This window comes from Moschus berezovskii, chromosome 9, assembly GCF_049115385.1.
Source record: "Moschus berezovskii isolate FMDL1 chromosome 9, NW_MosBer_1.0, whole genome shotgun sequence".
Lineage (NCBI taxonomy): Eukaryota > Metazoa > Chordata > Mammalia > Artiodactyla > Moschidae > Moschus > Moschus berezovskii.
In genome coordinates, this window is record NC_142468.1 from 34679898 (window position 1) to 34824076 (window position 144179).

Sequence of the window (144179 nt, forward strand, 5' to 3'; positions counted from 1 at the left end):
TATTAATATGTATTTCATGGTGGGTTTGCCCTGTGTTCTTCCCTAACCTTGTGATCCAGGTCTGAAAAGAGGTGCTTTTGGCATCTGGCCACTGAAAACAAGAAAACCAAAGCCCAGTTCTCCGAGTGGGATGAGAAGGCACGGGCAGGTGCCTCTGTCAGCACATTTAGACAATGGATAGAAAGGTGGGGTAGCCCAGTCCCGCCTGCCTCGGAGTGAAGGGGCTGACTGTGGGGATATTCTAAGTAAAAGCTGCACCTTGGGATGCATTTCCATCCTCCTACTACTCAGGGTGGTAAACGTAGCACCTGTGAGCCATTGTGTAGAGAATCAATTACACCTTGGACCCAGTGATAAGAATTCATCCCCCCTGAGCTCAGTTTTCAAAAGGCTTCAAAAGGCCTCCCACCTCTTTCCCTTTTTCCAATGCAAATGAGCAACACTTTGGAAATTTGCATGCCAAATTCCAGCAAGGGTTTCAAGCGAGTAAATGGTCATATTTATTAGTAATAGCAGTAGTAGATGAGTAAGAGGTATTTAATAAATGTATGCTGAATGTGTAGCATTTCTATAGCACTTAACAGTTTTCAAAGCTTTTTTTTTTTAACTCCTCTGTACCTCATATATTTGATTCTTAAATAAGCAAACAAATCCAAAAGTCCCGTGATGAGAATGGAGGGGAATTATTATCCTCATTTTACTGATGAAAATAAGGCTCAAGGAAGATTTTATCTTGCACAATATCACATCCGTGGGATCATAGAAAAAGCAAGGGAATTCCAGGGAAACAACTACTTCTGCTTTATTGACTATGCCAAAGCCTTCGACTGTGTAGATCACAACAAACTGTGGAAAATTCTTCAAGAGATGGGAATACCAGACCATCTTACCTGCTTCCTGTGAAACCAGGTCAAGAAGCAACATTTAGAACCGGACATGGAACAACGGATTGGTTCCAAATTGGGAAAGGAGTACGTCAAGGGTATATATTGTCACCCTGCTCATTTAACTTACATGCAGAGTACATCAAGCAAAATGCCAGGCTGGATGAAGCACAAGTTGGAATCAAGACTGAAGGGAGAAATATCAATAACCTCAGATATACAGATGACACCACTCTTATGGCAGAAAGCAAAGAGGAACTAAATAAAGAGCCTCTTGATCAAAGTGAAAGAGAGTGAAAAAGCTTAACTCAACATTCAAAAAATGAAGATCGTGATATCCAGTCCCATCACTTCATGGCAAATAAATAGGGAAACAATGGAAACAGTGACAGACTTCATTTTCATGGGCTCCAAAATCACTGCAGATGGTGACTGCAGCCATGAAATTAAAAGATGCTTGCTCCCTGAAAGAAAAGCAATGATAAACCTAGACAGCATATTAAAAAGCAGAGACATTATGTTGCTGAAGTGAAGAGAAAGTCACTCAGTTGTGTCCAACTCTTTGAGACCCCATGGACTATATAGTCCATGAAATTCTCCAGGCCAGAATACTGGAGTGGGTAGCCTTTCTCTTCTTCATGGGATCTTCCCAACCCAGGGATCGAACCCAGGTCTCCTGCATTGCAGGCAGATTCTTTACCAGCTGAGCCACTAGGGAAGCCCTTGCTAACAAAGGTCCATCTAGTCAAAGCTGTGGTTTTTTCCAGTAGTCATGTATGGATGTGAGAGCTGGACCGTAAAAAAGGTTGAGTGCTAAAGAACTGATGCCTTTGAACTGTGGTCCTGGAGAAGACTCTTGAGAGTCTCTTGGACAGCAAGGAGATCAAACTAGTCAATCCTAAAGGAATGAATCCTGAATATTCATTGGAACGACTGATGCTGAAGTTGAAACTGCAATACTTTGGCCACCTGATGCGAATAGCTGACTCATTGGAAAAGACCTTGATGCTGGGAAAGATTAAAAGTATGAGGAGAAGCGGATGACAGGGGATGAGATGGTTGGATGGCATCACCAACTCAATGGACATGCATTTGAGCTAACTCCTGGAGATGAAGGACAGGGAAGCCTGGCATGCTGCAGTCCATGGGGTTGCAAAGAACCGGACATGACTGAGTGACTGAACAATGTCACACAGATGAGTCATAAGTGTCAGAGTTCTGACTAGAACTTGAGTTTGACTCCCTGACTTACTGCTGTGCCACATTGCCTCATAGTATTTCAGAAGGGACAGGGGTACAGAACAGCAGCTGTATTAAGTAATAGCAGGAAAGTGCTATCAATAATAGCTAAAATGTATCCCTAGGTTTCCCAGGTGTCTGTCATGGATAGTCACTCTTTTAACTCTTCATTTTAAAATATTTATTTGGTTGCGCTGGATCTTAGTTGCAGCACACAGGATCTAGTTAAAGCTTCCAAACTTTTAGTTGTGGCATGTGGGATCTAGTTCCCTGGCCAGAGAGTGAACCCTGGCCCCCTGCATTGTGAGCACAGAGTCTTTGCCACTGGACCACCCAGGAAGTCCTTCATTTAATTATTTTAAACTTTTTAGTTTGGGATAGTTGTAGATGGACATGCAATTGTAGGAAATAAAAAGACAGTTTCTTCCAATGGAAGAATGACAGAGATTGTCAGACAGACAGACAATGCCAGAACCAGGATATTGATATGGATACAGTTGAGATACACAGTATTTCCATCACCCCAGGATCCCTCAGGTTGTCCTTTTATTCACACCCACTTCACTCTCTTCGCCATACCTCCTTAACCCTTGACAACTACTAATCTGTTCTCCACTTCTGTAAATATGTTATTTCAAGATGATTATATAAGCAGAATTATACAGCATGTAATCGTTTGTGTTTTTTTCCCCCACTCAGTATAATTGTCTAGAGATTCATCCAGGTTGTCTCATGCATCAGAAGTTCATTCCTTTTTAAGTTGCATTCCTTGGTATGATGCACCAAGTTTGCTTAACCATTCACTTCTTGAAGGACAATCTGGGTTGTTTCCAGCTTGGGGCGATTATGAAGAAAGTTATATATGTGTATAGGTTTGTGTGTCTTCATTTTTCTGGGAAAAATACCCAGGGTTGCAATTATTGCATTGTATGATAGTTACAGGCTTAGTTTCTTAAGCCATTGCCCAGTTGTTTTATATTCCCACCAGCAATGAGTGTGTAGAAGGCAATGGCAAGCCACTCCAGTACTCTTGCCTGGAAAATCCCATGGATGGAGGAGCCTGGTGGGCTGCAGTCCGTGGGGTCGCTAAGGGTCGGACACGACTGAGCGACTTCACTTTCACTTTTCACTTTCATGCACTGGAGAAGGAAATGGCAACCCACTCCAGTGTTCTTGCCTGAAGAATCCCAGGGACAGGGGAGCCTGGTGGGCTTCCGTCTATGGGGTCACACAGAGTCGGACACGACTGAAGTGACTTAGCAGCAGCGGCAGCAATGCGTGAACAGTCCAGTTTTCCACATCCTTACCAGCATTTGGTGTTGTCACTATTTTTATTTTAGTCTTTCTGATAGGTGTGTACTAATGTTTCATTGTAGTTATATTTTGCATTTCCCCAATGATGTGGAACAGCTTTTCACGTGCCCATTTATTATTTGTATATCGTCTACGTTGAAGTATCTTTTCATGTCTTTTGCCAATTTTCTATTGAATTGTTATTCGTTTTCTGTTCTATTTTTTTTTCCCTGTTGAGGTTTGAGTTTTTGAATTTTGTATATTCCAGATACTATTGGATATACATATATCCTTTATTGGCTATATGATCTGCAGTGTTTTCTTGTATTCTGTAGCTTGTTATTTTCATCTTAAGAGGGTCTTTTGCAGAGCAAATATATTTTGATGAAGTCCAGCTTATTAATTTTTCCTTTCATGGACCATGGTTTTGGTGTCAAGTATAAGAACAACACAAGAGAAGACTCTACACATGGACATCACCAGATGCTCAACACCGAAATCAGATTGATTATATTCTTTGCAACCAAAGATGGAGAAGCTGTATACAGTTAGCGAAAACAAGACCAGGAGCTGACTGTGGCTCAGATCATGAACTCCTAATTGCCAAATTCAGACTTAAATTGAAGAAAGTAGGGAAAACCACTAGACCACTCAGATATGACCTCAATAAAATCCCTTATGATTATATAGTGGAAGTGAGAAATAGATTTAAGGGACTAGATCTGATAGATAGAGTGCCTGATGAACTCTGGACGGAGGTTCGTGACATTGTACAGGAGACAGGGACCAAGACCATCCCCATGGAAAAGAAATGAAAAAGAGCGAAATGGCTGTCTGAGGAGGCCTTACAAATAGCTGTGAAAAGAAGAGAAGCGAAAAGCAAAGGAGAAAAGGAAAGATATAAGCATCTGAATGCAGAGTTCCAAAGAATAGCAAGGAGAGATAAGAAAGCCTTCCTCAGTGATCAATGCAAAGAAATAGAGGAAAACAACAGAATAGGAAAAACAAGAGACCTCTTCAAGAAAATTAGAGATTCCAAGGGAACATTTCATGCAAAGATGGGCTCGATAAAGGACAGAAATGGTATGGACCTAACAGAAGCAGAAGATATTAAGAAGAGGTGGCAGGAATACACAGAAGAACTGTACAAAAAAGATCTTCACGACCAAGATAGTCACGATAATGTGATCACTGACCTAGAGCCAGACATCTTGGAATGTGAAGTCAAGTGGGCCTTAGAAAGCATCACTACTAACAAAGCTAGTGGAGGTGATGGAATTCCAGTTGAGCTATTTCAAGTCTTGAAAGATGATGCTGTGAAAGTGCTGCACTCAATATGCCATCAGATTTGGAAAACTCAGCAGTGGCCACAGGACTGGAAGAGGTCAGTCTTCATTCCAATCCCAAGAAAGGCAATGCCAAAGAATGCTCAAACTACCGCACAGTTGCACTCATCTCACACGCTAGTAAAGTCATGCTCAAAATTCTCCAAGCCAGGCTTCAGCAGTATGTAAACCATGAACTCCCAGATGTTCAAGCAGGTTTTAGAAAAGGCAGAGGCACCAGAGATCAAATTGCCAACATCCGCTGGATCATGGAGAAAGCAAGAGAGTTTCAGAAAAACATCTATTTCTGCTTCATTGACTATGTCAAAGCCTTTGACTGTCGATCACAATAAACTGTGGAAAATTCTGAAAGAGATGGGAATCCCAGACCACCTGACCTGCCTCTTGAGAAACCTGTATGCAGGTCAGGAAGCAACAGTTAGAACTGGACATGGAACAACAGACTGATTCCAAATAGGAAAAGGTGTACGTCAAGGTTGTATATTGTCACCTTGCTTATTTAACTTATATGCAGAGTACATCATGAGGAACGCTGGGCTGGAAGAAGCACAAGCTGGAATCAAGATTGCTGGGAGAAATATCAATAACCTCAGATATGCAGATGACACCACCCTTATGGCAGAGAGTGAAGAGGAACTCAAAAGCCTCTTGATGAAAGTGAAAGAGGAGAGTGAAAAGGTTGGCTTGAAGCTCAACATTCAGAAAACAAAGATCACGGCATCTGGTCCCATCACTTCATGGGAAATAGATGGAAAAACAGTGGAAACAGTGTCAGACTTTATTTTTTTGGGCTCCAAAATCACTGCAGATGCTGATTGCAGCCATGAAATTAAAAGACGCTTACTCCTTGGAAGGAAAGTTATGACCAACCTTGATAGTGTATTAAAAAGCAGAGACATTACTTTGCCAACCAAGGTCCGTCTAGTCAAGGCAATGGTTTTTCCCATGGTCATGTATGGATGTGAGAGTTGGACTGTGAAGAAGGCTGATCGCCGAAGAATTGATGCTTTTGAACTGTGGTGTTGGAGAAGACTCTTGAGAGTCCCTTATACTGCAAGGAGATCCAACTAGTCCATTCTAAAGGAGATCAATCCTGGATGTTCATTGGAGGGACTGATGCTAAAGCTGAAACTGCAATACTTTGGCCACCTCATGCGACGAGTTGACTCACTGGAAAAGACTCTGATGCTGGGAAAGGTTGGGGGCAGGAGGAGAAGGGGACGACGGAGAATGAGATGGCTGGATGGCATCACCGACTCTGTGGACATGAGTTTGAGTGAACTCCGGGAGTTGGTGATGGACAGGGAGGCCTGCCGTGCTGTGATTCATGGGGTCGCGGAGAGTCGGACACGACTGAGCGACTGATCTGATCTGATCTGATCTGATAAGAACTCCTTGACTAGCCCTAGTGGAGTTTTGCCCACTGGCTCTCATCTCGCTTGGTCAAGGCTTTCTCCAAGGAGTGCTGACTCCCTCACACCTCCAGGTCTGTGCATGGAGATGCTAGCGTGGCCATGCTGGCTCCCACAGGCAGGGAGGGAGAGGAGCCCTGGGCAGAAAGTAGGAGTAGGGAAGCACAGCTGAGGGAAGGGACCGTCAGGCTACAGTGGGTGCAGGGGTGCCACAGTAACAGCTGGAGCTCAAAGGTGGCCTGAGTCCACGTGAGAAAGGACACAGAAACTATCTGGTGAAAAGAAAATGTTATCTGAGGGGAAATAAGTCACTACTGGGACTTCCCTGGTGGTCCAGTGGTTAAGAATCCACCTTGCAGTGGAGGAGACATGGTTCCATCCCTGGTTGGGGAACTAGGATCCCACGTGCCATGGAGCAACTAAGCCTTCACGCTCTGGAGCCTGCATGACACAACTAGAGAGTCTGTGTATCGCAACGAAAGATCCTCATGACATGACAAAGATTCTAGTGCTGCAACTAAGACCCGACACAGCCGAGTAAATAAATAAATATTAATATAAAAAAGTCCCTGTTACATTAGGTTAGTGTCAGTCACCAATTACATATATTCAGCTCTGATGAATCATTTATCGTGTGACCCTGGCTTGCTCATTCAGGGTCCTCCTGAGAAAACAATGTAGAGGGCAGTAAGCTCTGATAAGTCAGTAGGAGGAGAGCAGTTTGATGGTGGAGAGGGAAGACCCAGGATTACAACTCAGATCACTGACTGCCTGAGAAGTACACAGGTGGGAGCCTGGGGTCTCCTAAGCCTGGAGTCTCCTCTGGAAAGGAAGAGAAAAGTGCCCAAAGCAAATCTCTCCCAGGGACTTCAAGAAGAGGTAGGCTGACAAGTCTTTGAGGAGTCTGAGAAACTTGCATCCTTAGCATATTTTTTTGAACTAATACCACATTGCAAACCCAGGCCATTGCACATGCTTGAAATATAAGACGTGTTTCCCCAGAAGGTGAGGCCAGTTTCTACAGAGATTGGTCATAATAAATAGCCTTCTCATTCCTTCACCAAACTTGGGTTTCATTGGAATTGAGTTACACCCTTGCTGCTTTGAACATACAATACGCCTCAGCTGGGAGCTAACACACTAGCTCTGTGGCTGGAGCTCTGTGCTCTAACAGAATAACTGTCAGAACCACTAGGCATCAGTTATGACTTCTTTCCTTATTGGTGCTGGAAAATACCATAGTTGTGTTTAAAAATAAATGCCCAAGTGTTTTATCCCAGAAGACCAAATATAGCCTGGAATCCTTCAAGTAACCTGGGCCCCCATAATACCCCGCATAGTTTATTTTTTGTATGTGCAAACCTGCAGAGATCCATAGGCACGGACTGTTAACTCCTAAACCAGGAGAGGGTAAAAGAAAGGAAAAAATCCACAGGAAATAGAGTTTCAAATCTCCAAAATCATAGCTTTATTAACTAAAGCTGCCATTTCTTGCATCCTTACTCTGTGTCAGGCACTGTACAGCACATATCTTCTTGTCTAATCCTCAGGACAAGAGTGTGAAGTAGGTGTCCATTTCCCCATTTTTAAAAAATTGAAGTGTAGTTAATTTACAATGCTGTGTTAGTTTCTGGTGTACAACAGTGATTCAGATACATATATATTATTTTCAGTATAGTTTATTACCAGATACTGAATATAGTTCCCTGTGCTATAGAGTAGGTCCTTGTTTATCTGTTTTACATATGTAGTAGTTTGTATCTGCTAATTTGAAACTCCTAATTTATCCTTCCCCATTTCTCCCATTTTATAATCAAGGAAGCTTGATAAAGTAACTTGCCCCAAATCACACAACTTTAAGGGGAAGATCGAGGACTCACAACTAGGTCTGATTCTGAAGCCCAGGCTTTGGACTTTGAATGGGAAAAAAAATGATGTTAATAAACAAGAATAAAAATATACCCCATGAAAACACCTTCTCTCAGGCTGAGGTGAGATGTTTCTAATAATTTGTCATAATTGCTTCAGATTCTCAGCCTCATGAGCAGAGATGATTTTGTTATTGTTGTTTTCCAGTTGCTAAGTCATGTCTGACTCTGTGACCCCATGGACTGCGGCAGCTCAGGCTCCTCTGTCCTGCAGTATCTTCCAGAGTTTGCTCAAATTCACAATTATTCTTCTACAAAACCAGGCCACCCAGCCACCCCCCACCCCTCCCCCAAACCACAACCAATTAGTCCTACATACTCCTGCTAATTATGCTGAGTTATTTAGGTCCTTTTAAAGGCGGAGGGAGTGGTGGGGTCAGTCGGCCATAAAATATCTTCGTCTATGAATATTCCTCTCTGGGGCTAAAGAATATTCTTGGCTGCGTAGGGCTGGGAACATAGTCCATCCTGAGCTGGGTAGACATTTTCTTCCTTCTCACTTTAAACGGTATTTGATTGCATCCTGTGGTGCTGAAAGGAGAAGGGGCTGGGTAGATTAGTTGTCAATTTTGACTGTCTTCTGTGGTTAGGCCATGGCATGATTGATTTACCTCTATTACAGAGAGTTCCTCTTTCACACACATGGATACCTACCGGACTCTTCAGAGACCACTTGTCAAGCAAAATGAGGCACTTGAAGACAACTGAATGAACAACCCGTCTTTTAAACATTTTAATCGATTCTTTCATTTTGCCCTTGCTCTTGGTGGGTGACTTAGCATTTTAAATGCACACCTTTTCTCCATTATGCCCTCTTACCTGCTCATGGTACCTTTCACCGTCTTGTGGAACAGAATCAATATTCTGTTATTCTCTGTCATTTGGATGTTACTTTGTGCAAACAGTAGTTTTTTAAAAAAATAACATCAGGAGCTCTGCTGTCTACACAAATCAACAACAACGAGAAACAAGAAGTGGATTACTACCGAAATCCTTTTTGTTCTAAATTGTAATCAACTATATTGGATGCGAGGTTTGTCCATTTTAAAAATTTAATAATGGGTTTTGGTCCTCTTGGTTCTATAAAAAGGGCATTTATAAATATTAATATGGAATACCAGGGAAAGAACAATACATAACAATAATGAGAATCACAAAATCCCATCACATTTGACACTGTCATATCACCAGCTTAAGGATTAGCAGGTTAACCTCAGAGTTAAAAATATTGCTTCATGATTAAAAAAAAAATCTCAGAATAAAAAAAGCTTCTTGTTGCATTATATATTCCTTTTGGCTTCCTTATTTTTCTTCAGGTTATGGGATCACTGCTTCGATTAACATTTTGGGGGAGAGTAGGCTGAGGGGAAGGTGGTGGGTTGACTTATCTGCATTCTTTCCTGCCCAAGTCGTGCTGGGCTTGGCTTTTGTCTAATTCTAACCTCTGACATTGCTTGAGTCAAAGGCCTGGTGACTAATACCCCTATTTTAGCGGTTTTTTTTTTTTTTTTTTTATCCACCCGAAGCTCCATTTTAAATGATAAAGTTACCCAAGGTGTCAGTTTTCACCAGTATTTCTAAATACATCTAGTAAAAAATGCAGCAATTTCATAGAAAATCCAAGCTATTGAGATCTAATCACTGCGTAAGCTGTGGCTTTATTCAAATCTGGATCACCAGTATGGCTTAAGATGTAAATGAAGTGCAGAGAGAAATAAAGCAAGAAAATCTCCGATGGCCTTTCTTTCTGCTATTTGATGCCTGGGCCCTTATCAGTCAATTAATGCAGCTAAACTTCAGTGGCGGCATCGGTGTAACAGCCCCAGAGGCTGCTGAACTCCTCCAGCCTTAGCCAAACAAAATGCACTTTCAGTAGCCTTAATATGAAATGGAAAAAAAGGTCAAAATAGATGGGCTTTGCCAAATAAATCCTGAAGATCCATTCTAATTTCCACCCATGGGTCTTTTAAGTCATCCTGGATGCTCTTTATGATACGTTGATCCACATTTACTTTCATTAAAACTTTGTGACTTGGTATTTTTCAACCTGATAGCTTCACTGAACTGGTTCTCAGAGTGTTCCCTAAGCCGCTATGCATAAAACTACTTTGCTGTCATGGTGGCTTCTGCTACCACCTAAAACGCAGGCAGTGGCTGTCCTGGAAATGAACCTGATCTACATGCATTCCATCTGAGCTGGGGAATTACTTTGCTTTCGCTTTTACTGGATGCCTTATGAGGAAGAGGTGCTGTCCTCTGCAGCCCCCACCCTACGCCCTTCGGAAACTGAATGCTGAATTACCTACCACCCTGTATTTGTTCTGGAAGCAATCTACCCAGAACACGACTTTTATCTGCTGAGGTTTCCAACCGGGATTAACAGATGCTAAAACATTTGGAGAGGAGGAAGAGAAGAGGGGCCCATGGAAGAGAAGAAAATTAAAATCAAGGTCTCTTCCAACAATGGCATGGCCAATACAGGGCAGATTCTGACTAAGCTGGAAAAGCAAGAGGTTTCTCAGAGAGGCGCACCAAGAACCTGGCTCTGCTGACATGATTTTAAAACAGTAAAAGAAAAGGAAAGAAATAAAAAATAAAAACCCACCACTCTGGGTTCTTGACTCACCTGAAAATTACTTCTGAGCTGGCCAGGTCTCCCTCACAGTCAGTGACCCCCTCAGCTTCCCTCCACCCTGAGATCTAACAGAAGCCTTTAGTTTTTTTTATCAATTGCTGTGGTCAGTATACATTACTGCAGTTAACAGAACTATTGGCAAAGGACTTCAAAAGAGGTGGAGATCATTTTTCTAGGGGAAAAGGGGATTAAACATAAAATAAATAAACCAATAAGGCAGAATAACCAATTCCTAGCCTTACCTGAGTCTACAGTTGTCATGTTTTCAAGTAACAATTTTGTCCTCCAAATGTGTTGTCCTCCCAACAAGACAGGTGTTCATGGCTCACATCCACTTGGGATGCACAGTGGGAAGCCAACCCTTACTTCAGCTGAACGTTGCCTTTATTCGTGAGCTTTGTTTCAAGGTGGGGGAGGTAGAGGCTGCGATCTGACACCAGGCCTGCATTTACACTCATAAACTTCCCGGCTTTGCAACCAAATCAACCTGGACTGGAAACTTGACTTTTTTGTCAACCAGCTGTGTGACCTTGGGTACCTTCTCTGAGTCTCAATTTCTTCATCTAGAAATGAAGATGAAAATAAGTCCCTCTACTTGAGTTGATGAAATGAGATAATTTATGTGAAGCAGCTAGCCTAGTGCCTGGCACATGCTTGATGTTTAATGTGCTGTGCTGAGCTGCTGAGCCGTGTCCGATTCTTTGTGACCCCATGGACTGTAGCCCGCCAGGCTCCTCTGTCCATGGGGATTCTCCAGGCAAGAATACTGGAGTGAGTTGTCATGCCCTCCTCCAGGGTATCTTCCCAACTCAGGGATCTAACCCAAGTCTCCCACATTGCAGGTGGGTTCTTTACCGTCTGAGCCACCAGTGAATCCCATGAATACTGGAAAGTGTAGCCTATCCCTTCTCCAGGGGATCTTCCCAACCAGGAATCAAACAGGGGTCTCCTGCATTGCAGGTGGATTCTTTACCAGCTGAACTACCAGGGAAGCTCCTTGATGCTTAATACAGGACAGTTAATATAATGAAACATTATTGTTGTATTATGACTCTGCAAGTACTGAGAACTGAATGTGACTGTTCACTTGGTCTGTTAAACAGAACAAATAAACGCTGAAGCATAAATCTCCACTTTTCTAGTGATGTTGAAAACCTCTCACTTTTTCAAACTGCGCCTGGATACCCCCATGACGTGGGAATCAGGAATATTTAATTCTTCACTCACCACCCCTTCAGCAGATTGTATATTGTATATGACAACCCTGGGCAGGCTTGAGTCCCCAGGAATGTTGGGAAAGGTGAAGAACCCCTAAGGAGAACTCTTAGAAAAGCAGAGTGGGTTTTACTGGGGACCTTAACTCCACCTGCCTTATTCTCTTTTCTTTTCCCGTAGCATCTTTCAACATGGCTGCCGGTGCTCTGCTTATGGGTCCCAGCTGGCTCAGTTCTGCTTTGCTAGCTGAGACTCCATAACCTTGGGAATCTGGTTCAGAAAACTGAAGCCTTGTGATGAGAAAGTGATGGATATAAAGCCCGGAAGGTAGAAATAAAATCAGCTGCAGGATGTGTTTCCTGTAACCCCAAAGAATCTGTTTTAAGGTGTGGTTTTGGGCTTCCAGAGAAGTGTGTTGATAACCTTTACTGATTCATGAAAAATAAGTCATCTTCTTGTTAATAGCACTGAAAAGTTGCTGACAGCTTGGGGTGCTGGAAGAATCTCCTTCAAAGAGAGTGGGTGCATGTCGCAAGGCAACTAACTAAGACTGCGAGCCACAGCTACTGAAGCCCAGGCACCCTAGAGCCTGTGCTCTGCAGCAAGAGAAGCCACCACAATGAGAAGTCCACACACCGCCACCGGAGGGTCCCCACTTGCTGTAACTAGAGAGAGCCTGCACACAATGGTGACCCAGCACAGCCAAAAGTAAATCAAAAACAAAAGCCCACCCTTTCTTCACTGAGCTGCCTTTGCATCTTTGTTGGAAATTAATTGCCTATTAAATGTTTGGGTCTATCTCTGAGCCCTTTCTTTTTCTGTTCAAAAAAAAAAGGAGTGGGTGGAAAGAGCACTGGATGGAGAGGTTGGGACCCTCATCTTTGCTCTGCCATGTTATCGCTGACCTTGCCTCTCTGAACTCTCACGTCCACATCTGAAAAACAAGGTGGTCGACACCTGTAATGGGGATTCTCCCTGAAGAGTGAGATTGCCGGGAGAGCGCTCCCTCCCCACTATGAACACCACTACTTGTTTAAGAAAATTCTTCTTAACAACACACTTGTATTAGTTCTATAACATAAACTTTCATTGAACATGAAACTAGAGGGCTAGGACTAGATACTCTTTAAGATCCAGAGGAGATGGTGTGTATCATTATAGACGTTACCAGGTAAAGACAGTTTAGGCAGCTGGGGAAGCCTACAAGCTTTGTAATGGCCATGACAGGATAGGATCTGAAATGTGATCATAAGATAATCAGATGAAATGGGGCCCGAAACACCTAGATTCTATTAAGACCTGCTTCTCACTCATTGGATAACCATACGACCAACTCAGCTCCCTCCCCTAAGCTGATGGTCCTTTAGAACACTTCTTGGCACCATGAAATGGGATTCTTGGGGGAAGGGGAGCAACCAGCATTCTGTCTTGATTTGGAGAATGACTCTTATTGTTCAGGCTAAATTTGTAGGTTCACTGTCCTACAAAACTAGCCTGAACAATAAGAGTCTTGCACTTTGGGTTTGCTTGCACTTTGAAAATGGTGACCTGCCTCCCGCCAGCTTTAGTCTATACTCAGAGACTATGGTCACGATACCCTGTGCCCCTCTGGTCCAAGGTAATCTCCCTGGCACCTCTGCTTTTCTTCCCATCTCATGCCCATGCCCTTTCACCAAAAGGTCACTAACTGGTTTCACTCAGTAGTTCTGCATTTCAGACCTGGCTTCATATCAGGAGGACCTGGGTAGTGAGTTAATAACACAGATTCCTGACTCCTATCCCAGGCAGTTCTTCAGTAGATCTGAGAGGGACCCAGACGTCAGCACCGATTATGAAGCACTCCAGGTATTTCGGATGCCACCAGGCCAGTACAGTGATAACCACTGTGGCACATTGCCAGATGATTACAGTGATCCAGGCCTGAAAACACAGCCATGCATGGGCAAACCATCCAGACAGGTGACCCTAAGCAATAATCTCAACCTGCCAACACACCATCCACAGGTGGGTATTAGTGACAGCGACTCCATATGGGTCACGGGTGTTTGGGCAATACTGAGGGTGCCTCTCCCCTGCCCTGGACACAGTGTGCACCTCCCCTCGGGCCTCTCCCTTCCACCCAGTGGCAAGTTAACACAGATGGAGCAAACTTCCAAAAACAGAACAGTTCTGCGGGAAGCATTCTTGGCTGTGGGAGACTTCGGTCCAATTTGCCACCAATATCAAGGCTGGCTTTTGATTATGTTGATGATAAAGACTGTAAACAAAACAGCCTTTCTTTACTAATTAATTCCCTTCGAAGAACTCTAAAGATCTTTAATTACACAGTTTGAAAAGCAGCGGTTACCCAATCGGGCTGATCAGCCTGTGCACTCCTCTCTCTGCCCACCCAAACGAAATATTTTCTTGTTTTCCCTGCTTCACACACCTAGGATGGGCTTGCAGTAAATCCTGTCAACTAAACGCCTGACAAAAGTGCTCTGATGTCAGGTATAAAGAATGCCACCTACAGCTTAATGTCTGAAAAAAAATTTCTGAGGGCTGCAAACAATGAAGGTTTTGTCTTCTTAATGCCCAGTATGCAATCGAGTGGAAATGCTACTTCCATCTGTAATCTACAAATGAAATTAAAGCTGTTGAAAGACACAGGGTAAACCAGAAGCCTTTGTTTCTTTGCAGAACAGGAAAAATTTAAACCACTAAATGTTTTAGCAGATTTACTAAATTTCCAATTAAATCATGAAATCTATGATTGCAAAGCTTGGTGAGAGCTGTCTGCTCTACCCTCCCCCAGCATACATATGATATCACAAATTAAACTTCCCCCATATTTAGCTTCTTTCTATCCTGCCTGTGGGGAAATTGGGGGGGCAGAGTGGGGCACACAAACTTGAAGGGGAATGTGGCCAGCTCAGCAGTGTTTGGGGGCATGGCCCAGGTTGGTCTTTGGGAGAAAAACAACAATTTGCCCCACGTGAGGGTTCCAGGGCCTCCAGCTGGTGGAGGCAGCCTGGCTGGAGCAGAGAGTTCATTGGTGGGGAGGGAGTCAGATCTGCTATACAAGAGCACCCTCTGCCAGTTGGCACAGAGGGCTGGCTGGAAAGACCTGTGGTCCAGAGTTGGGGGTGGGGCTGGGGGAGGGCACTGGACTCTGCTTACAAAGCTGGTGGGGCTGAGGGACCAGGCAGGAAAGAGATTCTATCTTCAAAACTAGACATAGCGCTCACCTCTGGAACAATAGCTGGTGCAGGCAAGGGCGATGCTGATTTTTCCAAGGGCTCTCCACATTAATCCGCCCCACCAAATCCAGCCACTAGGAGCCTGAATGGTCCTCCAGACACCCATTCAGGAGAAAATAGCGGGTGATTTTTGCCCTTGTCTCGGGAGAACTCCCGTGAGCACCACTGCTCTGGCTGACATGTGTTTGTAAAGATAAAACACCAGGCTACTTTGGGGGCCCTCCCAGGCTATTACAAAGAGCAAGTGGTGCCAGCTTGGCCTCTGCATGTCTTTTTAGAATTGAGTTGTTAATTTTTTTTTAAAATATGCATCTCTTTCTGAAAAAGGATTTGAAGCAACTTATGATAAAGGTAAACACAATAAGGTCATTCAACTAAAATTAAAAAAGCAAAGTGGTGGAAAGAAAGAAGAAGCAAGCATTGAGTGTGAAATGTAATAGAGTTACTGTGATTTAGCTCAGATTAGGCTTTGAGTTTCCTGGCAGCCATGGCAAAAAGGGACATTCAATTAGTCCATACAGCCTACTAGAAGAACAATTCTCCAAGAGAGGTATGCTTTTTTCTTGGCATTAAGTTTCTTGTAGAAGACTTGGTAGAGGAACTCTGAAAACATACAGTATGTTTGACAGTCTAGATGTGGAGGGGTAGAGCAATAAACAAGCAGGCAAAGTCCTACTCTAGGGGTATGATCTAACAGGACACTAGAAAAGAGCTTGGCATCCTCAGAGGGGTGGGGGGATAGCAGGCAAGTTTTCTTTAGCTTAGTTGCTGAATAAGGTCAGATGTAACAGATGCAATGTTTTCAGATGTCTCAGAAATCCCACCTCACACTGGCCTAAATGATAAAGCAATGGGATTTCTTTGGTTCAGCTGCTCAGTCATGCTTTCCGTGCTACACCACCATCACTATTGGCTCCATTCTCAGGCTGATAGCAGCATGGATGCCGCAGTTCTGGGAGTCACACATTCAGTACAACCTTCAGAGCAAGGCAGGAGATCATTTCTTCCCGTGACTTTCAGTTAGGATGGAGGGAATTTTTTATTGCTGCTTTCCCACCCCATTCAACAGACTTCCTTTTTCATCTTACTGGCCAGAATTGGCCCACATGCCCATTCTTGATTCAGTCCTGGCAAGGGGGATAGGGCTACCCATAGACCAAGTAGGCCACTCCTATAGTTCTTGGCCGGGTGGGGAAGGAGGGTTCTTGATCAAAATTGGGGTTGTGTTAGGTAAGAAAAAGGGCAAGGGATTAATGGATGCTGGAGTAGACAGCTAACACTGCCATATTGGTCTTTAAATGCCTCTCTCTCTGGGTGTCAAGATTGGTGTAGGTGAATAGTTATCAAGGCTGTTGGAAGGTCTGTCTGCTTGGCTTTCTCAGAAAAAGAGCATCCGTACTATTTTCCCTATTTTTGAGTCACATTTAACATTTCCCATACCTTCTGCCTTTACTTCTCTCAGGTCTTTGCTCCCACTTGTATACATTAAACAAACAAACAAAGAAACAAAAAAACCTGATGGAAAAACATCTAATTTTACCCAGATAATAATCCATCTTCCATACTGGTAGAACAATCTTCTTAAAAAATAAATGTACTTTAGGGCTCCCTGGTGGCTCAGTGATAAAGAATCTGCCTGCCGATGCAGAAGACACGGGTTCTATTCCTGGTCCTGGAAGATCCCACATGCTGTGGAGCAACTAAGCCCGTGTGTCATAACTATTGAGCCTGTACTCCAGAGTCTGCGAGCTGCAACCACTGAGCCCATGCAACTACAAGGCCCATGTGCCCTAGAGCCCGTGCTCCACTCAAAAGGATCACTGAAAAGAGAAACCTGTGCACCAGAACTGGAGAGCAGTCCCACCCGCTGCAACTGAAAAAAGTCTGAGCAACCGCCAAGACCCAGCACAGCCAAAAACAAACAAACAAATAAAACTATTAACAAATGAAATAGATGTACTATATTACTCCTTTGGCAACTTCTTCGACTTCCTATTGTCTGCCACATAACATTAACCATCTTTGCATTAGCACACAAAAATGAAATACTTGGGTATACATTTAACAAATGTGTACACGATCTGTATGGGGAAAGCAAAAAACTCTGATGAGAGAAATCACAGAAGATCTAACTCAGTAAATTGAGAAATATTTAATGCTCATGGCTAGGACGACTCAATATTGTCAAGATGTCAATTCTTCCCAACTTGATCTATGGAGATTTAACACAATTCCTATCAAAACCCCAACAAGTGAATATTCACACACTGATTAGAAACATTGTATAGAAAGGCAAAAGACTTGGAAGAGTCAATGTAATATTCAAGAAGAATGAAGTTTGAGGACTGATACTCCCTATGTGACAGATCCATCAAAGTCCTTATCTTAAAGAAGCCCATAGTCTATCGGAGAAACAACAATTCAAACACCATTATAAATATTTCACTAAAGAATTCAGCTTCTTTGTCTTGCTGATTGTAGTCCACAGGGTCAGGACTCTCCTTGTAGTTTAGGATGGCTTCTGAAAGCTTCCTCCTTTTCTTCAGATGGTAATGTTGCCACTACCTACTAGCAGAGAGATGAAATGGCTATAGCAATATTAACTGCCTTGTGTGTTTCCAATGTATTTTTCCATGTAAGTAGTGTGCCCATTCTACAGGGTAGCAAAAGAGATGCAAGGAAGTTCTGGAATTGGGGTAAGGTTGTTCAACCAGAAGACAGCAGAGTCGGTATTCAAACTCGGGGCTTCAGAAGGAAGAACAGAATTCCTACCACCTGCTGGCGGCTTCAACCCACACAGAGACCCCCTTACCTGGTACGTGAGAAGGGAGGACAGCATCATGAATTGCCTGGGCTCAGAGCTCATGCTCTTGATCACATGCCACTTGCCAGCTCCTCACCCAGGGGCTAGGGCTCCTGAAAGAGGTGCCTGGAGATGCAGACCAGAAGCTGGAGTGGGCAGTCACGACTCCATCCTCATAACCAGGGGAATGCATGGTCATCTCAAGAAAGCAAACAGATTATGGTGGTAAGATGTAAAGGTGCTTTGGGTAACAGTCTTAGTGAGGAATGTTTGAAGGCTCAGCCTGGTTCACTGGCCTCTGGAAATACCTCAGGTTACAATAACATTACACCTGTCATTCTGAATGTGTAGGTAGAGAGCTATGTGGGAAGCTTTCTGCCAGTCTCTGAAGCCAAAGAAAGGGGATGGAGCCAGAAAGCAGTTCTGGTTGGGGTGTCCGTACGTCGAGACCATGGAACTGTGGAAGTTGGGGATGCCCTGCCTCTGTCTCCAGCAGTGAGAGGGAGGAAGGCAGTATCTAGTACAGGGCCTGAGCCTGAATGGCCTGGGACAACATTGAGTGAACTGTGCACCTCTACATGAAGCTCTGAGAGGAAAGGTAACAGCATACGAATGATTTAACAAAGGAAGCAGTGTTGTGATGCTGAGGCCTTTTTTTCTTTTCCTGGTATTTATCAAATTCCAGAACATACAGAGCAATGTTAAGAGGTGACCCTGTGATGGGGACTTTCAATTACTACCAACCTCTGAGGGCTCCAAACTTTCCAAAGGGATCTGTATGCTAAGCAACTGAGGCTCCAATGTGTGCTGTCTGAAAACACTTAGGAAAGATGGAGGGAGATGAAATACTTCTTCCTTTCTCTAAAGTAGGGATAAATTGAAGGTCAAGTTGAAGATCAAACCTATGTTAACACGTCCTAAAAGGATAGTCCATGATTGCTACAGGCAGGAGTGAAGAGGGCAGTGCAAGGGTTGATGCAGCCCCACCCAGCGTGGGGACCCCCTCCAATCATCCTGGGAGGTGCCGAGGACAGAGGATCCAGGGACTGTCTGGCAGTGGGGAAACTGCTAAGTCATCTCAAAGATCCCCTTTCAGGTCTGGGCTGAGACATGCTAACAGGGGAAGCAGGCTGTAGGATGGCCTGGGGCCCTTGTTGTCTGTTCAATACTTGACTGCCCTTTGGAGGGCAAACACCACCATGCACGACCAGGAGAAGAAACATAAAGGAGAGGCTGTTCCACCCCAGATGTTTCTCTAACCTCATCTCATCCTCATTCGCTGAGAAAGTTCTAATTCTTGTGGTTGGCACACCAAATCCCTCAAGAAATGGCTACAACCAACCACTCCGTGCTATCTCCCTGCTACTTCAGTTCTCACTCCCCCATGGGCATCACACAGACCTTATTCCCTAAACACAGTGCCTTACCTCAAGCCTCTGTGCCTTTACCCATGCTGTCCTCAGCCTGGACCACCTGACCCACTCTTAGGGTTAGGTAGCCCCAGATCAACCAGCTCTGTCTCTGGAAAGCCTTCTATTTCCTCTAAACTGGGGTGGTGCCCTCCTGTGAACTCTCCATGCCCGCCCCCAGGGCAGCATTTATTGCACTACGATTGGCTGTCGCCCCATCTGCTTTTGTACTCCACTGGAGACTCTGCAGGGGCGGCACTCTCCCAGGTTTCCAATGGGCACGCAACTCCTGGTAGGAGGCCAATCACATATTAGTTGGTTGACAAATGGAGGCTGAAAAGAGCAAATATTTGTTTAGTAAATGTGTAAACAAAACGTATTCATAATTCCAGTCAGTATATTTAAGTTCCTATGTAATTAAGTTTTTGTTGTTGTTGATGTTTGATTGGGCTATACTGGGTCTTAGTTGCAGCATGCAGGACCTTTTTTAAAATAAATTTTTAAGTTTAATTTATTTTTGACTCTGCTGTGTCTCTGTTGCTGCGTCGCCTTTTCTCTAGTTGTGGCGCATGGGTTTCTTATTGTAGAGGCTTCTCTTGTTGCAGGGCACGGGCTCTAGGGCACATGGGCTACAGCCGTATTTGACCACATTGACTCCAGTAATCATCCTGTCCCTTTTCAGTCTGGTTTCTTGGAGACCTGTCCAAACCAGCTGCTAAACTCCTGTCTGCGTATCCTCCCTCTGACTCATTCTTCCACACTGAAATTGGACTGTCGCCTCTACCATCTCGAGGCGACCATTCTGTGGATCACTCGCTCTGTGGAATGCTCTATACCCTTGGTGGTTTGACACCATACCAGCTGTTGCCTCCTAGTCTCCTCGGACGATACCACCTTCTTTGTCCTTCTCTTGAAGATTCCTGCTTCACTGGACTTGGTCCTAACTCCTTTTCTCTCTCACTTTATGCCCTGCTCATGGGAGATCCCATCCGTCCCAGGAACCCTCTGTATCTATTATCTCTCTATCTACCTACCTATCTGTCAGTGGCTTCCAATCCTCATCAGCCCAGAACTCACTCCTTAGTGCCAGACCCATAATCTGAAGTCTTAATGGAATCGTATTCCTTTATCCAACAAACATTTTACTGAGCACCTCTTATCTGCCAGACATTTTTGCAGGTGCTGGATATATGTAGTGAACAAAACAGACAGAAAGTCCTGCCCTCATGAAACAAATATCTTCCTAGAGAAGTCAGAGAGTAAATTAACCAGGAAAATAAATAGTATGTGGAAACCACAGGCTTCCCTGGGGTCTCAGTAGTTAGGAATCTGCCTGCTAACGCATGTGATATGGTTTTGATCCCTGATTCAGGAATATCCCCTGAAGAAGGGAATGGCAATCCACTCCAGCATTCCTGTCTGGGAAATCCCATGGACAGAGGAACCTGGTGGGTTCCAGTCCATGGGGTTGCAAAGAGCTGGACACGATTGAACTAATACATACACACACACGAGAGCCACCAGAAAGCGGTAAGCAGAGAAGGGGTGTCAGCTGCTCAAGCATCTAAAGGCTCAGTCTGGCTGCTGTATTACAAACAGACTGGGGAGATGGGGAGGCAGAAACAGGGGTGCCGGTTAGCTGACCTCTACATCTGAATGACGCACAGGAACCTCAGACTCAGAAATACAACTAAATATTCCCCAAACTTGCTCTTCCTCCCATGCTCCGCAGTTCAGTGAAGGACAATTGAATCCACTAAGGACTGGGGTGGGAACCAGGAATCCCTGACCACTCCCGCCCCTTCCCCTCATATTTGCTGCTGCTGCTGCTGCTAAGTCACTTCAGTCGTGTCCGACTCTGTGTGACCCCATAGACGGCAGCCCACCAGGCTCCCCCGTCCCTGGGATTCTCCAGGCAAGAACACTGGAGTGGGTTGCCATTGCCTTCTCCCCCTCATATCTAACCAGCTACAAATCCTCTGTTTTCTCGCTTATGAGTACTTCATTCATTCCTTCATCCATTATTTCACTCGGTTGCCAGATATTCACTGAAACATGTTCCAGGCCAATAAGGGGAGGTAAGCAATCAGATGTGTTTCCTGCCCTCTTGGAGCTTTGAGTTTACTATGGGAAATAAATAATACAAACAAAAATAAGCCAATACTCACATGACTTCCTCTCATGATAAGGACTATAAAAAAAATAAACTGTTTCAACAAAGAAGAAAAATATGAGAGAAAAACTTAGATTAGGTGGCCAGTGAAGAGCCCCACAGGGAAGGCTCTAGGCTAAGAAGGGATGGGTCATGTGAGAACGGCGCCATAGCCAAAGGCACAGACTGGGAGGCTGAAAACAACAGAATTTTATTCTCTCCAAGTTTTGGAGACTAGAGGTCAGAAACCAAGGTATCAGCAGGGCCATGCTCCCTCCAAAGGCTCTAAGGAAGAATTTTTCCTTGCTCTTCCTATTGCTTCTGTCCACAGTCCTTGGCTTATAGACACACCACTCAACTTCTGCCTCCATCTTCACAGGGTCTCATTCCCTCCATATCTGTATCTTTATATGCCTCTTCTTATAAGAAACCAGTCACTGGATTTAGGGCCCACTTTTACCCAGTATGACTTAATTAATTACATCTACAAAGACCGTCTAGTCAAGGCTATGGTTTTTCCCGTGGTCATGTATGGATGTGAGAGTTGGACTGTGAAGAAAGCTGATCGCCAAAGAATTGATGCTTTTGAACTGTGGTGCTGGAGAAGACTCTTGAGAGTCCCTTGGACTGCAAGGAGATCCAACCAGTCCATTCTAGAGGAGATCAATCCTGGGTGTTCATTGGAAGGACTGATGCTAAAGCTGAAACTCCAGTACTTTGGCCACCTCATGAGATGAGTTGACTCACTGGAAAAGACTCTGATGCTGGGAGGGATTGGGGGCTGGAGGAGAAGGGGACGACAGAGAATGAGATGGCTGGAAGGCATCACCAACTCGATGGACATGAGTTTGAATGAACTCCGGGAGTTGGTGATGGACAGTGAGGCCTGGCATGCTGTGATTCATGGGGTCGCAAAGAGTCAGACACGACTGAGCGACTGAACTGAACTGAACTGAAAAAAACAAAGACCCTATTTCCAAATAAGGTCACATCTTGAAATTCTGGGTGGACATGAATTTTAGGGCCCCAAATTTGGGGACATGATTTAACCCAATACAAATGGCGAGATCTTTTCTAGGCAGGTGGAGTAGCTTTCACACAGGCGCTCCATGGAGAAAGATGCTTGGAGTGTTTGGGGCCAGTGTGGCTGAGGTAGGCATAAGGTGCAGAATAAACCCAGAGAAGCTGGGAGAGAGAGGCAAAGCCAGATCACAGACAAAAGGGGGGCGGGGAAAGGGAGAGAGAGAGGGAAAGCCTGGGGCACCGGTCATGTGGAAGAGAAGTCCAGAGGATCAGCACCCTGGACAAGGTGGCCAGCACAGGATGTCACAGTAGGGACAGGGTTGGTTTGTGATAGCAGGAAGGTTCAAAAGTGGAGAAGGGGAAGATGGGAGAGGCAGAGGCAGGTGCGCGTGATGGAGAGGAAAAGAGAAATCCTTTCTAATGGCTCCTTTTTGCTCAACTAAACAGGAGATAGCTAGAAGGTGGAGGAAAGGGAGCTGGAGTTTGGAGGATAGAAGAAACTTGTGATGGTTGTCTTGGGGAGAGGGAGATCAAGCGTGCCAGGATGGGTAGGCAGAGTTAAGAGCCTTTCCAGGTTCAAGGTTCTCTAGTATATGCCCATTTCCCTGCCTTTCCACAGGCACTTCCCCAGCTTAGACCACATTATCACCACTGTGTGACTGTGACCACATCCATCCGATGGGTTTCTCTTTCCTACCTTGCCCCTACTCCAGTCTGTTCTCAACATCGCTGTCACTCTGATCATCCTACACTCAAATGGCATCACGCCCCAGTGTGGAATTCTTTCAACAGTTTCCCATCGCCCTAACATACAACCTTAACTCCTCCATCTGAGTCTTCAGCTCCTTCATGGACTGGTCCACTCTTGCTTTACATTCATCTTGCCACTTTCATTTCAAATTCTGCATTTCAAATATCCAGAATTACTATAAATTCCTTGAATGTGCTACATACTCTGAGACTTTGCACTCACCATTCCTTCTTCCTGAAATTCTCTTTCCCCTCTGCTCTCCCCTCCTCTCCTGTCTGCCTGGCTAACTCTTCTCCCCTTCCAGTGGTCCCCTCCTCATGCAGCTTTCATCTGTCATTCACCCACTCTGAGTTTGGGTAGCTTTCCTGAATAACCCTCTACGCTTCCCTTTTCTTTTTTTTCAAAAGCAGGTGCCATGTAACAATGTAATTGCATCCTTATTTCTATTTGGCTCTCATAAAACAACCTCCCTAAACTACCATGCCTATGTTTTTCATGTTGCCTTCTACATAGTGTTTTCTTTAAAAAAAACTGTTTAAAAGGTAAATAAATGAAAAGATTAAGATGAATTAACGTTCGTTTTGAAGGTTGTGAGTAACTCAAAGCTTTCGAGCAGATGACTGCTTCCCCTCAAGGCACGACAATGCAACTGAACTGTATGCTGGTGACATCAGGGAGCCGCGCTCTGCATGGCCATTGCAGCTCAGCTCCCTGTCTCACGCTCTGGTTCTCAGTTGGACTCCTGACTTTCCATCATAAATTGCACGCAGCTTTGTAAGGGTTCCCCACAGGATAATCTCTGCTGTATCTTTTTGCTCTTTCCACCTCCTCCTGCAATCTGTGGTCTCTGTTATTTGGTTATAGGTTATGCTTTTCTTTATACGTGGTCTTCCGGCTTCTTAAAGCCTTGGGACAGTGTGTGTATTGTAGTCTCTTGGGTCATTGGATTTTGAGTTCTCAGAAATTCTTTTTTAAGCTGCTTTTTTCCTGTAGCAAAAACAGCTTTGTCCTCATTCTAACTCTTGAGTGGTACTTCCTGCTCTGCCTCCCAGCAGTGGCCCAAGGATATACTCCCACTCATGCCCAAGTTGTCCTCAGATGGCTTCTCAAGTGACAATGGAAAAGAAATACAATGTGTATTTCTCTGTGATCGGCAGGCTTTCTGATCTTGTTGGAGGCATGTTGATTCCACTACTCCTGCATGCAGATGGACCATGACCAATTTACATCTTTAACCCATTCCACTGATGACGCAATCGTTTCCTTTCTCAGTTGTAGACTTCACAACAGGGGAGTCCATACCAGTTCCTGCGCCATTACTAGGTGAAATAGGCTACTATTTGCCCTTCTGCCCCATCTTCTAATGATGTACTGCTTACCATGTTCCAGATAGCACATAAACAGATACAGTGTACTAACCTTTGTGGATTCCTCTATTGGTAGGATAGAGGAAATAAAAGAATTCCCATCCCCTCCTTCTTTGTGTATGGACCTCAATACCTGTACATTCTTGTTGGGACAATCCTGCTTTATGAATTTGTCCATTTCAGAATGCACATTTAATTTTGGCTCAGAAGAAACCATTTTCTCTTGTGTAGAGTTTGTAAGTAAGCCTTTTCCAAAACAGCGTGTTTTCATCACTGTAGTCTGTTTGAAATGTAGCAGACATAGCGTATTGATGTTTGACATTTACTCCACTGCCTTCTGGAATTGCCCTCCATACTGCAGAGGCTGGGAAATAACTATGTTTCCCAGATACCAACCTTGCAGCTGGGGTTCTGGGATGGAGCTCTGTCCAGCCATTCAGATGCATGAGGTTTGGAAGACAGGAGTGAGACACAGCCCTCACTTCTGCTCTTTTCACTGGGAAGCATGGGCACTTACGTTCAGTTTCACTGTGTCCGACCGCTGCTCTGTGTGTTGAAAGCTGTGGTGGGTCAGCTGTTTCTGGTGGATTCTAGTGGACACTTGGGTAGTTCTGGTTGCAGCAGATGCATGGACTTCCCAACCATGATGGCTCCCCGAAGGCAGCAGTAGTGTCATGGTTCTGGGGTTGGGGCAAGAACGTAGCTCGCTGCTTTGCCTGAGAGCTTCCTGGTGGTAGAGGCTGCAGCTCTGTTGGTGACCGAGCTCTGCAAAGCAGTGTTGAAGTAATTCTAGAAAGGATCAGCCTAGAGCCTGTCTCTACTAATTCATGAGCCATTTAAGGTCATGTACTAAGCCCCTTTCTGCTGAAGCTAGTTGGAATGGATTCTGGAATTTGCAAGGGGACTCTAACTGATATACCAATGGGAGTAGTTATTTGCAATATTAAACATAGCTTCTGCTTAGAAAGATTCTAAGGCAAGAGTAGCAGCTAAGAAGAGAGGCAAGAATCAGGCTTTTTGTTGGCAGCTGCAGCTATGTAGGAACCAAATCAAGGCTCTGCTCTTTTGGGTTTGTGTATATCTCTCTGTGCCAATAGGATTTTGAGTGATGGATGGGCGGGGTGCAGAGCTCTGGAGACCCTAACTTTCACATTGAGTTTATCCTAAAACTCAACCCCAAATTTATAAGCTTTCAGGTTGAATTCTCCTGCCACAACCAGCCCCTCCCCATTCTCCCCCAGTCATCTCTCTCTTTCCTCCTCTCCGCTCCTGCAGTTCTCAGCATCTCCGCCTCGTCACCCAGCTCTCTCTCTCACACACAAGCGAGGAGTCCATTTGTAAAGAAATAGATGATGTAAATGACAACGTTTCCCAGGACAAACGATACAAGCTCTGCAAGAGAGTTTGCTCCTGGGAGAAAGGATCGTTATTCCTACATGAAAAGCACAAGGAAGGGGAGGAAGTCAATGACGCGGCAGAGAGAGCGTTACCAAGAACAGGCCCAGGAACAGGCAAGTCACTCTTCATCTGTCTTAGGTTCAGGTTCCATTTCTCTGCAATTTTAAGATTAGGCAATACCTGCTCAGGGTGCAAACTTCAAAGCAAAAAAAAAAAAAAAGGGGGGGGGCACATAGCAAGTCTCCTGCCACCCTGGAGCCCAGACTCCTGGTTCCCCACTCAGAGGCCAGCTCTGTGGTTTCTTTTCTCCATGGGCCACCTCTGCTCGGGGGATGGCACGGAAACCTCCAAAATGGTGGGGGAAAGCTCTGGGGTGGGGGAGGTGAGGAGGAAGCTCTGTGTTGGAGGCAAGGAGGGGTGATGACAATCAGGATTCCACACCCAGCCGATTGGTGCCTGGCGGAGGTCCGAGATCCGATCCCACAGTGTGGACAGGACACCTGCGGTTGCCCCCTCCCAGCCGCCTGATCCTCAGGAAATAGCCAATTCCCTGGCAGGAGGCTGGCTTGTGACTTTTTCTTTTTAGTGTTATTGTCTGTTAGGCTTTTTTTTTTTTTTAAATGTTGTGGTTTATTTCCACAGCTTTCTCTTCAGCTGAAAATTAGAGTGCTTCTGGATGAATGTTTGTTTATATATGTCATGTTGCTGTCCTTTCAGGGCCAAATACGTGCATCTCAGGCAGGAGACCATGTTTGTTTTTTAAACTAAGTGGAACTGTCAAGCACCCTCTCCTAGATTATGGAAAGTTACCCTATTAGGAGTTTACAGAAGAAAAATCTCTGCCAGTTACAGCAGGTATTGAGAAAGATGGAGGGAGGGAATGAGACAGAGACAGAAAACCTGAATAATCCTTGGCAATTCTGAGTGTGACACAGGATTCTCTTCTTTCTTAGCAATTCTGTGCCTCGTTCCTGATAATTTTAGGGTCTGCTATGTCTCTTGCTATGAGAATTAGCATCAGCAGCTTTCAAAATGACTTACCAGTTAACCCCTCCAGAAATCTTAAGACATTATTCTTTTCTTCTCCAAATTTCCCATCCCTAAGCCTTCTAATTCTCCTTCAAATTTCCATCTGTAAAGTTAATACAATCCAATAAGAAAATAATGTGCTCTTGAGACGTTGACATGCTCAGAGCCATTTTATCCTGCCCTAAAGCCTGGAAAGTTTGAATTTTCCTTGGGATAAAAAAGTAAGAAATAATAGAATAATTCACTGTACTGTAACAATTAAATCCAGCAATTTAACATTATGCATTGGTAAATATAATGCTCGCAACGACCCAAAGTCTCCCATGTATTGACAGACAAAAACAAAGTTATAAATCTAAACCTCCTATTCCGAACCACATTCCTAAATGTAAATAAGCATCCAAGCATGCTGCTACATATCTTTACAGAAGCAATTACAAACAAGCCTTATCAGTCACTAAGTCACCGACGCACACAACGCTTATCTGCTATGCCCTCTACTGGATAGAGTACACAAAGCAAGTCACATTATTTCCAATTAATTTTTGGCATCCTCTCTCCGCATCTGCTTTAGGAATGCAAGGCGTGAAATTTATAGTAGCAGCTTTAATATTCCAGCCAGCCAAAATTATTTTGCTACAAGGACTTACCTTCGGTAGAATATTTTGGGCTGGCACTTTTTATTTTTAATGCATAGATTGCTTCTCCTTTTCTTGCAACCCAGTGTCCCAACTCTCAAGCTGTCACCAAACTCAGTACGTGGAAGGAATCATTTCATGCTGAGTAAAATGTGTTTAATTTCACATCCTGTAAGAATAATTACTTAGCATAATGCCACTTAAAATGTATTTCTATCTGCAAATGCTAATGAAGCTACAAAAACCTGAATCATTTTCGGAAAGAATTAGGGAATTAAGGATGCTTCGCCTTCAGTCCCTCTTCTCCCGGAGAAGGACTGCCTGAAGAGAGAAACCCGGACCACAGGAGTAATCCGAGGCAAGACCCTGCTGTCTTCAAACTGGGTTTGAGTCCAGTGGCTTTTCGGGGAAGTTAATCCCACAGACCTCTCCTGAGCTCCCCCAAGGTGCTGAACCAGAGCTGCAGGCTCCCTGTTGATGCCCAGTCCTCACCCAGGTCCCAGTGGATGGCCCCTAGAAGGGGGCTCACGCTCAGGGCCAGTGAGGACCACCTACCCGAATGGCAGGTCTGTGGTCTTTGGCCTTAAAAATCTTGTCCCTTTGATCATCAGTGCACCCAAGTAGTAAAGACCATGGTGTTAGCTATTGCATGTCTTGAGGTTTAAAACTTTCAATAAGGAACGAAATGACAAGGACTAAAATAAAAAAGGAGCACGTTGCCTTAAAAATGTTCTTTAAACTGTTTTATTGTGAAATCATCTTAGAATTATAGAAGAGTTGCAAAAATAGCTCAGAGAGTTCCTGTGTACCCTTCCCTCAACTTCACCTAATTTAATATCTAACATGACTTCAGAGGCTTCCCTGGTAGGTCAGTGGTAAAGAATCTGCTTGTAATGCAGGAGCCACAAAACATGCTGGTTTGATCCCTGGATCAGGATGATCCCCTGGAGGAGGGTATGGCAACCCACTCCAGTATTCTTGCCTGGAGAATTCCATGGACAAAAGAGCCTGGTGGGCTACTGTTCATAGGGTCCCAAAGAGTCAGACACAGCTGAAGTGACTTGGCACACGTGACTGGAGTACAACAAAAGCAAAAAACTGACATTAGTGCAATTTTATTAACTACACGGCAGACTTGGATTCGGATTCACTAGGGTTTCCACTAATACTTCTGTTCTAGAATCCAACCCAGAATCCCATATTCCATTTAGTTGTCACAACTCCTTAGTCCCCTTCAATCTGTGTCACGCTCTTGGTCTCTCCTTGTCTTTCACAGCTTTGACACTTTTGAAGTGTCCTGGTCAGCTATTTTGCAGAGTGTCCTTCCATTTGGGCTTGGGTGCTGTTTTCTTGTGACTACACTGAGGTTATATATTTTTGGCAAAAACATCATGCAAGTGCTGGTTCCTTCCCATTGCTTTGTGGATGAGGTGCTCAGGGCCTACGGGAGCCACTGCACCTCTTAGAACCTGGGTGATGGGTCCCAGAGAGTCAGGCATGGAGTCTAAGAGCACTCAGCATGCTTCTGTTACCTGACTTCTCCCTTCTTGGTTACCAAGCTAGCAATGCAGAAGTGAGGTTTCTTCTGTGTAGGCAGACAGCACTAGTGTTTTTTTTTTAAATCCAGTACTGTTGAGACTGGCAGAAAAACAAAGGCAGAGTATTATGGACTCTAGGGGGAAAAGAGGTGTGGGGAGAGGAGGACCAAGGGGGAGTGTGGGGAGAGGGACTGCTCTGTAGTCCAGCGCAGCCATGTGTGGGTTCATCAGGGCTCTCTCTGTCCTAAGAATGAGACTTGGACATCTAAATGGGTGGGAAGCTTGTTAAACTATGTTGAAGCAGTGGTGGTAAACATTTTTCAATCAGCATTTGTAATAATGAGAGATTTGCTCCGTGGGGTTAAATGTAGTGGTGGTGCAAAGGGATCCTCTGCAGATTTTCGGTGCTTGCATTTGGTTTTCTCCCTCTCTAGACTGGAAGCTCCCTAGGGGACAGGCTCCTGTCTCTCTTGTTCCTACCTCTCCCCACCCCTCACCCCGCCCCCGGCCCCTCTGAAAACCTATTACCCAGGCCTGGAACACTGTAGGAACTCAAAACAGTGATTATTGATGAAACGAATTTTTAAAAATGAGTTGTAAAGCAGTGAGTGGATGAGGTCCTCATTTAGGAAACACCCTGATGGGCACTCCACTCCTTCCTTAATGGAAGTCTGTGGCCCTGCTCCTAAGATTCATTTCTTCATCCGTCCAGTGTTTCTTGGTTACACTCTTAAAATTGCCAGTTTTCTTTATAATTTAAATGACACATTATGTATAATTATTGTAATTTAAATGGAATTGTTTTTCAGATGCATGTTTAGTGAGAACCTTTTAATTATTCAGGAGAGAAGCAAAGCAACAGGAGGCTTTGAAGACTAGTCCTTGGTGTGTAGAGTGGATGAGCCCTGGTATTCCCGTGCATTAATGAGAACAGACAGCGCCCTGAGCAGCTGCTCTGCACCGGTCCTCTTCAGCGCACGCAGTCTGCATCAGCCCATTTCAGCCTCAGAGATGCACCATGCGGTAAGTGTGCTACAACCCCCTTCTACAGATGAGGACGTTAAGGCACGCAGACATTTGCACTAAATCATCCAGCTCCAGAGTGCAGAGCTGGGAGTCCTGCCCTATCCACTGGGTGTTCCAGTGCTGTCTAAAAAAGGCCTGTGCTTTCTGGAATAGCCTGTCTCCTGGACATGTGAATGGAAGAGTTGGGAAAGATTAGGCTTCTGCTCTTTCAGGCACAAGTGTGCCCATGTGTGTGTATGCCCGTGTGTGTGTGTACGTGTGTGTGCGCTGCTTCATGCAGGCAAGGAGATCTTGAGTTGTCCCTCCCTCTGTGGGAGGTCCCAGTGAGTTCCTGCAGAGATTGCACACCACTGGGGGAACTTTCAGATGAGAGCAGGGTGTTTGTTAAGGTATTTATTTACTCCACAGCACTATAATAAAAAAGAACATAAAATATCTATCTTACAAAATTTTAAACAGGTCACATTTTTTCACAAGACAGTTATTATTAACAAGCACGCTTATTATGAAATCTCATGAAATTGTTTGAAATAAAGTTCTAATTTTGATTCTTATATAGGCTCCCACATTTACCTTTGGACTTCCCTGGTATCACAGCTGATTAAGAATCCACCTGCAATGCAGGAGACCCCGGTTAGATTCCTGGGTTGGGAAGAGCCGCTGGAGAAGGTATAGGCTACCCACTCCAGTATTCTTGGGCTTCCCTGGTGACTCAGCTGGTAAAGAATCCACCTGCAAAGTGGGAGACCTAGGTTCAATCCCTGGGTCAGGAAGATCTCTTGGAGAAGGGAAAGGCTAGCCATTCCAATATTCTGGCATGGAGAATTCCATGGATTGTATAGTCCATGGGGTCTCAAAGAGTCAGACACGACTGAGCAACTTTCACTTTCTTTCACTTTCACATTTATCTTGTACAAATTAGCTCATTGTTTTCAACAAGTTTAGGCTCTGTAGATCAACTATTTAATTGTTCACAAGGGGATATGTGAAAGGAGAAAAGTACTGTCACATAAATTCGTGCAGCATGGCTTGTGTGGTCACATTAGGAGTCTTCATCTTATGAGCACCACTAAATGTATTTGCCTCCCAAAGATGAAAAGCCAGACTACTTCCAATCTAACAATAAATGCAGAAATGAAGCCATTCAATGGATATTAAATGGAATTACTTGTTATGACAATAATTATTATCATTTTTACAAATCACATACATGACTTCAGAGCCAAATTTGAAATAAATCGTCATCTAGACACTAAATTGGTAAGGCTCATAATTAGGAAACCAGATATTTAGTTCTTCAAAGAGGCCTCTGACCTTATGGACACTGTTTTTTAATAGCATGGCTGAACTAAATAGAACAACCATGAACACTGGCTCTAGCTGGTTTTAGTTTCTGGGAGGAAAAGTCTAATTCCCAATGAACATTCCAGTGGAGCTAGGACATAGTTCCTTTTGCAAAACATAGAAAATACTATTATGTTTTGAACCCTGCCTATGAGCGGGAAGGAATATATAAACTACTGCGACACTTTTCAAATGGAACTTTCAGTAGCTGATTCAGCGGGAATGTAATTTATGCTAATAAGTTCCTGGGTTTCAAAGTGACTTTTTCTTATCACACTAAAACCTTTTAATTTGGATATATATTCCTAAATCCAGAATGGTAGAAAAATTCTCTATCAAAAGCCAGGGATACAACTGGCCCTGTGTAAAAAGGAAGGGAAAAAAAATGAAATTATATTCCAGAATTTTGGAGGAGGGCAAGAAAGAAGTTCGATGTATGGCTTTTAAACAATTTCTTACGACATAGTTCTTGATTTCACACACCATTTACTGCAGGAAAAGTTTATCATAATTTTAATATGACTGCATAATTTGGGGATTTCAGTGTGACATAGAGTTGAGAATAGAATGTAACTAGTTTCGTTTAACTGTGATGGAAGAAGGCAAAGTACACCAGATTGGGCCAAGAAGCTTGTGCTCTAGTTTCTATCTAGGTGAGTTGCACTAGTTACATTAGATAATCCCTTCACCAATCCTTTTGGCATTAACATTCAATAAATTTGGATACATTCTCTGAGTACAGCAGCTTTCAGATTTATTCTTTACTGTGATCCACAATATGAAGTACATTTTATATTATGACCTAGTTCACCTACCTTTATAGATTTGTATGTAAATGTTCTATCTACATCTCTCTATGTTAATATCACTCATAGTAAGAGATGCTGGATAAACCACATATACATATATGTGAAATGAAACAAAGTTTTATAAAACAATAGTTACCCTTCTCACCTCTGGTGCGTTACGATATCTTTTATTCTATTTCATGAAGAAAAAGGTTGTTAGTTTCCACTAAACTGACTTTATGACCCAGTTTGACAGTCACCTTAATACACACAACTGGTGACAGTCATAATCACTTTAACTAGGCAGAGTCCTGCACTCTGAGAACTGCCTCCAGTTGAATGCAGGTAACTGCATAACTCTGATTACTGAAAGAGAAATTTAAAAATTGTGTAAATACCAGTCCACATATTGAAGGAATATGCTCTAATGACACACTAAATAAAAACAATGCCTAACTACAAGTACTCTCTATTAAGCTCTGCATAACTGAACTTTGGCTTTTCATTTTTCTACAAGCAAAACTATTTTTGAAACTTCTTCTTACCTGTTGGATTGGCTTTTAACTCTTCAAGCAAAGGAATCTAGTGTTTTTAAAAATTAATTTTTATTGGAGTAAAGGTTGCTTTACAATATGGTGTTAATCATCTTCTGTTTATAAACAACCCTTTTAAAAGTTCCTGTGGCTTTTGCCAGAGTATTTTAAGAACCTTTTTAATATTAACTTTTAAAAGCACTGTTAATAATAAAACAATTATAGGGAATTCCCTGGTGGTCCCATGGTTAAGACTCTGTGCTTCTACTGCAGGGGGCCTGAGTTCGATTCCTGGTCAGAGAGCTAAAATTCTGCAAGCTCTGTGGTGCAGCCAAAAAAAATTATACAATGCTTTCCTACTTACAAAACCCATTTTTGGGGAAGATACTGTAACAAGAGTTTAGTCCTTGCATCTTTTACCCCATCCTCTAATCCTCTGTTGCAGTTTTTGAGTTCAAGTGTTGGAATGCCAGGGATTTCTTGTGTCTCAGACACTACACCAGGATGTGGGGTAATAAGCGATTCATTTAGGTTCCTTCACACTACAGTCTAAGGGAGAGAAAATTGAGTCTAACTTCCCAAGCATTGTTCCCTTTGTGGCTTTAGTCACACATTTATTTAGTTGCTAAGTTGTGTCCGACTCTTTGCAACCCCATGGACTGTAGCCCGTCAGGCTCCTTTGTCCATGGGATTTCCCAGGCAAGAATACTGGAGAAGCTTGCCATTTCCTCCTCCAGGGGATCTTCCTGACCCAGGGTTTGAAACTGTCTCCTGCATTGGCAGGCAGATTCCTTACCATGGAGCCACAAGGGAAGCCCCTTTAGTCACACATACTTTTTTATATAAGTGACAACCACAGGTATTAAGGGTATTCTAATGGGTCAACCATTAGGGAATATTTATGTGAGTGAAAGTGAAAGTCACACAGTCATGTCCGACTCTTTGTGACCCCATGGACTGTCAATGGAATTCTCTAGGCCAGAATACTGGAGTAGGTAGCCTTTCCCTTCTCCAGGAGATCTTCCCAAACCCAGGGATCGAACCCAGGTCTCCTGCATTGCAGGCAGATTCTTTACCAGCTGAGCCACAAAAAGTTCCAAAAAGATTTTCTTTAAAAGTTTACATTATTTTAAAAAACTCCTTAAACATTTATTTATTTGGCTGTGTTGGGTCACAGTAGTGACACTCAAGATCTTTTGTTGTGTCATGTCAGCTTTTCGAGGTGTGGCACCTGGGTGAAGTTGTCCTGCAGCACGTGGGAATCTTAGTTCCTCCACCAGGGATTGAACTTGCGACCCCTGCATTGGAAAGTGGATTCTTAACCACTAGACTACCAGGGAAGTCCCCAAATAACTCCATTTCAGATTAACATTTCTAAAATAGAAGATGGTTATGGTTTGCATATTTAAAAAAAAAAGACAATTTCCATTTATTAGTTTATCATATATAATATATAAAGAACTTGCCAATATAAAAATTATACTTCATCTTTTCTTACTAACTCATACTACTTATAACAAATTCTAAACAACATTCTGAATGGGTTAAAACTTACATATGGCTTATTTCTATTTATCTTTTATTAGACCTTTGTTTAACATAAACCTCATCTAATGGCACCAAAAAGACCTGTGACTACTTGGGTGCTCTGTGAAGCTGGAGCACGTGGATGGCAGCATGGTTCATTTATTTGCCTTTGTGTTCGATCTATATCTTGAAACTTTCTTAACCTTATCAACTTTTAAACAAATCATCACACTATCTGTGCTATTGAAAATTAACTCTCACCAATAACACTTGGGATCGGTGGAAAAAATCCAGATAATTCCATTTGCAGGGCAACAATTTCAGGCTCTATGTTTATAGTTTTGTAACCTCTACCTGTCTCTCCCCCCATCTTTTTTTTTTGCAATATGATATAAGCTAATCTTTCTAGTACATGCAAATATATACTACATTGTTGAAGAGCAATCAGAATTTTTTCTTCAGAAAAATCCTTTTCTCAAGATATATTCCTATCAGTTTACTTTCCAATATCCAGGTAAGCACATCATGCTATTCCTGAGGCTTTTTTTATATCGTCCATGCTGATCCAAATCAAACAGACCTTTAGAGGGTACTGACAATGACGTCTTCATTGAATATGATCGCTGCTAAGCTTCAGCTCCCTGTTTGCTTTGTAAGGCTGTGCCAAGATCTTGGCCTTTAGATGTTCCCAGAATCCCTGGAAACATTAGTTACTTGTTTATAAGTGTAAGTCTTAGGTGGGCTTGCATCCACAACAAGATATGAGGATGAACAAAGCAGTGTGAATCTCCTACTGGGTTAGAATTTCTTTACCGTTTTACCATAGGGCTTGGAGCCAGTTAGAACAGAATTTTAAGTATTACTCTACACTGGTGCTTTTACAAAATATACCAGAATTAAAACAGAATAAAAGGATTTGCTTTAATAGGATCCATTTTTTTCAATGTTTAGTATTAACTTTTTTCTTAAATATTAAAAGTATTAATATTTCTAAATTCTGAGAGATACTGATGGGAACTCTGAAAAATGATTCACATTGTTTAACTTTCAAAATATGAATTTAAAAAACTACTCTTCATATCCGAGTCTGATGTCTTAAAGAAATGAGCAGGGTATCATACAATAATCCTAACACTCAAAAAGAGCTTTATTTAAGTATCATAAAGGGTATAAACATCCTGGTTTTATCATTAGAAAGTACTAAGAATGCAGGCAGAAATAACATTTCGCTTCTATTAGAAGACTTCAAAATAGGACATGAGTTGTTGATTCCCTTATATTTTGGCTACATTTTGAATAATAAAACAAAGGCATTAAAAAAAAAAAATTGGATCCTTTGGAAAAACAAAGAGGAAAGTCAACAGCAAGAAGCAACTATACCTCCCATCAGCGGGAACAGGGCTGGGGAGGTTTGTTAGGGAATATGGAAGCCACTACCCGCTTCTCCACTGGCCCTCTGGTGTGTGCCAGCCTTAGTGCTGGGCAGGAGGGCACTGCAGCCTGTGGAGAGGCAGACAGTGCTTCTGGCTCCAGCTTGCTCCTTAGGCCAAAGTCCAGGCAGAAGTTGGCCTTGTGGGGTTCCTGTCATCCTGCCAACCCATGGCACTCCAGGGACACTGCTAGGGGAATGCTGGCCAAATCCTGCATGAGAAGTCACCTCCTTCACATTCTCTTCCATGTCAGGGGTTAGACTGAAGGAAACCCCTTCTGTCAGATATTATGGTGTTTGTGCACTAGCCCAGGAGAAGGAAGGGAAAGAAAAGAAAGCAAATGGTTTAACCTCACAAAATAGAAAGGAAAGAATTCTTCAAAGTAGTTGATCTGGGAATGAAGCCCAACATCCCCAAATCTCAGCTCAGTTTGCTCTTTTTCCATTCACTGCTGGTTTTTAGAAATTTAAATAATTATGACCCCATCTACAGTGGGCCATCGTATCACTGCTTTCTCAAAGAGAGCGGTCCAAAGTCACTGCTGCACAAATACAGAATAATCTATGCACCATCTGACAACAGTCAATATGCAAAGCATATTCAGATGTATATGAGGCATCATAGCATAGACAGACATTTAAAATGCAGATGTTTTTCAAAAAGAGGCCCTCATCTGCAATACTTATGGCCATAGGTAGGAAATATTACTCCAAAACAAGATGTGTAGGTAGATGCGGAAATGAATATTTACATATTATTCCCTATACAGAATACAGATTTCAAAAACCAACATGATTATCTCACACACACAGTGTCTCTTCTGAAAAAATAAAGACAGTGTATTTCCAGGGAATGAATATATGAATTTTATTGCACTGTTTAAAAAGAAAAGTAGAAATCATAATCTTACATAATTCTTTCAAATGGATCAACTGAGACAATTTCTCAATTCTTCCTTAAATTTTTACACCACACTGAATTCCAACAGGTTTTTTGTTTTAAGGTAAACCAGGTTTTTGGTTCTCCCCTGTGGAGAAGTTACTTTCAAGTCAGTGAAAGTTCTTGGCCCATGATTAAAAGTCTTTGCCAATTAGTACTCAACAACTTCAATTCATTTTTTTCTGGTTCAAGATGAGTAGGAGCCTAATAAGGCTGTGATAAAAGGGCAAAAGGCACTGAGAGCCAAAAGCGGATTAATGAGCTCCTCCATTTATTTGTCTTCCTAACAGCTGAACTGTTACAACTATTGACACTCTTCAAAAGGTTCCGCTCTGAACCCTGTCCAGGCGCTGCAGGCTCCGATGGACATCTTCAAATCCAGAGAATGGAGGGGCAAGGGCTTCCCCTGTGTGGTGCCAAAACCAACAAAGCCCCATGGATCAGGTAATGAAACTTCAGCTTTTCCCCCTTTGAGATTTATTTACTGGCAGCTGACAAGGGGCAAATTCAGCTCGAATTGTGCAGTCAAGGCCCTGTCAAGCTTTTAGAGGCACCCTTGTCTTGAAGCACCTTCATGACTGGCATTTCACTCAAAAGCCCTCGGCACTGGTCCTTAACAGCTTATGACATCACAAAGGACACTCCAGACAGATGCCTACATGGCATCCTGCAGCATTTTAAAAGAGAATTAGTGGTTTTAATTATGGTCGTAGTATGAAAGGGAACCATGCAAGCTCCACAGGAGACCTTTGATCAGACCCTTTCGCTAGTACAATGCCACGGAACTGTGACTATTCCTGGTAAGGGGCCTTTTCTTGCTGAATGACTCACCAGTGATCTTTGAATGCAGACAAGCTTCTAGCCCTCCCTCTTCATTAGTGAGCATTTCTATACAGGGGCCTATATAGTGCTTGGAGTTTAGGAGCTATACAATTGGGGGGAAAAGAATCCCTACAGATTCAGGCCTCTACTTAGGAAGTGCTGAAGGACTCTGAGTGACTTTATTCATTAAAACAGGTTGCTATTAATTAACTGTCATAATAAAATAAAGAACTATTATTTGCATTTCTTACTATGTTCTCTTTAGTAATATGTATAAAAGATGCTTGCAACAGAAATGAATTTATTGAACCACTTCCCCACACCCTGAACCCCCACTGCCCCCCTTTTTGGCAGCAGGAAGTCTCCTAATTATTGGGTCCAGATTTATAAGCCCAAATAGAAGTAAAACATGAATATAAAATTAATTAAGGAAAGACAAAATCCTTTTTACTTGCCAGTTTAAGCAACTGAAAAAAAAAAAGCAAACAACAATTAGCTTACTTTTTTAGTGATTTCAGAGTATGATCGAACACAATAAAACCTTAACTTTTTTCAAAATATCATCTGGTTGGTATTTAGTTTGAAGTATGAGATTATGTAACAACTACAGCTACTCAAAAAAAAAAGAAAGAAAGAAAACCAATGCCCCCCCACCCCCCGCACCCCAAACAGTATTCTAGCTTGAAGTGTAACAAGATTCATTTAAAAAAATAATAATAATTTCATTTCTGGGAGCCAGAGAATGTCTTTGGTCTGGTATTAATATTTTAAGAATTTAATTTTAATACCAATCTCAGTAAGCAGGGCCCTTAATATTCATGGTCGATATTTTAAGTATATGAAAATAGTTCATTCTCTTCTAGAATTTAATCAAGCAAGTCATTTGATGAAAGTCTGTGGAAGTAGGAAGATTTTTCAAAATATTCTCACCAAAATGCTAATTCAGTAACACAGGCTAAACAGAATTTGTGGAACTAGCACATTTCAGTTTCTAACTCCGCCATAAAACAGTACCGTGACACCATGTTACTTATATCTGGGAGATGACTTAGTCTTCCATTTTTTAATGCTGTTTCTTCTCTTGGAGGAAGAACTTTTGGACTTGGGAATTTTGGAAGCTGAAAGCCGAGCTGGTTTTTCACAGTTTGCTGTCTCAGCCGTTTTTCATATTTCTCAGACTTCGTAGTTCCTTTCTTAGGTGCTTTAGAGCAACTGAAATATCGGCCAGCTGGGGATCATTCTGGGCCTTGCGAGTGTAGAGACGGAAGTGTCTGATGGTTTCAGATAACAAGACATCAGGGTCTGCACTTCTTTCCTGAAGGCGCAGCATCCGTTCACAGGAGATGGCATAGTTCTTGTGCCAATTCACCGGGTGTTCCTTTCGTAAATAGACAATCTCCTTATAAAGCTGGAAGACAGCAAAAACATTGGCATTCCATTGTTATCCCTTGACTTTTTAAAAAAGACTAGAAAACACAGAGGAATTAATAACACAAAGGAAAAAAAATGCAAGCAGCCTGTAGTAAAAATCTAATTGTTGCTAGGCCATGCAGAAAATGCAAGGATGGTACTGTGATTATTACAGTAGCAGGAGGCAAATGCACTTCATATAAAACTGTTTCTGGGGTTTTTGGATGTTGCAGAGGGAACTTTAGACACACTGTGTCAGGACAGAATGCTCTTCCTCCAGAAAGATGTTCTGGGAAAGGGATTTGGTTCTAATTCATGGAAAGCTATTTACTCAACAGGCAGAAATGTTGAAACTCTAAATTTAGCTATTAAAGAAAAAAAAAAGTACGTTTCTTAGAAAACTGCATGGAAAAAGAACTTGAAGAAATTTCAATTTTGTCCCTCATTTTTACATAAAATTCTCTCTACATTATAAACAACAGTTATTAACAATAGCAGCAATAGAAAACCTCTAACAAATCCAGCATCCAGCAGGCTGGGCATAATATAATTTAGGAGACATCCTTAAAGTGAGATGTTGAAAATCTCCACAGTGTCCTAAAATAACAATGTTCATAGTTAAAACTTTGCCCCCCAGGAATTCAGAATTTTGTTTTTCAATGTCAGAGATAGTGCTGACTGGATAGAATTAGTATCTTTAATATTGAGTTTTCTAGAGGAAAAAGATAAAAATTTAACAAATAAACCAAAAAAGTAGATGCAAATCTATAAAACAATATTATGCTTGCTTACTGGGAATTTCACAGCCTTCTTGGGGATTATCAAATTGAAGTCAAATCCACAGGCACTTGAGTTAACCAGTAGCCGCCATGAGAGCACAGGACAAGTAATGATGCTTTCTCCAGGGACAAGGGCTTTTTGAATTAGAACTATACTCATTACATCATTCAGTTGAAAGGGACCCAATTATATTATCTATTTCCCCAACTCCTACTCTAGAGTAGACAAATGCATACCCAATCTTTTTCAAAACAACATCCCCATGAAAAATTCCCCAATCTGTATTTTTTATGTCATTTTGATATTTAATAACCCTTAGTCCTGAAGCTGCCTTTTAAAGCTATTTTCCCCTTGCCTTCACTCCATAAAATAGGAAAGAGTAACCTTGTACTTTTCATAGACTTCAAAGTTATTAAGTCAGTATTTTATTTTCTTGGTAAAACGTTCAAAGCTTCTCTACTTTTTCTCATAGTCTTTTTTATTTTCCCTATCTGCTGCTCTTCTTCCTGAGCCTCCCTCCGATGACGGACACGTGTAAAATGCATGGCAGGCTGCCCTGCACAAAGTCGGTGCTCAAGAACTGCTCAGGTTCTTTTCTGAGCCGTTTTCAAAGTCCTGATTAGATTTTGGAGTGCACGATGGATGCCGGCAACTCAGTAAGCACTTTCCAATAGCTCAAGAGAATAAGAGGCTCACTCATGACCTCCCTGCTATGTCTTCGGACATCAGAACAGCCATACTACCCTTTTCTAAAACACTCTGATCCTGATGGCTCATCAGCTCATTCTGGAAGGCCCATTAGTCACATGTGCTGTATCTGAAGAAGCTAACAGTCATTTTTCATCATGTGGGAATTGTATTTCCTCCTGTAAGCGTGAATCTTTGTGTGACATTAGTTTAGTGGAACACAGTCTAGTTTGGGGGGACATCTTCAGTGTATCAACCGTATTTCTAAAGATAACAGATCATCCTTGCTCTCCCAGTACACCTGAACTTAATGTTCTGGATAACTGTTGAGCAGGACAATGTAATAATAACAAAAATATCTTCTATACCTAATAAGAATGTTCTCGAAAAACCTGTACAAGGAGGTGATTTGTGTTGACCCATCAAGTATTTGAGCTCCTTTGTCTTGCAAATGATGTCACACACCTGGAAACATACTTGAAGGAGATACCTATAGACTATGTTATAGGCTTGTGTTCACTGAACAGAGTAATGCCGGCAGGTCCAAAGGGACAATAAATTCATGAATTGGCTTTAGTGGTGGCCTAATGACTGACCATGGAACAGATCACTGATGAGAACATAAAATATTACTAAGTCTCGGATTCCTCCCAATTAAATACGACTTGGTTTTCACAAAATCACAGGGTATTAGAGATGAAATGGATCTGACATGGCCAGGATGTGAGAGATAATCTATAAAGTTTACAATCCCTTTTTTTTTTGAAAGAAAAAACAGGTTAATTGGCGCACAGTTAACAATGAATGGTGGAGCAGGCCTTGAACCGGGACTCCCTGACTGCCAGTCAGAACTCCAGAACACTGCTTCCTGTATCTAGTCCCCGGCTGTCCTTGATGGGCACCTCAGAGGTGTCCACCTTTATCCCTGTGGTTTCCTGCACCACATGTGTCTGGCTAGCTTTCTCTGATCTTTCAAGATGACACTGCAGTGACATCTCCTCTGGCAGCTTTCCCTCCCTTCCTCGCCACCTCTCCCCAGGAGGCTGTGCTCATATGCCTCTCTCTGTCCCATGGCACTTCTGCACACCTCGTGCATCTCTCACTACTAGCTGAAGACTTTATCTTCTATCTCCCTCTCTGGTGTGTCCATTTGACAGCAGGGCCAATGCCTGATCATCTCCATCACAGTATTTGGTACAGACTGGGTGCTCCATAAATGCTCTGTGGGTAAATGAATACATGAGTAAACCATGGACCAATAAGCACACAACTGAGGAGTAAAAGCTGTCACACTAATTGGACACCATGCTATTTTGACTCACCCTAAACAAATGCCCTGGCTTAATAGATCCACAGCAGCCCAGAGACAGCATAAACAACCACTTGCTTAGACATACAGCTCCTGGGCTCTGTTCTCACTGGCTTTTGCCAGGATGTCTGTTTCTTATACTGTAGGCTCCAAGACTATCTCAGAAGCTGGGGAAGAGTCCAGTGCTATAAATCACAGAAAAGCAGGGCCTTGTTAACACAGTGCTACAGCAAAGCAAGCCTCTGGTCTGTACCTTTGTTCCCATCACAGAGGACCAGCTAAGCAAGAGCCTTAGCGTGGCTGGATGTGAAGGCTGTCTGGCTTCCTGGGGTTATTCTCCATGACCCTTTATCTCTCTCATGAAATCTCAACCAGCCACGGTCCAATCGTTTCAAGTGCTGCCAGGGTCATGACTTGTATAGGGGGCGACCCATCAGAACTGCTTTTTAAGAAAATAAAGCCATCATATTAGTTTCCTATTACTGCTGTAACAAATCACCACAAATGTAGTGGTTAAAACAATATAAATGCATTATCATATATTTCTAGAGGCTCTAGAATCTGTTGTGTTTTTTCTTTGCCTTTTCTAGCTTTCAGTCTGCCTGCACTTCCTAACTTGTGGCCCCTTCCTCCATCTTTCAGGCCAGCTATCTGGCAATCTTCAAATCTCTTTCTGACCTCTGCTTGCAATGCCACGTCTCCTTCTCTGACTCTGACCTTTCTGTCTCCTTCTTCTAGGGACCCTTGTGATTATATTAGGCCCACCTGGATAATCTAGAATAATCTTCCCACCTCAGGATCCTTAATCACATCTGCAACGTGCCCTTTGCCACGTAAGGCCACATATTCACAAGTTCTGGAGAAGAGGACATGGACTTTTTACATTATTTTGTCAACTACGGTCATTTACTTTAAACGATATTTGAGAGACACATGACTATTTCCATTTGTATTGATCTGTAATGCCAAATAAAGCTGGAAACAAAAAAGTAAAAACTCTACTGTGACACACTCTCTTTATATCCCAAAGAGTCACCACTACCCTCCCACCAAATGTATTTATACATGTAAAAGTGCAACATACGTTATAGGCGTGAGTGTAGAGTTGAGCTTTCACATTTGAAGGCAAACTTGCACTTTCTGCCAGGTTAAAGATGAAGAACGGTGTTTTCATCCTGGAAGTGGGAGGGTGTTCGCGTCAATTTCACATTTGAAACTAAATCGGCCAGACTTTTCCATTGATGAGGATCATACAGAACCCTTTATTGTATTCTTTTCACTTCTATTATATTCACAGAAGTTTACTCTGAACCAACAGTAACCCTCTCCCCACCCCCAAGACACTGCATTCTGTTCATCATCACTATTGTGCATCACCTTCCCTCCAGATGTACATCTTCACTGTGCAAGAGCAGCTGGGAGGGGGAGACTTGCTGAGTCTGTCAGCACATCCCTGAAGGTACCCATCACAACGGCTCATGCCGTGTGTGACCAGTTCTTCAAAGGTGGCTGGACTCTTTGACCACATGAACTCATCCAAATTGTATTCAGCACACCAATTAAATCAATACCTGCCCGAATAATGACCTGCTTTCTTCTTTTATGTGATTTCTCCCCCAGCTTTCCCACACTGTCACACTGAAGAATCGTACAAACATTTGGTATATCTTTGATTAGTCCCTCAAAGCAAGTATTTGTTCTTATAACTGGTTGATAACTTGAAATATGCAATTTTCTGACATTTCCAAAACACTACTGCAAAGACTATCTTTTTTGTAATTGTTACTTTGTCAAGAACCATATTTCTTGACAATTAAAAAAAAACCTTTAAACATATTACACCCTAACTCAATTCCTGGTGCACTCAGCCCCTGGCCCAGAGTGGGCATCAACCCATTTTTCCTGGAGGAAGTACTTCATACTTGGTACCTCTGTCTGCATCACTTAGGCCTTTTACATTTTAGGCCCAAGTCTGTTAGTGTTAGATATTTTGAATATTTTAAAATAATAGCAGAAACACAGACAAAAGCATCACTGTGAAGTGTTCATTTCACATAGGAACAGAGAAGTCCAGCATCTAGCACATGAATAGTCACATCTCTTGGAATATGTCTGTCTGCTCCATTGACAATAGGAACTGTGTCATATTCCTATGTGTAGCCTCCAAGCCTAGCATGGTGCCTGGTCTCTAGGAAGTTTTCAATAAGTGCTTAAATAACTAACTAGCACATTACACATGGGACAGGGTGGTAATTATCAGTTTCTCCTCAATCAATTACACTGACTTTGGTTTAGTGGAGGCGGGACAGCACAGGGGTGATGAATGTTCCAGTCAGAGAGATATGAATTTTGGGCCTCTGTTAGTAGAGATATGCAGCCTTGGACAAGTAACCTCTCTGCCTTCAGTTTGTTCTTCTTGTAAAATGGGGTAAGATTGACTTCTCCACAGGTTGTTGTATGGATGAATGAGATTATGCCTTAGTAAAAATTAGTACAATGCCCCAAACAAAATAACTGCTCATAAATATTATTTTTATTATCACCATGCCCCCCTGCTCCCCAATGAAAAGTGCCACAAGCTACTTCTACTACATTAAAAATAGACTGCAAACCGAAAGCATAAGTTAGTCACCTTGCTTGCCACATCTCTTCATTGGCCACAGATTCCCAGGAAGAAGGAGCAAACCTGTAGTTAGAAGAAAGTGATAACATTTTCCTGCCAGTTACCTTTATTGTTATGGACATGTCATTTTTGTTTTATAATCTTACAAGGCAAATAAAATAGGTTGCATCTTGAAGTATGGATAGAGACCAAAATAACAAACTTATTCCCCTAGAAATATTTGATGGTTAGGAATTTGAGGTTGTGGTAAATGTATTCTTAATCTGCATATGAGCCCCACTGCCTCACAGGAGCACACTAAAGCTCAGTGGGAAGAGGCTGGAGGCTTTTGGGGAGTCAGCTGTTCCCGAGAGCTGTCAGGCGGGCAATGGGGTGGGGGTGTGAGGCCTGGGTCCCTCTATGGGCGCAGCTGATAGCCATAGATCTGTGAGGAGAGGGGACTCCTGACTTTGGTAAATTGTTGTTGGAGCTAGGATGCTGATCAACGAGCACTGGCTAAACCATTTGCCGATTTTTCCCACTTAATTAAAATTTCTCTTAGCATGTATCTACTTTGACAAAATGGAGGCAGTTAGTGATGCTGTGTACTGTCATCAGCTGTTTGGAGAACAGGGGTTTTCCAGCTTTTCCCCACAATGGTCACAGAGTACTTTGATATACAACTACTTATCCAGCTCTGGCTGGAGCACAGCAGTGGGGTTTGTTTGCTCATACTGACTCAGAAAGCTTCGGTAGCATTTGTTCATATGATTGTGAGTGTTGCTCTTGAACTACAGGCTTTCCTGATATCTCACTTGGTAAAGAATCTGCCTGCAATGCAGGAGACCCCGGTTTGATTCCTGAGTCAGGAAGATCCTCTTGAGAAGGGATAGGTTACCCAATCCAGTATTCTTGGGCTTCCCTTATGGCTCAGCTGGTAAAGAATCTGCCTGCAATGCAGGAGACCTGGGTTCGATCCCTGGGTTGGGAAGATTCTCTGGAGAAGGGAACGGTTACCCACTTGAATTATAAGCAGCAATTATCTAATCTTTGCATAATTGATAATTTAATTTAAAAAATAGGCAATAGAGAGCCCTATCTTCAGATGGTGACTCATTTTCCATATGGGAGAGAGTCAACTATAGATAGAGATGCTTCCAGGAAGACGAATCAAAACAACAGAACGAGGCTAACGACAAACAACCGTGAAGAAAAGGTTACTTAAATCCCAGTCTTCCTACAGAGAAGTGATCTGCCATTATTATTTTTTTTTTCTTGTTTTGGCCACACCATGTGGCATGTGGGGATCTTAGTTGTCTTACCAGGGATGGAACCTGAGCCCTTTGCTGTGGAAGTGGGGAGTCTTAACCACTGGACCACCAGGGAAGTCCCTGATCTGCCATTCTTGAAGAAAAAAAAAAAAAGTGACAAGTTTATGTGGGTGGAAACTATTAGGGACAACAGAGTGAGTTTTAAAGCTTGCTTCAGTTAATGACTCTCTTCCACTTTTAGGGTCTGAGATACAGGATGATGGACCACGCAGCATTACAAGAGTTGGATGTGGATGGTGGCACATATCTAACTATGTGGTGCCCGCTTAACCATCACTGCCTTTCCTCCACCTCTCCATTGGTCTTCATGTCTGAGGACAAGAAATATATGTTCTCCTTCTCTATCATGATACTCTGTGGGCAGCAAATAGCAATACTAACTACTAATAAAAAAACAAAAAAAAATTAAAAGGCATTTCAAAATTTAGTAAGTCTTTAGGCACACAAAACAGCTACAAACTGATGGGAAACAACTGCTCTCCAAACCTTCCATAGTCTTCAGTCCAGTTATAGATATTTCTCGTAAGTTTAATCCACTCCTCAGGGTTGAATACAATTTCTGAAGAAACTAATTTGTCACAAGAACCCCATGGCCAAAGTGAATAGTTCTTTTTCCAGGTTGGGTCGCCTTCGTGAATTCCTATGCAAACAAATGTTTCTTTTCTATTGAAGACAGAAAAAATATGTATTATCAGCTTAAAGTTCTAAATGCCAAATACATATAACTCAGGAAGGGTCATTTTTGACTCTAAACTTCAGTTACCAATAAACCATTTGTGAACACTTTGGTTTCTTTAAATCTCTGCCAATAGATTGCTTTAAATTTATATTAGTGGGGAAAAAAGCTGTCTGGGGATTGAAGGGAAACACACAGACATAAATAATAAAACATACCTGTTTGTTACACGGTAAGAAATCAGGTGGGGACAAACACAAGGAAAGAGTCTGTGGTTCTGTCTCATGTATAAATATACATATTCTTGGATACCTTCTAAATTTTATAGGTGGAAACATGTCTTCATATTAGTAGTACTACTAATACTAGTAATCTTTCTGTCTTCCAATTTCCATTGCATTTTACTTTTAATCTCTTTTAGCATTATTTTATTGAACCTACTATTTTCATTTACAAATCCTTCTGAGTAGCTCCGAAGTATCCTGAGGATAGGCTCTTTATCTCTAAATTAATTCTGAAATCTAAACATGGAACAACTATCTGAAGGCTCTGAACAGTAAATGGTAGAAAGAAGATTGAGGTAAGAAAGCAGAATTCTGAGTTCCACCAAATCTGTGGTGAGTTTACTCCTTTTCATCTTTCAGGATTACCTGGCCTGAACTCAAAGGAAGCCTGAAACCCAAAATACATACCGAGTGAGAACAAAAAGATCTCAAGAGAAGCCTTCCCCTTGCTTTTCCCCAAGTCCAAGGAGCAGGAAAAGAAACTTGTAAGGATTGGAAGATCAGAGGAAATCCCCAGAACTTTTTCCCTTCTCTCCTTCCCTGGGCACAAGACAACACTGTGCGAGCAGCAGAAGCAGCAGCACAGTGGCAGCCGGGCAGGTTCCTGTAACACTGTGGAAGTGGACACTTCTCGCTAGCCAGAGGAGCCGTGGTTCCAAGAATTGGGAGCAAATTCCCATTACTCCTCCACTGGATGGGCTTCATATAATTTTAGAAAGACAGAATGTGTGTCAATGAACTTGAAGATAGATCAAAAGAAATTGTATAATTTAAACAAGCAGAAAAAAATATCCAAAGTATAGAGTCTTAGGTACCTGTGGAACAATATCAAAAGGTCTAACACTGGAGTCATCAGAATCCCAGAAGAAGAAAAAAAGGGTGGAGCAGGAAAAGTACTTAAAGAAATAACATCAGAAAACTTCCAACTTTTGTGAAAGACATAATCTTTCATATTCATGAAACTTAGTAAATCCCAAGCAGGTTAAACTCAAAGAAATTCATGCCCAGATACATCATAATCAAATTGCTTAAAACTAAAGACAAAAAGTCTTGAAAGCAGTCAAGAGAAAAACAACACATTTCACACAAGGGAAACAATGATTTGAATAACTGCAGATTTCTCAACAGAAGCCATGCATGGCAAAAGGATATAAAATAACACTGTTAAAGTGGTGAGAGGAAGAAAAAGAACTATCCAACCCAGAATTCCATATCCAGAAATATCTTTCAAAAATGAAGGTGAAATAAAGACATTTTTGGGTAAAGAAAGACTAAGAGAATTCACTGCTAACAGTCTTGCTCTGAAAGAAATGCTAAAGGACTAACTTCAGAAGGGAGAAAAATGATACAAGACGGAAAGCGGAACACCAGGATTGAAGGAAGGGCAACAGATCTGGTAAATATCTGAACAAACATCTAAGACTACTTTTCCTCTTAAATTAAAAAACATATGTTGAAAACAAAAATTATCACATCTAATATAACATTTTTGACAATATAATCAAAAGTGGAGTAAAGGAACTTATATGCCACTAAGATTTCTACAGTTCACTTGAAGTAGTAAATTGATTTAGTCACTAAGTGATGTCCAACTCTTGTGACCCATGGACTATTGCCCACCAGGCTTCTCCGTCCGTGGGATTTCCATGCAAGAATACTGGAGTGGTTTGTCATTTCCTTCTCCAAAAGTAGTAAATAGATTGTGAAAGTTAAATATGTCTGTATACTGTAATTCTAAGAGCAACCACTGAAAAAATTTACCAAGAGACACAGTAACATGGAATGCTAAAAAAAAATCAAATTATCCAAAAGAAAGCAGGAAAGGAAACAGTGGAATGAAAAACAGAAGAACAAACAGAAAACAAGTAATAAAATGACAGATGTACATCTAAAACATGTCAATATTTACATTAAATGCAAATGGTCTGGATATAAATGAAATGATAGACAAATTGTCAGAATGGATGATAAAATAAGAGTCAAATATGTGCTGCCTATAAGAAACCCACTTTAAACATGACATAGGTGGCTAAAAGCAAAAGGAAATAAAAAAGATATGCCATGAAAACACTAATCAAATTAAAACCAGTAAAAAACCCCAGAAGTATTTTTTTTTTTTGGTAAATACACAAAAAGGTGCAAAGGCAATTAAATTAAGAAAGAATAAATGTTTTCAACAAATGATATTAGGACAAAATAACATTCATAGGCAAAAGTATCTGTTCTAAGCAACCCCCTTGCAAAAATTAACTCAAAAGTGATTTTTGATCTGAAATATAAAACATAAAACTGTAAAACTCTTAGGAGAAAACATGAGATAATCTTTGTGACCTGGCATTAGGTAAGAGTTGCTTGACAGGAGATCAAAAAGTATGATTCATAAGTGAGAAATATGATACTTGGATTTCATCAAAATTTAAAAAAATTACCTGCAAAAGACACTTTAAAGAGAACAAAAAGACTGATAGAAAATATCACATATTTAATAAAAGATTTGAATCTAGAATATACACAGACCTCTCAAAACTCAATAGTAAGAAAACAAACAATCCAACAAATCTAATAATCCCACTCCTAGGTATGAAAACATATTTATACACAAACCTGTACATGAATGTTTATAGTACCTCTATTCACAAATAACTGGAAACAACCCAAATGTCCTTCAATAGATGAATGGATAAACTGCAGGACATCCATACAAAGGAATACTACTCAGTAACAAAAAGGAATAAACTATTGATACACAACAATAACTTGGAAGGATCTCAGAGGCATTTTGCTAAAGTAAGGTATGCTAGTATCAAAAAGTCACATAGTTTATGAGTCCATTTATATGACGTTCTGGAAAAGGTAAAACTATCGTAACAGAGGACAGATCAGTGGTTGTGAGGGTTAGGGGTCTGGGGACAGGACAACGACAAAGGAGCAGAAAAGGGAGTTTCTGGGGTCATGGATTTGTTCTGTGTCCTAACTGTTCCTATCTATTTGGCAAATTCTTTCTTAGTCTTTGAGTCTCCAAATTTCATCCATACCAGCATTACCATGCTTACCAGCTGATACTATAACTTATCTGTTTCACATTTAAGGCATCACTTGACATCTGTCTCAAAGATGGTAACAGCAGGGATCACACCCATCCATCTACAGCTAGTACAGGTGTTGGGACATTTTGAATACCCAATATTTATTAAATAAATGCTGAATGAATGCCCCTGAGCAGAATTAATTGCTTCCTCATCCATGGTCCCAGAACATTTGGCTTATACTGTCAATTAAGTCATCCATTTAGTAAACACACATCGAACTTTTACTGTGCTCACACTTTACAAGGCTTGTTAGTACAGAGCTTACACCATTATGGCTAACTGTACTCATATCTATGTATATATACAACTAGATTGTAGTCTACTTAAATCTGGAACTGAGTCTCACTTTATTGCCTAATATAAACTGGTACATAGTAGGTTCAATTAATGTTTATGAGGTTAAATTAAATAAACTGCACCAAAAATGCCTATTTGGAGATGTTGTTAATATCTTATTCCAAAATAGAACAATTATTACTCTCACAGCACATTTATACCTATTACCTTCATATTTCTTCATGAGCCACAGTAAACTTCAGGCTCTGAACACCAAAGTACCACTTCCTTATGTTCTTAGTAAGGGACAGTTTAACTTTGGAATTTACAAAAATTTCTGAAATCCCCTTTATAAGAGAAGAAAAATTATGAAATAAGTTTTCTTCTTCAGGCTCTGGACAATCCCAAGCATTTTACAGACAGGAAAAATATTCAACAGTATACCACTGAAGGAGTTATTTATTCTTGACCTTAACTACGAATAATTTTATGTTCTGAAGTATAGAATTCACAATTCTAGTATGTTATCTCAGTCAGCATAACTGTAGGTGTTTTTCTTATTTATAAAAATGCCTTATCCTTCAGAAAAAAATCCTTAAGCTATTTTTATATAGTGATTATTCCTGGAAAACATTTGCATTAAACTTAAAAGGGGGCCATGGTGTTGATCAGGGGGAAACTATAATTGCTTGCAATCCACCTGCAATGATTTCAAGTAGGCAGGCACATCTCCAATTTCTCTGAATTGTACTAAGATCTTATTTGCTATTCTTGCTAATCTGTCTTTATTTTTCCTTTATCCAGAACAATAACATTTATTTCTGCCTAGCCTCATTTATGCACAGATATTCAATTTAATTACAAAGATAATCTCACCGGTGACAGGGAAATAGGTGTAGAAAATTGGTCTTTTGGATGAAGCACAGCTGCTACATAAACAATTTTAGAAAAGCTATTACATGAAAAGAATGCTTACTGTTTATTTACTTCAAGAAAATGATAAAGATTAAATGTGACCATTCCACTAGGTAGTATTCCTTCCACAGGATTCCACCGGTTCCCAGGAAACTTGACTCCTGGTAAATGCTTTGCCATCTTGGGTAAATACCACTCATAAGTCATCATCTGTCAGAAAGATAACATGTGATATCATGCTGTTAATATGTTTCTTTAAAAAGAACCAAGTTTATCAAGGATGATGAAAAAGTTACCAAATGTGGAGTTACTCATTAAATATAAACATAATTGAAAAGTACATACAAATGCAACCAAGGTATATGCCACTATTCTTCTAATGACTTGGACCTTAGATTTTATGTCTTAAGTTATCAGCTATTGATAAAATCAGCACCTAGTTTATGACCAGAAGGACCTCCTGTGGAGGGAGTGTACTAGGGAGTGTACTGAACTTTCAGAACCAGCTTAAGCATCACTTCCTCCAGGATGTCCTCCCCAGTTTTCACAGCAGTACAAGATGCTCCTGTAGCACTATGTACCTACCTTGATTATAACTTCTAGCCTATTCCTCGCTAGACTGAGAGCTCTTATAGGAAAGAGACTGTATATTTTCACCTCATTGCCTCTGCACCTAGCACAATGCCTGGCACAGAATAGTTCCCAAACTATGTTGGTGAAGCTGAAATGTCTTTTTGATGGCCAGACTAGACAACCTAGGCAAAATAAAGAGATGTGTCATTACTCTGTTCTTTCATTCATTTATTCAGAAAACAAAAACAAGTGGTGCTTGACCTATAGTGAAGAAGATATAATCCCTGCCCTTGAGAAGTTCAATAATATAACCTAAGCCTCAAAGTTAAAAACCCCTTGGTTAAATAATCTGAATTTATTAACAGCTCCAAATTAATTACATGTCCTTATATATTCTTTTGGTTAAAATAAATGATTAGTATTAAATTTTTTTCCTAATTCTATACTTACTATATACTTCATTCTACAATTTTATATGTACAGATTATTTTTTAAAGAAGACTTCATTAAAGTTTGGATATTATCACTTGAGCAATTATGTTTATGTTTTACCTGTCTCTACAAGTCATTTAACTAGAAGTGACAAATTAATTTTAATCTAAGTATGTAGAGGGTGCTTCCCTGGTGGCTCAGTAGTAAAAAATCCACCTGCAATGCAGGAGATGTGGGTTTGATCCCTGCATTGGGAAGATCCCCAGGAGGAGGGCATGGCAACCCACTCCAGTATTCTTGCCTTGAGAATTCTATGGACTGAGAATCCTGGCAGCAAGCAATCCACCGTGCTGAAAAGAATCGGACATGACTTAGCTACTGAACAACAACATATTGGAAATACTCAAAAAATACTTATTGAATTAGAGTTTATTTCCCAATCGTTTCAGTATTTGAGAATCAAAAGTCAAAGTCAAAGTCACTCAGTCATGTCTGACCCTTTGTGACCCCATGGACTATACAGTCCACAGAATTCTCCAGGCCAGAATACCTGAGTGGACTCCCTTCTCCAGGGGATCTTCCCAACCCAGGAATAGAACCGGGGTCTCCTGCATTGCAGGCAGATTTTTTACCAACTGAGCTATGAGGGAAGCCCCTATTTGGGAATAGTAACATTCATTAAATAACCACTTTGTACTAGGATCTTACTGTTTCTCATTCAATTCTCATAATAACCTTATTATGTGAGAATAATTATTTCTGATACTGTTGATTGCCCACTCAACAGCCAATCCTTCTTTTCAACTAACACAATCCTGGTTTTAATCAGGGAGTTACAGTCATCCTACTTTGCTAGTGAGTAGTTTTTGGAGTAGTCATGTGAGCCTATACTGGTTAGTGGGGCCTGAATAGACGTCTGGTGGGGGCATCTGGGGCACATGTTATTCCCAATACAGACAGAGAGAACTCAGAAGAAGCACTTTGCATGCAATGTTTGGAACCAGGCATCCCTCATTTCAAGAGACCTGCAGAAAAGCTGCCCTAGAACACGGCCGTCATGGAACTGATTGTGTTATCAATCCTAAAAGCTCCTTTCTCCAGACTACTTGTTTTATGAGATTAAAAATTCCATAGTTTAAGATACACTTAGTCAGGGATTTTGTTTCTTATTTTCAAAAGCATCCTAACTTACTTATCTAATGATTATTTCCATTTTATAGACAGGGAAACAGAAGTTCTGAAAGGAAAAGTCTTTAGCCCTAGGTCACACATCCAGGAAGTAAGAGGATAAGGATGTGAATTCAGGTTGAATTAACTTTGAAATCCAAGCTTCTCAACCAAAGTACTTGTATTTAAAATCATGGTATACCATATTATTAACAAATGATCTAGCTCTTGTCAGATTCTAAATCATTTTAATCAAGACCAAATTAATCATCAATGTACATGACATAAATGCAAACCGCTTATAAAAATATGTGTGACTTTCAAATTTCCCTATATTTGCAAATCTGTTTAAAGTGCTCTCAAAAATTTTATTTATTAATTGAATGAAGTTTATTAAATAAGCATTGTTTTTTCAAAAAAATTTTTAAAATCAGTATTGTGCCTATAGTTTGTTCAATCAAACTAATAGTACTTTTTTGAGGTTAAGAATTTCTTGTTTCCTGATGACTGTTCTAAAAAGACCAGAGATAGATTTGTTCCCTTTAACTGTTTATGGCTTAAACAATAAATCTTATAGTTTAAATACATTTTTTTTTAGTTCCAGAAGACTGTTTTAATAGACCTTGAAATTTTCCTAAGTCCTTTCCCAACATACTTTTGTCATAAGATCTACAAAATTTACAAATTCTATAACAGAATTGTGGTTAATAATTTCTATTTTATTTTAATCCCTGGACCAGTGGGCAGTATTAATTTGAATGGCTGAGCTGACTGGATGTAAAAGAACAATTTAAAAATAAATTTACAACACAGTATTGTCATGGTCTGTCATGTGAACTAGAGACCTAGGATGTTGTTTGAATCTGAGACATATTAATTCTTAAAACACTCAGTTTAAAAAAGAAAGAAGAAACACACGACTTATCCTATTAGTTACAATAAAGGAAAGACCGTGATATATATTTTATCTCAGAGTGATCATGAAAACTGTACCCATGCATTGTTAAAAAAAAGAAATAGTTCTTTAAAATACGCGTGTTTTAAAACAATTGCTGCTACTATATTTTAAGTATATTTCTTACATACTTACTTCCTGATCCACTAATGAAATATCTGGCCTCAGTCCCTCACAATAATGCATGTAACGGAGAGAATTCCCTGGCAGATCTCCTCTGAGTAAGATAATTGCATCACGAGGCATGGAGGATAGAAGGTTCTTTGCAAATTTATCAATCACATAGTTGGTCCTTTGGTCACAAATGCTAAATAAAAGGATTACAAAATATTAAAACAGCAATACATTGTTTTGGTTTTAATAAGACTAGGCTTATTCCCCACTCCATTCCTTTCACATTATACAATCTACACTTAGTGTTTTAAATATTCTAACATACCTTTCTAAGAGGATGCATATATTTCAAAGGGAACACTACTAACTGGGGAAGAAAAGGTAGAACTAATTGTTCTAGTGAAAAAAATCAGCGTACTGCTTTACTTCTGGAATTTATAATTGTTTCCATAAAAAGGGAACCAGTTAGTACTCAATAATGAGTACATTTTACCCCTAAAAACATATCCAATTTCACTAAAAAGAAGTAAGGTTTCTGATTCCACTTGGAGTATAAGGTAATTTCATGTTAATTCCATTTAGTTCAATGGGATTTTCAGAAATGCAAAAGGAAATTAGCCAGTTTCTGGCATAAATTTGCACATTTGTCTGACTTTCTTGCATGCAGAGGTTGATCCTTTCTACCACTTCCCTGGACCACTGGCTCTCTGTGTTCCTCTCTGCCTTCTAGACTGAAGCTGATTATCACTAGGGGATGAACCCAATGAGAAAGAAGGGAAGAAATAATTTGTTGAGATATTTACTTCTCTCCAGGCATTATTTACTGTTGCCAACAATAGCAGTATAGCTCTTTTTGATGATGAAGTGGACTTTTTAACTTCAAAGGAAAAACTGGCATGAATTCTCAGAGACTTCCACACAAAAAAAATAATGAATAAAAGAGAGAAAAAGCATCAAAAAACTGAACGAGCAATGTCCTTCCTCTTATTATCAGGTCCATTACATGTAATGGTGATAAGAAACACAGCCTAAAGTTGAATCACTGAGTTAGAATCACAAAGCAAATTAATACTTCCAGGAACAAAATACTATCCCTGCCTTTGTAACTGATGATGCAAATGTTTCCTACTGTGATTTCCTACTTTGCAGGGTGATGCCTCACCTTTTGCCACCCAGCAAAGTTCCATTCGCCTAGGGGCAAAAAAGAATCCAAATCGAACCAAGCCACCCAGTCTGTGCAGGCATCCCTGGTGAGGAAACTGACTTGCCCTAAAGACCTGAGCAAGGAGAAGAATGGGATAAAAGAGGGGTAGGAAACACACTATGGGCCTGGCAAACCCTTCTTGAGCCAGCTATGGAGTTGAATCAGGAATCTGCCTCCCCTTCCCACAAGGCCTCCTGGTGACACAGCGTCCCTAACATGGCTGCTCCTCAGCATTATAAAGTACATTGGCTTTTAAAGTACCAATGAAATCTCACTATAATAAAACTCCAGTGGACTCTTATTCAGTATTACTGCAAATAAATGAACTATCATCTAAGCCTTTACATCTTTTATGTTTGACTGACATTTACATTATAATGATCATTAAGCAGATTTTGAAAAATACAAACAAAACTAATAATGCAAAAGGGTTAAGAAACTTTCAGAATGTTGATTATTCAAAATATTTAATATACACTACTACAGAGTATACTAGATAAGGGCCAAGGACTACTCAAAAGATAAATTCTTTGATGCACAAAGTGAAATTATTTTAGGGCATACAAAAAAAGCCCAAATTGGGACTTCCTTGCCAGTCCATGAGATGGTTGGATGGCATCAATTACTCCATGGACATGAGTTTGAGCAAGCTCCAGGAGTTGGGTGATGGACAGGGAAGCCTGGCCTGCTGAAGTCCATGGGGTTGCAAAGAGTCAGACACAACTAAGCGACTGAACTGAACTGCCAGTCCACTGGTTAAGACTCTGTGCTTCTGCACAGGGAGTGCAGGTTCAATCCCTGGTTGGGGAACTAAGATCCCACAGGCCTAGTGGCATGGCAAAAACAAACAAAAGCAAAACTTCAAATGTCTTTCAGTTCAGTTCAGTTCAGTTGCTCAGTCATGTCCGACTCTCTGCGACCCCATGAATCACAGCACGCCAGGCCTCCCTGTCCATCACCAACTCCCGGAGTTCACTCAAACTCATGTCCACAGAGTCGGTGATGCCATCCAGCCATCTCATTCTCGGTCATCCCCTTTTCCTCCCACCCCCAACCTTTCCCAGCATCAGAGTCTTTCCCAGTGAGTCAACTCGTTGCATGAGGTGGCCAAAGTATTGCAGTTTCAGCTTTAGCATCAGTCCTTCCAATGAACTCTCCATCTAAATGGTATTTTAGATCATGGAATTTTACATATACTCCATAGAGCCTGCTCAAACTCATGTCCATGGAGTCAATGATGCCATCCAAGATTCTACAAAGTAGCTCTAGGATCCCTTTTAGTGGAAAATGCAGATAGTTTACAAGCACCACTTGAACCCCTGTTTGCAATGTCCTGAAACTACATATCACTCATGCTGAGATTCTTGTTCAAAGGTTTAACAACCACTGCATTCAGATCAAGCTATATCACTTTGAAAACTAGTGGAAGGTAAATATAAAACTAAGCCCTAGAATCTAAATATCCCAAAGATCTCTGGCTGGAAAGTTACTTTTCATAAAAATAACCATGTATTACCTATAGTTAGAATATATTTGGCAAGTTACAAAAAGAATTGCTGAAAGCCATTCCAGATACTGAAGTCCATTGGTGCTGAGCACTCGGTTACTCTCAGAAACAAGGGCAGCCAAACCAATACCAGCAAGGACAGCCACCACTGCATTGCTCTGCATCCAGAATCGTTCCACCTGTGAATGAGGCATGGGAACAGTACATCCAATTGACTGTTTTATGTCATCAATCAGGTGTTTATATATTTAAAAAATATATTGCATGCATCTAGTTGCTTATGCCTGTGTCATTTATGTCTTCTTAACTGACTTCCCCAACACAACTCCATGTCACTCGATTTTTCCATTTTCAAGCATTCTTCCTTCCCTGTTTGACATGTGGATCTCCCTTTTTGGATCCACACAGTCTTTTCTATACTGCACATTTAATCTTGAATTCTTTATCCTAACATGCAAAGTTGAAGAGGTGGAGAAATGCTTTTGCTTGACTCTTGATGTTTCCTTCCATGAGAAGCCCCACCAGTATAACACTCTTTCCCCTCATTCATTTCTTCCGGAAGGATTGTAGGGACTGAGCTGACTGGAGAGTTTGGGAGTTGGGCCTGAAAAGCTCTCCTCTTTCCTCTCTTTCTCTTGGAAGTGAGTCACCCACAGGAAATAAGACTCTGGGGTGAGGTGAACTGGGGAGGGAAGAGGCCCATCCTGAGCAGCACCGATTGTGACTAGACTGTTCAGGGATACAGGATAAGGAGGCTCCCTTGCCTATAGATATTATCCACATTCTCCAACCCCATTGTTATTGGTAACAAAGGTGATTCTCCCACCCAATGTACTGGCTTATCTTGTTCTCAACTGATTCAGAACTCAGGTACTCAAATAAGGTATTTTCATCAGGTCTCTTGGAAATACACACACACAGTTGGTTTCGGCTGCTATCTACACTTACATAGTTTCTGTTACAAGGAGAAGAAATACTCTAATCTTAGATATCGTAGTCAGGGAAAATTGAAATATACTTCCTGTTTTGTACAGGTGTGGACTGGTGAGGTAAGAAAATAAGGGAATATGTTGGTAGAGACCCTAAGTACAACCCATATTTCTTTGCTATTTAAAAAAGTTCCTGAAGAAATGTGAAAAAGAAAGTGAAAGTGTTAGTCACTCAGCGGTGTCCGACTCTTTGCGATCCCATGGACTGTAGCCACCAGACTGCTCTGTCCATGGGATTCGCCAAGCAAGAACACTGGAGTGGGTTGCCATGCCCTCCTCCAGGGCATCTTCCCAACCCAGGGATTGAACCTGTGTCTCCTGCATTGCAGACAGATTCTATACCAACTGAGCCACCAGGGAGGCTCAATCCCCTAAAACATTAAATTTAAATACAATTTCCAACTCCTCATCATTCAATATGTAAAAAACCACTGAAAACACCATAATTAAACCAGAAAGGAATATTCCTAAGACAGTCTTATTAGAAACCTAAACTTCAGGATACTGCTCAGTAGCCAAAGCCACTGTATAACCAAATACCACCAACATCCCCCTCTAAAAAAATTTAAAACACCATTAATCCTAAAAAAGAACCACCAAAATTCAATATAATACCATAACCAGCACCACTACTTACAATTAACATGAGCCCCCCATAAATAGGTGAAGGTTTTGAAGAAAACCCCACAAAACTAATCACAAAAATAGTACTTAAATATGATGGATGTTATCATTATTCTTACATGGAATTTACCACAAGTAATGATATGAAAAACCATCATTGTTATTCAACTATAAGAACACTAATGACCAACATTCGGAAATCACATCCACTAATAAAAATCATGAACAATGCATTCATTGATCTCCCCATACCATCAAACATTTTCATTAAGCTATTTTTAAAAATTCCAGAAGAAATGTAGTGGTTCCTATTAGCATATCTGCAAGCACACACATAAAGTGACTAACTTAAATCTACCTTACATTTATTTTTCTACGTAACTACTGTGTTAATGAAACAATGCTTTTTTCCCCCCCAAAAAGAGGCCTTAGCCTTACTTATTCAATAATTTAATTTTGATTTGTGATCATGTATACACAATATCAGGGCTTCACTGATAACTGAGTTGGTAAAGAATCCGCCTGCAATGCAGGAGACCCTGGTTCAATTCTTGGGTCACGAACATCCCCTGGAAAAGTGATAAAATAACCACTCCAGTATTCTTGGGCTTTCCTTGTGGCTCACCTGGTAAAGAATCCACCTATAATGCTGGAGATCTAGGTTCGATCCCTGGGTTGGGAAGATCCCCTGGAGAAGAGAAAGGCTACCCACTCCAACATTCCAAAGAGTTGGACATGATTGAGTGACTTTCACTTCATGTACAATTTTAACTATTTCTGAGACAGCTTGCCCTTCTACAAGATTCATGAAAGACAGATTTATACATTCTTCACAAACTTTCTGGTCAAAGGATATATCTAGGCAAAACTTACCACACCCATGAAAAGCGGTTTTGAAATATCTAAATTTGCCCTCCAGGCAAAGAACAATGAATAAACACAAAACATTCCAGTAAAAAGCCATACTAATGATGGGCTCTGTCTGTCCCTATAAAAAAAATTAAAATATGTCCAAAATTACTTATGTGACATGAATATTAATAATATTACAGTCACAAGCTATAGGAAAAATATTTGGAACTAAAAACCTTTCCATTTTTAAATAAGAACAAAGAAAGACATTAGGCTTAAAAATGTGAGTTGGAATAGATAACCAAAATACAGTAATAAGCCACATTACATATTATAAGCATAACTTGGAACTATGCAGCAAAAAATATGAAATTAAAATCTGCAGAAGAAATATAAATTATTAATCCTATTAAATTTAAGCTTAATTAAACATATGCAAAACAAAATAATTTCAAGCATCAAAATAATAAAAATTTAAAAATGACAAATCTCAATGCTGGTGAGAATGAAATTGTATGAGAATGTATGTTAGTACAATGTTCAAGAAAAATTAATTTGATAATATATCAATATAGCAAGAGCCTTAAAAAATATTCACATTCATTGACCCAGTAATTTGATATGTGGGCATAAATCTTTAAGTAAGAACCAGAAATACTGGATAAGAATTAATCCATAACAATGCCTTGGTATTTATTTTCAGTAGTGGAAAAAGTGGAGGAAATCTAAGACTCTTAAACAGGAAAACATTTAAATTAATTGTCCTAGGTTTTAGAATGGACTATTATACAGAAATTTAAATGATCCTAAGTATTTGTTATGATATGGAAAAAAGCTCACTATAATGTTAAGGGTTAAGGAAACAAAACAATAAGTATATATTCAAATATACATTTATATAAGAATATACTCAATAGACTGGAAAGTCAGTGAACAAGAAACTAACAGAGGTTTAGTTCAGTTCAGTCGCTTAAGTCGTGTCTGACTCTTTGCGACCCCATGAACCGCAGCACACCAGGCCTCTCTGTCCATCACCAACTTCCAGAGTTCACCCAAACCTATGTCCATTGAGTCAGTGATGCCATCCAACCATCTCATCCTCTATCATCCCCTTCTCCTCCTGCCCTCAATCTTTCCCAGCATCAGGGTCTTTTCAAATGAGTCAGCTCTTTGCATCAGGTGGCCAAAGTATCAGAGTTTCAGCTTCAACATCAGTCCTTCCAATGAATACCCAGGACTGATCTCCTTTAGGACGGATTGGTTAGATCTCCTTGCAGTCCAAGGGACTCTCAAGAGTCTTCTCCAACACAGTTCAAAAGCATCAATTCTTCGGCGCTCAGTTTCTTCACAGTCCAACTCTCACATCCATACATGACCACGGAAAAAACCATAGCCTTGACTAGACAGACCTTTGTTGGCAAAGTAATGTCTCTGCTTTTTAATATGCTATTTAGGTTGGTCATAACTTTCCTTCTGAGGAATAAGTGTCTTTTAATTTCATGGCTGCAATCACCATCGGCAGTGATTTTGGAGCCCCCCAAAATAAAGTCAGCCATTGTTTCCACCATTTTCCCATCTATTTGCCATAATGATATAGTGACTATATTAATTCAATTAATGAACATGGAAAAAATAACAGAAAAAGGAATTACTTTACTCACTTTCTTGTTAAACATATATTTGCCCAAACTGCAAGGGCTTGAATGTTGAACGAGAGTTGGGTCCTCATATTTGTCACTTGAGAACTGTAAAAGACAATTTAATTTATTATTGGCAGAAAACAAATTTGCTAGTTCCAAACAAAGCATTCTTTACAGACTACACCTGATTATGCAGTAAATAATTTTAAGACTGGGAGTCAGATTTTAAATTATTTTGTGTTCTTTTAAATTTGGGAGAGAAAGTACCACAAGAAAGATCTAAACAGTTCTAAGATGTTTTTCAGTTATAACGCTGAATTACCAACTTATACTATTTGAGTTAAGAAAAAATAATTATTTGGTATTTTTGATAGATATACTATACTGATATTATACACCAATTTGTATCCCAGATTAGTTAGATAAGAAGTCCTGTGAAACTGAAAACAAAACTAATTGAAATAATTTTCTGGAGATCCAATCATGGAGAAAAAAGGAAAGAGAATTGATCTCCAACCATCCTTTTCTAGGTTATCTCCTTTCTTAAAAGTCTTCCTTGTTTTCTGTATTATTGGGTACAAAAAATGTTCAAGCCATCTCTAAGAAATGTATTTTCCCCCCTAAAATTAAATTCTTTCATTAACTAATAAACATTTTCCAAGTATTATCTGAGTTTTCAAATAGCTCTGGCAATCTCCAATTTTTAATAAAAAAATGACTCTAAACACTATCTCAAAGAACTTTCTTCTCCCTACTGGCAATTTTATTGGAGAAAATGTAATGCCATACAATGTGTATTTTACTAATGGAGACTCATCTACTATGAGAACATAGCCTTACTCATTTTCAAATACACTTGAAAAATTGATTCCAGCATGAGGCCCATTTTAAACCATCCTTCAAAAGGAATGAAATCAGTCTCAAAATCAATTTGTAGAGATCTGTTGCTTAAATGTAAGCTTTAAAACATGGTCACTGCCTAGGGTTAGATTAAATAATTTCCAGTACGTAATCCAACAGGATTTCAATTTAAAGATATGCATGGAGAAAGAACATAATTTGCTTTACTGGAAAAGGGTAGATGATTAGGTTCTATCATGTTCAAGAATTTTCTAGTAGGTTAATTATGAGTTGCCTTTCTTAACACTCCTGTCCACCTGAAATAATTAAAGACTAGAAATTCTCTCTCTCAGAGAGTGCTAGGATTATATCCCCATTCCACATATGATTTCATTGGAACAAACAGTATGGGTATGTTTGGGCATCACTTTTGTCAAGTCTGTTTTTCTGAGTATGTGACCTAACTGCTATTATTTCAATGTAAAGGAGACCTTTGAGTTCTCCCACAGATGACTTTTACATGCAGCTAATGAAAGTTAGATGTATGGTCTAGGATTACTCTTGAGGTGTCTCTGGAGTTCATGTGGGGTTTGTTAAGACAGAATATATCAACGATCCTGAACGTGATGACAGTTTTGGAAGGTAGGTAGAAAACAGCAGGCCAGGAGTCTTGGCATGGAGAAAAGCCCCAAAGGAGAAGCCTACAGACACTGATAAAGTTGTCTTTATCTTTAAAAGGGGAACTGAGCTTCTTGCTACCTTCTCCCCGACAGAAAAGAAAAAGGAGCCACAAGTCTTCATCAGATATAAACAGAAATATTTAAAGTCAATTGTAAGAACCTTTGGAGAAGGCAATGGCAAGCCACTCCAGTACTCTTGCCTAGAAAATCCCATGGATGGAGGAGCCTGGTAGGCTGCAGTCCATGGGGTCGCTAAGGGTCGGACACGACTGAGCGACTTCCCTTTCACTTTTCACTTTCACACACTGGAGAAGGAAATGGCAACCCACTCCAGTGTTCTTGCCTGGAGAATCCCAGGGACGGAGGAGCCTGGTGGGCTTCCGTCTATGGGGTCACACAGAGTCAGACACGACTGAGGTGACTTAGCAGCAGCAGCAGCAGCAGTAAGAACCTTAAAAGGTTATACAAGAATAAATGGTGGCAGGGAGGTATTTTCAAGATATAGCATTAAATGAAAAACAGCAGGCTAACAAAACAGAGTGTATATTATGATTCCATTTTTAAAAAACAAAAATATTAAAAATATTGGAAGGATATAGACAAGAATGTTAATGGATTAAGAACAGTAGTTATCTCTGCATGCTGGAATTATAGGTAATTTTAATTTTCTTGGTTTTCTTACCTGTATTTAGAGTAGAAAGAAAGTAATTTAGAACTTCCCTGGCGGCACAGAGGATAAGAATCTGCCTGCCAATGTAGGGGACACAGGTTTGATCCCTGGTCTGGGAAGATATCCCATATCTCGGAGCAACTAAGCCCATGCACCACAACTACTGAGCCCAAGCTCTAGAGCCCACAAGCCGCAACTGCTTAGCCCATGAGCTGCAACGACCGAAGCCTGTGCACCTAGAGCCTGTTTTCTGCAGCAAAAGAAGCCAATGCAATGCAAAGCCCGTGCACCACAATGAAGAGTAGCCCTCACTCACTAAAACTAGAGAAAGCTCACACAAAGCAATGAAAACCTAGCACAGTCAGAAAATTTAATAAAAATAATTTAAAAAGAAAAGAACAAAGTATGGAAGGAAGCAAGAAAATTAGCAAATGAACAAGACAGAAATTGTGAAAACATGTGAGCTACCTCACATAGATTTAAAATATTTTCCCCATATTTTTAAAAGTTTTCAAGTTCTCCTGTGAATTCCTTATTAATACTGAGGAGATCACTTTAGTGTCAGGTAAATCTATTCATACTTAATTTTATATTGAAATACTTTAAGATTATTACAAAATTGCTATAGATAATTTTCAGTTATCTTAGTCTGCATAGATTTTAAAGCAAATATTAACTCATTTTTCAAAGAACACTGAGAGATAATATAGATGAAAATATACTAAGCTGGTTCTAATAAGGTTGGATGTTTAAAAATGTGTAAGTCAAAAACACAGTTTAAGGACAGCTTAAAGGAAGTCTTAAAATGTTAAATTAATATTTGAAGAATTAAATGAATATTGTTGTTCAGTCATTCAGTTGTGTTTGACTCTTTGTGACCCATTTGACTGTAGCACACCAGGCTTCCCTGTCCTTCACCAACTCCCTGAGCTTGCTCAAACTCATGTTCATTGAGTCAGTGAAACCATTCAACCATCTTATCTTCTTTCATCCCCTTCTCTTTCTGCCTTCAATGTTTCCTAGCATCAGGGTCTTTTCCAATGAGTAGGGTCTTCTCCAATGAGTTGGCTCTTTGCATCAGGTGGCCAGAGTATGGGAGTTTCAGCTGCAGCATCAGTCCTTCCAATGAATATTCAGCACTGATTTCCTTTAGGATTGACTGGTTTGATCTCCTTGCAGTCTAAGGGACTGTCAAGAGTCTTTTCCAGCACCACAATTTAAAAGCATCAGTTCTTAGTGCTCAGACTTCTTTATGGTCCAACTCTCACATCCATACGTGACTACTGGAAAAACCATCAGTTCAGTTCAGTTGCTCATTCATATCCAACTCTGTGATCCCATGGATTGCAGCATGCCAGGCTTCCCTGTCCATCACCAACTCGTGGAGCTTGCTAAAACTCATGTCCATCGAGTTGGTGATGCCATCTAACCATCTCATCCTCTGTCATCCCCTTCTCCTCATGCCTTGAATCTTTCCCAGTATCAGGGTCTTTTCCAATAAGTCAGTTCTTCGCATCAGGTGGCCAAAGTATTGGAGCTTCAGCTTCAAGATCAGTCCCTCCAATGAACACGCAGGACTGATCTCCTTTAGGATAGACTGGTTGGATCTCCTTGCAGTCCAAGGGACTCTCAAGAGTCTTCTCCAATACCACAGTTTAAAAGCATCAATTCTGTGGCACTTAGCTTTCTTTACGGTCCAACTCTCACATCCATACATGACTACTGGAAAAACCATAGCTTTGACTAGACAGACCTTTGGCAGCAAAGTAACGTTTTTGCTTTTTAGTATTCTGTCTAGGTTGGTCATAGCTTTTCTTCCAAGAAGTAAGTGTCTTCTAATTTCATGGCTGCAGTCACCAAATGCAGTGATTTTGGAGCCCCCCAAAATAAAGTCTGTCACTGTTTCCATTGTTTCCCCATCTATTTGCCATGAAGTGATGGGACCAGATGCCATGATCTCAGTTTTTTTAGTTAGTTTTTTGAATGTTGAGTTTTAAGTCAGCTTTTCCACTCTCCTCTTTCACTTTCATCAAGAGGCTCTTAATTCTTTGCTTTCTGCATGCTGCTGCTGCTGCTGCTAAGTCACTTCAGTCGTGTCCGACTCTATGTGACCCCATAGACGGAAGTCCACCAGGTTCCCCTGTCCCTGGGATTCTCCAGGCAAGAACACTGGAGTGGGTTGCCATTTCCTTCTCCAATGTGTGAAAGTGAAAAGTGAAAGTGAAGTCGCTCAGTCGTGTCCGACCCTTAGCGACCCCACGGACTGCAGCCTACCAGGCTCCTCCATCCATGGGATTTTCTAGGCAAGAGTACTGGAGTGGCTTGCCATTGCCTTCTCCGGCTTTCTGCATGAGGGTGGTGTTATCTGAATATCTGAGGTCATTGATATTTCTCCCAGCAATCTTGATTCCAGCTTGTGCTTTGTCCAGCCTGTCATTTCACATGATGTACTCTGCATATAAGTTAAATAAGCAGGGTGACAATATACAGCCTTGATGTACTTCTTTCCCAATTTAGAACCAGTCTGTTTTTCCAAGTCCAGTTCTAACTGTTGCTTCTTGACCTGAATACAGATTTCTCAGGAGGCAGGTCAGGTGTCTGGTAGTTCCATCTCTTGAAGAGTTTTCCACAGTTTGTTGTGATCCACAAAGTCAAAGGCTTTGGCATAGTCAATAAAGCAGAAGTAGATGATTTTCTGGAACTCTCTTGCTTTCTCCATGATTCAGTGGATGTTGGCAATTTGATCTCTGGTTCCTCTGCCTTTTCTAAATCCAGCTTGAACATCTGGAAATTCACGGTTCATGTACTGTTGAAGCCTGGATTGAAGAATTTTGAGCATTACTTTGTTAGTGTGTGAGATAAGTGCAGTTGGTGGTAGTTTGAACATTCTTTGGCATTGGTTTTCTGTTGGATTCAATGAAAACTGACCTTTCTCAGTCCTGTGGCCACAGATGAGTTTTCCAAATTTGCTGGCATATTGAGTGCAGCATTTTAACAGCATCATCTTTTAGGATTTGAAATAGCTCCACTCTAATTCCATCACCTCCACTAACTTTGTTTGTAGTGATGCTTCCTAAGGCCCAGTTGACTTCACATTCCAGAATGTCTGGCTCTAGGTGAGTGATCACACCATCGTGGTTATCTGGGTCATGAAGAACTTTTTTGTATAGTTCTTCTGTGTATTCTTGCCACCTCTTCTTAATATCTTCTGCTTCTGTTAGGTCAATACCACTTCTGTCCTTTACTGTGCCCATTACTGCATGAAATAAAAACCATAGCTTTGGCTAGATGGACTTTTCTAGCCAAAGGCAAAGTAGTATCTCTGCTTTTTAATATGCTGTCTAGGTTTGTCATTGCTTTTCTTCCAAGAAGCAAGTGTCTTTTAATTTCATGGCTGCAGTCACTGTCCACAGTGATTTTGGAGCCCAAGAAAATAGTCTCTCACTGTTCCTATCGTTTCCCCATCTATTTGCCATGAAGTGATGAGACTGGATGCCATGATCTTTGTTTTCTGAATGTTGAGTTTTAAGCCAGCTTTTTCCACTCTCCTTTTTCACCTTCATCAAGAGGCTCTTTAATTCCTCTTTGCTTTCTGTCATTAGGGTGGTATCATCTGCATATGTGATGTTATTGATATTTCTCCCCGCAATATAGTTCAAACCAAAACAACATGAAAATGATTGGTTAGTTAGTTCAGTCACTCAGTCGTGACCCCATGAAACACAGCATGCCAGGCCTCCCTGTCCATCACCAACTCCTGGAGTTCACTCAAACTCACGTCTCATGTCCATCGAGTCAGTGATGCCATCCAGCCATCTCATTCTCTGTTGTCCCCTTCTCCTCCCGCCCCCAATCCTTCCCAGCATCAGAGTCTTTTCCAGTGAGTCAACTCGTTGCATGAAGTGGCCAAAGTATTGGAGTTTCAGCTTTAGCATCAGTCCTTCCAATGAACACCCAGGATCGATCTCCTTTAGAATGGTCTGGTTGGATCTCCTTGCAGTTCAAGTAAATTGTGCTAAATGCAATGTTCTAAAATGTCTCCAAAAGCAAGAAGATATAAACAAAGAAAAAGTTATTTATAAAGCCACAATATATTGGGTAATTTTGTATCCAACTGAAAGTTGAAACATTTTCATTTTATAGATTCTATTTAGTCTTCTAATAGGAGAAAGAAATGGCAACGCACTCCAGTGTTCTTGCCTGGAGAATCCCAGGGACGGGGTAGCCTGGTAGGCTGTTGTTTATGGGGTCGCAGTGTCGGACACGACTGAAGTGACTTAGCGGCAGCAGCAGCAGTCTTATTCACTGTTGTATTTAGTGCTCATTTCAAGCTTTATATTATTGATGGAATGCTAGAATATTTGACATTATACACAAAAACTGTTAACCACAGAGGTGAGAACTACTTCTCAGATGTACTGCATCACAAAGAGATAAACTCAGAAATCCCTAAAATAATTTAAAGGAACTAATAAAGAATTCATTTAAAAATAGTTTAAAATATTTCATACTCACAGCAATATTTCAGACATACTGGATCCTATTTCAGATTTGGCCTGAACGTAAAAGAGAAAAGTTTATTTGCACAAGTGTTAAACTGAAACTTTGGAAGGCTATTGTATTTTAATTACTCTGATATAAAAGATACATGTTTTAAATATATGATGCAACTCCTCTTCATTCAAAGTGTTTATTTCAGAGTCTTATTGGATTTTTTAAGAGAAGTCAGTGAAAACTAAATGCAGACATCCCCCAGGAATCATTTCAGAAATAATAATTGGCTAAAAATCAGTTAAACTCTTCCAGCAGCAATGATTAACACATTAATGAATTAACAGACTTTACACTTTCATTACAAAGTCTCTTTAAGCTCTCTTTTGGGCACTTTGATTAGAGCTCATTATCACCTGCCTATAATTTCACAATTAGGTGTGAATTATACACGTTTTCAAATCTGCAATGGCCCTCAAGCAATATTTCAATGGAATAACCAATGTAAGTAAACCAGAGTATAAATTTAAAGCACCAAACCTCAGTCAAAGAATAATAACTATCCTTTTACTAAATGGTTTTATTAGGAAATATCTCATATATAATAACATATATAATCTATATTTAGGGGATAAAGAGTTTTAAAAAAATCTATAGACTCACCATTCATTGAAGAAACAGAACTGCACAAATACCATATTTCACAGAGCCCTCAAAAGGGGCTTTCTTATCCCCTAGTGGGAACTATTACCTTGAATTCTGTTAGTTATCACCCTACGTTCTAAAACTATAGAGTTTTACTACCTTTTATGTGTTATTGAGTAATAGATCATTAGTTTTTGCATGGTTTAAAATTTTGTATAAATGGTATTCTTTAATATTGTAGTCATCTGAGATTTGCCTAATTCAAGTAAGACACAAAAAGCACAAATCATGAAAGAAAAATCAGATATAACTGTCTTTTTAAAAATAAAACCCCACCTGTACATCCTTTCACTTTCCATTACTCACAAGCTCATTTAGTGTTTTACCCTAAACTATGTCTTAGGGAAAGCAAAGTCTTTTGAAATTGTCTGGAACATACTGTTTCCCTTTAGTGAGATCAAATTTTATGAAGCATTAACATATTTAGGTCTCCCACTAAATATTAACATGAACACTATTCATCAAATATTTGGGAAAAAAAAAAGAAAGAAAGAAATATTTCGGTCAAGATATATTAAAATTTTTGAAGTGTTTTTCCTCTAATTGTTTCCAAATATTTTTAATCATAGACCAAGGGCCCAAAATGACACCCAATGATAAAAAGACTGAAAAGTTTCAGCTCCTGGGAGCAGTCTTTTGACTGCTTGTTATCTTGAAAAATATATTCAGGATACACAAAAGGATGATGTCAGATTAAGTGATTCGGTTTTTTCGAACTCATGTGAAAGGCTACATTCCAAGGGGCAAGTCTGCTATATACATAACGAAAGAAAATTCCACATGCTGTCATTGATAAACACTGATATATATATTTTTTTTCCACTCATGGTCCAGGCAGAACACTGAAGTTTTGCCACTTATTCCCTTAAAAGTGTTTGAAATATAAATTTACCAGACTGAATGTTCCATATTCTTCCCTGAGAAAATGTGTCAAAAATCCTAGCAATGTTGTCTGGTCTCCCCAGGTCCAACGAGCTTGATTGAGGTAGGATGAGACAGGCAGGTAGATATAGGGCAGCAGACCAGCAGAGAAGCACAGACTCAACTTCAACAGGGAGCCTGGGGAGAGTTCCTGCATTAGAGCACAGGGAGTCACATGTTTCACAGTGTTTATTTTAGTCAGATTCATCCTGGAACTTCAAGAATACATTGAGGAAAACATCAAATATGTTTACTCAGAGCTGATCTCTCAATTTATATCAAGTCACCACGGAAGATGATGTTAAACCTTCTGATTACTGTGGATTACTAGGAAATTGCATCAGCCTGAACGCCTTTGCATGGCAAGTGAGATCTGAGTGAAGCAAATAATATTAGCAAAGACATGATTTTCACGTTTATTGCATCCTCTACATTTAAAACCATGTCATGACATGCAGCATTGCACAGCTGAGACTACCCACTTGGAAGTGATTACGGTGTTGATTATGGTGTTTGACCATTTTCAAAACTGCCCAAGATACTGTTCTAATACTGATTCACTTCATTATCATCATCAGGAGTAGGCTTTAACTATATACTATATTATGACTGCTCATTAATAATATATTCTTTCTACAAGGGTTTTGGACATTTCATGGAAATCCTTAGCACAAATGAAGCTAGTTTTTAAGTAACACTCAAGTTCATCCAAATGCTATTTTTTTTTCTCAATTTACATAGGAAAGAAGGAAATTTGTTGTTGTATGCAACAATCTTGTCTCATACAGAATATATTTCTCATCTGCAAGTTTCTTCTTTGCTTTTTTCTTTTTTGGCCATGTCATGTGGCATGTGATTTTAGTTCCCCCACCAAGGATCAAGCCTTGAAGTAATTGAAGCACAGAGTCTTAACCACTGTACTGCCAGGGAAGTCCCGCTTCTGCACCTTTCTAAAACCAAGGGAAACTGCCAAATTTTTACAAAGATTGAGTCCAAAAGAATTCTATGTTTGCTTTAGTAATTGGAAATGTCATCTCTTACAAATATCGTGATTGGAAATTGCCAAGTTTTTCTTTACAAAAATGGGAAATTCATAGGTGACAATGAATATGAGAACCAAGATTTGCATTCACCAGAAGTAGAAAAGTAGTTGACTTACACTAGCATTTTCAAATAAACATTCTTTATTGAAAATGGAGTGTTTTTATTACAGTACTGATTTTGTTTGACATTTCTAAAGTGGTAATGAGATTTATACAAAATGATGGGATGAAAAAAATGGAAGACATAACTAATTGAAGAATATGCCTTTGCTCTTTTTAAAAGTAGCTTTAAAGAAAGTAAATGTTTAGATTTTAGCAGTTTCCGCACACTATAAAGTTCAGTTTAGAATGGCAAGACATAGTTGATGCAGAATTTTCCTTCTGTGTGGGAAACAGAGAAGTAAACACATAAGAACTATTTCAGAGAGTGCAGGAGAGTGGCTCTGAGTCCTAGCTGCATGCACACTGGAATCATCTTGGGAACTTTTAAAACTATCAGTCCCAGGGCCTCACACCCAATCAAATAAATCAGAATTATTTTAGGGTGGTGAGAGCACACAAAGGCACACACACACAAACACCTATTTACTTTCTTAAATCTTTCCAGATAATTTAAGTAAGCAGTTGGGGTTGCAAACAACTAATTTCCTTCTCTGCCTTAGATCACCTGAGCAGTCAGATCCAATTCACTATCACTTCACTGGTAGATCTTATTTTCTAGACTCTGCTCTTTAAATAATAAAAATAAAAGGTGCTCATTCAACAGAAGTTGACCTAAGTACAGGGTAAACAGGCTCTCAGACCAGGTTCCTAACTTGTCAGCTCTGGGTCTTGTATGTTTTACATGATAATATGGCTCTCTCTCCAAAGACTTAAAATATTTGCTTTTTAAATTCATGCCAGAGAATGTATTTCTCTGATATCTAGCCGTACCTTCTCTGATATCAGAAGCCTGGCTAAGAGTGACACCATTAAGATGGCAACATAAGTAATCCCAACTTCAGTCCTTCCCATAAAACACCATCAGCAACTACCTGTAGACAAGATACTGTTGTGAAAATCCCAGACACTGGGGTTGAAGCTGAAGTTCTGGACCACAGAGACTGAGAAGGACTGCACTCGAACTTTTGAGGGGCACTCTGACCATATCATTCCTCCCCTAGGCCAGCACAGCGCTGCATTGGGGTACACTTTTTTCCAGTGGGAAAAGAGACCCCAGGGTGGAAATCCAGCTCCCCAGGCATTGCAGGATGCTCCCCAGGAGACTCACTCAGTTCTCACTTGCAGGGACCACTGCGGGGGGTGGGGGAGTAGATAGATCTTCCAGGCTCAACCACTGGGGATCAGACAGAGATGGAGAAGGGAAGCAGGGCTTACAGCAACCGGTCTCCAGTCTTGGGAGAACACATTCCTGTTTGCAGCGGTGCCAGAGCAGAGGTTTCAGCCAGCAGTTCTGCGCATCTACAGAGCAGAGCTAGTGGCTGATCCTACTCTAAAATACTTTTGATTTAATTGATGTGGGGCATATATTAATATGATGAAAGTCACATATGACAAGGCCACCGCTAACACAATACTCAATGGTGACAGACTGAAAGCTTCTCCTCTAAGATCAGGAATAAGACAAGGGTGCCCACTCTCACCTTGCACGTTCAACATAGTACTGGAAGTCCTACTCAGGGCAATTAGGCAAAAAAAAAAGAAATAAAAGGAATCCAAACTAGAAAGGAAGTGAAATCGTCTGTTTGCAAATGACATGATCTTAAATAGGAAATCCTAAAGATTCTATCAAAAAGTTGTAAAACTTAATAAATTTAGGAAAGTTACAAGATACAAAATTAGTTGTTTCTATATACTAACAATGAACTATCTGAAAAAAAAAAAACTATTTCACTTAAATATAATAAATAGCTTAGGAATAAATTTAACTGAGGAGGTATTAATGAAATATCTGTATACTTAAAACTATAAGACTGATGAAAGAAATTGAAGAAGACACATATGAAAAGATATCTCACGTTCATGGATTAAAATAATTAATATTGTTAAAATGTTCATACTACCCAAAACCATCTATAGATTTTACAATATCCCTATCAAGCCTTGTATGAAACTAATAAATAAATAAACCCCATGTTTTCTGATGCCATAAATGTCATACTGGGCATTTTTACTCAAAAACCTACCTTCTCTTTTAAAAGTCGAAAGAGAATCCATGGTATTATGCACAAAACATAGAGTACTATTGTGTGCTGATTACATAAGCTAAGGCCACAGCAGAAAGCACCAATTTTAGCTATCTGAAAAATAATAAAAGAAAATTATCCAAGTTAAAAATTCACTGAAAACTAAGAAAGCACAATAGTAAAAAGCTATTCTTTTTATTAAAACTAAGCATTTATACAGTAAGCCAGGTTAACATCAAACTTTTAATGCAAACAATCATGCTTTAATACTCACTAATATCTATCACCATTATTTTATTAATATTTTTCATTCTTATCAAATCACTGCAGTCTGATCTTAAATTACTATCTTCAAACTAGGTTTTAGGAAGTCCTATATGATGACAAGTTCTAACAGTAATAGGACATAGTATAGTTAAGTGAAATCTAGAACTAAAGTTCAGCAATTCTTTGTTTTACATTTTCTTTTATTAAATTGATTAATTATAACACTTTCATTCAGAAACCTCGTTCCCTATGGGTGGTCTTTCTGATATTTTTGAACATGTGTTATTTTCATAATCATAAAAAGGTTTAAACAAAAACTAAACTCTAATATCATCACAGGACACACACACACACACATCACAGGACACACACACACATCACAGGACACACACACACACATACACACACCCACACACACACACGCATACACGACAGTGGATTAGCTAACAGGCCTTTCTTTCCCATAAGACTCAAAAGGGATTTTGTAATACCCTCATTCTCCAAAACATTTTTGAACTCTGAGACAGAAAAAAAATTCTCATGTTTTATAAAGGCTCTCATAGTTTACAGTAAAAAAACTGAGAGTATTTTGAGAGTGTTTTTTCTCTCAACATGCCTAGATTACCTTGACAATAATCAGAATATAGAGCATCTGTCTAAAAATTAAAACAAAAAGTGATTTCACTTTGATCAAAATAGGTTACCTTTGATCTTTCTTGTGCAGTTGCTGCCTCCTCAAAATGTACAGTAAGAGCCATAAGCAGGCCCACAAACAGATTGTTTAAGCTAAAAACCTCTGCTGCAATGGACCACTGCCATGTTAGACGAGAAAATGAAAACACCCCCGCAGCAAGGATTCCTCCAGCATATGAGCCAGAAAGCCTGCAAATACAGATAACATGAAATCTTCTTTCCCAACAAAAAGAACTGACTTTATTTTCTTTTTTATAAACTGTAGCAGCAGAAATTATGACAGCCGCCCAGCACTATCCCAACACATTAGATGGTTAATACATTACTTCGTGTAATAATTCCTTTCAACAGATTTTAATTACAAAGTCCATATATTAACCTAATAAGAAACAAATGAACAAACCTGCTTGGTATCTTATGAACTGAATGAGGTTTAGTTCTCCAATGTACTCTTTAGGATTCAAACCATTTCAGAAAGCCTTGAGACAGAAACTAGAGAGATAACAAACCTGTGCCATTTTTCTTGCTATATCTAAGAAGAAAAATGATCATGACTGATTAAGACTGAAAAATTAATAAAATGGTACAGTATCTGTTTGGTAGAAACAGACTTATAGACTTAGAGAATGAACTTATGGTTACCAGTGAGGAAGGATGGGGTAAAGGGATAGTTACTGAGTTTGGGATGGACATGTACACACTGCTATATTTAAAATGGATAACCAACAAGGACCTACTGTATAGCACAGGGAACTCTGTTCAATGTGTCAGCCTGGATGGGAGGGGAGCTGGGGGGAGAATGGATACATGTATGTGTATGGCTGAGTCCCTTCCCTGTTCACCTGAAACTATCAAAATATCACAACGTTGTTAATCAGCTATATCCTAATACAAAACAAAAAGCTTTTAAAAATAAATAAAGAAAAAAAAGGAATATCTGTTCAGAAACACTCACTCTCACTCCTTGTGGAATGTTTGGATCTAGGTACTTTCTACATTTATCTCCCAACATATGGCAAAGTATGTCTTGGTCACAATATTTGGTGATTTGAAGATCTTGTAAACTAAATTCTTAGTTTCTAATGATTTCTTCTTTATGCACAGTCAAAGTTAAAAATGATATTTTTTTTTAAAGGGAAGGGTGGGAGTGTGAATTTTAGTAACACAGAAGAATCAAATGCTACACTTGGAAACAAATTCCTCACTCCCAATGCCAACAAAAGCCCACATTTCAAATTAACTGAGGAATCTGAATCTCAATTTAGATATGATTTGATAGGTCAAATCATAGGTCATTACTTTTTAGCTGTATTGTTTTGCATAAAAATTATGGAGTAATTGTATAGCTTTTAAACAACCTTAGTAGGAAAAGAAAGCTAACAAATTTCAGTATCACCAAACCTGTTTTTCTCTGAATTTCTCTTTACAATTTTCCTGTTCTCTTTCCCTTATTAAAATCATCAGTTTCCTATTTCTTGCAGAATACTCCATTCTCCCAGTTTTCCTGATTCAATAATCCAGTTATTTCTTCCTTCCAAATTCCTTTCCATTTGTATTCCTATTGCCTTAGACTCAAAGTAATAGTTTCCTAACTTGCCTTACATTTTTCTAATCCTTCTGCAATATAACATCAGATTAAACTTCCTAAAGCATACTCTTTGTGAATACTCTTTATTCCTACAGGATGAATTAGAAACAACCTGGAATCCAGGCTCCCAATAAACTGGGCCCCCCAGACACTAATTACCAACATGACCTCCCACCAAGTAGTCAAGCTCCTTAAAATTCCCTAGTAAGACTTGCCTATTCCTAGCTCCATAACTTTGCCCATGCTGTAGCCCTGAATTGAATGAACTCCCTGCTCCTTTAATAAAACTCTACTCTTCTCTCAATTTTCTCTTCAATTCCCAGGTTTCTAGCCCATCTCTGCATATCAATGATTTTTACATTGTTTTTTGAAATGTGAACTGGAGCTAAACTTCATTTAATTGGAAGCATCTGGCCCCAAGCACAGAAAGGAAACTTAGCAAATAAAAGAATGAATTAATCTTTAAGTATTAGTAACAATTTAAAGAAACTTCTAAGTTTCAGCTGTCAAAACGACTTTGGAAAGTCAGCAAAAGATACAAGATTCCTTCTTCTACTTAAAACATAAATTAGCATCCTTGGAGAAATGGCTGATTCCAGGGTTGGAAAAGCTCAAGTACCAAATGAATTAGAAACATTTTGGGACACAAAGGAAATGCTCAAATAGAGATATGACCAAAGAGCATATTAGCCAGCTTACAGGACTCTCGCTGGCCAAACTGGGGAAAACTTGAGCATAAAAATAATTAGAGTAACAGACTATAACCCAATGAATAAATAAGAATCTATGAATCTAAAAAAAAAAAGCTATGGATCTGTAGTGATACAAAAAATTGGGTGAGAAAGGAAAGTCCATGGAAAGTCAACTAATAACTATAGAAGAAATCAGAAGAATTAGAAATCCCCACTTGACAACCATCAATAATAATAATCAATGGATACCAAAGTAGAGGGTAAAGTTTGGAGTAATAGAAATATGTACACTGTCTAAAGGTTATTTCCTTGTAAATAATTACAAAAGAAGAAACTGTAATTATAGTGGCAAACTGGACCGACACAGTCTTAATCACATCATCAAAATTAACAGCCCAGTAATGGGATAAAAAAATCATCATATGCCTCTTTATCTATTGCAAAAAAAGAATACAGCATCATTTCTATGGCATTCCTGCCAAAAATGCATTACCTGAATTTAAGCAAGAGGACAGACAAACTCAGACTGAAGGACATTCTACAGAATAACTGACCTGTATATATCAAGAAATGTCAAAGTCTTGAGGAAAAACAAAATCTTCATGAGGAACTGTCCCAGATTAGAGACCAAAAGGATGACAACAGAATAAAAGGAATGATCTAGGACTTTCTTCTACTATAAGCACATGGAAAAAATTGGCTCAAGTCTGAAGATTAGGTAACAATGTTGTATAATTGATAATTTGTTTTGAGACCTACACTGTGTATATGTAAGACGATGTTAGTTTAAAGAAACATATCTTGAAGCATTTAAGGGTAAAAGGACATCATGACTGCAGCTTATTCTTAACTGGTTAAAAAGCAAAATAATACATACATATCCACCGAGTCAAGGATACAGCAAATGTGGTAAAATATTAATATTTGGGAACCTGAGTAAAGGGCAAACAGTGAGCCATTTGGGCCTCTTTTTTATAAATCTGAAATTGTATCAAGACAAAAAGTTTAAAGAAATCAACAAATTTCCAAGATAATTTGCTAATATTTGTTGAGTTTCGTTAGCTATGTTTCAGGTATGGTTCTATTGCCTTCTTTATATTCATTTAATTTTCACAATAACCCTATGAGTAGATGGTGGTTTGTCTCCTTTTCTCAAGAGGCTCAGGGAGGCCAAATAATTTTTCCAAGGTCCTATAGTAGGTAATTAAGTGGCAGAACCAGGATTAAAATTGTTAGTCTAGCTATTTAAAATAATTACATTATGGGTAAGAGATGGCTATTTTAATGTCAAATCATTTATCACAGACTAATGATGTACTTCCCTGGTGGCTCAGATGGTAAAGCATCTGACTACAATGCGGGAGACCAGGGTATGATCCCTGGGTCGGGAAGATCCTCTGGAGAAGGAAATGGCAACCCACTCTAGTACTCTTGCCTGGAAAATCCCATGGACGGAGGAGTGTGGTAGGCTACAGTCCATGGGGTCGCAAAGAGTCAGAAACAACTGAGCGATTTCACTTTCACTTTCAATGATATATTGTACATTTATTTAGTTAAATATGCACCTCTTTGAGTGAAGAACAGAACAGAAGCTTTGTCAATTATTAGAATTGTATTTATGTCTATGCATTATCTAAACAACACACTACCAACCTGAACTGTACACATCTCTCAAGACTGATATTAACCTTTTTCTTTATGAAAGGGCAGTTAAAAGTTTAAAACCAGCAAACAGTTAATTAAAGAGAACTGATATTTACAAATCCTCAGGAAGAAAACTCAAGACTCACTAATCTACAATGATTTTTAGCACATTATTATGCTCAGGAAGACATCCTAAAGTGTTTGAATTGTTCACATTAATTATTGGAATTTTGATCTATGTTAACTGCCTTTTCAAATATTTCATAAGGTTTTAGAAATTGAAGACAGTATAAGTAAAATTATCAGTGGTAAAATTTATCCAGTCACCTTCATTTCAGTTGCTCAGTCATGTTTTACTTAAAAACTCTTTGCGACCCGATGAATCACAGCACACCAGGCCTCCCTGTCGATCACCAACTCCCGGAGTTCAAACTCACCTGCATTGAGTTGGTGACGCCATCCAGCCATCTCATTCTCTGTTGTCCCCTTCTCCTCCTGACCCCAATCCCTCCCAGCATCAGAGTCACCTTCAGTTCAGTTCAGTTCAGTTCAGTTCAGTCGCTCAGTCGTGTCCGACTCTCCGCGACCCCATGAATCACAGCACGCCAGGCCTCCCTGTCAATCACCAACTCCCGGAGTTCACTCAAACTCATGTCCATAGAGTCGGTGATGCCATCCAGCCATCTCATTCTCGGTCGTCCCCTTCTCCTCCCGCCCCCAACCTTTCCCAGCATCAGAGTCTTTTCCAGTGAGTCAACTCGTTGCATGAGGTGGCCAAAGTATTACAAATACTTGTGTACATTAGCATTTTATTGAAGACTAATCCTAAATCAGCAAGGTCTAAAATCTGAATTTCTCCCACCTCATTTCTGTCCCATATCACCCCCCACCCCTCGCCAAGGTCAAGATTGTTTTAAAATGAATAATCCATATACTCTTTCACCTGATTTTTCTGGATATCAGAGAAATAATTTGTGAGACTGCTGAGTAAGGTTGTAGAAGAGAAGGTAACTGATTATAAAGCCAGTAATGAAAATCAAACCTATAATCTTGATCTTTTTAGCATCTCAAAAGAGCTTGCTTAGAAATCAACTCAGTCCATAGACTGAAGACAAGAGTAGTAGACCTTTTTTTTAAAATTTTTATTGGAGGCTAATTATTTTACAATATTATATTGGTTGGTTTTGCCATACATTGACATGAATCCGCCCCAGGTGTACATGAGTTCCCCCTCCTGAACCCCCCTCCCACCTCCCTCCTCCCCAGACCTTTTTTCTTTTTCTACTCAACATCTAAAATCCTTTCATATGCTTGAGGGATACAAGCTTATGAGGCACAGCCCCTCTTATTACACACACTGAAATATAGGATATTTTTCTAGTCTCCACTGCAGCTAGAGCATGGGTACATGACCTAGGCTCTGCCTGTCAGAATCACCTGCTCCAGTCTTTGAAGTGGAAATTCAAGAGGTCAAAAAGCAGGTATGGAGACAGAGTCAGACGTGGTGGGTGGGATTTGTGCATCATTTTCACAGAAAATAATGGCAGTACTTTCAGGGCTAGTGCTCAGAATCCAGGTCAGTGTCGGTGATGTGAGCTGGGGTGCCTAGGGCCCAGGGATGGCAGCCGTGGTGGTTTCACCAACACATACGTGTCTGGTACTATGAATATTTTGGGATCAGAGCTTGCTAATCCAGCCTTCCCAGAAACTCTGCAAGCTTTCCAACTTCCTTTTCTTTTTTTTATAAATTCTAGATTTGAATATTTCCTCTTTTAAAAAGCTTTCAGTTCAGTTCAGTCACTCAGTTGTGTCCAACTCTTTGTGACCCCATGGATTGCAGCATGGCAGGCCTCCCTGTCCATCACCAACTCCCGGAGTTTACTCAAACTCATGTCCATTGAGTTGGTGATGCCATCCAATCATCTCATCCTCTATGGTCCCTGTCTCCTCCTGCCTTCAATCTTTCCCAGCATCAGGGTCTTTTCAAATGAATCATTTCTTCACATCAGGTGGCCAAAGTATTGGAGTTTCAGCTTCAGAATCAGTCCTTCCAATGAATATTCAGGACTGAGTTTTCTAAATTTGCCTGCATGTTGAGTGCAGCACTTTCACAGCATCATCTTTTAGGATTTGAATATTCCTTTAGGATGGACTGGTTGGATCTCCTTGCTGTCCAAGGGACTCTCAAGAGTCTTCTCCAGCACCACAGTTCAAAAGCATCAATTCTTCGGGCTCAGCTTTCTTTATAGTCCAACTCTCACATCCATACATGACTACTGGAAAACACACATCTTTGACTAGACAGACCTTTGTTGGCAAAGTAATATCTCTGTTTTTTAATATGCTGTCTAGGTTGGTCATAACTTTCAAGGAGCAAGCGTCTTTTAATTTCATGGCTGTAGTCACCATCTGCAGTGATTTTGGAGCCTAAAAAAATAAAAGTCTGTCACTGTTTCCACTGCTTCCCCATCTATTTGCCATGAAGTGATGGGACCAGATGCCATCATCTTAGTTTTCTGAATGTTGAGTTTTAAGCCAACTTTTTTGCTCTCCTCGAACTTCATAGTTTTTCTTCGCTTTCTCACATAAGGGTGATATCGTCTGCAGACCTGAGGTTATTGATATTTCTCCCGGCAATCTTCATTCCAGCCTGTGCTTCTTCCAGCCCAGCGTTCCTCATGATGTACTCTGCATATAAGTTAAATAAGCACAGTGACAATATACAGCCTTGACGTACTCCTTTTCCTATTTGGAACCAGTCTGTTGTTCCATGTCCAGTTCTGACTGTTGCTTCCTGACCTGCATACAGATTTCTCAAGAGGCAGGTCAGGTGATCTGATATTCCTATCTCTTTCAGAATTTTCCAGTTTGTTGTGATCCACACAGTCAAAGGCTTTGGCACAGTCAATAAAGCAGACGTTTTTCTGGAACTCTCTTGCTTTTTCTATGATCCAGCAGATGTTGGCAATTTGATCTCTGGTTTCTCTGCCTTTCCTAAATCCAGCTTGAACATCTGGAAGTTCACAGTTCAATCCTGTTGAAGCCTGGCTTGGAGAATTTTGAGCATTACTTTGCTAGCGTGTGAGATGAGTGCAATTGTATGGTTGTTTGAGCATTCTTTAGCATTGCCTTTCTTTGGGATTGGAATGAAAACTGACCTTTTCTAGTCTTGTGACCTAGTCCTGCTGAGTTTTCTAAATTTGCCTGCATGTTGAGTGCAGCACTTTCACAGCATCATCTTTTAGGATTTGAAATAGCTCAACTGGAATTCCATCATTTCCACTAGCTTTGTTCATAGTGATGCTTCCTAAGGCCGTTGACTTCGTACTCCAGGATGTCTGTAGGTGAGTGATCATATCATTGTGATTATGTGCGTCATGAAGATCTTTTTTATATAGTCCTTCTGTGTATTCTTGCCACCTCTTCTTAATATCTTCTGCTTCTGTTAGGTCCATACCATTTCTGTCCTTTACTGAGCCCATCTTTGCATGAAATGTTCCCTTGGTATCTCTAATTTTCTTGAAGAGCTCTCTAGTCTTTCCCATTCTATTGTTTTCCTCGATTTCTTTGCACTGATCACTGAGGAACACTTTCTTATCTCTCCTGGCTACTTTTGGAACTCTGCATTCAAATGGGTATATCTTTACTTTTCTCCTTTGCCTTTCGCTTCTCTTTTCTTAGTCATTTGTAAGGCCTCCTCAGACAACCATTTTGTCTTTTTGCATTTCTTTTTCTTGGGGGATGGTCTTGATCCCTGCCTCCTGTACAATGTCATGAACCTTTGTCCATAGTTCTTCAGGCACTCTGTCTATCAGATCTAATCTCTTGAATCTATTTCTCACTTCTAGTGTATAATCATAAGGGATTTGATTATAGGTCATACCTGAATGGTCTAGTGGTTTTCCCTACTTTCTTGAATTTAAAAGTAAAAAGCTTTATTGAGATATAATTCATATACTATATAATTCATTTATTTAAAATGCAAAATTAAAGATTTTCAGTTTATTTACAGATACATGCAACTATCATTATAGTCAATTTTATAACATTTTCATCACCTCAAAAAGAAACTCCATCTCCTTTAACTATCTCTCCAATCTCACTGCCAGGCTTAAGTTACCACCAGTCTACCTTCTGTCTGTGAATTTCCCTCTTCTGGGAAATACATGGATTTTTACGTCTGAATTCTTTCACTTAACATGATGTGTTCAAGGTTCATCCAACTTGTAGTATGCATCAGTATTTCCCTTCTTTGTACAGCTGAATTAATATTCCACTACATAGCTGTTCCACATTTTGCTTATTCATTCTTCCACTGATGGACATCTAGCTTGTTTCCATCTTTTGCCTACTACGAATAATGCTTCTGTAAATATTTTTGTACAAGTTTTTGTGTGGACATGTTTTCATTTTTCTAGGGTATATACCTAGCAGTGGAATTGCTGGATCCTAAAACAACCAATTTAATCATTTGAAACTGCTAGACTGTTTTCCAAAGTGGCTACACAATTTTATGTTCCCACGAGCAATGGATGAGGGTTCTGATTTTTCCACAACCCAGTGAACTCTTGTTATCTGACTTTTTGATTCTAGTCATCCCATTGGGTGTGAAAGGGTATCTCACTGAGATTTTGATTTGCATTTCCTTAATGGTTAACAATGCTGAGCACCTTTGCAATTGCTCATTGGTCATTTCTACATCTTCCTTGGAGAAATGTCTTTTCAAATATTTTGCCCATTTAAAAAATTGCTGTTATCTTTCTTTTTACTGAGTTGTAGCACTCTTCCCAACTTCCTTTCAATATGCTTCTTTTCTGCTAAACACAGCCAATCGCTTGCCACTGAGAATCCTGACTAAAACTATCTGCCTTCCTTATTATTTCTATTGTCTTCAAGAAAAACTATGTGAGGAAATTCTGAAAATAAATGCTGCAGTTGTCAAAGCTTTGTGGAACATAGAAAAGAAGGCAGTATGCCTAAGGGCAAAAAGTTATGCATGCATCCATATAGAGAATATAAAACATTTTGGAGGCCTCATTTTATTAATACTATCTCTGATTTCCATAAAATAATGTATATAGGCTATACTTTTGAGAGTCTCTTTGCTTCCAACAGCCTTTGGAACAGCATGCGTTTGAAGGAACATGCTTCAAACTGTGCATGTTCCTTCAAACGCACAGGTTTGAACACACTGCCTTTAAAAGCTTGTTTCGTGCTAAGACTCAGAATCAATCAACATTTACTGACCATGTAACATGTACAGTCTAGTGGATTAAAAAAAATAGAGATAATTTAAATTGTCTGCTCTGAGAAAACTCTGCAATCTAAGGAGGGCTACAGAACAAGGACTTGTAGATAGCAAATGATGTGTAATAATCAGCATTCAGCCGAGGCTAGAGACTGTAGCAGCTGTGGATGTGGGCTGGCAGCCGTGGTCCACATGGCTGTGGCAAGGTTTGTAGCAGTCTGACCTGGGCTGGGGAAGGCTGTAAGGAGCCAGGGTGAGTTTTAGTAGGTAGGTAGGGCAGAAGAACCAGAGAAGGCAATGGCAAGCCACTCTAGTACTATTGCCTAGAAAATCCCATGGATGGAGGAGCCTGGTAGGCTGCAGTCCATGGGGTCGCTAAGGGTCGGACACGACTGAGCGACTTCACTTTCACTTTTCACTTTCACACATTGGAGAAGGAAATGGCAACCCACTCCAGTGTTCTTGCCTGGAAAATCCCAGGGATGGGGGAGCCTGGTAGGCTGCAGTCCGTGGGGTCGCTAAGGGTCGGTCACGACTGAGCGACTTCACTTTCACTTTTCACTTTCACACATTGGAGAAGGAAATGGCAACCCACTCCAGTGTTCTTGCCTGGAGAATCCCAGGAACGGGGGAGCCTGGTGGGCTTCCGTCTATGGGGTCACACAGTCGGACACGACTGAAGTGACTTAGCAGCAGCAGCAGCAGCAGGGCAGAAGGACAAGAGGAAAAGGTGTTAAAGCAATGAACTATGGGGTCTACACTGAATGGGAAAGGAAGCAGATCCAGCAGGGGGTGGTGGAGGAGATCAAAAGGAAGAGCAAAGGGATCTAGGTCTAAGTTCAATGGAAGACAAGTGTAGGGGCACCAAGAAATTGAGCGAACTGAACGCACAAATCAGGCAGGGAGTGGGAAGAGAGATGGAGGAGTTTAATAAAGCTGTTCTCAAAATCATAAGATAGCCATTAAAATTAAGCATCAATCTCAAAAGACAAGCAGTACATGGTATGTTAGTAAGTCTGCAGGGTGAGTGCAATGTAGGAGGAGAGGTGTGTGGTCTAGTGCCACAATGTCACAAGCAGGCAAGCAAGCAGAAGTGACTGGCTGACAGGTCAAAGGATAATGTCAGCAATGGTGAGGATGAAGAGCTTATGAAGACTTCAGAGATGGTCTCCAGTTCATTCACTGACACTGCAGGTAGGCAGTCTTGTTACATTGGTCACGGTGTATGACAATATCTGTGCATGCTTTGTTTCCCCTTATTGAGATGGAAATAAAATGACTAGCGGGCAAGCTGGTGTCGAGAACACTTTCCTGAAGGCAATTTTCAGGGTCACAGTGAGGCTCAGGATTGGCCTCACGTTGTCCACATCTGCAGCCTCTGTCCTCTGTTCTCACCCCAGTCCTCTATTGGGATTTTCTCACTGGGGTCTCCAGTGACTGTCTAACCACCAAACAGAGAAGGCTCCAGGAACCTCTCTGCTGTGTTGATCACTGCCCCAGCCACACTCTACCAAGTTGACCATCTGGACTTCACATCCTCTGGTTTTCCTTTTATGGCTCTGTGTCTTCCTTCTGTGTTTTCTCCAAATGGCTCCTCTTCTTGCATTTAACACCTTTCAAGCCAGTGTTTCTCAAAGATTTCATTCTCTGGAAATTGTTCTCACTCTATTTTGCCTGGGTGACTTTATTCACTATCTTGACTTCACCTGCCAGCGACAAACTAAAGAAGCCAAATCTGTTTCCAGCACCACCTCTCCCTTAGTTTTGAACTTAATCTTATCCCCAATTTACTGTTGTACCCTCACCACAAAGCCACCCCAACTCTGGATGTCCCACAGAACCTCAAGGTCAGTATGTGCAAAATTAATTTCTCATCCTCTTCCCAGAAATAATTCCTTGTGTTGTCTATTTTAGTGAATTTCATTACCTTCCTTGTTTAGTTATCTAAATTAAGAGCCCTAGGAGTCATCATCAGAGCTCCTCTCCCTTTCCAACATCCTGCCAATTGGATTTCATCAACATTTTATAAAATCATTCTCCTCTCTCTACCCACACTCACTTCCCTAGGTCAGCTCATCTAACTCATCACCTCGGGTTCATACAATGTTGTAGGTTTATGTGCTGCCTGCTTCCAGCCCTGGGCCCACCACTGCCACCAGAGTGAGGGATCTAAGGCACACCTGATGTTGTGCTTCTCTGTTTCCAACCCTTCAAGGGTTCCTCTTTGAAAATAAAACATATTATAAGCTTCCCATGACAAAAGACACGAATTTTCATGATCTGATCTCAGCCTACGTGTAGCTTCATTTTCGACACAACCTATTTTGAACTGTGTTCCAGCAGCACTGAATGACTTGTCCTTGTGCTTACAGGCTGTTTCTCTTCCACCTCAGAGTTTCTTAGCACAGGAGATACACGTTCTGTATCTGGAACATGGCTTTGCCTTCACTTGGCCACTCCCACTGATCGATTGTTTACAACTCAGCACAGGCTTCACCTTTTCAAGTTTTCCCAAAAGTACTTTCGCAAAGACTAGGGTAACTGCCCCTTCTCCAGACTCTCATTAAATTAAATGCATTAATAATTAATTAAATGTATTAATAAATCTGAATAGGTAGATTTTTCTATATTTCTTGGTAAAAACAATCTTGAGGAATAAAATATTTTAACTGTAAGTTAATCAAATCATAGTTAAGAAACCAGATGTGAGGATCCTGCTGCTGCTGCTGCTAAGTCACTTCAGTCGTGTCCGACTCTGTGTGACCCCATAGACGGCAGCCCACCAGGCTCCCCCATCCCTGGGAAACTCTCTAAATAAAGTATTAACAAAGCCAACAGAATTTTTTGGACTACTGATACCACTAGATAGCTGTGTCAGTATATTAGCACATTTATAAGTTAAAAGAATATCTCATTTTACAAATATTTGGATGATCTCCTGGAGGTGAAAATGGCAACCCACTCCAGTATTCTTGCCTGGAGAATCCCATGGACAGATGAGTCTGGAGGACTACAATCCATGGGATTGCAAAGAATCAGACATGACTGAGTGACTGAATACACACACACAGAAAAAAGCTATGCAATTTTTTTGAAACTAAACATTTATATAATATATATATATATAATTTCAGACATACTTTACCTTCACTTTTTATTGTTGTTGTTCTTTATTCATATTGCCTTGCACACTGATGTGTAAAGGGAGTTCCTTATATTTTCTCAAATTTTTGTAAATCTCAAACAAAATACCTCAAAGTTTCCATTTTATGTCTTTTTGAGCCAAATATCAATGAATCTTTCATATCAACAAGCCACTGTGAATTCTGGATAAAGACATTAAATGTGCAAAAGACTTATCTAAGTGATGCTGCAAAAATCACATTGACAAATATGTCTGAAGGTGAATCTGGTCTTCGACTTGTTAAATAAGATGACTTAGCAAGCACTTTTATTGTCTGTTTATCAGTTTTTTTGTTTTTTTTTTTAAGGCATGAATTCTATGAATCTGTTGATTTCTGAAAACCTCCAAAAATCCATTATCTGTTTTGATTGCTAGGGTCTTTGTTATCTCATGAGTTTGACCAATAATATTCCCAATGTGGTGACTGAACAAATTAGTTGTAATTTGCTCTTTTGGGCAATAATTCTAACCAGAACACACACTCTACAATTTTTTTCCCCTGAAAAGGCGACAACATACCTTTGTAATTTTTTGGCAGAATTAGATTATACAAGCATAGTGAAACACTATGTATGAATGCTGATAAATGAACTATAGTCCAAATTTCTGGCTAAGCAATACTTCTTTTAAAGATATTGGGAAGGGATATTTAATCTGACCTTGTTATTTAAACATAAGTTTTAAGTGAAAATGTTGTTCTGAACCCACAAAACAAGATGTTTGGTATCATCCATAAAGTCAGATGAACAGATGGAGAGTAAACATAAATAACTCTCAAAGAAGACAAAACAACTGTCTTCTACCTATAGACTAAGCCTGACGTTTTTTCCAAAGAAAAATGACATAATCAAAAAACACCAAGGTGTTTTCACTTGGCAATCAAGGAGGCCTACTTTTAATTTTCATTTCATTCTTTAAATAAATATGCTTCAGTAGTTGTTATTTTTTATAAAGCAACTGAAGAACTGATATATTTATTTACATTTAATGTGCTAAAAGGGATATCTTAAAATTAGCTCTTTTAAATTTAAAAGACAAACAGTTTTCTACTGAAATTGATGAACCTGCTACTAATAGGAAACTGGAGGAAAAAAAAGAAATTCGAATGAAGTTGTGAATAAAATGAGAACTGTTTTCAGCACAACTCTCTAATAAATTGCAAAATAATCTAAAATATTTTCCACTTTAATTAAAGAGTAACTTATGATAAATTATATATATATATATGAGAAAAATGTTTTCTATTCTCAATCTAGAGGCTCATAGAGCCTCACAGAAGGATATCAAGGGACCTATTTCTTCAAGTGAAATACATATTTCACAATCTAACATGACTTACAGAAAGATAACATCTTATGAGGCCATATGAGGAACACACACTTTAAATATTACTATGAAATTTCGGTAAGACAGCCATTGTATTTTAAAAGATAGTCACATGTCAACAATCAAAATCAAGTTTTTACACTATTAGAGAGGCATGCTCAATTTTCAAGGTCTCAGACTAACAGAATAAGGTAATAATACAGATGATTCAAAAATAACAAATAATCTAAAAGTTCCTGAAGTTTGTTTTGTATATATAAATAACATAGTACATATATCTGACACATAAAATGTATTTTGCAGTATATTTGCAATAAATAAATTTTCCTCATTGCCTTTTACTTGGGCTAAGGCTAAAACCATGGAGTTCACATTCCAGGGGATCACAGTGGTCAGTCACTGAGGAAAGATATACTAGGAGTATGACAGATAGGATAAGAAGGGTTGCCAAGTATTTAAAATTTCACCCAGAGAATGGAAAAATTCTCTTCTAGGGTGAGGAATATGTGATGCTTCTCAGAGAATCCTAACAAATGTGAGGCTCAGAATTCTATGACACCTAGACGAGATTCCTAAGAAAGGTACTGATTGTGCAGTAGTTTTCTCACTGATGGAATGCTATTCATCTGTTGACACAATGGATAAACTGTGTGTGTGTGAGGGGTGGTTACAATTTACACCATTGACACAGGTTTGCTATTGATGATAAGGTGTATTTTTCTTTCTGCTACACAGTATTTGATTTTCATGTGAAGTCACATGCTTGTCTAACCCACAATCAAAAGACAAATAACAGAAAACTGAAATTCTTTCAGAGCATAAATTTGACATGCTTCATAAAATTCATGAACGTATTTGTCTTCAGTGTGCAAAGAACCCAACATAGAGGGTACATTATGCTCCTTGAACACTGAAAACTCCTACTTGAAGTACGTACAATAGAATCAAGTAGGAAGGCCACAATGCATCTGAGCATTCTTGTTAAAAAAATTATTTTTAGTGTCAACTCATATTGATGACTTAAAATGCAGCAGATTACAGGGAAAAGATACAGTAAAGCAGGATACAGTTAGTGGCAAATCTACTGCTCCCATCCTCCAAAGTTCTTATCTTTCTGAGTCTTGTTCATGGAGTATATACAAATGTTACCTCTGGCTCTCATTCACAAAATCATCACCCATAGATTTCTTTCTTCAATGTACCTGGAGATGTCAAACTGGGAAACTAGGCTATTGACAGGAAAGATTTTCAGTTTCAGCTGAACTTCTCTCATTCAGCAGCAGTTCACTCAACACTTTTTCAACAAACATATACTGAGTATCTAATATGTGCCAGGTGCTCTATGGGCAAATCATGCACACATGTGCTAAGTCGCTTCAGTCATGTCTGACTCTTTGCCACCCCATGGACTGTAGCTTTCCAGGTTCCCCTGGCTTTGGGATTCTCCAGGCAAGAATACTGGAGTGGGTTGCCATGCCATCTTCCAGGGGATCTTCCCAATCCAGGAATAGAACCCACAACTCTTATATCTCCTGGCAGGCAGGTTCTTTATCATTAGCGCCATCTGGGAAGCCGGGGCAAATTATAGTCAGTGGGTATTTGGAGAGCAGCAGAATCTGAATGTTTTTCTTGTCATTTTCAAGTTTAGACCTAATGAACATCAATCAATAATTTAGGGTCTGGTATATTAAAGTTCTATCTCTAAAGCCACCACCACCATAAGTAAAAAAAAATGTACAACATTTGCATCTTTAATAAATTTGCAAATAAGCCCATTTTCCCATATTTTATAAAAATTTACTTTCGCTCCAGGTGAAATCCTACCAAGGTTTATTCTATTCCATGAAACTGTATCAATAGGAAAAAGACTGTTCTACCCCGAATTTTCAGCTACATAAATATCAACTACCAGTACGTTGAAAGGAAAAGTACTAAGTGTTAGTCTTGATTTTAAAACCACTAAATAAAATTGGGGGAAAAAATGGGAAAGCTTTCATAAAGGAAAAGGGCACAAGTGAAACAGAGGAAACAAGATTATGAATAGTTCTCGTAAATAAAATATAATCACGCAATTTCCATTAGAATTAAAATTTATAAACTAACTAATAAATGATGAAGCTATTCGAGGCTTAGAACAACTCATCTCATCAACTTATACCCAAATACCTAAAAGAAAAATACTGAACTGAGTCTTATAGGAATCACCATCATTTACTTTACATTTGACCAAGTGTCCATAGTATGCCAAATAACTTGCACTATGAAAGGCAATATCCCCTGTACAACCTAGCTTAAAATAACACCCAAACTGCAGATTTTCATCAGTTTTGCTTGAAATGTTTAAAACCATGCAAGGCCTCAAGATGAGCTTATTACTCAATCTTGATAGTATATTTGTATTCGGTAGCAATCACTTTTCACTTTCACACATTGGAGAAGGAAATGGCAACCCACTCCAGTGTTCTTGCCTGGAGAATCCCAGGGATGGGGAAGCCTGGTGGGCTTCCGTCTAAGGGGTCACACAGAGTTGGATACGACTGAAGTGACTTAGCAGCAGCAGCAGCAGCAAAACCGAAATTGGTTAAGGGTATAGTTCAAAATTATTATTCTCAAAGTCCTCTTTAACTGAAAACTTAGAAAATGCTGCATAATTTTTAAAATGTTAAGATTCTAAAGGTAAATGAAGTAAACTTAAAAGATCCAAATAACTAAGATCAACAGAATGGGGATATTCAACTATTTTCACTAACCAACTTACTAAATAATAGAGATTTAACACAACATTGTCTTATTAAACAAAGTTATAAAGTATATAGTAATATTTCAATTCATTGAGTGTTTTCTACTTTTATGGCTTTGAAAAGTAGGAAATCTATGAGTTATGATTTATCATTTTATTTGCAACTTTAAGAAATGTATGCATTTATTATTATAGCCATAATGACAGATGACTAGTTCCAGTGGCAAAAATCTCGGCAGGAAACAGATTTAGCAATTTAAATGTTTTATAAGTTTTTGTAATTGGGGAAACTTTTCATAATCTGACATTTGTTAAAACCACTTATTAGAAATTATGCAGCACAGTAGCTGTGGAAATATGAGCTAGCTTCACAATTATAAAGTCAGCCTATGTAGCCCTTTCCTATTGTATATAGTGGCATAAACCCCACGGCGGCCTATCAGCTAACTGGCAGGCAGGGGGCTGCTCTATTCAAAGTGAGAGATACAAGCTGCAGGGCAAAAACCTGGCAGCTCCCATCTGACCCCACAATCCCCTACTGGTGACAGCTCCAAGCTCCATGGCAAATTAGGCCTTCTCATATTACAATTGGAGAAGACAGATTCCATTAGCAGTATCTGAAATTGAGTGGAGAGCTGCACTGTTATCAGACTTGACTCATAAGCACTGCTATTAATCAGAGCTATGATAGCATTTATATATTTCAAGCTATCTGCTGCCGCTGTGATATTCTGCTACAAAGGGTTGATGGGACTTAGGAAAGTGAACAATAGAGCTTTCTGGGAAAAGCAGAGTAAATCAAGAAAGTCTATGACTTCCGCACATTCTGAAGGGATTGTGGTTTACATAAATTTTCTCCCAATTGGAGATTGAGCTCTTCCTCATCTTACACATGGGATTTAGTTGTCACTCAATGGTAACAGCTGTGAAAAGGTGAAGCGGCCCACCGCTCAGAATATTGCCTTTGCTTTTAAAGCAATTAACCCATGAACAGGAGGATACCTGGTGATATCAAAGGGATTAGGCCAGGCAGTGCATTATTAACATTTCCTTGAACTAATTCTAACTCTGACTAGCTGTCAGAAAAGACTCTACAGTCTTAAAAAAGAGTTTTTGCCCTGCTTTTTTCCCTTCAAAATGAAGTGCTGCTATTTGAGTCTAATATGGCCCTCTACTTATAAGAAAATGCAAATGAACCAAGCTCTTAATATGCTTAGCCAGTCTGAGTCAATGCAATTTTAATACGAGTATGAGAGAAATATATGATCAATTAACCAGGGATCAAGACAGATATTCTCCTGAATGGAAATTAATGCTCCAGTACTTTCCATTCTTCTTCAACTACAAAAACTTGGCGACTATTTGTTACTTATGCATAGTTACCTCTGAAATTAGGAAGAGCTTCACATTATTCTTTATGGCAATAATCTAAAATACTCTTTGAGCTGGAAAATCCAAATGTCTCTTAAGCAGGAGATTCTACATCCTCTAAGGTATGGCATTTTCATTTTCAGTTCTTTATTGAATGGAATCTTAGCTGAAATCCTAAGAATAGCAGACACAGTGCTCAGAATCAAGTGTCCCTATTCCAAAAGTTTAATCAAATTAATTTTTAGTAGTGGCAGGATGTTTAGAAATGTTTACATAACTTATAAAAAATAAAATATTGCATAAACAAAATACTGGCACAAAACAGTCTACCAGGAGATATTTAAGTATCACTGAAATTGGCTGTAAGTTCTTTGTAGTAAGCAGGCAGAGTTTCAAGATACCTTTAATTATAATTAATATTCATATATTCTAGGGAACCTGCTTGATATTAAGAGATCTGATTTCTTACTGTACAACCTTAATGGAGTTATAAAGTTTTTTAATGCAAACTTCCTGAAACAATGCCTTTTAGAAAAAAAAATTTATTAAAAAAATTTTATTTAAGAGTAACTTTGCCTTTCTCTAAAATAAGCACTGAATTTTGATTATAAAAACTAAAAAAAATTTACTTTCAATTCATATGAGTGTGCAACAAATGTTGCTGAATGAGTTCTGCTACAGTTCCATTTGGCCCATACTAGTTTGAAAAGGATATGCTGACTCTCAAGCCTGTTGAGGACAAATTTCCTGCCCTGGAACTTATCAAAAAAATAGGACACTAGAGATGCTTTCATCTGAGATCATAAGCAATTTAAATCTTCCCTCAAGTAAAGGATTGTTATATGAAACTATCAACAGAGTCCATTCACTGCCAGTGATACCAGAACATATACAATGTTGATATTAATGACAGTGAGTTCAGTACTCCTTCCTTACTAAGTACATGTTGATAGGATCTAGTTTGAGGTTTTTAGAAAGTAAGTTTGAAATTTACTAAGCAAAGCTAAACAATGTTCTTATTAGTGATTTATAGGACCTATAACTTTTACATTTTTGTATTAATAGGATTTGCAAATTTCAAATATGACACTTTTAAATACCCTTCTGTCAAACTAAAAAATCATTTACTTCATTCACCTTCAAAGAAAAAAAAAATCCCAGTTCCTCTAAATCACTGAACTGTAGTACAGAGTCTTAAATGCACAGATGTACACATTAATAAAATGAATACTATTTCCTATAAATGAAATGTATTAAACTCCTTTGACATAATCATGCTTTAAAATATCCCCAAAGGGGACAATACATAAATAAATATATGCAGAAATAATTGACCCAATCTTACTATTTTTAATTCAATAAAGTACAGTGACATATACAGCTTTCAATGTACTGTTTTACTCATATCCTTTCTACCTCAGCAAGTATAAAAGAATTCTTGCCAACCATTAGGGAAGATTGACAAAAAATGCAGTGTTAATGACATCTTATAGGCTTCTAAAAGCAAAAGAAAGATGAAAGAAAAGCAAAAATTACATAGTAATTGGAAACAACGAAGTAACTGGTCTTTCAATCCAAGTCATGTTTACTGAAAAAAATGGAGCTTTTTACATCAACATATTTAAACATAAATTTGCTTTTGAAATACAATCTTTGTTTAAAAGGTACAGAAGGTCTTTATGTCCACCCCAAGAGCTAAATATAGTGAATGTTCTGTGAACAATTACCTGAAAAAAACCTAAACCTGTTAAAAGAATTAATTTTCTGCACACCAGTCAGCACTAATCCTACATGTACAGTAATGTTCTCTTAAGTGATGGGGGAAAGAAAGAATACAACTGTCTCCAGGATGAAAACCCCTCAATATTCAACAAGAAAATGGAATGATGACTTGGTCAGTAGATAAAGTAGTGAAATGTCTTCTGAATGAGTTCTGATGAAGGAGTCAACCTGTGAAGGAATATATTTACTGTACGCTAGGACTGGAAAAAAGCCGTCACTGTAATGACTGCACAAAAACCGCGTCCTGCTGTTGGATTTATATTCACAGAAGGAAGGTTTTAAAGGTTAAGTTCAGGTCATTTGACAAATGAAATTGTAACAAGCCAGCTGACATTGTATAATGTCTTCTTCCACTCGATCAATAGGCTACTGTTAGTCCTATTACCATAGAGATGGCTTGCTCTTTCCCGAAGGGTGGCCATTGTTTGACAAAACAGATTTGCCTCTTGAACTAGGTTGTTCCCAAAGGACATGTACCTTGTCAATTATTTGTATTCAAAATAATGAAGTATTTTCATATTAAAATTACATGAGAGATAATATTGTTAGGACACATTTCAGAAGAAAGTAACTTTTCCAAAGTACTGGATTACTAAAACTAGGCAAATATCCAGTCTATAAGGAGTTTTTGTTTTAAAACATGTCAGTAAGTATATGAATTTATCATTAAGACTGTATATTAAAATAAAATGGTCACAGGTCTGTGTGCTGATCACCCATTAAAATCAAGCATAATAATTAAAGCTATTTTAAAATCCAGACAACTCAAAGGAAAATTACTGTCCCAAACTATTCGGATTCTAGAAAGACAAAGAATTTATATATGATTTTTGCAGTGGTTTTTATGTGGAAGGGCATCAACAATTAATATAACAAAAAACCATGGAAAAGTTTTAGAAAACAAATAGCTTTACCTGCTTTAAGAGATATCTACAGCATTTAAACATGTGTATATGTTGTAGAAATAATCTAAAATACAAATGAACTAGCAAAACAAATATTAGTTTTTTAAAAAAATTGCTTTGTCTTAAATGTCTTATGAAAATTAGTAATTCATACATTTAATACAGAACTGATATGTTCTAAATTTCATCCTAGATATTTAAAATAGTTTTTCTCTAAATGAAAATAATGACATAGCCTTAATTATAAAAGACCAGAAGGAACAATTCTAATAATAATTAATCATTTAGAAAAAGAAAGTATTCATAATACTAATTAATCCAAGCAAAAATGTTATTTTAAGTATTTCATACTTAAAAATGTTATTTTAAGTATTTCATACTTAAAGATATGGCTATCACTGAAAACATGTAAGAATGAAATAAAAACAAATTAAATAATACAGATAAACATTTAGTCAATGATCAACGATTACAATTTTGAATCTGAAACTTTCCACAAATAGATTTAACAGTAAGTTTTAGCCATAGTCAGTAACTTTTACCTTCTTACAAATAAGCAAAGGGGAATTTAGAAAGAATTTAGTCAAAGGGTAGTAATATGACAAATGTAAATAAAACAGTCTCCAAAAATGACATTTGAAATTTTCTATTCAAATTATACTATATTTACATACAAAATTATTTGTTTTTATAATAAAATCTGCAATACTTTTTGAAAGAAATGTTTTAACTTGGTTTTCCCTTTGTAGTTTTGACTACAGTCCTTTCAGGCATAGGTTAGACGGCGTGAGCACTGAAGGCGAGGGAACAGCACAGACAGAGGTTACCAACATCCTAAACTACAGCCTGTTGTTTAAAGTAGGGTAGCCTCCAAACCAGGGAAGCCTTTCATTATGGAGTAAGTGGTGTCTCATTTGCCTGTTTTCCCTACAGCTATACTGCAACAAAGTGAAACCTTACTAAAACCGCATTCCCAAATTGATTTCCTTAGTTAATAGCCTCATTTCAAAATGTATGCATGTGAATATTTAAAATACAATATAATTAGGTATTTGTTCTGGACCTGATAGGTAATAGATCTGGACCTATCAGCAATACTGTGAGTAATTAAATAATATTTACCATTTACCAAAAGAAGAACTTCATACTGTTGAATTAAACTGGCCCATCTGCATCTTCCTAAAATGACAAATTCTGCCTAAACAGAGAATTGTGATAATGAACTGGTGACATCTTCTCTCCACTGTATGAAGCAGAACCAACTGATTAATCATTTGAGGGTCAAACACATATGAAATTACTGTAAGTTGAGAAAGTGAAATCACATGAGTGATTAGGAAAACCATTCAAGCAACAAAAGGTGTTTTTTTTTTGTCATGTAGGTACATGGGACATAAGAAAGCTCCATCTCCAATTAGTCAAAATTAATTTTAACTAATCAACTACTTTACCTGAAAACGGTGAAAAAAAGTAAAGCTGCAGCTACTGCTCCAAATAAGCCACACAGCAGATTGACTCGGTAGGCAACTGAACCAAAAGGAAACAGGAGAATTGCCAGCTTAGCCACCAGAGTAAACAAAGGGTAGCCAGGAGGATGGGCAACCTAAGGGAAAATTCGCAAGTCAGGTTTTCATCCAGTTTTAAAGGAAGAGTCACACTGGCTTTAATTGAAAAGTAGCCCTTTTCCCAGGCAAGTATAAAGATTAAAGACAATGACTAAATGTGAATAGTGGTTTTCTATTGTAATCCTCTTGTGCCAATACAAATAAATATTTTCTTTAGTGGATTTGGCAGCGTCTATCACATGGTGTGTCACCTAGAGAAAGGGTGACATATTTCATTGTCAGTTCTTAAGCAGTTTGTTCTCTGGGTTCACAGTACATTAGGGTCATTTAAAAGGCTATTGAAAATAAGCGGGTTCTGAAATATCGCATTGGTTAGAAAGTGGAAAGACCACACTGCTATCGGATTACCACCATGCTGACAGTCCTAAGGTCTTGCCTAAAGGGATCATACACCATAATAAAGTTTATTAAATAATAAACTTATTAAAACTGTTAACCCGATTTATTTTATTCTCCATAGCTTATACAAAATTTGGGGTGATAATAAGCCAGCTACTGTATATATAGTAAAGGCTTTGCTTTATAATTTAGTTTAATTGGATTTAAAACTTAAAGTAAATTGTCACGTACTGTACTTATAAGTTACTAAAAACTGGGGTTTGAAAATAAATTAATCTACTTTACTCCATGCTTAATTAAACTTTCTTAATTCCTAAAACTGTTAATGAGAGCATTGATTAAACAATAAAACTAATACTTACTCCAAGCTCATGTGCGGCTGTGATCAGTTCCCCTGTGAAAAAATAATGTAAAACCAATAATTACTATTAGAAAATGACACTCCTCCAAAGTTTTCAAAATCCAAATGCTTGCATTGGGGTTTTGCATTAATTTGACTGGATAAAACTGTAAATCTGTAGAGATTTAACAGCATGAAATAGTCTCAGAGTATTTTCTCCCTTAGGTCTCATTGAACAAACTATCTTTGACAGTTTTTAATAACTGGTCAGTGGAAATATAGGTGAATTCTAGTTTCTAAAAATGCTTATTTTAAACAAGCTCCTACTATAGGAGGGAATAATATTCAATATCTTGCAATAACCTATAATGAAGAATATGTAATACGTATAACTGAATTACTTTTCTGTACACTAGAAACTAACACAACATTGTAAATCAAGTATACTTCAAATTTTCAAAAAAGCTTACTTTCCGTCCTGAGGGTTGTTTACACTTGCAAATGTATAAAAACCCTTACAGAGCATTAGTGTAAAACGCTATGTCATCCCTCAAGAATTTAGTACAAAACTGCCTGTAAAAATGCAACCTTATATGTAAAATGATTTGAACAGTCTATAAAATGTGTCTTTCTGCCCTAAGCTGGCATTTAAATACCTTCTCTATATTAATTACATTGGATACTTTTAAACAATTGCCAAATGCTTATTAACTGCAGGTTATTTTGGCAAGCTTTGATTACCACAGCACATTTTTTTCAAATGATTAAATCACCATGTCATTTACATAGTTCTTTGTAATTCCTCACCATTGGCAATTACTTCTAAAATTATGATGTAGTAATTCAGTGCCTATTTGATAGTCCTTTTAGTATCCAGGGACTATTTCTGACTCATTCCTATATACATAATACTGTACAGTTTAAGAAATCAATCAACTGATTTATGAAAGTTAAAAATTATCTATCAGAAAATGTATTAATGTCTATTTTCTATCCTTCAGTGGCTATCAGTGTCCTTCATTTCTAGAGCCCTGATCATATTTTAGACCTTTTCTCTCGTCCTGGGCTATGGCAGTAGCTTTTGACCAATATTCTATTTCAATTCATCTTCCTACTGAAATCACTAAATACTGCCACCCCCACCCCCCAGAGGTCAGATTTTCTTAGTCTAAAATTTCTCAATGGCTGCTCTCTGCCCACTGAATGAAGTTGATTCCTCATTGTGACACCTCAGCCCTCTACGGCTTCTGGTTTCTTTCCCAAGGCTTATATCCGTGAAACTTAGGCTCACCCCTGTCAGATCGGACTCCCCACTGTTACTCTGAGATGGTCCTCTTTTGCACCTCCTATCACTCACTTTCTCACCCAGCATTCTCTCCTAAATCCTTCAAGGCCTGGTTCCATTGTTACCTTCTCAGTGACACCTTTCCTTACACAGACCCCTCCCCAGCTTCACCCATCAGAATTAATCACTTCTGCCTTCTTCATAGAACCTGCTTGAACCTATTTAGCACTTCTTTAGATTGCGTTCTATTCTGGTTAGTTATTTTCATTTGTCTTTTCCACTAAGTTATCCGTTTCAGGGTTCTGTCAAGAAGACATCGGCACCTCTCCCTCCTCGGGCCACCCAGAAGAGTCCCGCACGTAGATGACAAAAACACCTATCATGTTATCACCCTTGTTACTCAGACACCCCCATCAGGTGGGAAAATTGCTCACTTCAGAGAAGCCCCACAAGGGCATGAAAGACAGACACGACTCACTTAGGTCATTTACTTAAGGACATCTTTGAAGTCTTCCAGAGAAATTCAAGAACATCTTAGAAGACAAAAGCCCTTTTTGTATCTTACATAAATCGTTCATGGTTTTAAAATGCTTAAAATAACATTCACTTTGTAGATACTGTTACCAAAACTGTAACTCTTTTATACTCTAGAATGGGTTTGCTCTTATGTCTTCAGTCCCAAAAGGTTTTAAATAATTTTTGATTCTTATATTTTTGTAGGTGCGATGAAGCACAGTTCAATTCAGATTTTCAAGGTTGCTATTCATTCTCCTCAAATAAAAATGTATTTAGAATTACATTTAACATTAAGAAAAATGCCCTAATTTCTCTTTTTACCATTGAAAAGTCAATATACTGTTATTTGTGGAAGTTGTTGGTAGAAAGATGAATCTTGAATGTTACAAACCTCCATCACCAACTCTTTTCGTATGTGAATTAAAATCTAAATAGAAAAGATGCTAGTATTCAAAGTCTATTATGTACCCTTGATAAAAAGCTAAAGAGAAGCACTACTCTTAAAATCAAACATGATGAAAAGAGAAATAGTTAAAAAAAAAAAAGCCTTCTGGCACCTTGCTTTCCCTCGATCAACCCTTTACACTAGGGTTCGATGGCTCAGTGGTAAAGTATCCACCTGCAATGCAGGAGATGTGGGTTTGATCCCTGGACCAAGAAGATCCCCTGGAGAAGAAAAGGGCAACCCACTCCAGTATTCTTGCCTGGGAAATCCCAAGGACAGAGGAGCCTGGCAGGCTATAGTCCATGGGGTCCAAAGGAGTTGGACAGTACTTAGCAACTAAACAGCAAACAATTTATCAAATATAAGTCCTACTATAACCTGTATCAGAATTACCTGGATGCCTTTTAAAAATGAAGATTCCTTGACCATAACTCAAATCTACTTACACGACACCCTCTGGAATCAGGGCCCATGTTTTCCAGGCAATTCTCAAGTATCAATATATTCAAGCTTGAGAACCACAGCTTTGTCTGGGGCACAAATGGGTGGCAAACTCAGCGTAGTCAGTAGATACTTCACCTTTACATAACCCAGATCCCTCTATATGTTAAAAATATATAAATACACATATAAGCTAATTTATTTTTCCAAGAATAACAAATACAAGTGAAGGCTAGATTACCAACCTTTTCTTTAAATGACCAGGAATGCTTTTGCCCATAAATCAACAATGTGTATCAAGTGGTACAAAAAGTAGTTTTGGCTAGGCTACACAAGGTGATGGATTCATAAGTATAATTTAAGACTTATCAGGAAGATGAGTATATGCTTTATGTTGGTCTTCAGATGCATTCTGCTTATTGGTTAAAAAAACCCATAAACATTAAATTCAAAGAGAATAGTACATTAAACATATAAGCAAAATTATCAAAGATGTGATTATACAAATTTTACTGGCAACACTGGAAAAGTTTATTTAGCATTCTCAAAAAACGAACATAAAAATATTAGAAGCAATTACTATCCAGCGTCAAATTAAACAAATCAGAATACCTAAAAAATCTGATAACTCTAAGTGAATAGATAACTTTATTCTTTTGGGAAAAAAATAAAAGACATTATTAACGAAAACAAAGCAACAATCGTAATGGTGTGGGACAGGCGCCAGATATAGGAGCCCCGCTCAGCTACTGGTCAGCGCCACAGTGGACCCTCCCCCTCTTCTGTATAGAAGGAACTCAAATTCAGGTTGTTTTTTTTTGTGTGTGTGTATATAAACTTTTAATTTGTATTGGGGTGGTGGTGGTGTAGCCCTCATAATCAACAAAAGAGTATGAAATTGTACTTATACAGTACTTGGGTGTAACCACAAAAATGACAGAATGATTTCAGTTCATTTCCAAGGCAAGACATTCAACATCACAGTAATCCAAAGGTTATGCCTCTACCACCGATGCCAAAGAAGCTTATCAGTTCTATGAAGACCTAGAAGATCTCCTAAAACTAACAACGAAAAGAGTTCTTCTATTCATCACTGGAGATTGGAATGCAAAAGTAGAAAGTCAAGATATACCTGGAGTGACAGTCAAGTTTGGCCTTGGAAAGCAAAATGAAGCAGGGCAAAGGATAACTAAATTCTGCCAAGAGAATGTACTAGTCATAGCATATACCCTTTTTCAACAAATCAAGAGACTACTTTACACATGGACATCACCAAATGGTCAATACTGAAATCAAATTGATTACATTCTTTGTAGTCGAAGATGGAGAAGCTGTATACAGTTAGCAAAAATAAGACCTGGAGCTGACTGTGGCTCAGATCATCAGTTTCCCATAGAAAATTCGCTGGTGGCTCAGATGGTAAAGAATCCACCTGCAATGTGGGAGACCTGGGTTCAATCCCTGGATTGGGACGATCCCCTAGAGGAGGGCATGGCAACCCACTCCAGTATTCTTGCCTGGAGAATCCCCGTGGACAGAGTCCATAGGGTCACCAAGAGTCGGACACGACTGAGCAATTAATCACAGTACAAAGAAAACCGGGAAAAACACTAGGCCAGTCAGGTATGACTTAAATCAAATCCCGCATGAATTTGCAGTAGAGGTAATGAATAAATTCAAGGGACTAGATCTAGTTAACAGAATGCCTGAAGAACTAAGGACAGAAGTCCACATATTGTATATGAGGTGGTGAACAAAACCATTCCAAAGAAAAAGAAAAGCAAGAAGGCAAAGTGGTATCTGAGGAGACTTTACAAATAGTGGAAGAAGGAAGAGAAGTGGAAAGCAAGGGAGAGAGAGAAAAGTACATCCAATTAAATGCAGAGTTCCAAAGAATATCTAGGAGAGAAAAGAAGACCTTCTTCAATGAACAGTGCTTAATTAATAGAAGAAAACAACAAAAGGGGAAAGACAGAGATCTCTTTAGGAAAACTGGAAACATCAAGGGAGGATTCCACCCAAAGACGGGCACAATAAAGGGTAAAAATGATAGGGACCTAATAGACCCTGAAGAGACCAAGGAGACATGGAAAGAACACATGGAAGAACGGTATAAAAAAGATCTTAAGGAACCGGATTACTACAATGATGAGGTTAGTCACCCAGAGCCAGACATTCTGGAGTGCAAAGTCAAGAGGGCCTTAAGAAGCACTGCTGCTAATAAAGCTAGTGGATGTAATGAAATTCCAGCAGAACTATTTAAATCCCTAAAGGATGAGGCCATCAGGTTTTGCATTCATTATGTCAGCAATTCGTCACCCTGCTTATTTAACTTCTATCCAGAGTACATCATGGCAAAATGCCGGGAGAAATATCAACAACCTCAGATATGCAGATGATACCACCCTTATGGCAGAAAGTGAAGAAGAACTTAAGAGTCTCTTGATGAAAGAGGAGAGTGGAAAAAATTGGCTTAAAACTCAATATTCAAAAAAATTAAGATCATGGCATGCAGTCTCATCATTTCATGGCAAATAGATGGGGAAACAGTAGAAACAGTGAGACTTTATTTTCTTGGGCTCCAAAATCACTGCAGATGTTGACTGCAGCCATGAAATTAAAGGACACTTGCTCCTTGGAAGAAAAGCTATGACAAGCCTAGATAGCATATGAAAAAGCAGAGATATTACTTTGGCAACAAAGGTCCATCTAGTCAAAGCTATGGTTTTTCCAGTAGTCATGTACGGATGTGAGGGTTGGACCATAAAGAAGGCTGAGCACTGAAGAACTGATGCTTTTGAACTGTGGTGTTGGAGAAGACTCTTGACAGTCCCTTAGACTGGAAAGAGATCAAACCAGTCAATCCTAAAGGAAATCAGTCCTGAATACTCATTGGAATGACTAATGCTGAAGCTGAAACTCCAATACTTTGGCCACCTGATGCAAAGAGCTGACTCATTAGAAAAGATCCCAATGCTGGGAAAGACTGAAGGCAGGAGAAGGGGATGATAGATGATGAGATGGTTGGATGGCATCACCGACTCAATGGACATGAGTTTTAGCAAGTCCCGGAACATGGGGAAGGATAGGAAAACCTGGCGAGCAGCAGTCCATGGGGTCCCAGAGTCAGACATGACTGAGCAACTAAACGTCAGCAAACCTGGAAGACCCAGCAGTAGCCACAGGACTAGAAAAGGTCAATTCTCATCCCAATTCCCAAGAAGGGTGGTACAAAAAATGTACTAACCATCGAACAATTGTGCTGATATCCCATACTAGTAAGGCCATGCTTAAAATTCTGCATGCTAGGCTTCAGCATTATGTGAACCAAGAACCTCCAGATGTCCAAACTGGGTTTAGAAAAGGAAGAGGAACTGAAGATCAAATTGCTAACCTTAACTGGATTATAGAGACGCTTACTCCTTGGAAGGAAAGTTATGACCAACCTTGACAGTATATTAAAAAGCAGAGATATTACTTTGCCAACAAAGGTCCATCTAGTCAAGGCTATGGTTTTTCCCGTGGTCATGTATGGATGTGAGAGTTGGACTGTGAAGAAGGCTGATTGCCGAAGAATTGATGCTTTTGAACTGTGGTGCTGGAGAAGACTCTTGAGAGTCCCTTGGACTGCAAGGAGATCCAACCAGTCCATTCTAAAGGAGATCAGTCCTGGGTGTTCATTGGAAGGACTGATGCTAAAGATGAAACTGCAGTACTTTGGCCACCTCATGTGATGAGTTGACTCGCTGGAAAAGACTCTGATGCTGGGAAAGGTTGGGGGCGGGAGGAGAAGGGGACGACAGAGAATGAGATGGCTGGATGGCATCACCGACTCTGTGGACATGAGTTTGAGTGAACTCCGGGAGTTGGTGATGGACAGGGAGGCCTGGCGTGCTGTGATTCATGGGGTTGCGGAGAGTCGGACACGACTGAGCGACTGAACTGAACTGAACTGAAGGGTATTTCAGAAAAACATCTATTTCTATTTCATCAACTATGCCAAAGCCTTTGACTGTATGTATCATGACAAACTGTGGAAAGCTCTTAGATGGGAATACCAGACCATCTCACCTGTCTCCTGAGAAACCTGAATGCGGGTCAAAAAGCAACAGTTAGAATCCTTTATGGAACAACTGATTGGTTCAAGATCAAGAAAGGAGTTCGACAGGGCTGTCTGCTGTCACCCTGTTTGTTTAACCTACATGCTGAGCATATCAAGAGAAATGCCAAGCTGGATGAGTTATAAGCTGCAATCAAGATAGGTGGGAGAAACATTAACAACCTCAGATATGCAGATGATACCACTCTAATGACAGAAAGTGAAGAGGAACTAAAGAGCCTCTTGATGAGGGTGGAGGAGGAGAGTGAAAGAGCCAGCTTAATTATTAAAAAACCTAAGATCAGGTCACCTGGCCCCATTACTGCATGGCAAGTATAAGGGGAAATGGTGGGTGACAGATTTTCTCTTCTTGGGCTCCAAAATCACTGCAGACGGTGACTGCAGCCATGAAATCAGAAGACAATTGCTTCTTGACAGTTAAGCGATGACAAACCTAGACGGTGTGTTGAAAAGCAGAGACATTACTCTGCTGACAAAGTTCCACATAGTCAAGGCTATGGTCTTCCCAGTGGTCATGTACAGTTGTTGAGAGCTGGACTGTAAAGAGGGCAGAACGCCAAAGAATTGATGCCTTCTAACTGTGGTGCTAGAGAGGACTCCTGAAAGTCTCTTGGACACAAGGAGATCAAACCAATCTTAAGGAAGATCAACCCTGAATATTCACTGGAAGGACTGATGCTAAAGCTCCAGTATTTTGGTCATCTGATGTGAACAGATGACTCACTGGGAAAGTCACTGATGCTGGGAAAGACTGAGGGCAGAAGAGGGAGTCAGAGGATGAGATGGCTGGACAGCATCACTGATGCAGTGAACATGAACTTGGGCAAACTCAGGGAGATGGTGAGGGAAAGGGAGGCCTGGCATGCTGCAGTCCATGGGCGTAAAGTCAAACATGACTAGGTAACTGAACAACACCTTTTTATTTTGTACTGGGGTGGTGGTGGTTCAGTTGCTTCTTTTGTGACGCCATGGACTGTAGCCTGCCAGGCTCCTTTGTCCATACGATTTCCCAGGCAGTACTGGAGTGGGTTGCCATTTGCTTCTTCTGGGGATCTTCCCAATTCAGGGGTCAAACCCTTATCTCTTGCATTTGTAGGTGGATTCTCTATAGCTGAGCTGCCAGGGAAAGCTGGTATAGTGGGTATAGCAGATTAACAACATTGTGATAGTTTCAGGTGAACAGCAAAGGGACTCAGCCGTATGTATACATATATTCATTCTCCCCCATACTCCACTCCCATTCAGGCTGCCACATAACATTGAGCAGAGTTCCATGTGCTATACAGTAGGTTTTTGTTGGTTATCCATTTTAAATACAGCAGTGTGTACCTGAATATCGCAGAACCTTATCTATCCATTCTCCCTGGCAAACTGATAAGTTCCTTCTCTAAGCTTGTGAGTCTGTTTCTGTTTTCTAAGTTCATTTGTATCACTTTCTTTTAGAGTCCACATATAAGGGATGTCATGCAATATTTCTCCTTCTGTCTTACTTCACTCAGTATGACAATCTCTAGGTCCACCCATGTTGTTGCAAATGGCATTACTTCATTTTTAATGACTGAGTAATATTCCATTGTATATGTACCAAGCTTTTTTTTTTTTTGAGGTGCTAGTCTGTCATCTTTTCAGTTTGCTAGCTTTACAATTCGGAGGAGGCAATGGCACCCCACTCCAGTACTCTTGCCTGGAAAATCCCATGGATGGAGGAGCCTGGTAGGCTGCGGTCCATGAGGTTGCTAAGTCAGACACGACTGAGCTACTTCACTTTCACTGTTCACTTTCATGCATTGGAGAAGGAAATGGCAACTAACTCCAGTGTTCTTGCCTGGTGAATCCCAGGGACGGGGGAACCTGGTGGGAGGCCGTCTATGGGGTCACACAGAGTCGGACACGACTGAAGTGACTTAGCAGCAGCAGCTTTACAATTAAAGTGGTTATTCCTTGCTCCAACAATTGTTTTCCCAATTTGCTGGCCTGCTGTGCAGAGAGCAAAATAAACTTGAGCTTGATAACACAATCATAAATTTTAAATAGACTTCATCACTAAATACATGATAATAGATTTAAAAGAATTTAGAGCATAGGCTAGTTAAGAGAGCATGCTCTAAATTCAATCTACTTGGGTTTTTTTTCCTTGACTGCTTCTATCTTCTACTTGTGTGATTCTGGACAGAGCTTAACCTTAGTTTTGTAATCTATAAAATAAATGAGTACCTACCTCACAGGGTAGCAGCTGGAATTAAAATGGCAATCTATGTAAAGCACTTTTGAACAGTGCCTGGCACATTGTAAGTGCTCAACAAGTGTTATTATCATTCATTCTAATCTCATCCTTCAGGCTCAAACAACCACAGTCAAGAACTAAAAATGCTTTTTTTCAAAGATACAGAACTATTCAACCTGTAAGTAATCCTCTCCAATATCAAAGCTCTCACAACTATAAAGTTATTTCTATTATTTAGTATAAAACTTGAAAATATGGTAACTCCATTCCCCACTATACTAATGAAAAACTGCTCCTATACAATAGGATCTGAAAGAAAAAAATAAAGGTAACCAGTCCATTCTAAAGGAGATCGATCCTGGGTTTTCACTGGAAGGACTGATGCTAAACCTGAAACTCCAATACTTTGGCCACCTCATGCGACAAGTTGACTCACTGTAAAAGACTCTGATGCTGGGAAGGACTGGGGGCGAGAGGAAAAGGGGACGACAGAGAATGAGATGGCTGGATGGCATCACCGACTTGATGGACATGAGTTTGAGTGAACTCCAGGAGTAAGTGATGGACAGGGAGGCCTGGCGTGCTGTGATTCATGGGGTCGCAAAAAGTCGGTCACGACTGAGCGACTGAACTGAATGATGTGTAAAAGGAACATCAGGGATCTTCAATGTGGTAGGCAGCCTTGAAGACGGCCTCTAAAACTCCAAAATTCCAGTATTCTCACTGGATAACCCTCTGCCGTTGAGTATAGGCTGGACATATTGACTCACTTCCAGGAATAAAACAGGGCAGTGGTCTGCCACTGCCAAGATTGGGTTACAAAATGACAGAGCTGTAGGCAGAGGTGCCATCTCTCTCTCTCTGTGAAACCCCCACATCAAAGAGCTGGATGAGGTTTAGAGTTTAATCCTTGTTAGAATGAACCTTTGAGTTGACTGCACCCCACTCCACACCAGGACAACAAACTTGTTCTGGATAACAGCACCCACTTAAACTGCACCCAGATTCCTGATGAACAGAATATATGAGAGAATAACCGTTTGTTGTTTTAATCCACTCAATTTGGGGGTATTCTGTTTTGCAGCAACTAAGGTGCTCAGTTTTTTTCAGTCTATAGATTCACTACCCAAAGTTTCAGCACCATTCTGACAAAATTACTGATCATTATTAGGCAGTATTAGATGATCAGTTTGACAACAAAACAAAACCTGCATCTGCCTCTCACCCCAAATACGCAACAATGATTCATGTGATTTAAATAGCCCCCAAGTCACGCTTTTCAATAGAAGCAGCTTTAAGCCACAACTGGTTTCCACTATTTTAAGAGTTCTCCCGCAAATAGTGTGCAAGGCTGGCTGCTTTTCAATGTTCAGATTTCAACTAAAATATCACCTTCTTAGAGGCCTTTCCGGACTAGCCATCCGGATAGAGCCACTGCCTACCCCACTATCAATCACATTTTCCTCTTTCTGTCTCCAATAACTTCTCCTCCCAATACGCTGTTTATTCAGTCGTTTGTGTATTGTCTCTGCCCGCACTACAACACTCTCCATGAAACTTGTCCGCAGCTCCTGTCAGCCCTTTTGTCTGGTACACGACAAAGACTTGTAAGTAACACTGATATCTGTGGACGAAAAAGGAATGCAAAACAAAAACGCAGGCCTAGGAAGATGATCTGGAGAAGTGGGACGGTCAGTTAAGTCCCATCAGGCGAAAGCAACCAGCCCCGTCTCGAAAGGCTGAAAACTACAAGAGACCAGAACTACAGGAAGATTTCAGAAATGAAAACACACACACTGGTTCTGAAACGCAAAACCCTGCGGGGGGCCCCGGCGGGAGGATGGAGTGGGAGAACTGACCAGACCTCGTGGGAACGGCGAGGATCAGGGAGGGGGCAGGAGAGGCAGGAGGGACGACCTTGAGAGTACATTACCCGAGTCGCCCCCCGGCACCGAGGGGGGCAGCGTGAGGGTGAACACGGCGGCCACAGCGGCGAACACGGCGACGCCGCCGCGGAGGCCCCCCGCGCGCCGCGCCCCCGCTCGGGCTGCCCGCCCCCGCAGCCGGGCCCCCGCCGTCGCCATGGAGACCCATGGGCCAGAGGGGACCGAGGCAGGCGGACGCGGCGGGCCCTACAAGTCGGGGCGCCAGGAGCCCACGGGGCGGGAGGCGAGCTCGGCGGCCGCGGCAGCTTCCGGGTCGGGCCGGACCGCACCTTTCTGCGCCAGCGCGGGGGTAGAAAATGCGGGTCTCGCGGGAGCCAGGCCCGGGCAGCCCGGGGTTTACAGAGTTACAGTGTGCTTTCTACTAGCGCATCACAAGGGACAGCCTTCTTTTAACAGGGGAAGCGTGGGCCGCCGTCTCTGTGGCCTCCCCCACTTCCTGGCCACTTGGTCGGGTCTGACAGAGACGGGAGCCGCGTCGCCAAGCGGGCCGAAGGAAGGGCAGCGACCTCCCCCTGAGGTGTGGGGTGGAACTGCACGAGGGGCCCCAGCCCGCCAGCCCGCCGTGTGCGCCTAGTGAGTCAACATACACCTAAGTCACATGTTTACTGCGAGTAATTGTATGCCCGTGTGCTAACTGTTAAATCGCCAAGTTATTTTCAGAGAGATTAAAGAAAGCCAATTGGTCTTTTTTTTTTCTTATAGCATGAGGAAAACTTGGGACATGAGTTGAAAAACTTGAATTTCTGAGGTAGTATAAATAATTTATATCATGATAAAATTGTCTTCTACATTGATGAGGAGGAGTATTTCTGTGAAGCTTTGACCACGCAGTGGAAAATGAAATGAAGTCACTGCATTTTCCAGTGGGCTGCAATACCAAAAAGAGTGGGGACTCTTGCACCAGCCCAGAGCATGGTTCTTGGTTAGGTCTTTAAGCTTACTTTATACGGTATTGTAGCAACTATTCTGGAGTGGGTGGGGAGGTGGGATATCTCCCTGGAACGCATCTCAAAAGACACTGATGAAGATCAGTGATGGTCTAAAACGTGTTATAAGCAAACTGATGGGAACATAGCGTCTCAAACGTAGAGTGACTTAACACACCTGTGTAGACTGGCAGCCATGGCGCCAGCGTTACCTTGGTCTTTCTCAGGCACTCCATAAGGCTTTCTCTGCAGGACTGCGAGTCCCTGGAGAACCGGTAGGCAGCCTCTAAATGCTTCCCATAACCTGACTCCCTATATTCACTCCCTTATGTAAATCCTCTCCCCTTGAGTGTGGGCAGAACCTAGTGGCTCACTTCTAGCAATAGAATAAGACAAAATGATGGAGGTCACTTTGGAGATGAGGTTATGAAAGACTGACTTTTCATCTTTCTTGCACTCCCCACAATGGGCACTACCTCGCTGCCCTCCCACTTGTTCACTCTCATGAAGCCGCTTAACCAGGTTGTGAGCTGTCTTATGGAGCCATCCACATGGCAGGGAACTGAGCGTCACCCCCCAGCCGGACAGCCCACGCAGAGCTGAGGCCCTCAGTCCAACAACCTGTGAGGAATCAAATCCTGCTAATCCCTCCTGAGGGAGCTAGGAAGACCATCCTGTCCCATGGGATCCTTGAAGTAATGACTTGCCTCCGCCAAGGCCTTGATTGCAGCCTGCGAGAGACCCAGCTAAGTCTCACCCAGATTGCTGTACTGCAAAAACTGTGAGATAATAAATGCTGTTGTCCACTAAATTTGGGGGTACTTTGTTGCTCAGCAATAGGTTACTAAGACAGCCTGCCTTCTATTTCTTTTTTTTTTCCCTTTATTTTTCTGCCCTGTGTCTTTGTTGCTGCACAGGCTTTTTTTTTAGTGGCTAGGAGCGGGGGCTACTGTTTTGTTTTGGGGCTCGGGCTTCTCCTTGCAGTGGCTTCTCTTGTGGAGCACAGGCTCTGGGGCTCCCTGGCTTCCGTAGTTGCAGCTTCAGTGCTCAGTAGTTGCAGTTCACCGGCCCTAGAACCCGGGCTCAGAAGTTATGGTGCATGGGGTTTCGTTGCTCCAAGGCATGTGGAATCTTCACAGACCAGGGATGTCCCCTGCATTGCAAAGCAGATTCTTTCTACCAGGGAAGTACCGTTCCATTTCTTTTCTGAAAGAACACGCTAGTGAGTAATACTGACTGAGCCAAGCATATGCTTCTTTCCCTTTTTATCCATTTGACCTTTTGCTCATGAGCTTTATCAAAAGGTAACTTTTTATCACGGCAAATTCCACAAGAGCATAAGTATCTGCCCATGTTTGAGAGGTAGAGCTCAGTGTTGGAGTTTGAATTTGGGCATTGTCACATAAGAGTGAGATGAAGGGATAAGTTCACAGAGGAATAATGTAGGGAGAACAGGTTGAGGTCAAATATTAGTTGACATCTTCATTTAGGGCATGGCAGGAGAAGAAAAGAGAACAGTGGAAGAGAGGAATGCACCACAGGGAGAAATGACATCAGTGACGTTTACCTGGCCAAGTTGTTACAGAGAGGAGAAGGATGATGAGGAGAGCCACATCTGGGTTTATGGGGCTTAATTAAGTTTATCAAGTTGGAGAATCCTGTAAGCAAAAGGATACAAAACTGCAGATATAAAATTAACTACGGGCATTGGAAGGAGCTTGTGCTAGTGAAAGGCTGTGAAGTTTTTTTAAAGTATGGTTTATTTACAATGTTGTATTAGTTTTAGGCATACAGCAGTTTTTCAGATGAATATATTCGTGTGTATTCTTTTTCAGATTCTTTTCTATGTTGTTACAAGATATAGAGTTCCCTGTGCTATACAGTAGATCCTTGCTGTTTATCTATTTTATATATAGTAGTGTGTATATGTTAATCCCAAACTCCCAATTTATTCCTCCCTTCCCCTTCCGCTTTGGTAACCATAAGATTCGGGCTGTGAAATATAAGCTTTGTTAGCTTCATGGCTGATCTCTTTTGAGGATGGAGAACAACCAGTTCTCTGTGTATCTGTGTCTGATTACCTGTCAGTAATCATGCTGACTCCTTTCCATCCTGAAACTGTTTCTCCTTCAGCTATCAGTGAAAGCACAATTCTTTGACTTTCCTTTTACCCCTGGCCTCTCTGCCCTGGATCACTTCTATCAAGCCTCCAAATGATGAGAGTGCACCAGGCCTTGGCTGTAGACTTTTCTTTCTCTTTCTGCCTTCTTTCCCAAGATAATCTTATTGAGACTTTAAATAGTAACTCTAGGCTGATAAAGGGCTTCCCCAATGGCTCAGCAGTTAAAGAATCCACCTGCAATGCAGGAGACGTGAGTTGATCCCTGGGTGGGGAAGATCCCCTGGAGAAAGAAATGGCAACTCACTCTAGTATTCTTGCCTGGGAAATCCCATGGATGGAGGATCCTGGCAGGCTCCAGGCCACAGGGTCACAAAAGAGTCAGGCGTGACTTAGCGATTGAATATCAGTAATCAGGTCCTACTATAGTTAGATTTGATGAACTGGAGGTACTTGAACCTTGAAAGGTCAACAGGTCAGTGTCAGGAGGCTAATAGATATGGAAACAAAGTAATAGTGAACAAGAAGCAATGGAAAAGGGAAAATAGAATATATTTGCAAGAAGTTTGTCAGTGAAGGGTAAGAGAGAAGTAGTGCAGGAAGACACAGGGATTGAAGTGTCAAATGAGGTTTTGGTAATCCAGGGGAGTATTTGTAGAGAAATAGTGAGGAACAAAAGATGTTCAGGAGGCTGGAGGGGATGGAACCAAGGAGGGAAGAAGAGAAGGGATGAAAACAGGAAATGTTAAGAATTGTTTACGAAAGAGAGTGAGGTGGATCTTATCCTGGCGCAGACTAATAAAATACACAAGGAGTATTTTTACCTGTTATGTATGTTCTGCTCCATTCCACATTGCATTAGAGACAGCTACTACTGTAAAACAGAAAAATATGTGTATCAGGATCCAACCAGAGAAGCAGAACTAGAGGGAGATACATATTATGGAATTTATTGCAAGGAGTTGTCTTACGTGATTGTGGGGGCTGGCTAGGCAAGTCTGAAACCCATAGGGAAAGCCAGGCCTTCCTGGCATTGTGGTCTGCATCCACATCTATGGACATTCAAGGGCTCCACATTCTATCTGGGCAGAGAAGATGTTCCAGCTCTTCCCCTGGGTTCCATTGATACCTCCCTTGATGGGAGAAGGGGTAGGAGTGCCTCATGACTGCTCCCCTGTAGCTTCCTCTGACACTATAGTGAGGAGGAGGCAGGCCAGGGATCTCCTTTAGGTCCTGTCTGACACCACTGCAGCAGGGAGAAGAGGGGCAGCTCATTACTGCTGGATGGGGTAGAAGGCTGGGCTCCCCACGTTAACATCACTGGTGCCATGGATGGAAGTTCTGGCTCCCTTCTCAGCCTTTTCTGACATTACCCTGGTGGGTGTGTTGGGGCATCTGGAAAGGGTAGAAGTCTCGGTTCCCCACTCAGCCTTTGCTGGGGCAAGTGGAGGTAGGGAGGCCACAGTTTTTTCTTTGGTTTCTAGTTACATAGAGAGTTACTTTCTAAATGTATCTGTATTACCTTTTCCTTGTCCTTTGACCAGAGAGAGGGAAGGTTTTTGTGGGGTGGGAGCTTTTTTTGTCAGTGCTGTTGGAGTCTCTCACTTTTCTAGCACCCAATCTGAGCTACGTGAAGCAAAAAGAAACCCAAGGATCTTACCACCGTGTTCTTTAGGTTTCAAGATTCCTGTCTGGTCTACCTTATCCTCTCCACCTTTTCATCTTGGCACTATTTCATCATTTTTAATGGCTGAGTAATATTCCATTGTATTCACATACACCACGTATTTTTTATTCATTCATCCGTCAGTGATCACTTAGGTTGCTTCCATGTCTTGGCTGTTGTAAGTAGTGCTGCTATGAACGTTGAGGTGCATATATCTTTTCAAATTAGAATTTTCAACTTTTCCAGATATGTGCCCAGGAGTGGGACTGCTGGATCATCTGGTAGCTCTATTTTTAGTTTTTTAAAGAACTTCTATACTGTTCTCCACAGTGGCTATACCAACTTACGTTTCCACCAACAGTGCAGGAGGTTTCCCTTTTCTCCCCACCCTCACCCACAATTTTGCAGTATTTATTTATTCAGGCTTTGCTGAGTCTGTACTGCTGCACAGGCTTTTCTCCAGTTTCAGTGAGCAGGGTCTACTCCGTAGTTGTGGTGGGTGGGCTTCTCATTTCTGTGGCTTCTTTTGTTGCAGAGCACAGGCTCTAGGGTGCACAGGCTTCAGTAGTTGTGGCACGTGGGCTCAGTAGCTGGGGCTTCTGGCTCTAGAGCACAGGCTCAATAGTTGAGACTTTGGCTTAGTTGCTCTGCAGCATGTGGGATCTTCCTGTATCAGGAATTGAACCCGTGTCTCCTGCATTGGCAGGTAGGTTGTTTTTTTTTTTTTTTTTTTTTTTTACCATTGAGCCACTAGGGAAGCCCCCTCTCCAGCATTTATTATTTGTAGACATTTTGATGATGGTCATTCCAAAGATCCCACTCCAGTATTCTTTCCTGGAAAACCCCGTGGACAGAGGAGCCTGGTGGGCTACAGTTCAAAGAGTTGGACACAACTAAGCATGCAGGCAGGCATTCCAAAGATATTTAGTATCTCTAAAGTACTAGTGATGAAGGAATTTGGTATAATATTTTAGAGGGCAATATTCATATAATTAGACCTAGAATTGTGAGTAAATATATGAAAATGTATCCAACTTTATTAGTAACCAGAGAAATGTAAATTAAAGCCACAGTGGAATACTACACACTTACCAGGTTAGCAAAAATGAAAGTCTAACTGTCTATGATGTTGGCAAGTGTGTAGAACAATGGAAATGTTAGCAGGAGTGCAAAATGGTACAACCACTTTGGAAAACAAACATTTTTAGTAAAGTCAAAGATATTCAGATCATATAGCCAAGCAGTTCTACTCTAGGTTTGTACCTGTTTATGGTAATATTGTTTGTGTGTGCTAAATTACTTCAGTCATGTCTAACTCTTTGTGACCCTACAGACTGTAGCCTGCCAGGCTCCTTTGTCCATGGGATTCTCCAGACAAGAATGCTGGAGTGGGTAGCCATTCCCTTCTCCAGGGGATCTTCCCGACCCATCTGAGCCACCAGGGAAGCCTCAATATTGTTCGTAAGAGCTCCCAAATAGGAACAACCTCAGACACTCATTAACACTGGAATAGAGAAATAAATCCTGGTATATTAATACAATGAAATACTGTATAACAAAGAATGAACAAACTACAAACTACAGCTAGCTACCATGGAATAATATGGATGACTCCTGGAACTTCCCTGGTGGTCCAGTGGTCTGAGCTCCCAGTGCAGGGGCCAGGGTTCAATCCCTGATCAGGGAACTAGATCCCACATGCCACAAATAAAGATCATGCATCCCACAGCTAAGACCTGGCACAGCCAAATAATTAAATATTTTTAAAAATATCGATGACTCCCCCCAAAAAATTGAGCAAAAGGAGCAGGTGATAAAACAATACACACAGAATGGTTCTATCTGTGTAAAGTTGAAAGATAAATCATTTAGAGAGCTATCCATAGAATTTTAAACTATAAAGAAAATAAAAGTCATCATCTCAGATGTTGGGTAGTTACGTCTAGAGGTGAGTGGGGGCTTCGATGGGAAAGGGTACATGGGGTCTTCATGTGGCCCATTGATCTAACGTTACGGCCCCTAAGCTTACAGATAAGCAGATGCCAGAGAGGTTAAGCATCTCACCTTGAGCCACACAGCTGGTTGATGGTAGAAGTGGAACTGGGCTTTAATCCAATGTTCTTTCCACAACATTCTACCTTCCTGTCACTATATTGAATGGGTAAAATGCTGTAAAGAAAGCTGAGCACTGAAGAATTGATGCTTTTGAACTGTGGTGTTGAAGACTCTGAAGAGTCCCTCGGACTGCAAGGAGATCAAACCAGCCAATCCTAAAGGAGATCTACCCTGAATATTCATTGGAAGGACTGATGCTGAAGCTCGAATACTTTGGCCACCTGATGGGAAGAACTGACTCACTGGAAAAGACCTTGATGCTGGGAAAGATTGAAGGCAGGAGGAGAGGGGGACGACAGAGGATGAGATGGTTGGATGGCATCACCGACTCAACAGGCGTGAGTTTGAGCAAGCTCTGGGAGTTGGTGTGCTCAACACCAGGGAGGCCTGGTGTGTTACAGTCCATGGGGTCGCAAAGAGTCAGACATGACTGGGTGACTGAACTGAACTGATGTTTTCGGCAAATCATGGTCCCAGAGCTTGACTATGTGGTTGTGTGGGTGGTGGGGGTATGTTGGAAGGACTGGATTCATTCTATCAGTGACTTCAGCTGTTGGGGGCAGGGGGTGGTGGTGGTAGGAATCCAAGCAGTGGGAAGAGTGATGGGGTCCCAGTGGAGGAGGGACATGAGGACAGAGGAGGAGCAGAGACGTATATCTGTGAGCACAGATTCATAGGAGCACATCATGAAACCCCTCAGCAAGGAGTGGGAAAGTGATGGAAGAGACCAGGGTGAATTTGAGGGAGATTCCTTTAATCAGGGTGAGAAAACAGGCTTGTTAAAGAAAGACCAAGAGTGGCTAGTTTTCTAAGGTAGTCTTTCTTAAACCTGGCTGATCATCAGAAACATTTGGCAGTGCTTTAAAAAAAAATGTAAATTTCTGGGCCCACTACTGGAGATTTTAATTAGTAGTTCCAGGTAGGTCTTGGGTATCTGTACATTTTCAAACCTTCCCAGGTGAACCTGTTGATTAGCTTGGTCTGGGGCCCACTGATCTAAAGTTACAACCCCTCAGTTTACAGATAAGGAAGCAGACTCTCAGGAGGTTAAGCGTCTCATCTGAGCCATCAACAGCTGGTTGATGGTAGAAGTGGAACTGGGCTTTAATCCAATATTCTTTCCACAATACTCTACCTTCCTGTCACTATATTGAATGGGTAAAATCCTTCCAGGGGAAAAACTCCGAAATATAAGGTGTTTTGGTATGCAGTTATCAAATAGTATTCATCATTTTAAATTGCAAGTAGCCATAGTTATGCACAATAAAGTCAATGAACAATCTATCTTCACAACTTTATAGTGTTAGTTCTAACTGCAAGTGGAATGTGAGTGGCTCAGAAGTTGGAACCATATATTTTACAATTTTTATATCATCAGTGTCTCCCATGTTAAATAACTACAATTAGTTTTAAAAAACCAACATATGTTCAGTGGTGAAAGCTCTAGTCTGGTAGGAAAACATTTATTTTTGTGCAAATCTCAGAGTTCTTTTTTTCTTCAAGTTTGTCAAAACTTTGTTGCTTTTGAAATTACAGCTTATTTGGTAAATAATATAAACATAAGAAGGAGTAATACTCTTCTTCCTTTTTAAAGGCAGTTTTGACAAATGGGATTGAGTAAGCCATTCTGTAGATTGAAGAATTCTCTGAGTTAACAGCGCTGATTTTTCACTTTGGGTAGCTTTATGCTACACTCAGCCTGGTTCTCATATCACCTCTCTTTAACAAAGAAGGAAATTGAGGCCCAGAAAGTTTGAGTAAACCTTGATCACACAACCGATAAACTAAGGAGTTTGAGGCCTGTGCTCTCTCCATACACAACATCACTCTGTGAAGTCTGTGTTAATTTTTCCTGCCCAAGGAGTGCAAGTCACAGGAACACAAGGCTGAGGAACTCTGAGAGCAAGAGAAAAAGCAGGATCTGCCGGGGGCTTTTGCTGTCATGCAGATCATGTGTGTTCTCAGAAGCCAGTGAGGTATTTGAGGGGCTCCTGGCCCTGATAGAATCTTGGGGTCAGGAGTAGGACAGATAGTGCCCCTTGAGGTTTAGAGACCATAGGGGCTGGCTGCCCCAGGTTTCTGGAAGACGAGTCTGAAGGACCGACTATTCAGAGTTGCATTGGAAGAAAGATGGCTCATTGGTGTCTACATTGATGGGGCTTTGTTTAGAAGCTGGAGAGGCTGCTCATCATATAACTTGGCTTAAAGCTGTACTGATATAGCAAGTGCACCGCCTTTATTTAGATTCTGATTTTATTTAGGGTGGCTCTTTTTAAAAAAAAAATTTTTTTTTAATTTATTTGGCTGTGCTAGATCTTAGTTGTGGCATGTGGGATCTTCGATTTTCGTTGTGGCATGTGGGATCTAGTTTCCTGACCAGAGATCCAACCTGGGGCCCCTGCATTGGGAGTACAGAGTCTTAGCCACTGGATCACCCTGGAAGTCCCTATTGGGGGTGGCTCTGAAAGGGCCTTCCCAAAGAAGTGCCATCTTACTGACTTCTGTGAGGTTCTTGTAGTGAGCCCTTGCTTGGTAACATTTATTGCAGGGGAAAGGGGGCCTGAAACCTTCCAAGCTACTTCTCTATGACTCCATTGTGCTAGAGAACTAAAAGAGCATTCACCACCACCTCCCAGCTGAAAAGGGGGCTGGAATACTGTCTATTCTAAATCTGAAGTTCATAGGAAGAAGCACAGGGGTGGTTAAACACCTATGTGGATCTCTCTAGGGCAAAGGAAGCGTGGTGCACTGGGAGATCTCAGATAGTTCTCTGGGCTGCGATCTCTATAGGGCCGGTCTGCTTTAGGGTGGCCTCCGGAGCAGGACCTGAGATGAGTCTCCATCTGTCCAGGCTGACCCAGCCACATAATGCTGTGAAAGTGGTCCTGGGCTGTCCTCTGGTCAGAAGGGGAATGTGAACCCGAGTTTGTGGTCACAGAACTCTGGGCTACAAGGACCTTGTTGCAGACTTTGCAGAAGCATCTGTACTGATGCCCAAAGAAGGAAGATGTGTTGAGTTTCAGGTTGTTCAAAGACCCTAAAGCAAGAGGGATCAGTGGTACAAGTGATACAAGGGGGACTAAGGGGCCACTTCCTCTGGCGGAGAAGTAACGATGAAAGCACCCTGTTCCAGTGGGGGAGCTGAAGTGGGAGGAGGTGCTGCTAGAATCACCCTCCAGCATGACCGGCCCGCAGTGGAGACTGAGACTATGCTCCCATCACCAACAGAGCCTCCAGGACTGGAGGAGGGGTCTTCTGCCAGAGACTCAAAGTGTGAATTCTTCCTAAGTCCCTGCCACTATGCATCCATGCCCTGGGGCCGTAGTGATGGTTATTTTATAAATCAAAAGAGTCATTGCCTGAAAATATAGCTTGTAGACAAACAGGGAAATTTTTTTACCATTGGACCTAAACAAGCCTAATTCAAATACAAAAAATGAACTCACCCAAAACAGTATGCATTAATATTGAAGGTAAAGTCTCCAGATTCACTTTAATCAACTCCACAAACATAATCCAGCCTTACCAAGAGACTTAAAAGGACACTTATAAAATTAGATGCCAAAGGTTTTTTTTCCTAGGTGGTTCATCCGCCTACCTTTCCCACTTCCTAAAGAAAACGTTCCGAATCTTACAGCACTGGAGCACACTCTAGTGGTGGTGAAGCACAGCAAACACTTCCACACTATTGAATTTATCCACTGCGCGGGCACACTAGATAAACATTCCTTGTTTGGGCAAAAGGTTATGTAGGCTTGCCTCAAAACAGCTAAGGGAATTAATAGAACATTTACAATGACTCCAAGCCTTCTAATTCTCTAAGAATAGGGCAAGTTCTGTTTTATCCAGTGTTCAATGCCAAAGGCAAACAAATAAGAATTATTCAAAATCATAAGACAATCTGAAATAACACCTTACCCAGTGAGGTTTTAGGAAAGCTTTTGTTTTTTCTTCTTAAATCCAAGCCACATGCAGACTTTCTCCTTGGAGATTCTGTTTAAAGAAAGGAAAGGAAGCAGATAATAGATATAATACCTAAAACAAACTCCCTTCAGCCATGACAGTGTTATTACAAACTCGAGTGAGTACCATTATTGCAGATAAATAAAAACAATGGACCAGAACCAATTTTACATAAGGAAATATTCAATTTGTTACAAGCTTTGGTTTAGACTTTTCTCTGATCTGTCAAGTGATGGTTAATATAAATAAGAATGTCTGTCTTTGCTTATAGATAGCATTCTTAGAAAAGAGCTCAAATTCATTTAGCCAAGTAACAATGTTACCATTTTTTATGTGTGTCTCTCAACCAAAAGAAATAGATTCACTAGTTTGAAAAGTAAATTATACTCTTAAAATCAAACAAACACAAACTGGAGGAAAAAAATACAACACGTATAAAAAAAGAAAAACTTTTTTAAAAGCCAGAAGCTTTGTGTTCTATTGTGTTTAGACTTAAAATATGGAACTATTTAGAAAGAATTAAAGAGATTATGTTTATTTGATTTCAAGTTATCTCAGCAAGAAACACATTTTTCCTACCTCTTTGGAAGAACAGCAGGTCAAATGACACATTTGTGAGTGCCTGCTTGAAATACTGCAGCCACGCTGCAGGGTCCACCTGACCTGAGCACCACAGATTGAGGGAACAAAGGCTCGTGTTTTAAATGTTCCTTTAAGAGCCTTTCTGGGGAGTGGAGGGAAAGTGGGAAGCTGTCACAGGCCTTGCTTTTTATTTTTATCCTATGACACTAATCAGTTTAATTATATTTCTGACCCATGACTTTAGGATCATAATTAATTTTTCCAAATGCAAACATTATATAGCATAATTCTGCAACTTTGCAAGAATAATACAGTCAGTTTCAAAGTCACCCACAGCTTTAAACTCCAAAGAGTTTCTCAATATGTGCAAATTCATTCCCTGCTTTGAGTAGGTTTTGCTTGTGAATCTGTTCAGTAGCAAAGGTAGGTCTTTTATTCTCAATGCTAAAACAGGGAACAGAATGGGCTCATGAAAGAGGAGGTCTGGGGTCTGAGAACATGATTCACCTTATTACTTGACTAAATGAAAATTGTATCCATGTCAGGATCAGTGGGGCTGCGGTTCCCTTATTAAATGGAACAATTAATGTTACCAGTGTCTGAAAATCATGCTTGAGAGGACTTCTCTTGACATTTCGAGAGTTATCATTCTAAACACAGAGCAGAGCACAAGTCCTGTTTAGGGTATAATTCAGTATAAGGACTTGTGAGTCAAATGTTGAACCCTTTAGAACTACTTTGTCTGTGGCCTTGGTAAAGAAATTCTCACATCTCCATTTAAAGAGATAGCTTGCCAAGGCCTAAATGAAATGCCAGGACCTAAAATGAAAATGGTTTGACCCCACTGCTACACTTGATACTTCCAAGGCTGATTTCCTCCAAGCTCCTCTTTCTTTACCTACTTTGCCCTAGGCTTTCATAAGCCAGAGAGAGAAAAAGGAATTTCACTTCCCAAATGCTAGAATTGCTGGTGCAGAACGTAACTAAATATCAGCAGCTGTGCCAGGGCACCTGGGGCCATATAAGGAGACTGACAAAAGACTTAGTTATGAACAAGATCCCAGTTCTCTGCTCATCATGGCTTCATGTGCTTTAAGAAGGGCAGGAAGAATTGGAGATTTGCAGCTATGCTCTTTTAAAGAAATATGTATGAGAGACATTCTTAGGAAAAAGGATAAAACACATTCCTAAAGCAACAAAGTGGGACAGACGTAATGTCAATTTGCTCCTGACTGCTGCTTCCAACTTTAATGTGTGAATATTCTATCACCTGGGGATTGTGTAAGATACAGATTGTGAACCAGTAGCTCTGGGGTAGGGCCTCAGACTCTGCATTTCTGACAGGCTCCCACAGGATATTGGTGCAGCTAGTCTGAGGACCATATTTTATTTTTTAAGTTTTTTTTTTTTTTGATGTGGACCATTTATAAAGTCTTTATTGAACTTGTTACTCATGTGTACTACATGTGTGTTACAGCTTTTGTTTTATCTTTTGGTTTTCTGGCCATGAGATATGTGAGATCTTAACTCCCAGACCAAGGATTGAATGCATACCCATTGTATTGGAAGGTGAAATCTTAATCACTGGACCAGGGAAGTCCCTGAGGACCTCATTTTAAATAATTAAGGGCTAGAGCAATTTACTGGCTTTTCAAATACTTGCCCCTTGATACTATTTCAAACAAGTTTCATTTAAGAATTGCTACTCAACTCAATAAGAGCTCTCCTGAAGACAAGCACTGCATATTCTAGCTCCCTGGTAGATCTCTTAGCACCTAGCATGGCGCCATCATCAGAACAAAAAAGATGAAGTAACTAACAGTTTCAGAAGCAAACCTTTCCAGAGGCAATGCAGCACAGATGCAAGGAAGAAGACCTAGGTTCAAGGACAGTTTGTGATATCAGCAGAAAAGGTATCAGAGAGCCCTCTTGTCTTTACAGTCTCTCATGAAGAATGTTTGAGAAGAGCATCTCTGGTCTCTCTACTTCTCTTTTCAGTGTTTTAAATATGGTACTGTCCTTCCAGGAAAGCAGCAGGTAGACCAGGAAAGGATGAGGTTTGGGGGAGGCAGATGGGCTAGACTGTCTATGACTGATTTGAGTGTGCTCACTTCTCAAAGGGGGATGAGCATACCTATCTGCCAGTCAGATGTTAAGGCCTGGAAAGAATCCATGTAAAGTGCCCAGTGCAGTGCGTGGGGATAGTAGTTGCTCAATAAATATCAGGTACAATTAACTCCCATCAGGACTTGCTCTAATCCACAGTTTTCAAACTTGGCACCTTGGCAGCTGCACGTAACAATCACCTGAAGGAGTTTAGAAAAATCCCAATTCCACCTCCCCCTTCCACCATACTGCAGCCCAATTAAAAGACACTCCCAGAGGGGGTCAACGAGGCAGGGTATTTTAAAGCCTCAGGTGGTTCAAATGTTCAGCCTAGATTGAGAATCACTCATCTACCTGAAAGCTAAGGAGCCTAGTAATAGGCGCTGGCTAATTAGCCTTCCCCAGGGGTGGTGTAGAGAGAGGAGGAGGGAGAGAGGCTGCCCCTCTCCTCCCATAAACACCCTTAAGGCTTCTCTTTCTTCGTTTTGATCTTACCAGAACAGCAGTCTGCCAGCCATCAGTGCTAATCAGTATCTCCCTAGTTATATCTCTGCTCTGGGGACATCAGCACTGCACAGCTCCATGTCTTTGGATATTTGAGCTAGGACTACATTGTTTATTTGTGATCTGTGATTATCTACCTTCTTCTTAACCCAGTATGGTTATTATATTGTCACTTGTTTTCTGAGGTTTCTCCAGCCAATGAAATCAAATGGGCTTTGATTAAAATAGCAGAAAAACTTGCCCCAATATTTAGCACCTGAGAGATCACCCCACAAACATCTGTTTCCTGAGGATAGGGTTGGGGGCGGTGCTCATGTGTGTTCTTGAACAAATCTAGTTTGTTACCTTCCTTGTTCTGTTGCATGTATCTGAGACCTCAAGCTACCTCAAAGCATTGTGAATGGTAAATAAATAACATACCTAAATTACATTAGCCTAGTGTTTGGAACAAGGTATGTTTTCAGTAAATGTTAGGGTTTTTCTTTACCATTAATAGGTGACACATGCTGGGCTCAGCCACCCCACAAGTCCCCTAATACTGCTGTTTCTCCCCATCAGATTGTTTCCTCATGATGCTCCTGTTGTGGTCTGGAGACCACACAGGGACTCATGGCAAAGGTGGGCAGAGTCCCAGCCTTTTGGGAGATGAATTTTGTTACACTGTTCTTATGGCAGCACTGCTTGGGCTCCAAAGTCTCACTAAGCTTTTACTTTCTTCCTTTTCTCTCTCTGACCCAGGCGCAAGTCCTTTCCTTGTACGCAGAAGTGTATTCTGCCCTTTACTCCTTAAATGTTTTCCCCAGATCGTACTCAGTGGCCCGACTTCCCCTTTGGCCCACCTGCACTCATTAGACATTGCTGGATACGCAGAGCTGAATCTCTGCAGGGAGCACAGCTTGGGTCAGGCTGGGACGCTGATGCTTTCCCTCTGCAAGAGGAGTCAGGCCTTTGGTCTGCACATCGCCATCCCCACCCTCTTCCACCACCAGCTAAACAGTAACTGTGCACCAGTTAGGTCATTCAACAAGTGATGGATGCTGGACCCAGACCTGTCCTTGTTATGTTCTCTTTGAGGAGGAACAGGATGTACATAAGGGAGTAATTAGCATTTAAGTTTGTGTTTAGATAAGGGCTAGCGAAGATGGACAGAGTATGATGGCTACAGAAGATCTTTGCAGACTAGGAGTTGGCTTGACAGGGGCTGGTCAAAAAGATGTGACAGATGAGATGAACCTAAGAAAATAGTTGGAGGAAGAGCCGTGGTGTACCAAGGGGCAAGGAGAGTGGTTACCCTGGGGTGCAGGTAAAAGGAAGGTGTGTTCTCTGGAGAAAATCTAAAAACAATAAAACCAACTAAAAGTCCACTCTTTATTATCACGGTGTATCAGCAATTCTAGACAATAAAAGACTGGTAGTAGTCCTTTATTGCCCTAGTCATTCGTATGAAACAGTATGAGCTGTGTGCTTTATATTAATCTCAAAGAAATCAGTCTTTCTTAAGTATTTGACTTCCCAATTCCTTCTGTCAGATAACTTAAGCATTTTATTTTCAATCTCTCACCTCACCTTTTCTTGAAAAGTCTAGTATAAAAAGTCAGATCATTATTTGAAGTTAGAATGAAAATGTAACATCAGTGAGAGGACTGTGTATGTAAACAACATTCAGGGAATGGGCAATGGGTCTAGAATCCTAGAATTTTTCTTTCACTTTTACTTTCAGCTCCCCTATATAAACCTGCTGTCCTATCCAAAAATCAGTAAGCCCATGGTGCTGTGGATAGCGGGGATGTAGCCCCATATGGGTAGGTGTCCTTTCTTTGTATTGTTCACTTGTGTCCCCAAAGCATCAAGATTGGTGCTTGGCCAGAGGAGATACTCAACAAATATTTGTTGTGTTGGAGGGAAAAAGAAATTGTTCAAGTGATTCAAATAGAGGTTAAAGGCTTTGTTCAGATGATGCAAATCTGGCCCTGAAGACCCAGAAACTCTTGAAAATGAAGCAGTAGTGGCATCTTATAAATTGAGAAGCAAGGAGTATGTGACCTTGTGGTCCGGCCCAGGTTGCAATTTTCTTGATCTCTAATTGTTGCAAAATTTTCCTTGCAGCAAGTGGTCAGAGATTGCTCTGGGTGTTCCTGATTCTTGCTGGAGATCATTGAGCAGTCTCATCCCAGCAACTATCAGAATAGTTCTCTCAAGAGCTGTTTTTGTAAGCTTAGATGTTGTCTGTTAATCAGAGTCGTGAATGGGGGAGGTAGCCACAATGGGATGGGCTGGAGAAAATAAAAGGGATAAAAGGGAAAGAAAGGAGGCAAAGTTTGAAGCACGGAAAATGAAGTCTGTTCTAATCCTTTTAGAGCCAAATGAATGACTTGCCTCTTTAACCCCTCAGCCATGCATTTGCACTTGGAAAGTTGCTAGAAGTATCTGTTAGGTTATTTTTTGGATCCACATATATATCCAAAGCAGCTGGTGCAGAATATCCTCCTATGAGCTCTGATTTCACATAGGAAATTCCTCCTCCTTTAGCTTTCAAAGCCTCTGTTTTAGCAGTCATGGTGAATTAAAGTCAGATTCACTAGAGGCATTTTAACATTTCCTGAGTGATGAGATCAGGACTTGGGGTCCCCACCGAACACTTCAAATGTACAGCTGAGAGAGAGAACAAATTAGCCAAGTTCTACCAAGTTTTAAATCCAGTCTAATTTTGTGGTTGTGTGTAACTTTGATCTGTTTTAGGAACACAGCCTGCACTTCTAATCTGGGCCCCATGGTCCTGCTAATAAGAGATGCAAAATATGTGTCCTGTTCATAAGAGATACTGAGAAAGAAGGGGTAAATCGATCAGAGCGAGACTACCACCATCACCCCTGGGAAAAGCACCTCAAAGGCATTGCTGGTGATAGGTCAGTATTGCACCTTTAATAGGAAAGAGTCTTCTGTAGCTTTTAAAAGTACTCAATTTATAAATAGGACTATGCTTTAATTGGGGGTTGATAAGGGAAAAGAGGCAAAAATGCTAGTTTACTTTTTAGGAAGACCTCAAAAACCACACCAGCCTTTTCTTCTTTTCAGATACTTGTTGAATGAATCTTCATCACTTGTAGATGTATTCAGTAATATCAATATCAGCTTGCACTGGCTCACAAGAGCCAGTTGTGAATATTTCTCTCCCACCCCACTCCAGTATTCTTGGGCTTCCCTGGTGGCTCAGATGGTAAAGAATCCACCTGCAATGTGGGAGACCTGGGTTCGATCCCTGGGTTAGGAAGATCCCCTGGAGGAGGACATGGCAGCCCACTCCAGTGTTCTTGCTTGGAGAATCCCATGGACAGAGGAGCCTAGCAGGCTACAGTCCATGGGGTCACAAAGAGTTGGACACAAGTGAGAAACTGAGCACAACACAGCACTCTCCCACTTCACATTCAGTAAAATCAAGTTGGTAGCTTTCAGTCAACCATGGTGGGAGTACTTGTGGAAATCGCAGATGCTACAAATCAGGCTACCACAGCCCACCAGCACACCCCTTCTCCTATCCATACACCTTCCATGAACCAGCTTAATACTCATTTCCTCATAAAACTTGAACTCCAACTCAACAAGGACTCCCTGCCTGCCATGGCTTGAGAGCATATGTACAGTCTATTCCATTTATTTAACATTTAAGCAATATATCGTGGCTTAGGATATTTCAGAGTTATCTTCTTAACATGTTTCCATTTAACCTTAAATGATTCTTCATGTGGATTGTAAGCTCCGTGATAGCAGGAAGAGTGTGCTGTTTACCACATGGGGTTTGTCAGCATGAAAGTGAATGGGTGGTGCTCAAAATTGTTGTTCAGTCACTAAGTTGAGTCTGACTCTTTGTGATCCCATGGACTGCAGAATGTCAGGCTTCCCTGTCCTTCAGTGTCTCTTGGAGTTTGCTCAAACTCATGTCCATTGAGTCGATGATGTCATCCAACCATATAATTCTTTGTCATCCCCTTCTCATCCTGTCCTCAATCTTTCCCAGCATTGGGGTCTTTTCCAGTGAGTTGGCTCTTTGCACCAGGTGACCAAAGTATTGGACCTTCAGCATCAGTCCTTCCAATGAATATTCAGGGTAGATTTCCTTTAGGATTGACTGGTTTGCCTTGCTGTCCAAGGGACTCCCAAGAGTCTTCTCCAGCACCATAGTTAGAAAGCATCAATTCTTTGGAAGTCAGCCTTCTTTATGATCCAACTCTCACATCCGTTCATGACTATTGGAAATACCCATATCTTTGACTATATGGAACTTTGTTGGCAAAGTGATGTCTTTGCTTTTTCATATGCTGTCTAGGTTGTTCACAGCTTTTCTTCCAAGAAGCAAGCATCTTTTAATATCATGGTTGCAGTCACTGTCCACAATGATTTTGGAGCCCAGGAAAATAAAGTCTGTCACCATTTCCATTTTTTCCCCATCTACTTGCCATGAAGTGATGAGATCAGATGCCATGATCTTAGTGTTTTCAACTCAAAACAAAATATGTTAAAGAAATGAGTTCAGTTCATTTCAGTTCAGTTGCTCAGTCATGTCCGACTCTTTGTGACCCCATGAATCACAGCACGCCAGGCCTCCCTGTCCATCACCAACTCCCAGAGTTCACTCAAACTCATGTCCATCAAGTCGGTGATGCCATCCAGCCATCTCGTTCTCTGTCGTCCCCTTCTCCTCCCGCCCCCAATCCCTCCCAGCATCAGAGTCTTTTCCAGTGAGTCAACTCTTTGCATGAGGTGGCCAAAGTATTGGAATTTCAGCTTTAGCATCAGTCCTTCCAATGAACACCCAGGACTGATCTCCTTTAGAATGGACTGGTTACTTACTGATAATTACATGCTAGAAAAACCGAGGCAGTTGAATGGGAAATGAATACATTTTAAACACATAAAAGCATATTTTCAGATGATAATTTAACCATATGAATAGCTGTTGTAATGCTACTTCCAATTTGTTAATAGAACTGATTTAGGCTTTTTTAAAATTCAGTATTTCTTTATAACTATTACTGTCATTACAGTAAAAATTGGTTTATGCTCTTTGGAGACTTTGACACGCCTTTTGTGCTTGTTACCACATTGTCTGGTCATGAAATCTGAACACTGGTGTGTTGGTTGATCATGGCAGATGTCCTTCACTGCTGTTGAACAAATTCCAAGGCAGGGATGAAAAATATGTCACAAGGTACCCTCTTTTTAATCTATTGACTCGCTAATCAGTTCTTAAATGGCCATCAAATCTTTGCTACTAATTGAAAAAGTGATGTAAGTCATAATCTGTATCCCCTACCCAACTTCACATATAGTCATGATTTCTACTCAGTGTTTTTGGGGTCAGGATATGTCTTAATACCAAGAAATAAAGCTCCATACAAAATGTACCAGTAATGGATACACAGGTTTTAAAATATATTTTAATACTAATGTCAGATTATTTAGGTCTAATCTGTCCTATTGATTGGACCTAGTATCAGTGGAGGATAAAGATTTCTATCCCTACATTAACACATTTTATGGGTTGCAAAGCCACTTTTTCTCCACTAAAACATAAGGTCGTGAACTAATAGTATCCTCACTTTCTGAGGGTTTCGTTTGGCTTTAAAAAACATTTTTAGAAAAGATTAATCTGCAGAATAAGCTTGTAGAAGAACAGGATAAATAAGACATCTGAGTTTTAGGAAATGTTGCTCTTAAAGTAATGTCTGCTCTTCAAAATATTTATGTTAAATGGAGTAGTGTTAAAATGGAGTAAGTGTTAAGAAGCACTCTGCTCAAAGCTATTTATGTAACTGTGCTGTCACAGATTAGAATTGTGACTTGAGGCAGTCTCCCCAAAACAAAACAAGACTAAAAGGGAAGACTGGACTTTTCCATATCCTTTTTCCTTCTAAATGGCTAAAATGCCTATCTTATGGTCATTAATAGTTATAATACTATGATTTATTTTACCGATTTCATTTTTCTTTTCATTTCTTCCTCTATTACATGAGTCTTCTCTATGTGTCCATTTTCACATCAGTAAATGACAATTTTATGGATTAAAAGAAAAGCAGGACAACAGTATAATTAGCACTGTTTCCAAAAAGAAGATGGTCTTCTCTCCTTTGTGCGCAGTTACTCCCAATCTCCCACCTGACATTACAGAAAATTTTCTTTCTTTTCTCCGTTTTTTTCCTTCCCAATTTCCAGGGTTCTACTAGTTTCTTGTCTCTCCAGAATTGTCCATTTGCTTTTTTCCTTGGGGACTAGGAACTGGATGACCTGACTGTTTTACCACTGGTCCTTCCTATCTGCTGCTCAGGTTTCTGACAGCTGGTTTGGGACTCACATTCTTAGATCACCCAAGTCCATCTCCTAAGAAAACCTGGGGCCAGGTATGTCTGTGCTTTATCAATTTGCTCTGAATTGTACCAGGAAGAATAAATTGCAAACTTTTTGCATCTGAGGTAAGAAAAGGTGACTGTAGGACCATTGCCAGAGCTGATACAAGTTTCAGGTGCCTAAGAAATTTTATTTGCCCTGAAAGAATTTAGTAAACACTGGGTTTTAGTTTTCAAGGAAAAAGAAACCCTTTACAGTTTTCCCCTAGAAGTAGTTTTCCCAGTGAAGCACTGGAGATAGAGAGACATCCTGTGATATTGTCCCAGTAGCTTTGTGTTGCTCTTTTTCTCTGTTATGTAGCACATTTTCTCTTTTCTCCTAAAGCATCTGTTAGCAGCGCTTTCCTTTCTGTCCCCATGCCCGGGGCATTTTCTTTCCTCTATGGATGTGAGAGCTGGACTGTGAAGAAAGCTGATCGCCAAAGAATTGATGCTTTTGAACTGTGGAGTTGGAGAAGACTCTTGACAGTCCCTTGTACCGCAAGGAGATCCAACCAGTCCATTCTAAGGGAGATCGATCCTGGGTGTTCATTGGAAGGACTGATGATAAAGCTGAAACTGCAATACTTTGGCCACCTCATGCGATGAGTTGACTCACTGGAAAAGATTCTGATGCTGGGAAAGGTTGGGGGCGGGAGGAGAAGGGGACGACAGAGAATGAGATGGCTGGATGGCATTACTGACTCGATGGACATGAGTTTGAGTGAACTCCGGGAGTTGGTGATGGACAGGGAGGCCTGGCGTGCTGTGATTCATGGGGTCGCGGAGAGTCGGACACGACTGAGCGACTGAACTGAACTGAACTGAACTTCTGTTGGACCACCTATATCTGGTCTTGCCACATTCAAAACCTTCCTCTACATAGCCACCTGAGGGATCTTCCCCAAATAGAAACTTTATATGTTATTTCACTTTTAAAAACTCCTTAACATGTAAGTTCTATCTCCTTAAAATGGCAATCAATGGCATGGTTGCTTGAGAAAGTAAAAACATGTGAAGCAGCTTGCCAGTGATGTTCTCAACTGTACATAAACTGCTCTCAGAACAGTAATCAGCTTCCCTCTATGACCTTGTCTAAAATAGGCAAGGATGCTTTGCAACCATAGAGACAACTAAATATCCCCTTTTCCCAACTAACATGGAACTTTACCACAACAGTGTTAACTCTGATTTAGTTCATCCAGTTCCTTGATCACATTATCAAATACCCAACTACTGAATAGCCCCTGTTCTGGATGGCACTCAATTCAGAACAAGTCTGCACTTTCTTACTCCCTCCTTAGACTTGCTCAGCAGAAGCCAGAGTGAATCCCTCACAACTTCCTTTTACCTTCGCTGATCATTCTCTCTTGCTGCAACGAGCCTGATACATTTGCCCTTTTTGCCCAGGTGTAGGTTCTTGATAATTTTGGTCCATGGGCTTTAACACATCTCTCCCTGCCACAGCAAATGCTCTCGTCACAGCAAGCCCACGTGCAGTTTCCCAAACTTGTCATTTAGCGCAGGCAGCTCCCTTGGCTTCTAGGAACTTCTTTCTCCCTGTCTCCACATAGAAAACTCTATCTTTTCAAAATCCAGCTCCCATGTCAACTCATATGTGAATACTGCCAAGAACCAAAATTCTTCCTTGGGTCAAGTTCCCATTGTTCGGTGTTGAGTCTCAGCCAGAGCCTATGATAGAGAGGCTCAAAGTCTGTGGACCTTGAAATTGGGGAAGACCAGATTCAGGTTCTGGCTTTGGCAATGCATGACGTTGAGAAGCTTACTTATTACTCAAATCAGGGCCGAACTAGCAAATGCTATTCCCCCAACAAATTCTATTTGATTATTACCACCATCATTGACACTTAAGAAATGACCCTGAAACCAAATGCATACATATTAACAGTTTGGGGATGAGAACACTATATCTTTTTCTTATTTGGAGCTTAATAAGACAGTGCCCAAGATGGCTAAATAAATTGTGTTCCTTTTCTTTGCTTCTCTAGTTTGTAAACTGGGAATTTTATCAATTTGATTTATTCCAGTGCACAGGTATAAACCAACTATGAAGAATTGGCTCTTAAGAGACATCAGTAGAGGGTCTGAGGATTATACCCAGGTCTTACTCCTCAAATTCTGTCCTGACCACAAGACCAAGCCAGAGGGTCTCCACCTGAACATTTGTGATAATACCATCTTCCTCTGAGAGTTAATCGATGAGCTGTATGAACTTTCTAAATCAATGGTTCTTGACCTGTGGTGCACATTAGGATCACCTAAGGAGCTTTTGAAACGTGCCTGGGTCTACCCTCTAAATTCTGGAGGGCTACCTGGGCATGAATAATGTTTTAAAGCTTTGTAGGTTTAATTTATGGTCAAGGCTGAGCGTCACTTATCTAGATCTTGGCCGGAAAGTTCCTCTAAAAACATAAAGCATTTACTAGGACTGGGGAATGGATAATAAAACAGGGGTGGAAATCTATATCCAATAAGTGATTGATAAATGATCAAATTTTATGAAGACCCCAGGCACACCTTCATAAGGGCAGTGCTCCTTCAAACTAAAAGGAAGTAAATGATGTATAGATTCACAGTGAAATCCAGGTGGTAGAAATTTAAGACTTTAACAAATTTGGAAATGTATACTGTTGCATAGATCAGGGAATGTTGAAATGAAATGGGGCCAGAAGCTAATTACATAGAAATATTCCTATTTGCACATTTCTCCAGAAGGCAAAGTAGAGATTGCAACCAGTATATATATACAAGTGACAAGAATATTAAGTTTTATGTCATTCCCTTAGTACACTACCTTTCTCAGCATGTATTCTGTCCTAGTTCTTGTGAAGGTGAGAATAATATCAAACTCATTAATTGTCTACATTTTAGATACGATAAGACTTTAGTGGATGGTGTTAATTAAACTACAAAACAACTCCTCTTGCTGTGGTGTGCATTCCAAGTTAGAGCAATTAATTCACTCACTTAAACTGATCAAGATTTAATTACCATCACTCTGTGCAATTACTCCATAATTAAAGTAATTTGGTTCATTCCACTTGCTGACAGTGTCATTGAACAGCCATTCACAGAACCAAAAGAAGTGATAATTAACTGAAAGAATAGCTCAGGGCAGTTTTACTCAGACAAGTTCACTGTTAGTTTTTCCTAAAATACCTAGAATGAGATAAAGTATGGAGAGAAAATACTGCAAGAATTTTAAAACAAAAATAATGATAAACAATACTTGAGGGATTTTTCTCTCCCACAAATGAAGTCCCCAGCAATTTAAATAGCCAGTGTTATAACCTAACCATAAATTAGTGTCATGGGCAAAACAAACAGAGCTTGAAAAAAATTAAGCACTTAAATATTGGTTAGGGCTAGTCCCTGTGGGGGATTAGTACCTACTTGGGGGTTGTTAGGTGTGGTACAAAAAGAACACCCAGAATCTTTACAGAAGCACTGAAAAGGAGTTTGAGACTGGCAAGACTCAAGTTTGAAAGCAGCAGCTTTGGCGCACACACACACAAGAAGATCAGGAAGATGAACAATTGTCTCTACTCAACCAAAAGAATCATTGTTTTCTGCGGACTTCTCTTAACACATGTCTCAGCCTTCTCTTAGAAAAATTCCTCCTGAAATCCTTTCTCTTTTCTGATCCCATTTGAAAATATTAGAAGGGTATGATGTTAAAATATCATTCAGAGGATAAAATATATACCCTCAGAGTTTTACTCACAAATTAGTTATATCATCTATTTATTATTAAATTTTTTCCTGAATATAAGGAAAAAGGTTTTCGAAATCTATGTAATGATAAGAGAGTGAAAAAGTTGGCTTAAAACTCAACTTTCAAAAAACTAAGATCATGGCATCCAGTCTCATCACTTCATGGCAAATAGAATGGGGAAAAGTGAAAGCAGTGACGGATTTTCTCAGGCTCCAGAATCATTGCAGATGGTCACTGGAGCCATGAAATTAAAAGATGCTTGCTTCTTGGAAGAAAAGCTATGACAAACCTAGACAGCACATTAAAAAGCAGAGACATCACTTTGCCAACAAAGGTCCATATAGTTAAAGCTATGGTTTTTCCGTTAGTCATGTATGGATGTGAGAGTCGGACCATAAAGAAGGCTGAGCACTGAAGAACGGATACTTTTGAATTGTGGTGCTGAAGAAGATTCTTAAGAGTCCCTTGGACAGCAAGGAGATCAAACCAGTCAATCCTAAAGGAAATCAGACCTGAATATTCATTGGAAGGACTGATGCTGAAGCTGAAGCTCCGATATTTTGGCCGCCTGATGAGAAGAGCTGACTCATTGAAAAAGACCCTGTTGCTGGAAAAGATTGAAGGCAAAAGGAGAAGGGGGCCGCAGAGGATGAGATGGTTAGATAGCATCACTGACTCAGTAGACATAAATCTGAGCAAACCTCTGGGAGATAGTGAAGGACAGTGGAGCCTGGCATGCTGCAGTCCATGGGGTTGCAAAGAGTCGGACACAATTTAGGGACTAAACCACAACAACAGTCATAAAACTAAGGTTTAAATAGGATAATCTCCGAGTGAGGGATTAGGATCATAGGACTTCATAACTAGATGTGATTATGGGAATTAAACTGACAGCATAATTTGTATATGAGGAAATGGTTGCTAGAGTGGTGGTGTGGCTTGCCAAAGGGCAAGTGGCTAACTAGTGGCAGAGCTTGGACTAACTCAGGTCTCCTCACTCCAACCCAGGATACAGTGGTGAAAGTCATATATTTGAATTCAATGTAAAACTTCAAGTTTTCTGAGGAAATATGCCCAGGCTTCTGTGTGTTAAAGGCACAGGCTCTTCAGCCAGACCACTGCAGCTGGACCCCAGACCCACCATTTCCTGACCTTTGTGTACCTCAGTTTCACCACAGGTAAAAAAGGGGTAAAGACGGCACCTCCTCACAGAATCACTATTGTTTTAAACGATTTAAATCCAGCGGAAGGCTTAGCAGACTGTCTGGCTCATGGCACCCAGTCGACAGTGGCTTCTCTTCTCACTCCACCTTGGTGAAGAGAGGCTGTCTCAGCAGCCACGTGCTGCCTCTGTGCTGATGTCTCTGGCTCACTCCAGCTTTGCTATTTTCTAACATAGACCCCTGAGCTTCTCAATGTTCTGACGCTTCTGGGTTGGAACATAGTGTACTAGGAGAATGTGCCAAACAGAAACCTCAGATGTCAAGTCAGCTTACTCATGAAATCATTAACCCAGATCCACTGATACGGCCATAGTTCCAGCCAGGTTTATCCACTGATTGAAAAACCACAGCGTTTTACCACCAACCTTAATGGGCCTCCTAGCTAATGAATTCTCTTCACGTAACTGTGCATGCATGATCAGTTGCTTAAGTCATGTCCGACCCTTTGCAACCCCGTGGCTTGCCAGGCTCCTCAGTCCATGGGATTCTCCAGGCAAGAATACTGGAGTGGGTTGCCGTGCCCTCTTCCAGATGGACTATCTAATCATGACTTGAGTTCCAAAAGTATTTCCTGCTACGTACAAAAGCAAAATTCTCATTGACCTACGTTGCTTCCCTTTTTAAAATGTGTGTGTGAGTGTGCCAGTGTGGAACTGTACACATGTGTTCAGTGTACAAGAGCACTGAAAGTAGGAATTTAAGGACTTGGTTTCTGGTACTGATCCATCCTTGACTGGCTGTGTGACCTTAAGCAGGTCACTAATCTCTCTTTGCCTTAATTGATTCAACTCTAGAATGAGAAGGTTGGATGAAAAGCCTATTAGGGTTCTCCAGAGAAATAGAACCAATAGGATATTTATTTACTTATTATAAGGAATTGGTTCATGTAATTATGGAGGCTGGTAAGTCAGCAGGAAAGTTGATGGCATAGTTCCCATCTGGAGGCAAGCAGACTTGAAACCTGGGAAGAGCTGACGCCTCAGTTTGAGTTTGAAGGCAAAAAAAAAAAGCTGCTCAGTTCTAAAGCCTTCAGACAAAAAGAATTCTGTTACTTGGGGAAAGTCAGTCTTTTGTTCTGTTTAGACCTTGAACTGATTGGATGAGGCCCACCCATATTATGGAGGGCAATTCAGTTTACTCAGTCAACTGACTTAAATGTTAATTGTATCTGAAATTTCCCTCACAGAAACATCATCACGTTTTACCGAATACCTGGATACCCCATGGCCCAGTCAAGTTGACAGATAAAATTAACCATCCCGCTTTTCTGGCCTCGGCTCTCCACGGGGACGCTGCTTTGATAGAGGTTCCGATGGCTCGGGTCGTCCCGCAACCAGGCCTGTGAGCGCCGGGGCGCCGGGCGGGACCCTGCGGCCTCCCTGAGTCTTGGGAGGCTGCTGCCGCAACCGGGCCGTCAAGGTGCTCCCGGCACCTGCACGCGTGGAGGGCAGTGGCCTGCTTTGGCCTCCGCCACGTCGTCATTGAGACCTCAGGAGGCTCCATGCGGCCACGAGTGTGCTCTTCCATGCCAGGAGACGGGGCGCTGGGGTGGGGGCTTTTGAGTTCATCGACTGCGTGCCAGGGAATTTCTAATGAGGGGATTTTGTGCGTGTGAGAGGGAAAGGCACAGCACGTACGCCGCCCATGTCGTGGTGTGAAATCAGGCCAACGCGAGAGTGCCATTTCAGGTGTAGATCTAATAACTATGTCATGGTGCAGAATTTGGCAGAAATGAGTATCACCATCCTTGCAGGAGAAAGATGGACGCTGGAAGCATAGACTGCTGCCAACTGAATACTTAACTATCTGGAAGCGCGAAGATGACCTAAGGCTGTCCTTGGTGAGGAATTTGACAACTTGATCTTCAGGAGCTGCTTAGAGTATTTAAAATTTCCAGGACTGCTTAAAAAATAGTGCTTTTGGACAGCCCATAAATGTACATATAAAACAGTGGGACTGTAAATAAAATAATGCGCTTGCTTCTTGGAAAATAAAATTAATTAACCATCCCACCTTTTGAAGCCTCTTCCAGTTTAAGCCTCAGTGATACAAAATTGTATTTATCACTTGTAAATAAGAAAAAAATCTCTCTTATAAGCAGAATCGGTGCTCTGTCTCTCTAGCCATTCCCTGTGTGGAGAAGGGCCAACAATTACAGTAAGGCAGGTGCATATAAAACATGATGAGGAGGGAGAAGGAGCCCTCAGTTCTGAGTAGGGCACTCTTCATCAAACAGGTAAATGGCTCAAAAGTAGGAAATATTTCCCTCATTTTTTATAGTCGGTATTAAATAATACATATTTATTAAATTGAAAGATATAAAATGAGTAGATTAGATCTTCAATTTAGTAAATATGTATTATTTAATACCGAAATTAGGTAGCTTGGGGAAGGAAACACTTTGAAACATTGAAAATGGTATGAAATTATCTGGTCAATAGGATAAGTTGGACTGGGAGAAAGAAAGTCTGGCCACTAATGGCTATTGCATATTGAGATGTACTGTTGTATACAAGACATACTGGAACAAAGACTTAACCTGAAAAAGAGAAAGTAAAATACCTAAATTTTTCATATTGATTATGTGTTAAAATAAAATATTGAGTTAAACATAATACTAAAATTAACTGTTTCTCTTTTTGAAAATTTTTATTTATTTATTTTATTTTTGTTTGTTCTGGGTCTTCATTGCTAAGCGCAGTGAAGGGGGCTGCTCTCTAGTTGTGGTGTGCGAGCTTCTCATTATGGTGGTTTCTCTTGTGGAGCATGAGTTGTAGAGTGCAGGCTCACTAGTTGTGGCTCGAGGGCTTAATAGCCTCTCAGCATGTGGCATCTTCCCAGACCAGGGATCAAACCCATGTCCCCTGCCTTGACAGGTGGATTCTTAACCACTGGACCACCAGGAAAGTCCAAAAATTTTATTTAAAAATCATTTGTGCACATTCATATGTGATCAACTTCAACCATGGGCATGAAATTTAGTTTTGCTGATGTAATACTCTAACAATGTGTTTCATTTAGATTTCAAATTGAAAAAGATAAACAGAAGCATATGGGCCTGTTTTTCTTCCTTTTTTCCTCCTACCCTCCCTTCCTACCTTCCTACTTTCCTTCCTTCCCTGCAAAGGAAATGGGTATATCTTAGCACTGAAATTTTTAATTGGAAGGGAAAAGAACAGGAGGGGAGACTTGAAACTTTTATAGAAGATAGCATTTCCTTAGTGATTACAGTTTATTATCTGTAATAAATGATAAATTACCAGAAACTTGTATCTTCATCCAGTTGACTCAGTTGTATAGCCCCTTATAGCACTTAAGGGGACTCAGGACTTAAGTACTGATTTGTTTCAGGAAACTCTTGTCCATAGGTATACTAGTCCATATTTTGAAGGCTTCAAAAAAAGTATTTTAGAAAATAGAAAAGAGGATTCCACTGAATTGATTCAGTAAGCTTTCACACACAAGAATAAGGCACCTCTAGTAATAGGTGGATGTGGACATAATTCACACTAACCTTGCACATTTAATACCATTAATTTGTCAAAACTAATAATATTAATTCATTCAAAAATGAGATTAAACCCAGGCACCCCTTGCAGCCCATAATCCGCGACTGATGGCTCTGTGACACGGACAGCACAGCGCCTCCAGCAGAGCGAGCCACACACGTGTGGCCAGTTGCTATGGGAAGCCATCTAGTAGCTCCTGTCTTCAGCTAAAGCATTTTTTTAAATTGCCCTCTCTCTGCACTTCTTGAATGTTGTATTTTAGCAGCCAAACCAACGATTTATATTTAATGCCAACAGGGCAGAGTCACACAATTATTTTTCTAAACAGCATTTAATGAAAATCAGCAGGTATGAAGAGCCCGACCAGGCTCACAAAATGATAGTTGCTGCAGTTGACTTTATTTCTGACCATGTAAATCAGGTGTGGACATCATTAAATGTAGCCATCCAAGGATGGTGCGGTGTGTTCTGTGGTGTCACTCTGAATTATGAAGGACATCCACTTGTCCCTTCTCTCAACCCCTCGATTGCTTCTTTGCAACACCCTACTATTCTCCAGTCTTTTCTCTGCTATTTTTCATTCTATAAACATTCACTGAGCACCTACTATGAGTGAGGGACTCCAACTAGGAGTGGGTATATGAAAATTAATAAGAAAGGGCAATCCTTCCCATGGAGATCTTTGCCTTTTGAGAGGTACTGTTGTATCTGGAAAGGAGCACAAGTACTGAAGTCAGGTGGCTCCAGCTTCTATGTTCCAGATGCTGGAATTAGGATAACTAGCTATTCAACCTAGGGTAAATGACTTAGCCTTTCTGAGCTGCTACTTCCTCCTCTATCTCCTATTTCCATCTCCTATAATGCTTCATAACATTGTCATAAGGATGAACTGAAAAAAATAGGTGTAAGACAATTAGTACAATGCCTCAGTTCAGTTCAGTCACTCAGTTGTGTCCGACTCTTTGCGACCCCATGGATTGCAGCATGCCAGGCTTCCCTGTCCATCACCAACTCCTGGAGTTTGCTCAAACTCATGTCCATCGAGTCAGTGATGCCATCCAACCATCTCGTCCTCTGTCGTCCCCATCTCCTCCTGCCTTCAACTTTTCCCAGCATCAAGGTCTTTTCCAATGAGTCAGTTCTTTGCATCAGGTGGCCAAAGTGTAGCAAATGCTTAGTTTTTAAATGATAACTAATATTGTTTTTAATTATAATAAAGTACTAGCAAAGTACATGTGTGAGGCAGATACTCAATAAATATTCACTCCCCTTTTCCTTGTTATTTAAGATGGTAATTTTCTCAGCGCCAGCCTTAGAGAGGGATGAAGGGGGAGAAATTTGTTTTGGGCACATTCCCTCTTCTCGTGCTCCTCTCCCTCCCTGGTGAGTCTCTACACCCCTGTGTCTTCTGTTTAAAGCAACTATTTTCAGGAAGAAAAATCTAAACTTTCTCCAGGCTGAAATATGTAGGTAAATGACTGTCAGGGGGAAAGAAACTCTAACAGAAGCCTAGTTACCAGACTATATCTAAGGGAGCTTTCTGCTTTTACTAGATGCCAGGCATTGGAGATAGCAAAATACCTCTACCCTCTGATTCTAATCACTGCTGGGATCATCACAAATGGTATATTCTTGTGATATAAAAAAACAAGTGTTAAAAAAAGAGGCTTTTGTGGTCCCATATTCTATAGTGAAAAGTGAAAGTCACCCAGAATACTGGAGTGGGTAGCCTTTCCCTTCTGCAGGGAATCTTCCCAACCCAGGGATCAAACCCAGGTCTCCTGCATTGCAGGTGGATTCTTTACCATCTGAGCCACAAGAAAAGCTCAAGAATACTGGAATGGGTAGCCTATCCCTTCTCTAAGGGATCTTCCTGGCCCAGGAATCAAACCAGTTCTCTTGCATTGCAGGCGGATTCTTTACCAACTGAGCTATGAGGGAAGCCATAATCTATAGTAGGTAGTTATTAAAGTGTTTTTTCCAATCAAAGAGAGTTTTCTGAGACAAATTCCTGTGATAGTTGTTAAAATTAAAAATAAGCTTATGAAATTACGTAATAATAATACCATCTATATGTTCTGTGTAAGTATATAGTGTGGAATTTTTCATTAAATCCTTCAGAACTTCTAGGAGGTAAGTAATTTATAATCTGCTTTTTACAGATGAGAAAACTGAGGCAAGAGAAGCACAATATCTCTTCTAATTGAAAAAGCTAGGCTTTCCAGACCCTTCTGAATGAATGCAGAGATGGTGTTCTTTATACTGTCCTAGGAGTCATTCTCACAAAGCTGAGCCTCAAAAGACTAAATGAAGTGAAATTCAACTTTTACTTCATGTTGTGTTATGGATGAACTTTTCTGTATAGTTACTTTACTGATAAAGCAGATCACACAAATAAATTTGTTGGGAGCAGCTGAGACTCAAAAGCTACCTGTTATGTCTGGCATGGCTGATGGAGGGAATTGTGCATGGCCCTGGAGGGAGAACTCATGGACAGTGTTCTGCATTGCAGTGTAATTTTAGTAGTTCAATTCAGTCTATTGTTTCTTTTAGGGAGGAATTAGGGGTAAGCCATGTAGAGAGCAGTGTCCATAAAGGTACCATAGGGACTTCCCTGGTGTTCCAGTGGTTAAGAATCCTCCTGCCAGCACAGGAAACATGGATTCAATCCCTGGTCTGGGGAAACTCATGCCACAGGGCAACTAGGCCCTCTCGCCGCAACTACTGAAGCCCAAGCACCCTAGAATCCAGGCTCCTCAATAAGAGAAGCCACCACAATGAGAAGCCCACGCATCACAACTAGAGAGTAACCCCCGCTCACTGCAACTAGAGAAGGCCTGCACAGCAACGGAGACCCAGAAAAGCCAATAAATAAATAAAATAGATATTTTAGAAAGAAGTACCATGGCATGAAGGTGCTAGGTTAATGTGGGGTGTATGGTTGGAAGGAAAGTTATGCCCAACCTACAGCATATTAAAAAACAGAAACATTACTTTGTCACCAAAGGTCCATCTAGTCAAGGCTATGGTTTTTCCAGTGGTCATGTATGGATGTGAGAGTTGGACTATAAAGAAAGCTGAGTGCAGAAGAATTGAGGCTTTTGAACTGTGGTGTTGGATAAGACTCTTGAGCGTCCTTTGGACTGCAAGGAGATCCAACCAGTCCATCCTAAAGGAGATCAGTCCTGGGTGTTCATTGGAAGGACTGATGTTGAAGCTGAAACTCCAATACTTTGGCCACCTGATGCGAAGAGTTGACTCATTGGAAAAGACCTGGATACTGGGAAAGATTGGGGGCAGGAAGAGAAGGGGACAACAGAGGATGAGATGGTTGAATGGCCTCACCGACTCAATGGATATGGGTTTGGGTGGACTCCGGGAGTTGGTGATGGACAGGGAGGCCTGGTGTGCTGCAGTTCGTGGGGTCACAGAGTTGGACACAACTGAGTGACTGAACTGAACTGATGGGAAATAGTTTGGAATGGGGATACATGAGATTAGGTGACTGAAGACTAAAATGAAAGGACAGATTGGGGCTTGATTTTTAAGGGCCTTGATTACCAGTCTAAGGGATTCAGGTGTTACCCTATAAGAGTAGGGCGCAGTTGGAAATGTTTAAAGCAAAAAGTCATAAATGAGCTCTGAGTTCTATACCGCCTGGTAGCAGAGTGGAGGATGGAGGGAAGCTAGAGGTATTGGAGACCGAAAGACCCATTGCACCTTGAATCTGATGGGCTACCTTAGACCTGCCAAAGACCTGGATGAGAGTTTGCACAAGGTACATGAAGAAGACAAAAATATATATTCAAAAGATGTTTTGAAAGTAGAATGGTGGGAGAGGGGGAGGCAGCCTCCTGATTCCTGTTTAGAGTTTGGGGATCATGTAGAAGGCTCAGGTTAGCTCTGAGTTTCTAGACCAGAAATGACAATCAGATTTCCTTTAGAATGGTAAGAGATTCTGAGGTGGAGAACTGGCTTAATGATCTTGCCACAGGCACAGGAAGAGCAGTGGCAGCACACTTGCCAGGTATATGTCATCCTTTCCAGCCTAAGTGAGTGGTTTGCTGTGAAGAAGGCCTTTATCTTTGAAGGAAACTCATAATATTGCCTAATAATGATGTTTTATTGGTCATCTTCAGCATGAATGCTAAAAACCAGAAGTTCCAACAAGATAATGCAGAACCAACACATAACTATCTACAAAGCTGAGTTAAAGATCAGTACCAGGAAATATAAAAAATATTAACCAAGTAAGAAAATATGTTACAAAGTTACCACCAAACCTTTTCAGGCAAGGTAAATGTAAATTACAATGTGCTATAAATATATATGTTGGAAAACTAAGATCTGACTCCAAATCCTTCCAGATATTTTGAAAAATTGACTATAAAAGACTCATGCATTCCTGTTATACAGAGCGAAGTAAGTCAGAAAGAAAAACACCAATACAGTATATTAACACATATATATGGAATTTAGAAAGATGGTAACGATGACCCTATATGCGAGACAGCAAAAGAGACACAGATGTATAGAACAGACTTTTGGACCCTGTGGGAGAAGGTGAGGGTGGGATGATTTGAGAGAATAGCATTGAAACATGTGTATTATCATATGTAAAAATAGATCGCCAGTCCAGGTTCGATGCATGATACAGGATGCTCAGGGCTGGTACACTAGGATGAACCTGAGGGATGGGATGGGGAGGGAAGAGGGAGGGAGGTTCAGGATGGGGAACACATGTACACCCATGGCTGATTCATGTGAATTTATGGCAAAAACCACCACAGTATTGTCAAGTAATTAGCCTCCAACTGAGAAAAAAAAAAAGACTCATGCTATTGTTTTGCTCATCTTCTCTTAATCTCGTGGGTAGGAGAGAGAGTCTTACCCCAGGATTCCAGGGAGGACTGAATAGGTGATACTGGACAGAACAGATGATACTGACAGCAGTTCACTGGTCCCATATACTCAGCCTGGGAGAGGACACCACATACCATGCAGCGCCACATACAGGTTGCAGGGTGAAGCAGCAGGGGCTGTAGGAGGCTGTCTTTGTAGTAACAAGAGGGTGGGATATCACGTCTGGTTCCCACAGGAGGATTGTTTGAAAAATGCCATAGGCTTGCAGAAAGGTGAAACTCATTAGGTGGAGGACCATGTGGGGAGCAGCTGGTCTGGCTGCCAGGGGAACTAGCTAGATAGCAAGCCTTTCCCCCCGAGGGGGAGGGAGGCATATCTGGCAAGAGCAGGAGAACTGAGTTAGGACTTAACCTGTGAGGCTCAAAGAGATCAAGGCAGCACATGAAATTTTAGTGCTTACAATCTAAGATGTTAGCCACTGGCCACTTGTGGCTATTGAATACCTGAAATGTGACTAGACTACACTGAGATGTGCTGTAAGTATAAAATACATACTAGATTTTAAGTATTTATTACCAAAAAAGGTAAAAAATATCTCATTAGCTTTTTTATTGATTACATGTTGGAATGGTAATATGTTGGATATATTTTTAGGCAAAACACATTATTGAAACTAATTTTACCTGTGTTTTTCTACTTTAAAAAAATATGGCTACTAAAAACTTAAAATTACATATGTGGCTGGCATTTGTAGTTCATAATGTTTCTGTTGGACAGTGCTAGCAGTACAACTTCCTCTAGGAAACTGAGCAGCTTAAAATACCTCAGAATAGTGGCCTAGAATTTTTGTAGTATGGAAAACTCCTGCTTTACCGATGGAGAGACTCATTATAGCTTTTTTCTCTAGTTCAGTTCAGTTGCTCTGACTCTTTGTGACCCCACCGATTCTTTGTGACCCCATGTACGCCAGGTCTCCCTGTCCATCACCAACTCCCAGAGTCCACCCAAACCCATGTCCATTGAGTCGGTGATGCCATCCAACCATCTCATCCTCTGTCATCCCCTCCTCCTCCTGCCCCCAATCTTTCCCAGCATCAGGGTCTTTTCCAATGAGTCAGTTCTTCGCATCAGGTGGCCAAAGTATTGGAGTTTCAGCTTCAACATCATTTCTTCCAATGAACACCCAGGACTGATCTCCTTTAGGATGGACTGGTTGGATCTTCTTGCAGTCCAAGGGACTCTCAAGAGTCTTTTTCAACACCACAGTTCAAAAGCCTCAATTCTTCTGTGCTCAGCTTTCTTTATAGTCCAACTCTCACATCCATACATGACCACTGGAAAAACCACAGCCTTGACTAGACAGACCTTTGTTGACAAAGTAATGTCTCTGCTTTTTAATATGCTGTCTAGGTTACCACTCCTCAAACAGGCTGCCTAGCAAATAGGTGCTCTTTTATCTGTCTTAGACCAAATCTCACCCTTCATTAATTAACATTCTTAATTCATTCAGAATTAGTTCAGAAAAAGAGGTGTTACTGTTATTGGACTGAGTTGTAGGGATGTTCTATATCACCACACATGATCTATTTTTGAGTCCCTTGTAATGTTTGTGCTAGTCCAAAAATCAACAGCCATCTCCTAAAACTAATTTATACAAGTTGAAAAAGCCACAATTGATCATTTTGTCCTCAAAATTGAAACCAGGAGGGCAAAACATATCACATTAAATAAAGCAGAGTTATGGCAGTTGCATATACCCAAGGAAAAAAAAAAGAAGAAAATGTTATCTTTAGAGGCACGAATCTGTGGTCTAGAGAATATTTCTCTGGCTTTTAATTGAAATGCCCTATTAAATGCTAATTTTGCAGTTTGCTGCTGTGATTATTGTGTCAGGAATGAAATATAGTCAAGGAATTTGGTTTCACTATAAACAAAGCAACAGCTTGCTCTCTGAGTGTTAGAAACAGCTAGTATGCATTAGCAGTAAGCCAGAAAAATCTCCTAAAGTAAGAACAGAAGGGCGAAGTTTTTGGATATTGACTATTTATAGACCATCCTACTAAACTAAGGCTTCCACCCCAATATGACCTCAACTTTTTGCCCAGAACAGTCCCCAGTTGGGGGAAAGCTGAGATCTGCTCCTTTAAGTTTCTGGAAAGAAAAAGAAATACCATTTCAGTCTTACCAATAAATAATAATAATAACAGCCTCTAACTATTACTGAGTTAGGCATTGGGCTAGGAATTATAGATATATCAACTAGGGCTTCCCCAATGGCTCAGCGATAAAGAATCTGCCAGCAATGCCAGAGATGCATGAGACTTAGATTTGATCCCTGAGTCAGGAAGATCCTGGAGGAGGGCATGGCAACCCACTCTGGTATTCTTGCCGGGAAAATCCCATAGATGAACCTGGCAGGCTACAGTCCATGGAGTCACAAAGAATCCGACACAACTGAAGCCACAGAGCATGCACGTACAATGAGGCTTTACAGCAAATCTTCAAAGTTGATAAAGATTAGATCCCCGTTTTGTAGATGAAGAAATGAAGCTCCGAGACAGTGGTTGATCACTGAGAAATGCCTTGGCTGCAAATACTAGAACACCTGACACCTGGTGGCTTACGCAAGTTGGAATTTACTTGGCCCATGCAACAAGGTATTGTGGGGAGGCCATCTAGGATTGCTGCATTGGCTCAAAGACCCAGGCTCTTTGTGTCTTTTCTCTCTGCCATTCAGAGTAAGTTGGCTTCTGTCTTTGGATTCATCATTGCTGTGTGATTGCTAGATCTCTACCAGGAAGAGGGGAGAAGGATAGAGAGGTGAAGGACCCTGCCAGCTGAGACTGCCCTTCTTATAATAATTAAAAAGTTTCCTCAGAATCATATCCAGCATCTCATTGGACAGAACATGTCTCATGGCTACTTCTATCTGCAAGAAAAGTCAAGGACAGTATTTTTTGTCTGAACAATGAACTTAAAGCTGGATTCTTTAGCAAGAAGTAAGAAGAGACTGATTAGACAAGTAATTTAACACTTCGGGGCTGGATTCCAGGGTTGTCTGAGTCTAAAACCCATGCTCACGTCTTAAGTGTTTTGCAGGCTCCTA

The 144179-nt window shown here is 40.5% G+C and overlaps 1 protein-coding gene across 3 annotated transcripts; it reads right to left on the bottom strand.

The window, feature by feature from the left end:
* Window positions 1-36789: 36789 nt before the first annotated feature.
* Window positions 36790-107630, bottom strand: TMEM260 (transmembrane protein 260). 3 transcript variants are annotated; one of them, XR_008687206.2, is made up of 17 exons: window positions 107369-107630; window positions 96427-96458; window positions 95552-95703; window positions 73632-73809; window positions 72661-72774; window positions 69403-69582; window positions 67830-67870; window positions 61146-61229; window positions 59506-59620; window positions 57029-57198; window positions 54330-54501; window positions 51129-51277; window positions 46314-46490; window positions 44527-44580; window positions 42979-43069; window positions 42148-42333; window positions 38979-39116 (listed from the first exon to the last, which is right to left on the bottom strand). XR_008687206.2 is itself a non-coding variant. In XM_055435615.2 (16 exons), the coding sequence occupies exons 1-16, from the start codon at window positions 107517-107519 to the stop codon at window positions 38862-38864; spliced, it is 2115 nt and encodes a 704-aa protein (XP_055291590.1). In that variant the 5' UTR covers window positions 107520-107628; the 3' UTR covers window positions 36790-38861. The 3 variants fall into 3 exon arrangements, 1 of the variants encoding a protein (XP_055291590.1); XR_016038183.1 differs by having other exon boundaries at window positions 42148-42336; XM_055435615.2 differs by lacking the exon at window positions 42148-42333 and having other exon boundaries at window positions 36790-39116; window positions 107369-107628.
* Between the last annotated feature and the right edge of the window lie 36549 nt (window positions 107631-144179).

Coding starts and splice junctions, on each gene's coding strand:
- TMEM260 (XM_055435615.2), bottom strand. CDS start 107,519: ATGGCGACGGCGGGGGCCCGGCTGCGGGGGCGGGCAGCCCGAGCGGGG. Junction 95,704..96,426: donor CAGCCGCACATGAGCTTGGA/GTAAGTATTAGT, acceptor ATTTTCCCTTAG/GTTGCCCATCCTCCTGGCTA. Junction 57,199..59,505: donor AACCGCTTTTCATGGGTGTG/GTAAGTTTTGCC, acceptor CCTCATTCACAG/GTGGAACGATTCTGGATGCA.